This window comes from Hippocampus bargibanti, linkage group LG04, assembly GCF_051943395.1.
Source record: "Hippocampus bargibanti isolate YZ-2025 linkage group LG04, ASM5194339v1, whole genome shotgun sequence".
Taxonomy (NCBI): Eukaryota; Metazoa; Chordata; class Actinopteri; order Syngnathiformes; family Syngnathidae; genus Hippocampus; species Hippocampus bargibanti.
Genome location: NC_142737.1, coordinates 25,222,544 through 25,366,722, shown reverse-complemented (window position 1 = coordinate 25,366,722; position 144,179 = coordinate 25,222,544). Strand labels below are relative to the sequence as shown.

At 42.9% G+C, this 144,179-nt stretch overlaps 5 protein-coding genes across 14 annotated transcripts; all 5 read right to left on the bottom strand.

Annotated features, from left to right (window-relative positions):
* Positions 1-4,651: 4,651 nt before the first annotated feature.
* neff1 (neuronal intermediate filament family member 1) lies at positions 4,652-10,194 on the bottom strand. The gene is made up of 4 exons (XM_088994858.1): positions 9,344-10,194; positions 7,131-7,448; positions 6,850-6,974; positions 4,652-6,429 (listed from the first exon to the last, which is right to left on the bottom strand). Exons 1-4 carry the CDS (start codon positions 10,091-10,093, stop codon positions 6,126-6,128), a joined length of 1,497 nt encoding a protein of 498 aa, XP_088850984.1. The 5' UTR covers positions 10,094-10,194; the 3' UTR covers positions 4,652-6,125.
* Positions 10,195-15,110: 4,916 nt separating this feature from the next.
* On the bottom strand, positions 15,111-38,251 carry mxd1 (MAX dimerization protein 1). 2 transcript variants are annotated; one of them, XM_088994856.1, is made up of 6 exons: positions 37,462-38,247; positions 36,763-36,862; positions 25,227-25,256; positions 21,290-21,404; positions 20,889-21,048; positions 15,111-20,227 (listed from the first exon to the last, which is right to left on the bottom strand). In XM_088994856.1, exons 1-6 carry the CDS (start codon positions 37,526-37,528, stop codon positions 20,031-20,033), a joined length of 669 nt encoding a protein of 222 aa, XP_088850982.1. In that variant the 5' UTR covers positions 37,529-38,247; the 3' UTR covers positions 15,111-20,030. The 2 variants fall into 2 exon arrangements, with proteins under 2 accessions (XP_088850982.1, XP_088850983.1); XM_088994857.1 differs by lacking the exon at positions 25,227-25,256 and having other exon boundaries at positions 37,462-38,251.
* A 6,455-nt stretch (positions 38,252-44,706) lies between these two features.
* snrnp27 (small nuclear ribonucleoprotein 27 (U4/U6.U5)) lies at positions 44,707-58,431 on the bottom strand. 2 transcript variants are annotated; one of them, XM_088994853.1, is made up of 7 exons: positions 58,265-58,403; positions 56,204-56,387; positions 52,434-52,560; positions 50,678-50,791; positions 46,064-46,143; positions 45,354-45,418; positions 44,707-45,020 (listed from the first exon to the last, which is right to left on the bottom strand). In XM_088994853.1, the coding sequence occupies exons 2-7, from the start codon at positions 56,336-56,338 to the stop codon at positions 44,966-44,968; spliced, it is 576 nt and encodes a 191-aa protein (XP_088850979.1). In that variant the 5' UTR covers positions 56,339-56,387; positions 58,265-58,403; the 3' UTR covers positions 44,707-44,965. The 2 variants fall into 2 exon arrangements, with proteins under 2 accessions (XP_088850979.1, XP_088850980.1); XM_088994854.1 differs by lacking the exon at positions 56,204-56,387 and having other exon boundaries at positions 50,678-50,769; positions 58,265-58,431.
* Positions 58,432-60,303: 1,872 nt separating this feature from the next.
* Positions 60,304-81,390, bottom strand: add2 (adducin 2 (beta)). 8 transcript variants are annotated; one of them, XM_088994847.1, is made up of 15 exons: positions 81,078-81,389; positions 77,296-77,486; positions 76,803-76,944; positions 75,502-75,653; positions 75,315-75,395; positions 73,673-73,822; positions 72,359-72,502; positions 72,042-72,140; positions 71,775-71,951; positions 70,599-70,853; positions 69,403-69,519; positions 69,245-69,331; positions 68,672-68,798; positions 62,460-62,537; positions 60,304-61,371 (listed from the first exon to the last, which is right to left on the bottom strand). In XM_088994847.1, exons 2-15 carry the CDS (start codon positions 77,440-77,442, stop codon positions 61,145-61,147), a joined length of 1,983 nt encoding a protein of 660 aa, XP_088850973.1. In that variant the 5' UTR covers positions 77,443-77,486; positions 81,078-81,389; the 3' UTR covers positions 60,304-61,144. The 8 variants fall into 8 exon arrangements, with proteins under 8 accessions (XP_088850973.1, XP_088850975.1, XP_088850974.1 ...); XM_088994849.1 differs by lacking the exon at positions 81,078-81,389 and adding an exon at positions 80,369-81,043; XM_088994848.1 differs by lacking the exon at positions 81,078-81,389 and adding an exon at positions 78,780-80,346.
* Positions 81,391-92,597: 11,207 nt separating this feature from the next.
* On the bottom strand, positions 92,598-94,718 carry figla (folliculogenesis specific bHLH transcription factor). Its single transcript, XM_088995548.1, has 4 exons — positions 94,533-94,718; positions 93,352-93,498; positions 93,176-93,265; positions 92,598-92,783 (listed from the first exon to the last, which is right to left on the bottom strand). The coding sequence occupies exons 1-4, from the start codon at positions 94,716-94,718 to the stop codon at positions 92,598-92,600; spliced, it is 609 nt and encodes a 202-aa protein (XP_088851674.1).
* Between the last annotated feature and the right edge of the window lie 49,461 nt (positions 94,719-144,179).

The following is a 144,179-nucleotide window of genomic DNA, read 5'->3' as shown; positions in this document are numbered from 1 at the left end:
CACATATACAGAGGGGAATGACACAATCAGGATGGGAAAATACTCCGTTAAAAGTATTTATGAAGGCTTATAGGAGCGGCTCTAGCCAGAAACTCATCTAAAAAATGTACAAGGGTCTATAACAAATAAAGCAAAATTCACTGCATATTAAACAGAAATGGGAACGGGATGGCAACTTACTCTTAAATGAAGACGTTTGGGAACATTTCTGTGAGATACAATGGAAAACTTCAAGCGCATGTGTCTGGCGAGAGTTTTGTTGGAAAACGCTTATAAGAGTATTTGTCACCCCAGCCCAAAAGAAACATTACACAAAGTCTTCAGCATGCTGGCAGTAATGTGGGTGCCTTGAAGCAAATCATTTTCATATATGAGCGTACATCCTTGGTACCTTTTCGCGGTGAAGTACATAAAATTTTACATCATGTTTTTCAAATGGACATCCAATTTAAATTTGAATCCTTATACCTTGGTGACATTACATCAGGAAATGTTTCTAATAATATAAAATATTTATTTCAGATTCTAAGTGCGGCTAGCAGAAAGGCTATTACAAGAAGGGGGTTAAAAACCTGAATCACCTACCATCGAAGAATGGTTCAACATACTCTATGATATGTTTAAAATGGAGCGGATTACATTTGCTTTGGAATCACAGTAGGAACGTTTTTTGGAAAGGTGGATGAAGTATATCACACTAATATGACCATCATTTGTTTAAAGGCAAGCACAGTGCCGCCCCCCCACTCTCTTTACTTTGTCCTATTTGAGTCTGCATTTAAACCCCCCGTAACAGAAAGCATTATGAGCCAAAGTAATTTACCCCCAGCCCCTTGTTTTCCTCTTTTTTTCGCTTTTATTTCTTTGTTTTCATTTTATTATATTGTAAAAATAATCGTTACACAGTTATATTATCGAATGCATTACGCTTTCTTGCAGGTGCTGTCCTTACATGTTTTGCATTACTCACCTAGTTTTGGTTATTTTAAAATTGAACTATTCCAGCGTAATAACAGGTGTAGATGTGAGCTGTATGCTTTTTTTTTTCTTTACATTGACTGAATGGATCCGTGAAACCATAATAAACTGTAAATTGCAACAACAACAAAATAACCACAGTAATTGGATGCACACTCACCCACACACACAAAAATTGGGACTGCAGTGAGTGTAACTGTGGCTCCTCACTGCACTGTGACATGGTGAATATTATACATTGTACAGACTGAATACATATACTCACACTCTACTGTTGGTCCAAGACAAGTGATATCCTGCTTCTGGACAATGAATAACAAAAACAGCACTTTTAGGTGCAGGGGAGTTTTGTAGCTCCTCCAGTTCTGCAGAGCTATGGGACATCTGCAATGCAGAAGTCTATATATAGCAGTGGAGGTAGAGGGCAAGGGAGACAGAGACAGGCCGAAGGATGGAGGGGTATTGGCAGAGAAAAGATGACACTTGAATGAAATAAAAAGAACCATGTTTACCTGTACTATACACACACACACAAATCCCCGATTTCCCCGACACACCTATTTTTTTTTGTCAAGAAAATAGGAATTCTTTTTAGAGGAATATCCTTGAGACATGTGCCCAAATGTCCAATTGTAAGTCAGCACATGAGACACTGGTCAGTAAGTCGGTAGGTGTCAGTCACCTAAAATCATATCGCAAAGAGTAAATGAGCAGGAGGATTACAATTGCATCCCCACAACACTAAATCTGCTGAGTGAAGCACACAAAGCATCACCACTGGATCAAGGGCAATGCTTCAGCAAGCAGCACACAAGATGCCGACTACATGGCATTGATCTGACCTCTGAATTTTCAATGAATCTTCTTACTTTCGCATCAATATCGTCATAACTGATTTATTTGTCTCAGGGTACAGTGAGACCTCAACTTACGAACTTAATTGGTTCCCAGACAGTGTGTAAGGCGAAAAGTGTGTATCTAAAAAAAAAATCACATAGGAAACCATTAAAATGGGAATAATCCGTTCCCGGGTTTCCATAAAATATATGTTTCAACTAAATAAGCCTTAAAACTACACACAACATACCTTATTCTATGTATAATAAATGTGCTATTGCAGGGGTGTCAAAGTCATTTTTTGCCGCGGGCCACATTGTAGTTATGGTTTCCTCTCGAGGGCCGTTATGAATTTGGGGAACCCATTAGAATGTTTAAATCCCTTCAAATATTACATATAGAGCACACAGCAAATTAATGAATAACTCGTTTTAAAATCTGAAGTCAAGAATAATGACTTTTATTGTGGTTGACATCCAAAAATATGAAATTTTGGCTCAGATTTTAGCAATCATCATGGAATTTAACAAGTTTGATTTGCTTTCGCGGGCCGAAAAAAATCATGTGGCGGGCCGGATTTGGCCCGCGGGCCTTGACTTTGACACCTGTGTGCTGTTGTATTGTAATGAAAGAAATACACTGCATTGTATCATGAAGTCACTTTATTTACATTTGTGATGGTCATTGATGGCTTGATGGAATGGCGTTGGAGGTCAAAGGTCAAAGGGAATTGCTGTTTGGAAAGAGAGGCACATTACCCGAGGACTGTAATTAAAGAAATAAACTGTGCTGTAAAATAAAGTTTCATTTACCTTTTTGATGGTCGTTGATGGCTTATGGAAGGAGAGTCACCTTCCATAAGGACTGTTGGTAACTTAACCTCTGGTGTGGCTTCTCTTCTTTTTTTCTTTGGAGACTCCTCATCATTTTTGCTGATTAAAAACCTCGTAATTGACACCTGTTGCTTTCTGACTTGTAAGGTCTTACGAAGCTGAGGCATCACATTATTGTTCATCATGTTGATGATTGTCATAGCCACAGTTTTTTTCTGAATGGAACTGTTCGGTAAAAGCCTGCACATCATTCCACTTTGCCAACATTGCCTTTACGAGCTCACTTGATGCTGCAGCCATCTCCTCCTCAGATGTTCTGTGACTGGCTTTAAAATCCTCAATAAGCGCCGAACGTCCAGGTTGACGCATGGCGATATCGGCGTGAATTAGCCGTGCTTTCTCGCATAAAATAGCTTTACTCACGCTGTCACTGGATAGCTGCTTTTCGTTAATCCAAATTAGCAGAAGTTTTTCAACTTCTTCGATTGCCCGAGACCGTCGCTAGGGTGACAGGCAAACAGACCCTATTGGATTGCATTGGATTGACCTTTATTAGTCTCGCAGTGGAGAAGTTTACTTTTCACACCAGCAAAGTTATGGAAGGAAAAGGAAAGGTAGAAGTTCATAAACAAAATACATGAGCTGCTGGAAAGGCAGCCACTTTCGCGGCGCTCATCTTGAAGTCAAAAGAACAAAATAACTAAATATGACACAATGACAAGGACGCAGTCATTCAATCGTAAGAACTTCCTGCACCCTCTATTCCAGTTGATTCTAATATTATTCTTGTTATTGTGCTGTAGCTTTAACATCTGTTTTTGATAGAAACTATCCCAGCTGTCTACAGGCAGCATTCCGGGTACACCCTGAAGAAACGTGTGAAGAAATGGTGTACCCAGAGAAAACCCACACAAGACTGTTGAGAACATGCACCTCCACACAGGAAGGCTGGAGCTGGGATTCAAATCCTCAACCTCTGCAAAGCAGCTGTGCTAACTGGCAACCATTGTACCACCATTATACTGTAGCTTAATCTTACACACACGCACACTCACACACACACACACACACACACACACACACACACACACACATACACACTCAATGGCTGTGATTAAATTGTCACAGGTGGTGTTGGCGGTAGCAATCCATCTGATCTAGGCTCATTCCTCAGTTCAAGAGGAGATCAGGCAGGCAGGTGATGAGATGAGGTGATGGTAACACTCAATAGCCATCCTGCTCCTCGCTCCATCAACAAAGATGCACCGATTCCAAATGGAAATAAGATTAATATTCATCTGTTAAAATGTTTGTCACACACTCGCCAGACATTCAGCAGACGGTCACCTGTACTTGTTCAAAATTTATGAGGGGCATTGAAAATATTTTCCCCCCTCTGTATAGCCTACATCCATGGTGATTTTACTCAGAAAAAGAAAATATAGTCTGTTGTGTCAATGTCATTAGTCCAGCCTTAGTTCCCTCTCCTCTATGTTTTTCATGTTATACCAATCAATCTGAATCTAAACCTCAGTTTGACTGTACCTATTGTGTCATCATCTGTGAATGTTGAGAAAAATATGCCTATCCTGACAAAGACAGGGGTTGAAAGTAAATATTTCTGGGAAACAAAAAACAAAAACAAATACAGTACTCGAGTAGATCACTGATATCTGAAAACATTAGTACAGTAACACAGTACAGTATATGTGTTTTGTTTTTTATTGCCACTTCACTGACGCCAAATGTAAGTTTGCTTGGGGAGAATATGGTGGTCGTAAAATAGTCCTGAGGGGGATTCTTGTGCAGTTGGGATGGTGAGAAAAGGGCATTTAGGTCTGTACGATCTGATTGCAATCCCAACCAATCTTTGTTGTTGTTGTTTTTTTTGGGTGGGGGTGGTGAAAATGACTCCTAACGTCTACAATGTATGCAAAGATGTGGCAAACATCTTTGTATGTGTTTCTAGAAATGCTTGTACCAAAAGAAAAAAAGTCGCAGTACATGTTTGGATAATAAATGGCTTTATTTGGCTCTGAGAGAAATATCACTGCGTTAGCTATCAGCATGTACAGCTCCAATTATGTAGAAAGGAAATCACTAAGCGGTACTCCTCTACTACTCCAGCGTTGGGTACGGCAGCGAGTGAGGCTGTGCTGTAGTTTTTCGTTTCAGTTATGGTGAAGGCAACAAGCAGATCAAGATTAGCAATCACAGGTGCAGTCTTCAAGCTTTGAGAATTAGGCCATGCATTTGTGCCTTTCGTTTCATTCATTTGTCACGGAGAAGGTTGCCCGAGCAAGGGAGACATGATGAACGGCGCTGTGACTCACATTTCAGGGTCGAGTCAAACCAAAACAAGAAGAACAATAAAAGGTTGAGGTGAAAATAGCCCTTGGACATCCCATCGAACCATGAACCATCTGCCACATGCAGTCTCAGTGGAGGGCTTTCAGTGTCACTGTCAGCTGCCTGCCTCTAAGCCATGCTCACAATGCTACATTCAACGAAAATATCGCCATGATTGTTTGACAAGTGCATGACAACGAGGTTGGTTCTCACAAAGAAGGACAGAACAGAAAGAACGCAGGTAAATGAATCGAAGGAAGACACTTGATAAATGACTTGAAATAATCAACTGTACCCACAGTTTGCGTTTCACTCCATTTCGTTTTTGAATGCACACAGACAGTTTGGTATTATCAATTTCTTCATTTAAGCAAATAAACACATTGTATATTTTATGAGTTGTAATTATTACTGCCTTTTGGCATTGCAAAGCAAAGACCAAAAGGGAAAAGGTGAAGGATGGTTGGCTTTTATTTTCATGTGGTAGAATGTGATGAGGGGAGTTAATGACAGGAAGGAAGATCATTCTTTAATTGTGGGACACACAAGGTTAAACCCAAATGGAAGCAATTCATTCTCCTTTACAATCCAGAATGACAAACTGATGTTATGCAGTGAGCTGGCACTCTTTTTACCCCCCCCCCCCCCCTTACCCCAAAAAGGCCAGACCCCCAACTTTTAACTGTCAAAATCTAATAGCGCCGTAAAAGTTGGACTGGCTTTTTGTGTCATGCTTTGTAATTTTTTCTTTAAGTGTGTGTGCTAATATGTGCATGTTTTATTTTGATTGATTGATTGATTTTTTTCAATGTTCATGATTGGCATATTAATTGCTTTTGTATAGGAAATGATTGTTGTTTGAAAATTGTTCAACCTCTTTACGGCATCATTCGATCTGACCAGGTGTAGATGGATCTCATTCATGTGCTGATTCAGGTACCCCCATCTAAATGTGTCATCTTTTACAGGAACACCTTGCAAAGAGACGAAACCAATAGAAAAACAGAAACGTGTGCGCGTGTGGGTCTGTGAATATTTGTCACTGTAGCTTACAAGCAGGAACGATGATGATGATGATGATGATGATGATGATGATGATGATGATGATGATGAAACTACATCAGCAGTTTATTTCTTGCTGGTCTTCTCAGTGGGACTTTCCTTCTTCTTCTCCTCCTTCTCATCCTTCCCTTTTGGCTTCTCCTCTTCTTCATCCTCCTCCGCATCACCTCCCTCATCGTCATCCTCTCCCTCCTCATTCTCCTCATCCTCCTTATCCTCTTCTTCTCCATCCTCTTCCTCTGGCTTGGACTTCCTGTACGCACCCAGGGAGTACGTGCGGGACGACATGTAGGAGAAGCCGGGGTAACCGGACTGCACCATGGCACCACCAACGGAGCTTAGGCGGCACTCCTCGCCTTCTAGCAGTTTCCTACACACCCAAGGACCAATGCAAGAGATTATCTTTGTTGCACCTGACAAATGGGGAATCTTAAATGTGGGGGTGACCCAACGTGAAATAACTTCAACTGTGGATATAAACGTGATATCCAGATTATGAATATGCAAATACACAGTCAAAAACAATTACGTGAAATTGCGCTAGGTCAACTCCAAGTTTCCAAGCAACAAACTTTGGTAACATTTTAAGTTGGGCATTTCAACCGAATGCTATGGTGAAAATTGGCTTTTGTGCAACAAAAACAGAAGTGTTGACGGAACTTTTATTGAATGCCATTTTAAAGATGCAAGGATAAAACAATTTGCTGCCATAAATGTCAGTCATTTATAATATAAAGTTTACTCTTTACTCCGCATTCCTATCAACTGAATTGTTTGAAATGTTTCAAACCTGTAAGCGGCTATTTCAATGTCAAGTGCCATTTTGACGTTGAGCAGATCCTGGTATTCGCGCAGGTGACGGGACATTTCTCCTTTGGTGCTGCGCAGTGCAGCCTCCAGCTGCTGAATGGTATCCTAGAAACACATAGATTGGCGTACAGTCAAGAGAAACATCAATGGAGGTTATCATCCAGATTGTAGCTGAAACCTGCATTCAGCAGTTCTGTGTAGTGTTTGCATTTTGTGAATTGTAGTTTGAATCATTCAATACTTCCTGTCCTCGCCTCCTACCTGCATGTCTCCACTTTCGTTGTTGTGACGATCCTCCATCTCGGCAATCTGCCGCTCTAGGGCCTCATTATGACCCCTGAGGGCCTCAATCTCCAGTGTGCGGGCTTGCACCTGCCTGCGGTACTCTGTCAGCTCCTCCTTGGAGTGCTTGATGGCATCCTGGTTGCGAGCGGCGGCCTCGGTCACCGTTGCAAACTTGGAACGATACCATTCTTCTGCCTGGGCCTGGTTCCTACATGACAAGTTCTCATACTGAGCCCGAATGTCCTTCAGGGCCGCAGCCAGGTCCGGTTTGCTCATGTCCATCTCCACTGACACCTGGACAGAAGAGGCCTCAACAGTTCTGCTGTTTGGTTTTCAAAGACATTTTAGATTCCCATTTTATAATTGCACTTTTGGAGGGCGTAGGAATAGTCGAGCTGATGATGCTTGTGTTGCATTAGTTCGCATGTGTCAAAGTCAAGGCCCGGGGGTCAAATCCGGCCCGCGACATCATTTTTTTCGGCCGGTGAAAGCAAATGAAACTTACATGATGCTTGAAAATGAAAATTCCATGATGCTTGCTAAAATCCCAACCAAAATTTCAGATTTTAGGATGTAAACCACAATAACAGTCATTATTCTTGACTGAAGATTTGAAAACTAGCTATTCATTAATGTGTTGTGCGCTCTATATGTAATATATGGAGGGGATTGAACCTTCTAATGGCTTCTCCAAATTCATAACGGCCCTTGAGAGGAAACCATGACTACAATGTGGCCCGCGGCAAAAAAAAAAAAAAAAAATGACTTTGACACCCCTGCATTAGTTCATCAAGATAATTAAGATGCCTTTAACCGGCCAGTGAATGTGCATTTGAATTGCTGGTGGGTGGATGGTTGGAGAACTGAATTGAATGGTGAACTGATGACTCGAGTGCTTCTGCTGTGCAGTCACAAGCTCACATGGCGAAAAATTGCTTGCAGCAAAATGGCAATACCCTGGAGAAATCAACCTGCGACAAACATCTCTCACTATATTTACTGCACTGTAAATTACATTTCCTCAAAGAGGTCTTGAATTGGCCTTAATTTAAACCTGCTTGTACGGTACAGACGTATGAAAAACAGATTACAAGTAAATTACCGGTATATATTTGTAATATATTGTTGCTGTGAAAACCTGTTTTAAAAATAAATGTTGATTACGATGTTGCTAGGAAAATATCTTTTTCAGAAGTTGCAAAGCGCAAGTCAGGGAGCCTGTCCTGACTACTGCGGCTTGAAGAGACCACACCCTTCAATGATGCGTTTTTTTCACAGCTATTTTCAACCATCCCTACTCTTTCGCACACCCCTCTTCTCAACTGGAACTGATTTTCCCCACGGAACACACGTTTCAAATTCAATATCTGATTACAAATGAGAACATTTCTCATTTGTAATAAATAAGAGTCATGCTGTCAGTCTTTTCTTGATACCAAACCCCTCATTGCAGTAACGGTAACAATAGTAAACCATTACTGTATTCTTCACTTCTTTATATGATTTCAGTCAGAACAACAATCACTACAATACAACCTGTGCCAAAAATTAGTTTGGCACTTCTACCTTAGAACTATCAATACAGTCAGTTAAAATGTATTTCTGTGATGCTCAGTATAGTACAGGATTCACTTCTCCGTGTGATATGCAGTGAATGCACCATTTCCTTTAATTTAATGAATACAACCCTCCCAGAGCTATTACTGTTTTTAATTGGATAATGTGTATGGGATGGATGGATTAATGGATGGACGGTCGGATGGGTTGGAAGGATAGTTACATTTGAAAGTTGTCACCGGTCATAAGATCTTGCTGTCAAAAGGGTGGGACCACGGCTCTGAAGTACAGGTATAGTACAGTGAACTACCGCAGCCGACCTTAAATTGGCTTGCGTAAAGGCAAATCGCGAATTGAAAAAGCAATAAGAAACGACTGGGTGGTATATTTCTATTCCAGGGTGGTATAATATTAGATAATGTGGCATCTGTACATGATTAAAATGCAACATGCTGCAGAGCTGCAGTGCCATTACGTTACTTTGTTGCAGCTCCCGCTGTTGTTCAAGGGAAATATAAATCAAGATGTTCTGTGCTGTGCAAAACTGCTGCGCAGCACAATATTGCGCTTCATATCCTCGTAAAGTTTGCAAAGTCGACTAATAAATTGAAGTATTCTATGGCTGCGCCTACCTGCGTGGCCTGCAGTGACGACTGCATCTCCTGCAGCTCCTCCTCGTGAACTTTCCTGAGGAAGGCGATCTCATCCAGCAACGACTCGACTTTCTTCTCGAGCTCCAGGCGCGCCAGGGTGGCGTCGTCCACGTCCTTGCGGTAGCCCTTCAAGGTGTTCTCCGCCTCCTCCCGCAGCCTAATTTCCTCGTCGAGCTTCTCCCGCAGGCGCTCGAGAGCCTCGTTCATCTGCTCGCAGTCCAGGTGCATTTGGTTCTTCTCGTGGGTCATCTCCTCGACGCGCGCGCGGAGCTCGCGGATCTCCTGCTCGTAAAGCTCGTGAAGGCGCGACGGCTCGCTGTTGCGTTGCCGCAGCAACGTCACCTCCGCTTCGAGAACTTTGTTCTGCTGCTCTAAGTTGTGCACTTTTTCGATAAAGGACACGAAGCGGTCGTTGAGTCCCTGCAGTTGTTCCTTTTCGTTGGTTCGGATGATCTTGAGTTCGTTGGTGACCGCAGTGGACTGGCTCAGGTCCACTAGGGAGTCCTGCATGGAGGACGAGAAGACGCGACCGGGTGCGGCGCTCCTGCGGTAGCTGCTGGACGAAATAACCGAGGGGGAGCCATAGGTGCGACTGCTGTACCCGGAGGAGTGCACACGGGACGGGCTGCTGCTGATGCTCCCGATCATCCCCGCGCGCCCGGCACGCGGGACATCGACGAATATCTTCCGATAGGAACTGCTGCTATACATATCGCTTGAGTAACTCATGTTCTCTTTGCCACTTGCTGGTGTGTGCTGAGCCGGAAAAGTGGAGCGGGTGTGAGACACAAAGTGAGTTCAAGCGCGCTGTGCATGCGGTGATCGAGTTCCACGCAGGTGCTTTTATAGGGAGGGGCGCCAACGCATCATCGGTGGGTGCAGGGGAAGCGATTTGGGAGGGGATCTGCTACCCCATGCAGATTCCTCTACCCTCTTGGGAGACAAGAATGTACTTATTCAGCGCCTCTTTGCTGGACATGGACACGAAACTGGACCAAACAAAACACGTGGGGCACATGTGTCCTTCAAAAATTCACTTTCAAGGTGACGACATGTCATTAAAGCAGGTGATGACAAAGAAAACACAAACGATTGTCTTATTGCCACAAGGAAAGTTGACATCCCTGGACAGCAAATGTTTTTTTGTATCTGCTGTCATTGCAGAAATGGGATCGACGAGGGACCCACAGCTGTGCGCCGGAGTGCATTTTTGTTTTACTGCAGTCTACCCCCACCCCTTCCTATCTCTGCCTCTGCATTGAGACTTAACACTTTTATGAAATGCACTTGCACTCCCTTCAAACGTGAACACACCAAATGTTTGATTGTTACTTGATTTTTACCAGTCCTTACTTGACTATAGACTGGCGACCAGTCAAGAATGTACCCTGACTCCCCCCTATTGACAATCAGGATAGGTTCCAGCATGATAAGCAGTTCATACCAGTGCAGGGCAGTGAGTGTCTACACAAAGTGTCACACAACAAATCAGTTTTGACTGTAACCCCAAGGTCACAGCATCAATAATATTCAGTCATCATGTGACATTGAAGTTATGTCTAGATCTTCTTTCTGGCCTTGGTCCTTAACCAGGCTGATCATGAGAAGAGACCACACCCTTGCACTCACACAGCCTGCAGCCTCGCCACCTTGATACAATGAGGATGAGCCAGTGCAAAGTCACTGTCAATAACAATATTTCCTATGTGCCTTAAATTATCAACCGCATTCCTCTCCATACATTTTATTTACGATTACCCATAATAGGAAGTACAAAACACTCATTGGCCATCATTGTTTCACCATACTGTAATCTTCACACTGAGAGACTTTTAATGTAGTCATCAGGTTCGACTACTTTCTTTCCTCTTTGATTATTTTTACGCATCCACTCATGTGGCCATTTATAAGGAAGACACAATATCATGTGAGATTAGTTCATAACTTTTTTTGCTTTGAAGGCAATAGGTCTCGAATAGATTGATTGGCCCACTAAAGCAAAGGTAGTCACAATGAGAGACATTATGCAGTGTTGCACCGCTTTGCAGGAGTGGTGGTGACACAAGCGCCAGCTGAAGAGGTGGGGCGACGTGTGGGCTCACAGTGACTCAGCAGTATGGAAGAAGTCGCTGCTCGCTAGTACTATCATCCTCTCATGAGAGGATGATAGCTGCACAAGCACATCCGCCATCCTTCATATTCAGTTACTAATAGACATGGTCAAGTCAAGCTATACCACGGGAATTGGATTCATTCAGCTTACATACAAACAAACAAATATGATCAAGTCACCATTGCCTGACATTAACAAGCTGAGCACTCAGGCACGATGATTTTATTTACAGTAAAAAGGATGGGCCAAAATACCCTCTGAGAGCTATAGAGGTCCGATTTAGCATTACATAAATCAGGGTTTCTCAAAGGTTGTGGAGGAGAGGATCAGTTAATTATAACTACATTTTTTGGTCGGCCTGTTCTTTTCTTTTTTTTAATATAATTCCTGAATCCCAATTCAAAAGCAATGTCAGATTTTATTATTATTATTATTATTATTATTATATGTATTATTATTATTATTACATGTATTATTATTAGTATTATTATTATTATTATTATTCACCACGAATAAATGGTGAAAATATCTGTCGTGGTGAAAAAGGAGCTGAGCCAAAAATCGAAGCTCTCAGTTTACTGGTCGATCTACATCCCAACCCACATCTATGGTCACGAGCTATGGATTGTGACAGAAAGAACGAGATCCCGGATACAAGCGGCCGGAATGAGCTTTCTCCGTCGGGTGTCCGGGCTCTCCCTTAGAGATCAGGTGAGAAGCTCGCTCATCCGGGAGGGGCTCAAAGTCGAGGTGGCTCGGGCATCTGATTAGGATGCCCCCTGGACGCCTCCCTTGTGATATGTTCCGAGCATGCCCCACTGGCAGGAGACCCCGGAGACGACCCAGGACACGCTGGAGAGGCTATGTCTCCCAGCTGGCCTGGGAACGCCTCGGGCTCCGCCAGGGTGAGCTCGAAGAAGTGGCTGGGGAGAGGGAAGTCTGAGCTCCCCGACTGAAGCTGCAGCCCCCGCGACCCGACTCCGGATAAGGGGCAGAAGATGGATTATTATTATTATTATTATTATTATTATTATTATTATTATTATTAATAAATCCCTTATCCATAACGTTTATTCATCAATCTTATAATAATAATAATAATAATAATAATAATAATTTATTATTATTATTATTATTATTATTATTATTATTATTTAATAAACCAAGTGCACAAATTGTAGAAGAACGATTTTGATAAGCAGACGCAGTTGTCAAAGGCGTTATACAGTCAGAGACCAGAAGATGTCGCTGTCCTTCCAGCAGACACTCGCCGCTGTCACAACTTTCGAAAAATGGCGGACAGAAGCCATTATCAACGCCTCTCCTGCATCCCGATAATCTCTGTAAAATTAAACAGTTGTTTACAAATGGAAACAGCAATGTATTTAATATTCGTGGTATCAGGATTCTCAAAATGTGACGATACAGGCTTGCGTTTTCATTTTCCAATGAAATAACATGTGGTAGGCTTTAGTTTAATGAATACCACCCATTAAATTACTCAATTGTCTGAATTTGGCTTGCAGCCATCACTGAATGTTAACAACAATCTGCGAAATTAATGCTATATCAGGGCACTTCACTGGGGAAACCTGCAATGACAATGACAATTACTGTACACGTAGGATGATTCATTTTGCCTCACACAATACTAGTTTACTAGTGCCCGGTTTAGACTGACACATACCAATACGTTGATTCTTGTCATTTGTTTACGTTGTTTTTTTTTCTCGCAACATCTACAAAACATGCACGTATAGTTAGACGATCTTCTTCTTTTCCATTCGGCTTTTCCCTTCAAGGGTTCGCCACAGCAAATCAGTGTCCTCCATCTTTAGAGGTTTAATCCGCATGTTTGTTTTGGCCAAGCTTTTACCTCGGATTCCCTTCCTGACACAGCCCTCTGTATTTATCCGGGCTTGGGACCGGCACAAGAAGATTTATGTCCCTTTGTGCCTACAGAACAAGCAACTCGCTTAGTAAAAGGCTCCCAAACACAAAATGGTCATCGGCACAGCAACATTCAAAAAAGCAAAAACTATACTCACCTTTTGATGACAATAGACGATGACTGTAAATTTACCATAAGGAATGTGAGGAATAAAAATAAATTACTTTGTACATATGCCCACTGCGATTAGGATGGCCTAGTCTTGCACAAAGTCAGCAGTGAGTGGTTTTGATCATGTTTTGAATAGCGTCAGCTTGCCGTTTAGGAAGTGGTGGGGCTACATGGTAGCTCCATGGCCAAGGCCCCTTGTTACTCATGTGTACTCTTCCATCTACAGATGGGAAAATGTTAATATCTGTCATTTTATTGCCATTTAGACATAGATACAGACATGCTGTATTCTTGATTGCCTCCTAGAATTTATTTATATTTAAATAACACACACACAATTGATTAGAATGTAAATTCTAAACTAATTGGCCCAAAAATCAACATTTTTTTTGCAGTCACTATCAAAAATCATTACTCTTACACCACAGCAAATAAACATTATGTCCAAGTCATTGTTTATTATACCATCTACTGAAGAAGTACTTTTAGTAAGATTTTCTGTGGGGGTTGTGTGTGCGTGTGTGTACGTGTGTGTGCATGCGTGCGTCTGTGTGCGTGTGTGTGTGTTTGTGCGGGTGCAGGACATATAGTAAATCGGCCCATCTCTCCTTCTCTCTCTCCCTCTGTGTGGAGTATGGGCTGGAAACCCCAAGGTCAAAATGGGAAACACCTGCCGAGGTGGTGGAAAATGACCGAGCATAGATCCTGTGGGACTTCCAGATACAGACTGACAAGATGGTAATTGCAAACCAACCAGATATCGGGATTCTAGATAAAAGGCAGAGGAAACCCGCTGTAGTGGATGTGGCGGTCCCAAGTGATGGCAACATCAGAAAGAAGGAAGATGAGAAACTAGAGGAATACCAGGGGCTCAAAAAGGAGCTGGAGAGAGCCTGGAAGATAAAGGTGACAGTCGTGCCTGTGGTGGTCGGAGCACTCAGGGCAGTGACCCCCAACCTACTGTAGATCTTTTTTTTATAAAATGAAATGTATTCATGCAACCATACGAGGCGTGGCGGGCCAATGCATTAGGAGGCCTGTGCCCCAGTCGAGCCTTATGTTTAGCAAAGTCCCTGGCCTTGAATAGGGATGTGTTAAGAGATTTATGCCATTGTGCTTTTTTAGGTACAATTGCCTATTAACTAGCCAAGCGAAACAGTGCATGAAATAAAGGTAGAGTCTATCTCGACATAGTAGATTATAAGAACGGCAAGGAAAAGTACATACATTATTTGGTGAATGAAGTTCAGCAAAACATTGCTTTTTGTTATGTACTTGTTTAGATTTTATTGTGCTCGTTTCGGTGCCCTGTTTTTGGAAGTGTTAAACTGCCCTCCCTGTTCCTGACAAGCCACATCCAGTTGATTACTCTTTCGCCAAGCCATTGGGTGGCTTGAGGGAGGTGGACTCTTTTTGTTTGTTTGGATTACATTTGGTTTTGTTCCCTCGTGTGCCCTTTTTGTCTTGGCCTACATCACACAAAACCGGATATTTTTAGACATGTTCTTGCTTGATTATGAGTGTAATGAGCAGGGGGGGGGGAAACAGTGTCAACGTGGTAAGTAGATAACCAAGGTTTTCAAAGTTATTTATTACTTTCACTGGCAAATACAAATTGCTGCCACACATCGTTTGTTGTTTCACTTGTCCAATTGTTTCAAATGAAGTGCATTAAATGTCCAGGCTGATTTGGAACCTAGAGAAGAAATGAGCCACCTTCGAAGAAAGGCAGCACCAAGACACAGTGATAATTATGTCGAAACAATATGTACGTGTGTGCCCGCGTAGCGTTAATGCATGATAGAACACTTCAAAACAATTACCCTTACATTTCAACAGATCACATTGAAACATGAAGTACTTTTTTTTTTACATTTTAAGGTAAATTTAAGGCAATATCAGCCCCAAAGTATGCACAAATCAAATAGCAAACATGAAAATAATATCCCTCAGTGCTAAACCTGTAGCTTAAATAACTGGTTGTTTCCTTGAGACTCAACAGCTGCCTCTTTAGCCAGACGTTGAAAGCACCAGGGTCTGAAATTCTCCATCCACCACATATTTGAACGACACATACTTAAACTACACATGCAGGGTGTGGCAGCCTACGGGGGGAGGGGGGGGGGGCAGAATCACACGCGCAGATCGGCGGAAGACGAGGCCGTGGATGGAGACATGGAGACTTTAAATGCTAAGGTTAGCACATGAATCTTTCTAAGAGTGGACATCTTTTCATTTTGCATCATACAACGAAATAAGTCAAGTGTCTTTCTGGTGCTTGAAACTGCCGCTACTCTTTCCCCCTCAAAAATTTCTTAAAGACAGTGACGAAATAAGACACTTGGCTAATTGATTACTTCCATCTCAATAACATGTATGTAGTCCCAGTACAGACCTTTTTTGTGGGTTGCAGTTTTGAGACTTTTGAGACTCTTTTCATTTATTCATTCATTCGTTTTACTTGAGCCCATCCCAACCATTCCAACTGTCCTCTGGCACTAGGCGGGGAACACCCTGAATTGGTTGCCAGCCAATCACAGGGCAGACAGACAAACAACCATTCATGCTTGTTCGGTCATTTACGTTTCCACGTTTTATCACCGAAAGGGATCCCTAGGAGGCCACGCTGATAGAACTCAGGCAAAGACACATGGGACGTCCCTCTCTCACCAAGACTTCGAGAAGCCGCAATAACACTCTTTGAGGAGTACGTAAGGCTTGGCCAAGTCAGATTCGAGAGGAGTCTCACACCACCAGGAGCTCTAGGCCCACCTATGGGCATTACGTTTTCAGACGGGAGTGAATCCTCATATGGAGCAGTGCTCTACCTTTGGTGGACAACCCCGAATGGAGTCATAAAGTTGGTGGAGTCCAAAGCAAAACTTGCTCCCCTGGACCAAAAGGGGGATATTATCGTGGCAGAACTTTGTGGCGCAGTCTTTGCTACCCGCATAAGGAAGTACTTCGAGAAGCACTGCCACATAATAGTCAAGCGCTGGATCCACTTCGTCGATAGCCAAACAATCCTGGCAGCTATCCAAAAGAACAGCTATGGCTATCAAACGTTTTTCGCTAATCGAATTGGTGAGATTCAGAAAGCTGTCAAGTGGACGATTAGAGGTGGATCGAAGGCAGCCAAAATATCGCCAACATCCTCACTAGGGGAGCGAACCCAGAGGAACTAAGTGAAGGGTCCAAGTGGCAGAAAGGCCCCGACTTCCTACAGTGGCCAGAAGCAGACTGGCCCATGAAGATGGCCAGTGAGATAATACCTTCAGCTGCTGAAGACTTTGAAAGCTACAACGGAAAGGGTTCTCAGCAGCAGTCACCAGGGTCCAGTCAAAACAAAAGGGAAAGACTGGCGCCAGCAAGTCTGACATCAAAACAGATCCCAAAGAGGAAATTGCCCTCCAAAACCCAGTGACTCCAGTTGCCCCAGATTCATCACAAGTAATAGGCAAACAAAGAACCTGGAGCATTGGAATGGTGCGCCTTGTGGAGCCTCAGTGATTCAGTTCCCTGTCAAAGCTATGTGGAACCATAGCCTGGACTCGAAGAGCCGCAGAGACCTGGCTGAGAAGGAAACGCCAGGCACCTGATAGACTGAAGTGGGAGGCAAACGGTTTCATATTGACTGCCGAAGGAAGGGCAGAAGCCTTCCAAGATCTGGCCCTCGCTGCTCAAGATGGAGTTAAGTTCCATGACACTACACTGGATCGTTTGGTGGTCCACAAGGATAAAAACACAGGAATCTTTCTCCGTGGAGGCAGAATCCAGTCTTGGGGAGAAGACGGGACAGCCGTTCCACTAATCCCTTTCCATTCATGGTTAGCAACTCTGTTGACAAGAGAAGCCCATAAAAAGAACCACGAAGGCATTGCTGCCACAATGTTGCGCACAAGGAAGAAGGCATGGATGGTGCAAGGTCGAAGAATTGTCAAGAAAATTATAAATGACTGTGTTGTCTGCCGCAAAATGAAAGTGAGAATGTGCCAGCAGATTATGAGCGTAAGCATAAGCAATTTAGAGTGTTCAATCAGCCTGCCATGCATGTTTTCGTAATGTGGTAGGAAACCAAAGTACTCAGGCCCAAGGGGAGAACACATAAACCCCACAAAGAAAGGCCTGATTGAACCCACGACATCTACACTGTGAGGATAGGCACGCTAACCACTGTACCAACGGAACACCTATTGTCGAAATAAATTCCATATTGAATAGTCTGAGATAACCATTCCAAATGCAAATTTGGAGGGCTCTGTCTTAACTTTACCGAGATGCATACAATCCATTGTCCAGGGTTGAGACATAAATACACGCACACATCAGTGAATTCCCATTTTGAGCATGTCCTTCCACATCCTCTTTATCACATCTGTACACCGTTCTGTGGTTGAAGAGGGGGGGAAGCATTCCACAATCAGAAAACTAATATTTATTGAAGATTTTATTTTTACACCCCTACAGAATCGTTTTTGTGGAACATATTCATGCTTGGGATATGTAAGCGCTGGCTGTCATCGGCGGTTGGGGGGGGGGGGGGTTTGGGTTGGCACCAAGCGGACACACTGGCTGCAGGATGAAGGATATATACATTCAAAAGAAACTACAATCCTTACCATGCATATGTCTTCCTGACCAAACAAAGAGATGAAATATCACATGACTTTTGTGGCACCTTGAGGAAGGCCACTCTACTACTATTGCTGCCCTCGCCGCCAACCACCACTTTTTCTCTTTTATAATTGTTCTATCGACTTTTTCCATCTTGTATTGAAGAACAGCGAAGCACCACCAACCACGGGCTACCATTTCATCTTCCAAGACACCGGTGCCAAACTTCCCACAGATACAAAGACTTGAGGCACAAGAGACATTTCTAAATATTCTACAGATTGACTAGGCTGTGAAACAAAACTACAGACGTGAAACTGTCAAGAAAACTTCACGAGAAGAACGAAGGCTATGTAGAACTAATTAAATATATACTGTATTTATATTCATCTCTAGCTTTATCAGATCTAATAAATACTTCTCATAGACATCTGTAAACTATTTACATTGCCGTTAGGCGTACATTTCTTCCAAAACAACAAATAATTGTCAAGAGGGGGTCTTTGAGGCATGAACACAGAAATAAGCCCTCAGTTAGCTGGTTCTTTCACGGCAAAACATTGTGTTTTAGGGTGACTTCCCTTTACGAAAACTGATGGCAGGGATGTCTAACAAAAGAAAATAAATGCTTTTTGTCTTCAATTTCCAGTCTCTCTACATATGGAATGTTCTTTCGCCTATCGACTGAATTCAGAAAGTAGACGATCTATTCCAAGGGTAGGGAACTGCGCTTCCTCGAGAGCCACATCATGCTCGTTTTAGATCTTTCTCTCCTCCAGCACACCTGTTTCAAATGATCAATCACCTCATCACCGAGCACTGTGGAAGCCTGACATGATTGTGATCAATTGAATCAGGTGTGTTGGAGAAAGGATGACTCTAAACCAGCCAGGATGTGACTCTTGACAAATCAGGTTCCAACCCCTAATCTATTCCATCCAAGGTAAAATCTGGTCAAGAAATTATGAATAATTTTGCACCTGCAACTGCCAAAACTTTCCATAAACGGGCCAGGTGACTGTTGATATTAACAGACAGGAGACCACTTCATTGTCCATTCAAGGAAACTGAGACACACATTCGCACGTAAAGTATACAGTACATGAAAAAGACCAGAGTCTTTCAGCGAGCGGCAGAAAGCATCGATCCCAAACCCTCCACTGTCCAGCTGGGGACCAAATAGGTCAGGGTGAAGATGCCTTGGTAGTAAGACTCATATTGCTGTTCCATTGTATGCCCTTTGAAAAGTTTAACACCTTTTAGATGACTTGTGACGTACATAAGGGAAGAGTTCTATTGTTTTCAGAAATGTGTGGAAATGGTTGATGTGTTTCTGTTTACAAAAATGAGATGACCGACTGTGGTGATCTGGGCAGAAAATAAAAGGCCTGATCATGTGGCACACCTTATTGGAACACCTTCTCACTGGGCATCAAGAAATAATGATGGAGTTGATGGTGTTTTTCTGAGTGTGTCTGCCTGTCTGTGAAATCTCATAAGTACATATTGAGGCATAAAAAAAGAGGCAATGGGATATCGCATGGTAACATTCTCCGGCTGAAAGTTGCATTTGTGATGAATGGAAGGACGAGTAAGGGAGAACCGGCTCATTTCATCGGTGTGGACTGCACCAAAGGACTGTGGGATAAAGACGAGCTGGTTGTGGGCGGGTTTCTCCAAGCCTATTGGTCAGGATGAGAAATCACAATGTTGCACAAGATCTGCAGACGCTTGGGTGGATGATAGACACAATTGGGTTGGTCCTGGTAGGGATAGACTGGTGGGAGAGTTGCTGAGGTGGCCACGCAACCAGGGTGTGATGACATTCTTGGAACAGGATCAGTGGAGGCGGGAGATAAACCAGTGACCAGTGATGTTTATAGGCTGCAGGCTGGCTGCTTGTCCCTCTCCTGAATGTCCTGCAGGCGACGCAAGCTGGCACTGGCATAGCCCTCATCACTGCAGCTGCTTCGCAGACTTCCTCGTTCGTCCCCTGAGTCACTCACGCTGCTGGTGCTCCACTCCAGATCACCCAGCAGGTAATCCATTCCCTCAACGTCCACATCCAGGTCCTCTGTGGGTATGAACGAAGAAATTGGAGTCATTAGTATGAGCGCTAAATGAGCGTATACGTGAGGGGAAGGAAGTCAGAAGGGTGGACTGTGGCTCATATTAGCTACAGTGAAAGAACAGACTATTAAATATGGAACAAATATGTTTCATTAGATATGTGCCCACCATTAAACAAGGAATTCATGACAGAGGGGTCCAAAGGTAGGGGCTACTCAATTCAGGTGTGTCAAATTCATTTTTGTCGCGGGCCACATTGTCGTTACAGTTTACCTTGAAGGGCTATTATGATTGTAAATTTTGTAAAACCAAATGTGGAATCATATCCACATATTACATACACAAATTGACAGATAAGTTATTTTGAAATCAGAAATCAAGAATAACAGATTGTTCAAATATTGTCGTTATGAACAAGATATGACCATTTAAAATTTTGGTTCAGACTTTAGCAGGCATCATAGAAGTTGACATGCTTGATTTGCTTTTGCGGGCCACATTTCGCCAAGACTTGACTATGACACCTGTGACCGACTTCAAACCAATGGGGTTAAGAGTCAGTACAGGGCAAGTAAACTGGATGCAACTAATTTATTTACACAGTTTCCAGATGAAATAAATAAAGAATGAAATCACGAAATGAATTAATCGCATGTATGACCGACCTTGGTCAGAGTCGGATTTGTCAGAGGACACGGTAGAGCCAGTGCTGTCCATGCGGATTCTCTCCACACGAAGTTGCTCCAGACGCCTTCTAAGGTGCCTCTGCTCTCTTTGTAACTGTTCTAAGGTGTGCTGGGCTCTTCTGTCACTCTCCTCCAACTTCTGAACAAGAGCAAACAAGAAAATATTATCTACGTTCCGAGCAGTACTATATAACACGACATGGTCTTGTGCATTTCTAGATGTACTCAACAGAGCTATGCTGCACCAATTTGGAGTGTACCACTTGGTGGAAATATGGCCGTGGTCTTTCATTTTCATGAACTAAGTGTAATGCTGCCGCTTTGTGATCCAAACCACTTGAAGAGCAATGTTTAGATGTGAAAAACATGACCACACGCACCTTAATGTGATCTTTAGCCTTCATCAGGAGGCTCAGGGTCGTGTGCCTGTTGGCGTCTGGACCCAAAGGAACCAGAGATTTCAGTCGCTCTAAACACAGTCGGAGATGTGCCCGTCTAAAGGCAGAAGAAGGAAAAACGTAATGCAGAGAGACTTACAAAGGGGCTGATTTTGCATGTCAAGGAACTGGCAGAAAAAAATATTTCACTAACTAGTTCCAATGTGTTTGGCCAGAGTTTATCAATCTTTTCCGAGCCAAGGCACATTTATTTCACCCCCCCCCCCCCCCAAAAAAAAATGCTGCCGCACACCACTACCTGAAAATGTGAAAAAAGCTTATTCTAACAATTAACTGTTATAATGGTTTAACAATTAAATGTAATTACGAAAAGGGTTTTTTTAAACAATAATGCTGTATTAACGTACATTGAATATGAATCAAATCAACATCAATCCAATATTTTATAGTCATTCATATTTATTCTCACTCAGTGTAATAAATGGTTTGGATGAACACGGATCCGATATCCTGGTAGCAATCAATGAAAAAGACTGGAAGCACTTCTTCCACAGCTCCCATTCTTTCTATGTACAGTAAAGTCTCGTTATATCGATATTCAAGGGAGTCCGAAAAAATATCGATATAACCGGGACTATCGATATATCCAACCCTGTTTGCATGTAATTTTCTCAGTGCGTGCATAGAAATAGTATCGATATAACCGGGACTATCGATATATCCGATATCGATATAACGAGACTTTACTGTATTTCGTTTTTACAGTAGTCGGGCTATTTCTTTAGCCACTTCAAAGTCAAAGTCAGCTTTATTGTCAAATATGCTAATATGCATGACATACAGCACAGATGAAATTACTGTCCTCTCGGACCCAGCATCCCAGCATCTCATTTCCAATGGCTCTGCAAGTGGCAAGTATTAACTGCTCTGCCCCCCTTTTGATTCACAAGTTTAGAGACAGGCAGGTTGCTTGTTTCTCTGTGTATTCACAACGGTGGGCATAATACTCTTCTACATTGTTGTTTTGAAATGTATGGTGTTTCGCTTGGAAATGGGGTTTAAGCTGACTTGGGACCATGGCGCTGTATCATCCCCCCATTTCAAGCACACCTGAGTCGAAGTTGTATCATTTCCGGGCAAAGAAAATCTAAATTAAAGATACCTTTTGTCGTATTGCCTCATACTGGAATATCAGCGCCACGAGTCTTGCAGCATGAGGCAATTAGCTATCTGCTGGTGCTACATTCCAGTATGCAAGAGTACGACACGATTACTCTGCCCGGCGATCGACCAGATAAGCATATATATTTGATAATTGTACCGTGGATACTTTTCCATGGTACAATGACAATATCGTGTGAAAACGGGGTTTGAAAAACACAGTTTTAGGCTATGCAATAGGAGAAATAGTCCATATATCCATACGATTCTGATGGAAATCTGAATACAAACTCAATAATTCACCAAGGCAAAGATTAGACCCTCTTTTGTCTCCAAAAACATACTGCAAACAAGCTGCAAAATTATGAAAACTGGAGCCTTTCAAAGGTCTTAAATGACTATTATCGTTTCAAACCCAACAAAAATAACTTTCAAATATAGAATATACGAAGAAGTCAGTTGATTAAGCTTCCCATTTGTCCTATGACAAGTACTCTAGTAACATAGGAAGCAGAGATTCTGCTTCCTATGTTACTCTCAACTCTCCGTTCTGCTCGTTGCTAAGGTCTGGTGGGTGTTTGAGACTGACTGACCCGGCAGTTATGCAACACACACCCCCGTCTACAGCCTCACAAACAGTGGGTGCGTGCCGGTGTGCATTCACCCACTGTTTGCGGTAGTGTGCACGTCAGACTTCTTCAAAGAGTTTACTGGGCAGTGGAGATATTTGTTTCTGCACCTCGAGCCTGAATGAGCTGTTAATGCAATGGCAATATGCAATTTCAGTGTCATTAAAGTTAGATTTGATGCAATTACACAATCCCAGCATAAGCTGGTCAAGGTTTAACTGGTTAGACACGATAGAGTAAGATTAAGCACATACAAAGTAGCTCAGTGACAAGGTTGTAAGCAAGAAGATCAGCAGTCTGTTTCACACCTGACTTCCAAAGTGTAAAGGTCATTACATAACACGAATGTTAGCCTACCTTGTGACATAACATAGTGTGGCAGACACTTTTTCCAAGTTACTGAAAAATAGAAGACTGGGAAGTGGATGGTTGAGTGGCAGGTTTTTCTGGTTCAAGTGCCAAAGGGCACTGTGTCAATCGGGGAGTATACAAACAGACAAAACAATTGATCTGTGATGTAGCATGTCTGGGAAAACAGAACTGTTCCTTGCTACCCAAATATATGTGTTTTATTTGCCCTAAAATGACTAAACACTACAACTCGGTCGGCACGCCAGGTAATAAATTGTCCTTCTGACTTTGTTATCACCTCGCAGTAACTATCATGAATTTTGTAAAAAAAGTGTTTGTGGTCAGAACTGGCGTTTCAATTATTCATACATACACACATGCATGCTCAGCCGTATGTTACAGTTAATAATAATACGAATGAAAATAACAAAAAAATCCATTCGTTTTGTAACACTTATGTGGGATCGGGTCTACGGTTACTTCAGCATGTCTTGGGTCGTCCTTGGGAAGCATCCAGGAAGTATCCTAATCAGATGCCTAAGCAACCTCATCTGGCTCCTCTCTAAAGAGAGAAGAAGCGGCTCGACCGCAACGATAGAGTAGCAGAACATGTTCAACTTGGACTCAACGTCCTCCGCCACCCACGGGATGTGGAAACAGCTAGGTGAGAGGTGGGAGTTGCATCTCGTCTGGATAGGGGGTTTTACCAGACACTCCATCAAAACATCACAATACATGCGTCTGTCAGGTCAGAACAGCATCTTCCCCCACCATTGGAACTAACTCACCACCAGGTGGTAATCAATTTACAGCACCTCCCCTCTGTTTTCTCGAGTGTCTAAAACATGGGGCCGCAAATCCGATGATACATCCACAAAGTCAATCATTGAACTGCAGCCAAGGGTGTCCTGGTGCCAAGAACACATATGGGCACCCTTATGTTTGAACACGGTATTCACAATCTGTGATGAGCACGGAAGTCCAAGAACATAACACAACTCGAGTTCTGATCGGGAGGGACATCATTGCCTACCTCAGTATCCCCCAGCAGAACAAGGGACACCTCAGAGCGAGCGCTCTCCTCCATACCCACCAAGGACTCCAAGAAGGGTGGGTACTCTGAACTGCTGTTTGGTCTAGAGCACAAACAACATTCCCGTCTCCCCATCCGAAGGCAGAAGGAGGCTACCTCTCGTCCACTTTGGTGAACTCCACTGTTCAGGCACAGAGAAGGTGTGGGCCCACACTTGCTGGGCACCTCTCACCATGGGCAACCCCAAAGTGGAAGAGAGTCCAAACCCTCTCGAAAGAACTGGTACCAGCCAGAGCCCAGGCTGGGTGTGGAGGCAAGTCTTACTATGTCAAGTGGGAAATTCTCTGCCTCACACACCAGCTCGGGCTAATTCCCTGAAAGAGAGACGACATTCCATTTCCGCCAAGGTCCGCTACTCGACTGCTGAGTTCACTTTTCGTCCTAGTCCAGCCAAGACAACCTTTGTTCAGTGTACAGGAAAATGACACAATGTGAGAAGTTTCATGGCTGCATTTATGATCAGTCAATATTAATTGAATATGGGGGTATTCCTTGTCCAGTCATATGAATATGGAGAGAGAAACCGCTAATCACTGATTGACAGTCGATGGTTTCTGCACATCTTTGAAAAAACTACATTGGACAGATAAGGATGAATAAATTGGATGTTGTTGTGTGTTGAAGAAGAGCACAGTGATGATGTACAATTTAGGATTGCACGAGGAAATTGAAATATATATTTTACCTGTTCTTCTCCATTTCATTGTGAGTAGACCTGTGGGGAGAAAGGAAAATATGAGCAACCAAACAAAAGCGGGTATCCCTCTTTGTATGTACTGTAATTGGTGAAGTCTAACAGCATGTAGAGGTGTGAAAAGGAAAGCGAGTGAGAAAAGGATGTGTGGGAGGTTGCGGCAGTCAGAGTGGGCTGGTGTGACTTTCAAGGGAAATTGACAAAAGGAATTTTCTCAAGTCTGCAGCAGTTCATTCTGTGGAGGAAATGCATACTTTACTCTAACTGGAACATGTGTGGAGGTGGGCAAATGCTACACACAAGAAATGTTAACAGAAACATAAAGCAAGTTTCCTGATCACCCACTCTGCATGCAACATGGAGTGCGAGGGTGGGCAGTAGGAAAAAAGGGCATGTAAACAAAATTGAGCATATACAAATAAGTGGACGCACAGTATTTAGTCAGTCATTCGATATTATTGCTGAGAATTTGTTTGACCAATGCAAAAAGAGCGCAGTGGCATCACGGAGAAGAAGGCATTCTCTAATCATGCTACAAGCGTGACCCCCTAATCCTCAATGTCCAAAATTAGCCTCTGTTCTCTTATCTAAGAGGACTTGAACACATTGTCACCTTTCATATGCACACTCACCTTAGCCTGAGGGGGTCTATCCTCCTGCCACCTGAGTTCAAGTGAATGACCTTTGGACTGTAACTGATTGTACATTGCATGCATGCACGCACGCTGCACTCGGGGTATCATCTTTAGGTGCGCTCACTGCAGCTGCCCTCCCCCCCCAAACTGATTATGTATTCCAACAAGTGCGCGGACAGCCACCTGTGACACAACAGTGCTGACATTTCAGTTACTGACCCATCTCCCGTTACAGGAATTCTGTTCTATTATTTCTTTGCAAACGGCTTTCAAGACTGATGGTTTTTCTCAGGAATTGTCTGCCTCTTCCAAAATTTACCTCAATGAATAATTTACCTGTAAAGTCCACCTCAAGGTGCGCACAAATTTAAACTGGCACTCAAGTAATACTGGTTACACACAAAATTGTTGGAAAGACAGATGATGTGCTCACTGAAATAAGTTAACATTAATTGATAAATGAAGAATTATTGAAAATCAACCAAATAAAATGATCAAATAAACAAACAAAATATCATCTGATTTTGCTTTCAAATTGCAGTTCAAGAAGATCTATTATTCCATCTATCATGTTCCACACCGCTGATTGACCCTCACGTCAAGAGGAGTGATGGGTCAATTCGGTCATATTACTTGACTGGAATTCTTATTGTTAGGACTTGTGACTTGCTTGCCGAAAATTTAGGAATAACGTGACTTGAGACTTAGTATCTCAGCGACTCAATTTGGCTTTGACTCAAACTACATAAATTGACAAGTCATCTTGTGGGTACTTTGAAATTTGCATTTGAAAACAGTTTGCTATTTAGGGAGGGAAAGAAAGAAAAAGAAAACCAGTCTTTTTGTTACATTCATGCCAACCTGGCAAGCCAGTCGGTATGACATGTTGGTTTCAAGTGACGACTTAAACACCATGAGCAGTGATGGGATCAAATCAGTTGATCATTCATTTGAAAGACAATGACAATGCCATTTGTCATTTTTGAACCCACAAAGCCAGGTCAGCTAGCATCACGGTTTAGCGACTAATACAAACACTGCTATGAAGAATTGAAAAACATTCATGACTGGAACTGTAGCTAAGTAACATAACCATGTGTGGGCTGGTTTGCAGAATAATGTCCAAATCATTCCTTTTGACTGTTGGGTTTTGGTTTGCAAAGCACCCTCTCCTGCTTTTTAATAACATGGTGAAGGAACATGGTGAAGATTTAATAACGGCATGTTGCTTGCAATCAATCATGCAGAGAAAAAACGTGTGGAGACATGGATTTATGGATTCAAGGGTGTTTTGATGAGGGTTGTCCTAATATAAGAACATTCGATTCTTACACTCAGTATCAATCAAGGTCATTACTTTCATAACAAACAACATGGCCAAGAAGCCATTTTTTAAAATCATATCACAGTCATAATTTCACTCATCCAGCAATTTTCAAATCCGCTTATCCTCACGAGGGTAGCGCACATGCTGGAGCCAATCCCAGCTATCTTGGGGCAGTAGGCGGGGTACATCCAGAACTGGTCAGCAGCCAATCGCAGGGCAAAAACAGATAAACAACCATGTATACTCACACTTCAGTTAACCTACTATGCATGTAATTGGAATGTGGGAAGAAATCGGACAACATGGGGAAACTCACGCAGACACAAGGAGAACATGCAAACTCCACGTTGCAAGGCCGCAGTCGGGATGTACGTATGTGCTCATGAGATTGTGCCCATAATTATTCGTACAGAGAATTTAGATTTATAATTTGTGCGATGATCTGATTTATAACTTTCTTCAAACAAGTAATGACTTGGCATTGCTTGAAATTTGCTGATGACTCAACATGATTTTTTTATTTTACCACAGAGTATTTTGGGTTTTGCTTTGTGGCTTACTCACCTCTAACAACGCAAAATCATATAATGAACATCCTATTAGGATGTGAAACATTAAATACTCAATGAGATTTTATCCTCTCTGACGAAAGGAAATACCATATACAGAATTGCACAACAGATTCTTAGTAAAATGGCGCAAAAATTAAGTTGAGGACATATACCTGAATCTTGTGTTGACTCAACAGAATGTTTACAAATGGAACTAACAGCCATTTTTATGATAACAAAATGCCATTAATATTGTATAAAAAGGCTTTTGAGTGTTTACTGTTTAAGTCTGCATGTCTAAAAAAAAATAAATAAATAAAACTTTTCTTTAAACCAATATTTTTCATGATTGTGCACATTTGAATTCTAACTAAACAAGGCAACACTGAATCCTATATTGCCTGCTACGCAAAACAAGTAATATTCTTCACACTAAAAAGTAATGGAGGGCATATTTTAAACACAAAAAAATGTGAAAACTTAAGTCGTGATACATGAGGAAAAACTTGTGCAGCATATCTCACTTTGTTATTTACCATTATTGTGATTGTTAACAAGAGGTGATTTGCTCAACAGTTCAAGAGTTATCGATGAGAAGGTTTCTTCAGCCGTCATCTGTACAAATTTGAAGGTTTCGGACGTTTCGTCTCCTATCCAAGAGGCTTCGTCAGCGAACTAAAGTCTGACTGGTCGTATCGGCCCTATTTATATATCCCTAATGTCCAGCCATGGCGGTGCCGGACACAGCTATGATAGGTCCCTACTCTCAGGTGGGGGGAGCAGAGGACCACTCCCTGTGGCCCCACTGATTGTTCCTACATTCCTGACTAACGACTGGCCCATTTCCCCCACTCCCACCGGTATCACCTCATCAGCATTACGAATGTTGCCTAACCTGTTTTGCCTAAGCAGGCTATTGTATGGATTGGATAGGATTTGCCTTTATTAGTCTCACAGTGGAGAAATTTACATGAACGATCCAAATTGAACCTCACCCCACCAGACCGGTTTAATGAAGGATTTTGTTGTTTTATAATAATCGCTTCTTTTACCCCCCTTTCAAACCATCTATGTTCTTTTGCTAGGATTTTAACCTCATTGTCATCAAATGAGTGGTTGCTAGCTTTTAGGTGCAAATGTACCGCCGATTGAGGCCCACTTGTATTATCCCTGCGATGTTGATAAAGTCTATTTTTGAGAATTTGTTGAGTCTCCCCAATGTACTGCTCTTTACAATTTTCATTCTTACAATGTATAGAATAAACTACATTACTTTGTTTTTCATTTGGCAGCCTATCTTTTGGATGCACTAATTTTTGCCTTAACGTGTTTATCGGTTTGAAATAAGTAGGAATTTTGTGTTGCCAAAGGACTCTTTGTAATTTGTGATTGGATTGGAGGCATATCCAATCCAATCCAATCCAAAGGACTCTTTGTAATTTTTCAGAAACTCCTGCAATGTAAGGTACTGCTACTCCTCTCCTTTTTGTATCTTGAGAATTATTGGTTTCATTCCCTATTCTTTCTATCTGACATTTGTTGAATGGCCACTGAGGGTAGCCAGTTAGTGAGTGCTCGCCTGATATGTTTTGACTCCTTTTCTCTACCTTCAATGCTAGTTGGTATTAGTTTAGCCCTATGCTGGAGGGTTCTGATAACTCCTAATTTGTGTTGTAAAGGGTGGTTAGAGTCAAACAGTAAGTATTGGTCAGTGTGCGTAGCCTTCCTAAAGACTTCTGTTTTTAGCGCTCAGTCCTCTTTTATAATTACTTTACAATCCAAGAAGGCTAGTTGGTTCTCTTTAATGTCCTCACGAGTAAATTTAATGTTGACGTCTACCGAGTTGAGGTGATCTGTGAATGATTGAATTTCTTGTTTTTTAGTTATGAGAAAAGTATCGTCCACATATCTAAACCAGTGTCTAGGTTTTGTCCCCGGGAAGGATGTGGGGGCCTGTTTCTCCATCTCTTCCATGTACACATTAGCCACTATGGGAGAAACTGGTGAGCCCATAGCACAACCATGAATTTGTTTATAAATTTTCTCCCGAAATTGAAAATACGTAGTATTAAGGCAGATTTCCAATAATTTGCAGATGCGATCCGCTTTAAGTTTGGTTCTTTCATGCAGAGAAACGTCCGCCAGCAGTCTCGTCCTCACCACTCACACTGCTGCTGGGGTTGGGACAGATGTAAAGAGAGAAGTCACATCGTATGATGCCAAAGTTTCCTCAGGTTCCAATATGAGGTCTTCGATCCTCTCTACAAACCCTGTGGTGTTCTCTACGTGATATTCTGTGTTACCAACCAACGGAGCTAAGATAGTTTTTAAATATTTGGCTACATTGTATGTAGAGGAGTCAATGCTACAAACAATGGGTCTGAGGGGGAACCCTTCTTTATGTATTTTTGGCAGGCCATAGATACATGGCGTGACCTCTCCCGGGTATAATCTAAAATACATCTGTTTATCTATATGTTTTCCTTTCTCTAACTTTTGGAGACAGTCTATCATTTCTTTCTTGTATCTATTGGAAGGGTCCCTTTTTAGTTGCTCATAAGTGTTAGAATCACTGATTAACCTATTTATTTTGTCTTCATAATCCAATGTGTTAAGAAGCACTGTGCATCTGCCCTTGTCTGCTGGCAAAATAGTAATATTTTTGTTTTTTTGTAGAGTAGTTAACGCCTTTCTCTCTTCTCATGTTATGTTGGACGGAGGTAGTTTGGCACTACTGAGAAGGGCTGATATTTTAATGCGTAGATCATCTGCCTCTGCATACGAAAGTTTGTTATTTTTAATACCCGATTCAGTAGCTGTGATGTACTCTATTGTAGGTTTGTTTTAGGAGTCACTGAGAAATTTAAACCTTTGGTTAGTACCGCCTTTTCTGTCTCTGAGAGATCTCTGTCTGACAAATTTTTGATCCAATTCTCCCTTGAAATCTGCTCATACCTATTTTTACTGTATCTCCCCCCCATGTATGTAATAAACCTTCAAATTTGTACAGATGACGGCTGAAGAAATCTTCTCATCGATGGACCACTCCTGTACGACTGAGAGCTTACACAGACGAGTTCAATATTTAGTTGAGGCAAAACCATATTTTGCTCAAGATTGTGAGATGTGGCTTTAACAATTCTTATTTTATGTGAATTTGACAGCGTATTAATGCTTTGTACTTTTCTTTTTGCCATTCGTGTGTGTTTTTTCTTTGCATCACATTGAAATGGCCTGCTGGATTAAACGATTAAAGATAAAACAAAAAACCTCATTGTATGGCTAACTAGCATGCAAAGGACTCAATTTACCTGCTCCACAAAGATGCAATTTGCAGATTGTGTTGCAGTTATTTCGACTACAGAGTGTGATGTATGTACATGAGGTGGGGGAGAAATACTGTATCTCCCCCCATGTATGTAATAAAGCAGCCGATGCTTTCCCTGAGTCGGAACCTAGCAGGGAGTTGGGGGAGGTGATGGGAAAGGTGAACAGATATACAAAGCAGGAAAGAAAAAAAGAGCTATGACAGGAAGGGGGAAGGCATTACAACTGACACATGCACATACACACACCCATCCCCCGCCACTCACACATCTACTCCACAGAAAAACAACATACAAAGGATGAGCCTTTACTCACATTGAGAAATTCTTCATGAACTCATTATTTTTCACTTCAGGCCTCAGGTAACAATTGTTTCTGGTAGCATGTCGTTTCCGTGCAATCATTTGTACCGTACCAAAAAAATGTTTCTCATAAAAATCAACGCACACCAGACTGTACGCTATCGAATCTCTCCTGTATGTTTCACTCATGTACATTTGTACTGGTTTTGTTTTGCCTGTATGTGTTCCTGTGGTGTGTGATTGTCTTCTATTGTACTTTTGGTTTGCTTTTATTCAGTGGTGGTGGTTCAGGAATCATTATGTGCGCATGTGGGTTACGATTTTAGTTTGCACGCTGAGAATGTATGTGGGTGATGGATAGAGTTGACAGCGAACAAAACACAAAAGAAAAAAAACACAGAAATATGTATTAATTACGACATTTGGGAAATGGGAATGCCAGTTGGATTTTTCTTTTGAATCACCCGAAGAAGCCATATTACCAGGATTACGTGTAATGTATGCACAAAACATGGAAGAGAAATATATGACGGGAGGCACAATTCAGATCCGAATTTTAAAGGTGGTCATTAGATCTAAAGGTTAATCGCGATGAAAATTATAATGAAACATTCTTTGTTGTTCTATAATTCACTAGTTGTAGACGTGGTAATACTAATGTTAACTCTCGGTAGGCCTAAAAATGACGTGTGATAGATTTATTGATCAAAATGAAAGGAAATTACATGGTGCATCGTCTTGGGGTTGCAAAGAGGATGTTAATCTATCTCAATACTACAAGTCTATGTATGGGTATAAGGTCATTCTTTTTTTCAAGATTCATCACATGATTTTAATCATTCAAAACATCACATGCTTTAGTATAGATAAAGGCCATTGATATAACATTTATTTTCATAAAGTGTCCACACAAAATTATGTTAAGAGTATCAGGTTTACTTACAAACATTCATCCTTTAAATATGATACTTTTTTTTGTGTCAGATAGATTGATTATGAATAGTAGTCAAAATAGAAAAATTGGTTCCAACGTTAATACAAAAATTTGTTTCCATGGTTTTCCAATGGTTTCAGTTCATTTCTGAAATCCTCAGACCTAAACTTACTCTGCTATATACAGTATGTGTGTGTGTGTGTGTGTGTGTGTGTGTGTGTGTGTGTGTGTGTGTGTGTGTGTGTGTGTGTGTGTGTGTGTGTGTGTGTGCGTGCGCGCACACACGTGCATAAACCCTACAGCGTGCGCGCACACACACACACACACACACACACACACACACACACACACACACACACACACACACACACACACACACACACACACACACACACACACACACACACACACACACACACACACACACACACACGTGCACACACACAATGTATGACTGAATTGCCAAGTGCAACACAGCCCACACAATGACTGAACTGTACATTGTGCTCGAGCAGTCATGTTGAGGTGATCAAGGGACTGCCCGTCACTGAAATCCCTCCCGCAGTCACCTTGACTGACCCACTTTGCCTGAACAAGTGGTCAGTGGCCCACAGCCAGACGCTTGTTTGCAGCTGCCGCTGCGAGATTCCAACAAGCACAATGACAAGACAAGACACAGATCTTTACGAACAAAGTAGTCACATCCTATGGATGTAGAGTGTCTAAACAACCATTTTCAAAGGCATTTGTGATGTTACAAAAAATAGGCCAAGACAAGTCAAATCACCAATAAAATAAATGACAACAAAAAATGGTTACAAAACTGTGCACACACCCCTATTCACAGGTGATGTGGCTAGGTCAGAATTTTATTTCATATGAATTGTTAACTGGGAAGCAGCCTACAAATTCCATTGTGGAAATAGGTTTGGTGTTTTCGTAGACTTTTCCTGGGTTTAGGAGGGGGTGGAGCTTGGGGGGGGTCAAGAAGCCTGTAGGGCAGTGGTTCTTAATCTTGTTGGAGGCACCAAACCCCACCAGTTTCATATGCTCATTCACCGAACCCTCTTCCAATGATTGTGCCTACTAACTGCAGTCTAAACTGAGGGGTGGACCTCTGTGGCGGAGGATCCACCGAACCCCTGAGACCGACTCACCGAACCCCTAGGGTTCGATCGAGGGTTTGGGGTAATACTGACTGCTATTGATAATGCTCTCATCATGCTTCACCGTAAGATTTGAGCCAAACATCTATTACAATTGTTTTCATCAATTAAACAACACTTTGGGGCTGTTTATGATCTTAGTTTAGGCCAGAATCCATTCAAATGGTGGCAGGTGTGCATGGAGTCCATACATGATAAGTTTCGGAAATCATAAATCGGGAGATTTTCGTACTCGCGACTCTGTGGTGTGTGTTAAAATAATTTGAGCGTTACAAAGTGGAAATTAGAAGTAAATAAAACACAAAAATGTTCAATTAATATAAGAATGTATTTCGTTTCTTTACATTTTCTTTTGTTTGTATGGGAATTGATGAATTCTGACCACAACCACATCTCAGTTATTAAAATGTGTCTACAGTTGTGCAATCAAATAATCTCGTTTTGTCATTTTTACTTTCTCCTGCCCAATACAGTAATTAAAAAGTAATTCATTTGAGCTGTACATGAAGTACGCACACACACACACTTTCTTCAGGGCCAACCCCTGTATTTTTGTGGAAAATGGATATTGGAACTTTATAAGTTTTGTTTTGTTTTATTTAGGATTTACCTCCCAATATATTTTTCTTTCCTAATGTATATCAATGATCATAGATTATAACCTGACTTTATCAACAGGCTTACATGGGTTAGAGCCCATGGGGCGACGGTACTCAGAATGAAGACATAAAAAAGTTTGAATCCCAATTTATGGATTTTCTTTTTAACCACAGTTACAATTTTGGCAGGAGTTGACCGACTCACAGGCGCGTATGTGCAGCGCTATAGCTGCACTTACAGCACTGCAAAATACTTAATAATTTCATTAATTTGCCACTTGTTGAACTTTTGGTGAGTGACTTCCCAGCTGCAAAAGTTGACAAATAATTTAATTCAGAGCCAAATGGGTCTGGGTTCACAAAATTGCACATTCTTCTGCCATTTGTTTATTGGGCAATCATATTGTGGCATCCGAAGTGTAACCACACACCCGTGTAATATACTCCGGACATCACATGAATGATTGTTGCATGCATTTGTTTACGCAGCCAAGCTGACAAATATATCAGTCAACATTCTGTCCTTGTGAATGCACATCTCTCTTTGATGAAAGGGAGATGAAAAGATACATGATGTACAAGCTGGATAGAGTTAATGTCACAGACCCTGTCAAGCACCTAGGGTGATTTTTAAAGTATCGTAAAAGAAGATGAGGACCACAACAGTTGATGGGTCTTTGCAATCATGCAAAGGCTCAGAGGGCGAAAGGGTCTTGTTATGGGTGCACTCTACACAATTTTAATCTTTAGGAGGAGCATAGTGGGAGGACACACCAGGTTGTCTCCAAGCCAGGGTTGTGCGAGCTGGCAGGCAGGTGGCTGTGTCAGTGACAATCCAGGTATCTTTGCACGCCTGCGGCCCCCACCATGGTTGCTGCTACTGCCAGATTAGGTGAGCAGAGACTGGCCGGGGTTGGCCGGCCTCACTCAGATGACGTGAGCAAGGCAGCGCTCAGCAGAATGCCTGCCACAGGCTTGCTGGGCATCCAGCATCTGGCACCATGGGAAGGTGAGAACGTGATGCCAATGCATTGGATAGCATATTGGATAGTAAGAAGTATAATGTGTGACCTTTTTGATTTTTTTGGGGGGCTATTATATTTGTCAATACCGTGATACCTCAGCTCACGAACTTAATTGGTTCCCAGAAAGTGTGTGTAAGGCGAAAAGTTCGTCTTCCGAACATTTATTTCCCATAAGAAGCCATTAAAAATAAGAATAATCTGTTCCTAGGTCCCCATAAAACATAATTCTGTACTAAATAAGCCTTAAAACTACGCAAAATATAGCTTATTTTATGTATATTTGTGCAATTGTATTGTAATTAAAGAAATAAACTGTAATGTATAATAAAGTCCTTTTATTTACCTTTGTGATGGTCGTTGATGTAGTTGCCTCTTGATGATATCAGAGTGAAGTTGCCGTGCTTTCTCTGCGATAATACCCTCACTCACACTAGCTGCTTTTCGTTAATCCAAATCAACAGAAGTTTTTCAAACTCTTCCATTGCTTGAGACTGTTGCTTAGACAACACAGAAACACCCATAGCCACATGTAGCAATGGTCGACTTAGCATACTGGTACAGGGACGCTAAGTCACACAAACGCACACCTCATTCGTGTCTTTCGATGATCTTCTTGTGCCCGACCGTAATTTTCTTTTGTGTCTTCTTTGGCTTAACACTAGCCTGTGGTGGGGTATTTTTCGGTCCCATAATAGCAAAAGTACTCTACTCGATAACAAACCACGTCTGCACTCAAAGAAAACTAGTCCGCCAGCCACCGTGGTGCTGTTCGACCTTGTGGTTTGGTGTTCATCCGCCGAAAACGAGTTCGCCAGCCACCGTGGCGCTGTGTGGTTTGGTTCGACCGCCAAAAACAATTTCGTCAGCCAAGACTATATGCTTGCGAATTTGATGTTCGTAAGGCGAAATGTTTGTGAGCGAAAGCATTCGTAAACTGAGGTATCACTGTATTGATAAAAAGCATAAATATAGGTGCTGATCTTTTGGCCAGAATTGAAAAAGGAATTGAACATCTTGGTTCGGCATGGGGAGGCGTTCTATATTTGATGGTTAATTCCAGGGCCTTGAGTAAGTGAAGGCAGCCTTGGATGTTTAACGCGGGGGTCAACAGTATTGTTTTGAGTTGTAATATTGGCACTCACCACTAGATGGCAGATATCACTTAGTTGCACCTGCATGCAGAACAGTTTTTTTTAATGTTCAGCAGTTTTGTGCTATCCTTAAATTGTATTTTATTTTATTTTTTTATGCACCTGAGCCCTTTCCATGATTCCGTATGTGGATATGTTTAACCTGTTCAAAACTTCTGCTGTTTAAGGCTGGATATTTTATGCATGCATTGAAAATGCAAAACATTAATATGCAACCCCTCCTGATAGAGTTGTTCTAAATTTGTCTCCCCAAACCAATCAGTTAAGGTGCCCGACCCTGTTCTCGGCGGTCATAAAGGCAGGTCATCTTAACTACTACAACAACTACTGTTCCAATGTAATTGCAGTAAATTGTCAGAGCTATCGAAATGTAGCCACAATGACATCGTAAGTGGTACCAGAGAAATACTTTGGGTGGGGAGTGAGATGCACTGGACAGGGGGAGGTTATGAAGAATCCTTGTTCCACAGTTTTAAAAAACGTATGCAATCCGAGGTGATTTCTTTTTACCTGGTACTTGGGTTTTTCTTGCTTTTGCTCTTCCTTTTCAAACTTTCCCTCTCTCGACTGCTGATGAAGGGTGGCATGGAGGCATAGCCGTGCTCGGCTTCTGCAAGCACATAAACAAAGCAGCCATTGGATCAAGTGGTGTTGAAAAGCCAAATGAAGAAATAGGAAGAGCATAGTTTCCTTGTTATCGTTTGAGCATTCATGTTCCGTACTTGAAACAGGTCAAACAAACATTACAAGCCCCATCTTCGTTACATAGTATTTTCTCTGTGGACAATGATGTCATCTTGAACTGGAATAAACCCCACGAGCAAACCACAACAGCAGGAAAGGAGGGGCTAAAATAAAATAACTGGCTTTGGTCACGTCGCATTTTTTTTAATAGAAATAATAGTAAAATGCGTAAAACGCAATCCAAGGGGTACTTTTCCCATTTGCCTTCAGTTTACAGTAATCACATACACATGCACGAAATTGATATTAGCATATTTTGAGGGTGATCGATACATACTATAATTCAAAACTGTAATGCAAAATACACAAAGCGATTAAATGCACCAGCACTTTATGTAAAAACACGTCGACGTCGCTGTTTTAACGCGATCGGAGCACAAACAAGCCACATAAAGGGGGAGAGGTGTCGCTGGATATTCCCATAGCATATAATCCAAAACAAACAAGAATAAAATTATACTTTACCTCGTTCTCTGCGATCAAGATACTCGGCTGCTTCAATCAGCATTTGCACCATTCCAATAGCCGTCATGTTCAATAATAATGAGTGATATTAAAACAATCCGATGAGTGATCCGTGGCTGTACACAACCTGCTCTTCGTCTACACACCAGCTTTCTCAAACTGCTCCGCCAGCGGTTATCTTAAGGCAAGTGTTTGTCTCTACGACGAAGTATGAAAGGTTTTGAGAAAACTTTAAATTTGCCAAAAGACAAAGCCAGGCAGTTGCAATCTTCCCTGATGCTGATCCGAAAATGTCAGCTGATGTGGTTCAGCTAGAGACTAGCTTCTAGCCGCTTTGGCTAACACTTTCAACAGCAATGGATGCTTGATGACTGTCATTCAAGACAACTGTTAACAAGGTGTAAACTAAGTCACAGAAAGATTCGAGTTTCGGCTGGCGCTGAAAAAAAGGGTCGAACTGTGTGCTGTCAGGAAAACGAGATGGTGCAAGGCCAGTCAGACAAAAACTGTCGAAATGAGCGATGAAAGTTAATCACGAGTTCCACTCTTTGAGCCACTCTCTGTTCCCAAAACATCAAAACATTGGCCTCGTTTACAGGGAACAAAAACGAGCCAGGTCTTTCTCAAAGTTCGCTCGGCGATGTCATCCAACCTTATCGCTAGATATGTCACTAAAGTGATCATGCGAAGCACGTTATGCTAAATTGCAGAAGGACACTAATATCGGACACCAAAACCCACTAGTCTACCTTCTGAACTGAACTGTTTTACGGTGGCTTTTGTGTACGCGGGATTTGGATGGGAGTCAATTATTGTATTCCTTGGAATATATTCACGCAGATGTGGTTGGTTATTGGCAATCGTAACAATATGATTTTATTGGGCTTTGAATCTGTCAATCATTAAGATGAACATAAAGTCGGGGATCAGCCATTTCGGTTCAGGTTACCGTCCAAAATAGCTCCTGCACAGAGCCACAATGGAGGCTGACGTCTGAATATGTTTGTCCGCACCGATTGGTTGAATTGATAATACGCCACTCATTGGCCTCGAGTTGAAGTCGTGACGTCCCTTTCTGAAATCTAATACGCCTTCACGTGTTGTATTGCGGTGTGGGATTCTGATTGGATCGAGCATCGTCGCTTGTCTTGTGCTGTGGTCCGAGATCTATTAAATGTACTGTTGTAGCAGTTGAGGAATGAGAACACACGGTCGATTGGAGTACGTCTTTATTCCAACTGCTAACAAGTAGAAAGAGAACCAAAACGGAAACTGCAGTGAAATATATGTGATATAACCCCGCCCCCTCCCGTACACCTGCTGGGTGAGATGTCTGGTCCTAGTGCCCGCCACACAGCCCCCCCAGAACACCCAGAAGGACAGTCAAGGCGAAAATCTTGCAGGGGGCTTGACCAGCCTGCCACAACGACTATGCAGCCCGTCGTTCGATGGTGAAGGTGAAATTGCTCGGGCAGGTGATCCGGGTGAGAACTGAGTGGGGGAACGACACTCAACCCTGGCATGCCGCGGAGAGGCTGGAGGTTTTGGAGGGCGTCCGCAACGTGGGACCTGGGCCGGCGAAACGTCCTCGCCTGCAATTATGTGAGCCGGCTTGAGTCTGTCTATTGAAATGCCCTCCCTTCTCCCACCCATATCGAGCACAAAACTCTTTTCCCCGTGTTCGAGCACTCTAAACGGGCCATCATACGGCGGCCGGAGGGGAGAGCGGTGGGCATCATGACGCACGAAGACGAAACGGGCTGACCTAAGAGCAGACGGAACGAATATTTTGGGGACGCCGTGGTGAAATGGTGCTGGAGCCAGGGGCTCCCCTGGCAAAAGGGGGAAAGAAGGTGCACCCGAAGCTTCAGGCAGAAATTCACCAGGGATGCGGAGTGGCTGACCGAGTACTAACTCTGCCGGAGCGGCGTTAAGGTCTTCTTTAGGAGCTGAACGTAACCCGAGCAGGACCCACGGAAGCCGGTCAACCCAGTTACCGTCCGATAGTGCGGCCCGTAGCGCGGCTTTAAGTGACCGGTGGAAACGTTCACACATCCCGTTAGCCTGTGGGTGGTAGGCCATAGTGCGGTGTACCTGCACACCCAAGGACTGCGCCATGGCCGACCAGAGCTCGGACACAAACTGGGGGCCTCTGTCCGAAGTGATATCGGACGGCGTGCCGAAACGTGCGACCCAGGATGACAGAAATGCGCGGGCAATGTCTGTCGAGGTTGTGGAGGACAGGGGGACAGCTTCCGGCCACCTAGTGGTCCGATCGACCATAGTGAGGAGATGTGTGCAACCCTGCGAAGGAGGGAGGGGCCCGACCAGGTCCACATGGACGTGGTCAAATCTCCTGGCCGGAATCTGAAAAGTTTCTAGGTTCGCCCGGGTGTGCCTGTGGACTTTGGCGCGCTGACATGCCACGCATGCAGCTGCCCACTTCCTGACGTCCTTCCGTAACCCAGGCCAGACAAACTTGGCCCCAAGTAGTTTGACTGACGCCCGGACGCCAGGGTGTGGAAAGGGAATGAATTGAATCAAAAATTCGCCGACGCCACTCCTGCGGAACCACGGGACGAGTGCGACCCGTAGACACATCGCAGAGGAGAGCGGGACCCCCTTCACACACTGCCACCTCCTCCAGTTTCAGGGCCGTGCCTGCTGCCTTGAGTTCGTGGATGTCCGGATCCTCAGATTGGGCCGTGGCCATCTCTGAGAAATCCACCCCGAGCTGGACTGGACAAACGATCGTGCGTGACAGTCAAGGTCAATTCTGTTGTCTGTTGTCAATTCGGAAATATCCGCTAGATGCCGTTGCTGTCGGGCCGACCACGGTTCGGTCACCTTGGACATGGCGAATGTAAGGGGTTTATGATCTACGTAGGCGGTGAACCGGCGCCCCTCGAGGAGGAAACGAAAATGGCGCGTTGCAAGATAGAGTGCTAACAACTCTCTGTCGAAAACACTATACTTGCGTTCGTTATCTTGCAGCTTCCGACTGAAAAATGCAAGGGGCTGCCATTCGTTCTCCACAAGCTGCTCAACCACCGCCCCGACGGCAACATCAGACGCGTCGGTAGTCAAGGCCACCTGTGCGGTTGAGATCGGGTGGACCAGAAGAGTTGCACCCGCAAGAGCTTCCTTGGCTCGTTCAAAGGACTGCACTCATTGCGGGGCCCACTCGACGGGGTCATTAGCCTTCTTTTTTCTCAAGGCGCCGTAGAGGGGTTGTAGGAGGTCGGCTGCGTGAGGAAGAAACCGGTTGTAAAAATTTATCATGCCCAAAAACTCCTGCAAAGCTATAATTGTGGCTGGGCGGGGGAAATTCACCACAGCCTGCACTTTGGCGGGTAAGGGGATGGCACCCTGTGGAGAAATGTGGTGCCCCAAGAAATCGATTTTGGGCAAACCAAATTGGCACTTCACAGGGTTAACGATAAGGCCATGCGCATCAAGACGCTTGAAAACCATCCTTAAGTGCGACAGGTGTTCCTCTGGCCACAAGAATGTCGTCGAGGTAGACGAACACAAAATCTAGGCCTCGCAAGACTGAGTCCATCAGTCTCTGAAAGGTCTGTGCCGCCCCCTTCAGGCCAAAAGGCATACGGAGGAATTCAAAACGGCCAAAAGGGGTTATTACTGCAGTTTTTGGCACATCTTCTGCCCGTACCGGAACCTGGTGATAACCGCGAACGAGGTCAACTTTGGAAAAGATCACGGCTCCGGCCAAACGTGCGGAAAAGTCCTGGATGTGCGGAATTGGGTAACGGTCGTGTGTGGTTACATTATTAAGCCGACGAAAATCACAGCACGGCCGCCAAGAACCGTCACTTTTGGGGACCATGTGCAATGGTGAGGCCCACGGGCTGTTGGAACACCTCACGATGCCCAAACGCTCCATCGTCGCGAACTCCCCTTTCGCCATTGCCAATTTTGCCGCGTCGAGGCGATGAGCGCGGGCAAAAACTGGCGGGCCAACCGTGGGAATGAAATGCTCTACCCCGTGTTTAGTATCGGCATTGGAAAAGGCGGGTGTGGTTAATGACGGATAATCGGTCAGCAGGCATTCATAAACGTTACCCGATGTTAAATAATTTGCATGCGTTAACGCCCCGAGCCCTCCGGCCTCACACGGAAAAGTGGCGAAAGAGATGGCGTCAATCAAACGACGGTTGGCAATGTCCACAAGAAGTCCGTGAGCACATAAAAAAATCGGCGCCAATTATGGGAACTGTGGTCGCGGCAACAATAAAGTTCCACTTGAATTCCCGTCCGTGGAAACGCACAGTCACCGACCTGGAACCAAAGCAAGCGATGGGCGAGCCGTTCGCTGCGCACAAGGCAGGCCCGCATCCACCTGCCATCTTGTCCGCAGCGGTGGGCGTCAGCAGGCTTACTTGTGCCCCGCTGTGCACAAGGAAACGTCTTCCTGACGAGGAGTCCGTGACGAAAAGCAGCTCGCTTTCGTTGCTGGCGCCCACGGCTGCTACTGGGTATCGGGCGTTGAAGATTCCCGTCGCCTCGTAGGAGCAGGGAGGTGCGCAGTGTCGAGCCTTGGCGCCAAACCGCTGATGGAAATAGCAGGTGGCTTTCCCGCGCCGCTTCTGCGATCCCACTGCGGCCACGACGGTCGGATCGATTTGCACGGCTAACCGCCGTATCGCCAGAAGCGCTCGATCTGCTTCTTCCGCCAAGCCACGATAGTCGCCGGTGGCTACGCACGTCGAGTTAGCGAGCACGGCGCGCACTTCGGGTGGTAGCTGGCGAAGGAAAATGTGGGGGGAAAGGAATCCGCCATCATCCGAATTTAACAGCGACAGCATTTTGTCCATTAGATCCACTGCTGTTCCGTCGCTGAGTCCGGGAAGCGAAAGAAGTCTGTCTGCTTTCTCGGAGGCCGATAGCGTGAACCGCCGGAGCAGCAGTTGTTTGAGCGCGTCGTACTTCCCGCATCGTGGAGGCGCGCGCAGAAGTTGCATCATGCGATGCGTTGTCGGTTGGTCGAGGGACGCCACGACCATGTAATATTTTGGGTCATCTGTCGTGACGCCTCGTAGGTGGAAAAGTGCTTCCACATGCTGGAACCACGAAGCCAGGTCGCTGTGCCAGAACTCGGGCAACTTCGCGGCGTAGGCGGCAGCTGCGAGTTTAGGCGCCGGTCGTGGTGACAGGGCCGTAGAAGATACATCTTCGTCCGTTGCCATGAACATTTCCATCGTCTGGGTCACCAGTGTAGCAGTTGAGGAATGAGAACACACGATTGGAGTGGACATTGTCGATTGGAGTACGTCTTTATTCCAACTGCTAACAAGTAGAAAGAGAACCAAAACGGAAACTGCAGTGAAATATATGTGATATAACCCCGCCCCCTCCCGTACACCTGCTGGGTGAGATGTCTGGTCCTAGTGCCCGCCACACTGTACAGTATTTGCCTTCTTTTGATTTGTTCCTGTGTCAGCGAAGGCGCATTTCATGGAACTCAGGTGACGGAATGGATAAAAAGGACCTGAAAATCGTGCAGGGCACACTGCATTTAACCGTACGGCTCTGAAAGCAGACTGAGTGAAAGAAAAATAAATAAGTAGATATTTCGAATTAATAATTAAAAAGCTTAGCTAAATTTATCAATGGGGTTGTTGAAAGCTTTAGAATCTAAAGTTTAGATGAAACAGAAACATATAGTAGAAATGTATACTGCTAAAAAACAAAGGGATATGTTGTAGTAAAAAAATCTTTATAAATCAGTTAATTCCGATTCCTTAAAGGACAACCGACACCATTTTTTGTTCCCTAACTGACATCAGAAAAACATTTTATGGCATCTAAAGTACCTAAAACACGCAGGCTGATATTTTTAGTCAAAAGCAAAACACCAATAAAAAATGAGTTAGTCTCCCAAAACTACTTCAAAATGGCCTCAGAAAGTTTCAGTTTCAGAAGGTCCCGCCCCCTTGTTCGTGACAGCACGCCAAGACGTCTTGTCTTGCCTTGCTCGAGAATCAAAACAATGGCTTCACATTCGGAGAAGATGCTTTCTTGTTACTCATCCAGTTCAGAATCATCTTTATTGCCAAGTATGTAGAACACACAAGGAATTTGTTTCCGGTAGAACACGCTGCACTAGTATCGTCGTCAAAAAAAAAGTGGCACTATACAGTTCCATTTTGGCTACTGTTGAAAGAGTTCAAAGAGTTAATGGCTTGGGGGAAGAAGCTGTTTAAGTTATGACTATGATCCTCCCATATCAATTCGAGCCGTCAGGACTCCAATGTAGCGTCCCAGAAAATGCACAAGATGGTGCCCAAGCTCCGTTGGAAATGGGCTGATTTGTCTGCTGGGAATTTGTGTCAGCTAGTATCAAATAGTAGTCCTGGTGCAACACACAACGATTCACCATTGCATTAATTGTGTTTTTCTCCTAATTTTGCCATCAACACAGATCAACACGAAGTTTTTACACCAAACAAAGTACTCCAAATGCATTGTGTATCTGTTTTTCGGTCAGGGGCGTTCCTAACGTGACGTCACGTAAGGAATTGTCACCAACTCGAAAACAAGACTTCCTGAATATTCAGAGCCAGTCTTAAAACATAAAATATAGGGAAATGCGGTGTAATCTTTGTAAGATACGCTCAGTAGAAGTCATTTGAAGTGATTTTACAAAATATGGACACAACTTGTCCAGAGGCGTTGGTTGCCCTTTAAGGTCTGGTTTGGGAATGATACTCAAAACAGAGTGGAACCCACCAATCTTCTCATTCTCTCGTTTATTTTCCATTGTGCGGATTGTCACGAATAAGTAAATTCCTTGTGTGTTTTGCATCCTTGGCCAAAAACTCTGATTCTGAAACTGAGAATACAGCCTGATTCAAATTCAGTTAAAATTCCTTTGGAAATGTCAATTGATTCTCAGTAGTATGTGGTCTCCTTGTGACTTGTATGATCTCCATACACTGCGTGGGCATGCTCCTGAGGAGACGGCAACATGTCTCTTGAGGGATCCCTTCCCAGGCCTGGATTAAAGCTTCAGCCATGTCCTGGGCAATCTTTGATGATACATGGCATATACATATGGAGCATAACACCATGTCCTAGATAGGCTCAATTGGAATCAGGTCTTGGGAATGCTCAGGTCAATCTATCACATCAACTCCATCATCAAGCAGAAATGTTATTTAGCCACTGCGTATAGTACAGAATTTACCACCGCAGTTAAAAAAAGACACATAAAAACACTCCCTGCACAGTTGAAATGGTTTTTAATTGCAATTGTTTTACCCAACTACAGTAAAACCACATGAGACTGTAACTATGAATCAATGCTAAAATATGTTGTAGCAGAATCAAACAGAGGAATATTCATGTCTCTATTAATCAAAAATATCAATGTAACGTCTTGCATCCCACAAAACAAAAGGTCACAGATATAAACGCAAACAGCAAAAACATTTTGTCAGGTGCAACAAATCTCTGGTTCAAGAGGGGAACAGAAAAATAGATTTCATGCGATAAAGTCCAGCGGTCGGTTGAATCCACCCTTTCTGTTCATATACTGCCTAGAAAATAAATATAAAGGAAGAAAAACATTACATCACTGTTACCCTCGCAACACTTCCAGATGACATCATCAAACACCAATAAGGGAGCGAGAATCTCTGCACAGAAACACCTGCAAAGGTGATTGGCTGTATTGACAATAGCAGTAATGATGCTTGCTTTGAGGGGACATGTCAACAACAGATGACTAACATGACATCCGAGTGACAAGGTGGAAAGACCTGACAGCACGGCACAATGAGCTCTACTCAAACAGTAACGTTTCACTTTTATAATTTCCACTTGTAGAGAACAATAAAGGACATCTATCTTCTGTTACACACTTGTCATACCTGTACTTTCTTTTCATGGTGGTATTGACAGCAAATGCATTGGTGGCTCCTTCACTTTTCTTTCCCTGATTGAAAACAGAACATGCCTTTCAAACATTATCCAAAGCATCTCATCTGAATCGAGCAGAAAAAGCACGTGGCGTGTAATGAGCTGAAAGGTACATATCCAGGTTTTGGAGCTGACATTCAAGCAATGTCTTTTTTTCAGGGACACTCCTGCACTTCAGCAAGACTATTTTAAATGTGCAACATTTTTCAATGCCCATCACAATGCTGGTACTTGAAGTGCTAATGATTCTTTTCTTTTAACTTGATGTAAAATGTTCGAGAACCACTGTCATATACTGTATGAATCAATAGTCTTGTTAAAAAGTGTGCTCTTCCCCTGTGTGTGCGTGTGTGCGCGCACATCTATGTATGATGGCTAAGATTTTTTGAGACAATCAGATGTTCACTGTTCCTTTGATGCTGTGTCACTGAAAATCTTTATTTTACTGCCAAAAATATCCGGTATCGTGGTGACGTGAGGGGGAAAAACACATGTTTGGAGATGATTTACACCATTAAGCAAATAAAAGTTCACTTGTCAGTTAAATGAGGCACAGTCAACTTCATGAATGAAAATAAACATGTAGTATTTATTCATTTGTTGAACTTTCTTTAAAACCACAATTTTCCCCTTTTGGTGCTTGCACATCATCCACACTTACCTTCGTAGAGTCAAATGTTGAAAATCCCATTAGTTTCATCATCTCAATTTCTTCCTCAGTTTTGCCTTGCATGTCCTCAGCTGTAAAAAATAGTTAGTGTTTGAATTTCATTATCAGGGAAGTTGACGAAAAAACATGACCGCTCTCGCCTTGCAACGAAGGGATAGGGCTTGTGCAACACAATACATTAAAGATTCCTGAGAGAAATTGTCCCTCCAAGCTGATACTAACATGAATCGCACATAGCCTCAAACGTAATGGCTTTACTATTAGTCCCTTGTGTGTCAAACATGTTAAGAGGTGAATTGATATGTTTTATTTTGTGACGTACTTGGAGTCTGTGTTATGGAGTTACTTTAACCATGACACAGGAAATAAAGGTTTTGTTGAAAGTCGAAGTCATCCATCCATCTTCTGCCGCTTATCCGGGGTCGGGTCGCGGGGGCCCAGACTTCCCTCTCCACAGCCACTTCTTGTAGCTAGTCCTGGCGGATCCCGAGGCGTTCCCTGGCCAGCTGGGAGACAGTCTCTCCAGCATGTCTTGGGTCGTACCCGGGGTCTCCTGCCAGTGGGGCATGCTCGGAAACACCTCACCAGGGAGGCGTCCTGGGGGCACTCTAATCAGATGCCCGAGTCACCTCATCTGGCTCCTCTCGATGTGGAGGAGAAGCGGCTTGACTTTGAGCCCCTCCCGGATGACCAAGCTTCTCACCTCATCTCTAAGGGAGAGCCCGGACACCCTACGGAGAAGGCTCATTTCGGCCACTTGCATCCGGGATCTCGTTGTTTCGGACACAACCCATAGCTCGTGACCATAGATGAGGGTTGGGACGTAGATCGACCGGTACATTGAGAGCTTTGCTTTTTGGCTCAGCTCCTTCGTCACCACGACAGATCGGTACAAAATCCGCATCACAGCAGACGCCGCACCGATCCGCCCGTCGACCTCTCGCTCCCTTACACCCTCATTCGTGAACAAGACTCCCAGATACTTAAACTCCTCCACTTGAGGCAAAATCTCATCCCCGACCCGGAGAGGGCACTCCACCCTTTTCCGACTGAGAACCATTGTCTCAGATTTGGGGGTGCTGACTCATCCCAGCCGCTTTACATTCGGCTGCGAAACGCTCAAGAGAGAGTTGCAGAGCTCCACTTGAAGGCTCCAACAGCACCACATCAACTGCAAAAAAAGCAGAGATGCTATACAGAGGCCACCAAAACGGAAACCTTCAACGCTTCGGCTGCGCCAAGAAATTCTGTCCATAAAGGTTATGAACAGAATCGATGACAAAGGGCACCCTTGGCGGAGCCCAACCCTCACTGGAAACGATTCCAACTTTTTGCCGGCAATGCGAACCACACTCTGACATCGGTCGTATATCCGTATCAGGCGTTCCTGTACGCCATACTCCCGAAGCACCTGTTAGGGTAATTCGCCATACAAACATCTCTAAACATCGCTCTGTAATCTTTGTTTACATTTTGAACTTCCTCGTATATCATATCCTGCCTTCCTTTACACGATGTCGCATTTTATTACGTCACATCCTGTCGCGTCATTACTATGCGCCGCATAAATACTCCTGCAGCCCGTTCGTCTCTCTCTCTCCATGCGCTCCCTCCTCATCGACATACAATGTCTCCAGCTCTCCCAAATTAAATCAACTTTCTGTTCAAGTCCTGGCTCCCTGATGATTTAACCATCGATCTCCATCAACACCCGTCGAAGCAATGAACCAAGGGCGAACGATAAAAAATAACCCAACAGCACCCTCCACAGAACTCCACGAGGGACACGGTGAAACGCTTTCTCCAAGTCCACAAAGCACATGTAGACCGGTTGGGCGAATTCCCATGCACCCTTGAGAACCCTGCCAAGGGTGTAGAACTGGTCCACTGTTCCGCGGCCGGGATGAAAACCACACTGTTCCTCCTCAATCTGATGCTCGACTTTCCGACGGACCCGCCCTAAAGAACCCCTGAATAGACCTTTCCAGTGAGGCTGAGGAGTGTGATCCCTCTGTAGTTGGAACACACCCTCCGGGCCCTCTTTTTAAAAAGGGGGACCACCACACCGGTCTGCCAATCAAGAGGCATTCTCCCCGATGACCACGCAATATTGCAGAGGCGTGTCAGCCAGGACAGCCCCACAACATTCAGAGCCTTTAGGAACTCCGGTTGGATCTCATCCACCCCCGGGGCCTTGCCACCGATGAGCTTTTTAACCACCTCGGTGACTTCAGCCACAGAGATCGGAGAGCCCACCTCGGAGTCCCCAGACACTGCTTCCTCCAAGGAAGGCGTGTTGGTAGAGTTGAGGAGGTCTTCGAAGTACTCTGCCCACCGGTTCACGACGTCTCGAGTCGAGGTCAGCAGCGTGCCATCCTCACTATACACAGTGTTAGTGGTGTACTGCTTTCCCCTCCTGAGACGCCGGATATTGGACCAGAATTTCCTCGAAGCTGTCCGGAAGTCGGCTTCCATGGCCTCACCGAACTCTTCCCATGCCCGTGTTTTTGCCTCGGCTACCACCGAGGCTGCATTCCGCTTGGCTAATCGATACCTGTTAGCTGTCTCAGAGGTCCCACAGGCCATATAGGCCCGGTAGGACTCCTTCAGCTTTACGGCATCCCTTACCACTGGTGTCCACCAGCGAGTACGGGGGTTGCCGCCACAACAGGCACCAACCACCTTACGGCCACAACTCCGATTTGCCGCCTCCGCAGGGGAGGTACGGAACATGGTCCAATCGGACTCAATGTCCCCCACCTCCCCCGGGACATCGATAATGAAACGCCTTCTGACAGGGGAGTCCGCCAGACATTCCCAGCAAACCCTCACAACACGTTTGGGTCTGCCAGGTCGGACTGGTATCTTCCCCACCAACGGAGCCTACTCACCACCAGGTGGTGATCAGTTGACAGCTCCGCCCCTCCCTTCACTCAAGTGTCCAAAACATGAGGCCGCGAATCCGATGATACAACTATAAAGTCAATCATTTAACTGCGACCAAGGGTGTCCTGGTGCCACGTGCACATATGGATACCCTTATGTTTGAATTATGTGTTTGTTATAGACAATCCGTGTCAAGCACAGAAGTCCAATAACAAAACACCACTCCTATTCTGATCAGGGGGGCCAATCCTACCAATCACGCCCCTCCAGGTCTCACTGTCATTGCCCACATGAGCATTGAAATCGCCCAGCAGAACAAGGGAGTACCCAGGGGGAGTGCTCTCCAACACACCCCTAAGGTCTCCAAAAAGGATGTGTACAATAAACTGCTGTTTGGTGCATATGCACAGACAACAATCAGAAGCTGTCCCCCCACCCGAAGGCGCAGGGAAGCAACCCTTTCGTCTAGGGGGTGAATCCCAACGTACAGGCGGCGAGCCGGGGGGGGGCAATAAGTATGCCGACACCTGCTCTACGCCTCTCACCGTGGGCAACTCCAGAGTGGAAGAGAGTCCAACCCCTTTCGAGAGGGCTGGTACCGGAATCCAGGCTGTGTGTGGAAGCAAGCCCAACTATGTCTAGTCTGAACTTTTCCACCTCCTGCACCAGCTCGGGTTCCTTGCCTGTAAGAGACGTGACATTCCACGTCCCAAGAGCTAGCTTCTGCAGTCGAGGGTCGGACCGCCAGGGTCCCCGCCTTTGGCTGCCGCCCAGCTCACAATGCAAACATTGCTCCCTCCCATGGGTGGTGAGCCCTTGAGAAGGGGGACCCACGTTTCCTCTTCGGGCTGACCCCGACCGGGCCCCATGGGTGTAGGCCCGCCAACGAGCCCCATCTCCAGGCCTGGCTCCAGAGAGGGGCCCCGCGTCCGGGCAAGGGAAACCCAAATCCATTTGTGTTTTTCTTCATATGGGGTCTTCTGAGTCGTACTTTGTCTGTTCCCTCACCCAGGACCTGTTTGCCATGGGTAACACTACCAGGGGCATAAAGCCCCAGACAACCTAGCTCCGAGGATCATTGGGACACACAAACCCCTCCACCACGGCAAGGTGACGACTTATGGAGTCCAAACACCACTACGTAGCCCCAACTTGCTACGGCTGAAAACTAGCATTTACAACAAGTCTGACGCATTTACAATGTTTATTCTCATGTTGATTAATGCGCACAGTCCCAATGAAATGAATACTATAAATACAGTAAAGTCTAGTTATATCGATATCGGTTATATCGATAGTACTGCTTATTACGATACTATTTCTATGAACGCAAGGAGAAAATTTACATGCCGCAGGATCGGATATATCGATAGTCCGGTTATATCAATATTTTTTCCGACTCCCGAGAATATCGCTATCACGAGACTTTACTGTAACTAAAATAAAAATGTCCAATGTATGTTATCACATGGGAAGGATTCTGAATCCCAACCCACTGCAGCCCTACCACCGCACCCGACACCCACCTAGCAATCACCACTATCAAAGGAACTGTTGGTTGCCAATCAGCGAAATATCACTCAGACCATGAGTTGGCCTGTGGCGGAAAAAAAGGTTGGGCAGACCAATGTTTTAAGGGACAGTTTAATTTACTAAGTTATTTCCGATGTTTAAGAAGTCAAACTTCCACTTTGGAGGTTGTCAAGGAGTATGTTGTACCTGATATTTGAATGGGTTTTGATGACTTGTCATCACGTCTGTCTTTTTGCCTCATGGGTGAGAGAGAGGAGGAGCAATGGCGTCGGGGAGACCTGCAGAGGGAGAAATAGACAGCTGCAGGACGAGTTATCATAACTACCGAGTGGAAAAATCGCCCTAAATAATGACTGCAGAAATAAATGCAGTCAGTGAGCTCCCAATTCTTGACCAAGTGTATGTTCTAGATCCACCTGCAATCGGCGAAAACCTGCAGTGTGGAGGGACTAGGAGTGGGAAATATTTCTTCATTGTGAGACAAAGGGTTTCTTATCTTAAATGGGCTAAAATATCTCAATATTTTTTCCCAAAACTTGATTAACGATATTCTAAAAAAAGCCATTCAATATTTGCTTCACAACACGATTACGGATAGACCGTGTTTCTGAAGAGCAGCTCATCTTTAAAATTTAAATTACTTCATACATCTTCTCCAAAACATTGCACAAGAGTTTTTTATGGCCTGTTGTACATGGTCTTTTTGATTTTCGAGAATATTTAAAAGGTGTCACAAACATTAATTAATTAATTCATTCATTTTTTTCATCATCCGAATCGCTTTATCCTTCACTTGCAGGGAGTGCTGGAGTTTACCCCAGCCATCTTTGGACAGAAGCAGAGAACACCCTGCAGTGGTTGCTGTCACTGAAATATCACCCATTATTCCACAATTACAAACAGATATACATTTCGATCTGCAGTATGTACTTGTGTACCACTGTCAACAACTGCTGAAATCAGAAGGAGAATTTGTGTTTGCTACAGCTGTCACAATTTTAAAAAAATCGTATTTTATGTGTGGTGATTTGGGCCACTTATATCACAGAATTTACATGATTTTACTTGTGACATTATTTCTCAATCATTACCGGATGCATTTGGCGAAACTTTGTTTGTTGCAACTACAGCAGGGAAAGGGAACTCCGGTTCCTCAAGAGCCATATCCTGCCTGTTTTTAGAGGCCTCTGGACTCCCTGATTCAATTGATCATTATCATTTCAGACTTCGAGAGAGCTTGCTGATGAGCAGGTGGTTTAAATTAAATGTGTTAAAGTAGAGAGAGATCCAAAATAGGGAAGGCATGGTTCTTGGTGAACCAGAGTTCCCTACTCCTCAGCGACAGAATGACGTTTGGTGCAAGTTGAATTAGTTGCTTTTTGACAGGTGCAACTCAGTTTTCCTTCAAAAGGCCACCATCTTCCACTCAGTGCCTAAGAGATGAAAGTGGACCGCACATCGGCTAATCTCTCATATGGGGGTGAGTGGATTTTATGGCAATGAATCCAGCAGACATTTAAACAGCTTCTTCCCTCAAGCCATTAATTCTCTAAACAGTAAATAGAACTGTATAGTGCCTCCATTTTTCTCCATTTTTTTATGATACTAGTGCAGCGTGTTCTACCGGAGACAAATTCCTTGTGTGTTATACATACTTGGCAATAAGGATGATTCTGATTATGAAAGGCCTTGATGGACATATGCCAAACATACTTTCTCAAGGAAATCGACTGATTATCAGTTGTGTCACTATTCTTCATGTATTCCTTATTTTCTGTGGCAACAATGACTATGAAGTTTTGACAGTAGTTAATGGGAGAGTAAAAGATAAGCAGTGCTATATCTGAGTTCACTGTACAGTTTTGCCATTTCTAACATTATTTAAAGACATTTATTGTCAACACAAAATATATTGAATTTGACCCAAAAAAGATTCCCTCACCTTGAACGCCTCCTGTGGGGAGATCGGGAACGACTTCTTCTCCTTTCTCTGTCACGATCTCGTGACCGATCCCTTTCCCTTCTCCTTCGATCACGTTCTCGTGAAGTTGAACGGGAACGCCTTCTCTCTGCAGGCAATAAATATAAGAGTTCACATAGGAATAGAAGAGTTGAATCAATTATGATAGCGCTGCATATATAGGATTTAGAGAACATACGTGAGGCAGGCAATTGGATACATTTTAAAACCGTATTTTCCACACTAAAGACGCATTGGATTATGAGGCACACCTTCAATGAATGGCCTATTTTGTATTTTTTTTATTTGGGCGCACTGCATTGTAGGGTGCAATCTGAACTACATCCACTAGATAGAGCAGCAGTAAAAGAAATGACAAAGAACAAAACATGTCAGTAGAATATTTTATTTATTTAATAAAGCAGCGACACAGTTCAACAAGTTATAACATTTTATCTCATAATGCAAACAGTTGGTTATCACGACAGGAAATTACAATGGAAACACAATATCGCTCGAAATAGTGCAAAGTAATAAGAATAACTCAATGTTAATTTAAAACAGATTCTTTTCTTACAGACAGTGTATTGTAGGTGTTCAAATACAGTGGTACCTCGGTTCACGAACGCCTCACAGTTCGAACAAATCGGTGTTCGAACAAAATATTCGAGATATTCTTGCTTCGGCGTTCGAACATCAATCGGTGTTCGAACGCCAATACGACGCGTAAGTGCGTACGCGAGGGTGGGGAGCTGAGCGGCGCATGGGTGAATCGCTCTGTTCGTGACCAACTGTTGTCGCTAGCGGACGTGCTGCGTTTTGCTCTAGCGTTTAATATAGGTGTACGAAGAGCTTTAGCCCCTAATTATGCCTCCAAAGAAAGTAAGTGCTGCTTAAAGTGACAAAAGAAAAGTAGTGCGTACAACTACAGTAAAGTCTCGTTATATCGATATTCTCGGGAGTCGGAAAAAATATAGATATAACCGGGACTATCGATATATCCGACCCTGCGCGCATGTAATTTTCTCCTTGCGTTCATAGAAATAGTATCATAATAAGCGGTACTATCGATATAACGAGACTTTACTGTATTGCATTTAAGAAAGAAATAATCGCAAAATATGAAGGAGGTGTGCGAGTGTCTGATCTGGCGGGGGAATACAGCATGGCGAAATCTACGATCAGTACGATATTAAAGAATAAGGAGGCTGTGAAATCTAGTGATGTGACCGTGGGAGTGAGAGCAAGTGTCATTGGATAGATATTTGAAGAGAAAAGAACATCCTGTAGCCGAGTCATCCGTAGCTGTCACGTTCCGAGCGAGAGTGACGGCAGCTGACACGCAGTATATTTTTAGTCAAATGCAAAACACCAATAAAAGTGTCCGAAATCTGCAAAAAATTGAGCTACAAATTGGGCATTTTCAGAAAGTCCCGCCCCCAGTTCGTGACGTCTTGCATTGCTTGTGAATCAAAACAATGGCTTCAGATTCGGAGAATATGCTTTCTTGTTACACACCCAGTTATGAATATGATTCAAATAGTTCTGAAGAGGAAAGCATACATGTTTGCAATCGATTAATGTGCCATTTTGATGCAACATTGGGGGAAAATCTCTCAACCAAAAAAAGAGGCACAAAATGGCGACCTCCAGTGGCCACCACCGCTTCCACAGGCTGATAAATTCCTTATATGGAGCTTGGATGCCCTCTTCTGGCAGCTTTTGGGTGCAACACAGTTCTCAGACCAAACATGTACAGCAAAATACATTGATGTGATGGAAGGACTGCTACAGTGTGTCTTTTTTCGGTCAGGGGGCGGTCATTTCGTGACGTCACGTACGGACTCGTCACCAACTCAAAAACAAGACTTCCTGAATATTCAGAGCAAGTCTTAAAACGTAAAATATAGCTATATGCGGTGGAATCTTATTAAAATACGCTCAGTAGAAGTCATTTGAAGCCATTTTACAAATTATGGACACAACTTGTCCGGAGACATCGGTTGTCCTTTAATCAATTGCAAACATTTATGCTTTCCTCTTCAGAACTATTTGAATCATATTCATAACTGCATGAGTAACAAGAAAGCATCTTCTCCGAATCTGAAGACATTGTTTTGATTCTCGAGCAAGGAAAGACGTCTTGTAGTCACGTCACGAACAAGGGGGCGGGACTTTCTGAAACTGGCCATTTCCTGGTTCATTTTTAAGTAGTTTTTGAACACTGAGTCATTTTTATTGGTGTTTTTCATTTGACTAAAGATATCAGCCTGCGTGTTTTGGGTATTTTAGATGCTATAAAACGTTTTTCTGATGTCAGTTAGGAAACAAAAAAATGGTGTCGGTTGTCCTTTAAGTTTAAACTTTGCACTTTAAGCATATCTCTTGCATGGAACCATTTTGGGGTGTTGATGCAGTACAATCTTCAGGAAGCCATGAAATATAACAGTCATGACCATATAAAGCACACCAGATTTTAAGGCGCGCTGTCAGCTTTTAAGAAAATTGAAGGCTTTTTGGTGCACCTTTTAGTGCAGTTAATATGGTAAAATGGGCTTTACATTCACCAAAAGACACAAGGTAGCAAGAGTAATCACACGCTAAAATTAAAAGTGGAGAACACATACTTGTATGAACAGACTGGTCAAAATGGAAAGTACTGCCGGTAGTTCAATTCCTATACTTGTGAGAATGTACAGAATTTAATATTTCAGTAAAAAGTTGCGATGCTCAATTAAAGGACAACAGACATCACTTTTTGTTTCCTAACTGACACCAGAAAAACGTCTTATAGCATCTAAAATACCCAAAACACGCAGTATATTTTTAATCAAATGCAAAACACCAATAAAAATTACTTAGTGTCCAAAATCTGCAAAAAAATTGAGCTGCGAATTGGGCATTTTCAGAAAGTCCCGCCCCCAGTTCGTGACGTCACGCCAAGACGTCTTGCATTGCTGGAGAATCAAAACAATGGCTTCAGATTCGGAGAATATGCTTTCTTGTTACACATCCAGTTATGAATATGATTCAAATAGTTCTGAAGAGGAAAGCATACATGTTTGCAATCGATTAAATAATTTATTCCGTGCCATTTTGAGGCAACATTGGGGGAAATGGATCACCAAAAAAAAGAGGCAGAAAATGGAATGCTAGCTCCTGTGAGAAATTAATCAGCCCGTTTCCACAGGCTGATAAATTCCTTCCATGGAGCTTGGTCGCTCTCTTCTGGCGGCTTTTTGGTGCAACACGAGGTTTTCAGACCAAACAAGTACAGCAAAATACATTGACGTGATGGAAGGACTGCTACAATGTGTCTTTTTTGGGTCAGGGGCGTTCCTTCAGTGACGTCACGTACAGACTCGTCACCAACTCAAAAACAAAAAAAACTTCCTGAATATAAAATATAGCTATATGCGGTGGAATCTTTGTAAAATACGCTCAGTAGAAGTCATTTGAAGCCATTTTACAAATTATGGACACAACTTGTCCGGAGACGTCGGTTGTCCTTTAAAGTTGTTAATTTTTAGCAGGAAGACAAAAGAGGAGGTTTATGGATGTTGTAAAAGAGAACATGAAGGTAGCTGGCGTGAGAGAGGAGGATGCACAAAACCGGGTTAGATGGAGGACACTGATTCGCTGTGGCGACCCCTGAAGGGAAAAGACGAAAGAAGTTTGATTATAATTTTTGTTTTTTTAATCAGAGCAAATAAAATGAAGTGATGTAACATTATAATTTTGAAAATACATACGTAGCTGTTACTGAGCGAGTTGCTTGTTCTGTAGCCACAAAGGGACGTCTTCTTGTGTCGATCCCAAGCCCGGACAAATACAGAGGGTTGTGCCAGGAAGGGCATCCGACGTAAAAGCTTGGCCAAAACAAGCATGTGGATCAAACCTCTAAAGATGGAGGACACTGATTTGCTGTGGCGACCCCTTGAAGGGAAAAGCCGAAAGGAAAAGAAGAAGAGCTCTTTGTATTCCCGTGAAATCAGCATCAATCGTGATTTTTAAAAAACAGGACTTTCAAACTGGCCACTGAACACACTTATCCATTGGAATGTGATTTGCAAGCCTACAAAAACAACTGTTCTCAGGCTACATGACATTAGAAAAAAAAACTGAATTGCATTTTTCCTCCGACAGATTTGTGATTACAAGGTTTGTCGGAAAATGACATGTACAACAGCAACAAACATAATGAAAAGTTGTTTTCCTCCATTTGGACTAATTGGTAAACCATAATAAAATTAATATTACTTCATTTTATTGCACTGTGACTACTACCCAAGAGGCAAGCCTTGATGTTGATTTTATTGTGTTCTTGACAGCAGTGGTCCCCAACCTTTTTTGCGCCACGAACCGGTTTAATGTCAGACAATACTTTCACGGACCGGCGGATAAATACAACAAAATAAAATGATACGACAGGCATGGAGACTGTTTTTTTCCTGGTAACATCGCACCAACAACAACATTATGTAACATCGTCTCTGCCCCTGAACGCTCGATAGTCACCATGGTAATGCACGTGCCTTCAAAATAAGATACACCACAAAATCAAGTACAAAGCGCATGAAAAATACAACTCACTACAACTGAATCAGTGGGACCCCTGAGCTTGCTTCTCTGCAACGAGACGGTCCCATCTAGGGATAATGGGAGACAATGACACCCGAAGTGTCTTGCTTATGTCCAGTCTACTCCGTAGTTTTGTTTTGGTTGCTGTCACTGCAAAAAACCCCGCTTTGCACAAATAAGATGTCGGAAACGGCAATAGGGTTTTCAGTGCTGTTGTGGCGATCTCGGGGTATTCTGCCATCACTTTAATCCAGAACACCGGCAGAGTTGTTGTTCAAACATACTTTTAAGTCCGCCATCATTTGCGAACTCCGGCAGTTGTTCTTCCTCTTGCACAGGCATGCTAGATTCACCTGGTTTGTTGACAAATGGGTTGCGGATCCATTCCTTGGCGTTTGTGGCTGGGAAGTAGCGCTCAAACTCTTTTAAAAGCAAAGACAGGTGCTCGTGCATCAGCTGGGGGAATGAAGGCTCAGTCTCTTCCAAAAACCCCACCACAATGTTTGAAACATGTCAAATACACTGCTATTCACGCGCCGTCCCCACAAATCCAGTTTGGCTTTAAATGCAGCTACCTTATCAGCCAACTTGAAGACAGTTGTCATTTTTCCCTGAAGTTAACAGATTGAGTTCATTGAGCAGGTTGAATATGTCGCACAAGTAAGCGAGCTTTGCGACCCATTCCTCGTCACGGAAATACGCTGCAAGCGGTGACTTTTCATTTTTCAAAATAAAACATGGTTCGGATTCAGATAATAAATAACACGGAAATTATGCAAATTATTTATTCTATCTGCACGGCCGGGTAGTGGTCCGCGGCCCGGGGTTTGGGGACCTCTGCTTTACAGTGTCTTCATTTCTGACTGATGGAACAGTGTGGTTATGTTTTCTTTTATCATGATGTCACTCGCGGTGGTGAAAGAAAGTAACGAGCCTATTTTTTTTTTTTTTTTTACAAAGTAAGGAATAGAAAGTAAGATCGCGATATTCAGGAACCTCGATAGACTCAAATCTAGGGTTGTGGGATAAGTTAATTAACTATGAGTGAATACAATGATTATTTTCTCACTATAGGAAGATATGTCAACAAAAAGCACGTCTGTACTACAAACACGATACAACAATTTCGATGACGAGGTTGTATAAACACCGAATCTAATCTAGCAATGTACATTTGAGAACTGCCTTTTTCGACCCATACAAGGACCATGAAGAACCATGAAGTTTCTTACCACGCCTTGGAGGAGTTCGACTTCGGCTCCTTCCCATTTCAACAAGTCAAATTTTGAGCGAAAATGCCTAATCAATATATAGTGAATCCAACACGACGAACGTTGAACGAGGAGATTTTAATTTGTTTCTGTTGTTTCGTTTCTTGTTCGCCACTTTTAAGGGGAGCTTCCGCTGTGTCCCATGACAACTTCCGTTTATCTATTTTTCTACTGCGCCCTCTATCGAGTCGGATGTCCACCTTCGTGCTTGACCTCCTGACAGTTTCTGAACATTCTTTCCACAAAGGAAAATTCCACTCTTTGCTCCGTTTGCTCGTGCGTTGTTTGCGCTGAGGAACAGGACCAGGAAATATTACCTTGCTGAGTCAAAACTGTTGACGAATTGTGCTATATGTTAATCTATACTGTATTGTGCACAAATGTCAACTGGTGCATATGGGACGGGTGTCACAACAGTGACTGTCTTCATCTCCACGATGCTGCCGTATTAATGAAGACGAGACGCGTGGATGTGTCTTTTTATTTCTTTTATTTCTGCAACACAGTATGGCAGAAGGGATGGGTGAAGTCGCATGGGTTTCGTCTTGTGATTAACCTGAATCTCCTCGAGATTGTTCTCAAATGCAAAACATTGTAGATAACAAAACAGAATTAACAACGTGTGATCGTATAGTGGTTATTTACAGAAAAAGAGAATACAACACAAGTTCAATGTTATTTACAAGATGTCCCTGAACGCATCATGGGCGGAGACTCGGCAGAACACGCGGTGCGCTTGTAACGGCTGGCGCACAGTTCAACCCGCCACGGACACTCACGGGCAAATGAAACACGACACAAGAAACTAAATATTGTTCAATAAAAACGAAATGAAACAATTATTACCTCAACAACACAGTATGGCAGAAGGGATGGGTGAAGTCGCATGGGTTTCGTCTTGTGATTAACCTGAATCTCCTCAAGATTGTTCTCAAATGCAATTGTTCTCAAATGCAAAACATTGTAGATAACAAAACAGAATTAACAACGTGTGATCGTATAGTGGTTATTTACAGAAAAAGAGAATACAACACAAGTTCACTGTTATTTACAAGATGTCCCTCAACGCATCAGTATGGCAGAAGGGATGGGTGAAGTCGCATGGGTTTCGTCTTGTGATTAACTGCGCAATAGAAAAGCACATGTGCTCCAAAGTTCCACTCGACAAAACGTGAAGTAAATAATGACACAAAAAGTAATCTGGACTCGAAATGAATAAGGGAACTAATTAGATAACACTAAACAGTACAAAAGGGGAAACAAAATAAGATATTGTCATGAAAATGCGTGTTAATCAAGACCAACAGAAAATTGCGACTCACCCTGAATCTCCTCGAGATTGTTCTGGAAACTATGGGCGGGACATAGTGCCACACTGTGCGCCGTTGCGTCACTTCCTTCATAATTTAATAATCTAAGTGTACAACTCCGTTACACATAGAACAAATTAGTAAATGAAATATCAGAGATATAGAATATATTTGGGTAGGACGGCGGTCGACTGTTTAGCATGTATGCCTAACGGGTGCGGAGTTGCTGGTTTAGGATTCCAGCCCTGGTATTCCTGGATGGACTTTGAAAGTTATCCCAGGGCCCTCGTGGGTTTTCTCAATGTCTTGCGGTTTCCTCACACATTTCAAAAACAAAAATGGCAGGTTGAATGGGCATTCTAAATTGTCCCGAGGTGTGAATGGGCAGGTTGTATGTATCTGCGTGCTCTGCGTTTGGCTGGCAACCAGTTCAGGGTGTATCCGGCCTACTGCCCGAAGATATCTGGGATCATGCTAGCATGGCCGTGACGCTTATGATGATAAAGCGGATCACAAAATAATTGGAGAGCTGGAATAAATTCTAAAAACAATTCTTCATATGGGATGTTGCTATTTTTCTTTTGAAAGTTTCGAATGATTGTTACAGTCTTTGAGTATAAAGGAAAGCTTTTTTCAATACATATGACTATTGTGAACAAAATGGAAAATTAAGGACTGAAAGTGTTTTCAGTGATTTTGAAATAAAACTTTAATGACAGGTATATGTATCTATATATTTATACCGTATGCATATATGGTGGACTTGCAACATTCACATACACATTGTAATATAAAATAATCAAAATAATGATGAAACATATCAGTTTTTCACAAACAAATTTAAAACAGAAAGCATATTTGACGGTTTGGAGGTATTTTGCACACGCATAAAGAGGAATATGGACAGAGTGGAATGTTCTAGTGCCTTCGGTGTATTTGTAAGTCTTCAAGCTGCAGTTACAAGCATTTACTTGCAAGACAGTATCATTTTGGCCTGCCACCCATTTTCTTTGTTGTATTCCTGCTATGATAACATCTGGTCTGACAGTTTTATAATTAAGACCTTTCAGAGCACAATCAGTAGCTATTAGTAGACGTTTCTAGACGTAAATCAAACTTGCTCACATATACACCAGCGATCTCAATGTGATGTTTGTAACTAAACAAATAGAAGATGCTGTGATCAATCAAGTGCTTTTATCGTGACGGTAAGGGACCAATTTGGAGTGGGGAATAGAAATGACGGAAGCAATACGCAAAATGAGTGTCACGTTTTCCACAGTAAAATTGGTTTGAACAAATGTCGGTGAATAAAATACATGAGAAATACAAAGCTTGTGTGGTGAATAGCAGTAGCGGTGAACTGGAACTGAGCCACAATCAATAAACTTGTCTTTACGGGGTTGGAAAATGTCTTTGTTACTAACTGTGTTTTAAATGACGTCCACTCAGCACCACCCGACAGTTAGTGTATTGTACGTAAATAAGTATTTCACAGCAATATTTCATTAAGGTTTGGCCAAAAATCTGCTCATGTTTCGACTTTTTCTTTCTGCTTCTTGTTCTTTTTCAAGAATGATGGCGGCTTGAATTTCTTCTTCTTTTTGGATGGGGACTTGGAAGGTGAACCTTCTGGCGTGCCACCCTGTGGTTTGGTGTCGTTAGTTGAAAGAGCCTTTAACCCTTTCTCGAGCTCTTCAGCCTGCTTCTCCTCATCACATTGGTTCTGTATGACTGGGGAAGCCACCTTTGTGTCTCCTGTGCCGAGAATTGTGAGAAAATGCAAACATATTGGCAGCATTTTATTAGTCAGTCAACAACTCTCGAATGTTGTTAGAGCAGCAAAGCCAAATGGCATCCAAGAACATCTTATCAGTGCAGATGGGCATGCACACTTCATGAGACGTGTGCGGTTTCTGTACTTACTTGTGAGACAAGACCAAAGCACCAGAGGTGTGCCCTATGAATCAATTGCGGAGTAACACAGAAAAGGACAGACAGACAGAGGAACACAGGTACAGGAAATACAGTGGGCACAGGGACAAATGGATCAACACTGATGACTTACATAACAAAACATTTTGATTTGACACACATGTAACTACAAACCATCATTGATTGGCTTCAGATGCGATGTAGGATTGTTTAAAGTGAGCCAAAATGTACTCTTACAGAAAGCAGCCAACAGCTAAAACACTCAATGCAACCCTTTTCGACTATGGAAGATACTGTATGTGGGAAACCCACTGATGTAACAATTGTCACAGCAGTCACGACCGGTTGAAGAAAAAACAATATTTACATGTTGAGTACTGTTGTAAGCATGCTTGACATTTTCATTGCTTATTTTGAATCTAAACTGATGTTTACAGTATGTTATGTTGGGGGAAGTCATCTTTTTGAGTCTAGGCAGTAGCTGCCCCGCGTATATGATACTTTTTTAGTATTACATATTATTAGGGGAAAAAATGTCAAACACGTAATGAATGTGGTCACCATCACATCACAAGGTCACCAATATTTGAGAATGAATTATTCATGAATTTTACAAGAACAGTCTATATCATCACATTTACATTTGTGGGAAACTATTTTCATTGCATATGTATCTTGGCAGCCAATTAATGTCAGCTTGTAGGTAGTTGTATAAAATTCGAGAGAGGTGGTGGTGACTACTTCGAGGAATAACGTGGCCATCAGGGACCATTTGAAGCAAGAGAGCGTAAAAGCAGAGGAGCAGAGTCGATCAGAATTGTTCATGGTAGACTGCAGCAGACAGCTGGGTCACATATAGCCAAAGTGCATAGCATGCAGCGCAGGCAGTGAGTGCACCTCAAACGCCTCACCTGGAAGGGTGGGGTGATTGGGCAGAGGGCCCGTTGTGGGGGGGCTAGCAGGGGAAGAGTCATTTGCCACATCCTCCCCTACTTACACAAAGCACAGAACAACACCCTGACAGACTGACACAATTCCTCAGCTGCACAGAAACCACAGTTGAGGGGCAAAGAAAAGCAAACACCCGTGATGATTGTTGTGTAAATTAGGGATGGGCATATCAATACTGTGGAGATATTGATACTCATGTGTTTGGAATCGTTTTTCTCAATATTCACTTATGAATTTCAATTAGGGGGGGTTGGATGACTTTTATCCGTTGGATTACGCGGCCACATAGTGTGTGTATTGTTCTAGTCCTTGTCACGTTTACAAGGGAAGTTGAGACATGCCGTCAAATGTACGACTCTGGCACAGCCGGCACAGAGTGACAGAGCTGGGGGGGTTTAGAAACCAAAGCGTGGTATCTTACATCACTCAATGAAGTTGTAGCAAAGTCAAATATGGAGCAAAAAGAGTTTCACAGTATGTTCCAACTCCTGAAGACCACACTCCACAACCACAATGATCTTGTCAAGACAAGCTGCACCAAACGTGACCCATATAAAAAGCTCGTGTAACCGGCCTCAGGCCTAGGGGGTGCCTGAGTCGGTTCAAACGCGTCACAGGCAGGTAGCACTGTGAACGACGAGGAAAGACGACACGAGACAACCGTGTTAATCAGCTTCACACAACGGCATTTATGACCACTTACTCATCAAAACATCAATTTCAATATCAGAATACATTCAACATCTATACATTGTATATATCCTCCACATTCGCACATGCTTATGCACGTCTGCCCGCTCGTGTGTGTTGTACTGGGAACTACAATTGACATCCAAAAATCCAAATTCATCAAAGCCACAAAACAAGGTTTCATATCTAGCATCGCCCAATAAGTCCCCAATTACTTTAACATCTTGAGAATGTCTAACACTTATTATTTTGAATACCTGTGAACGACGAGGAAAGACGACACGAGACAACCGTGTTAATCAGCTTCACACAACGGCATTTATGACAACTGCGCATGCGTGAGCTGAGCCTACATCGCCTTCCTCTGTTCCATTCACAGGCGCGTAGCGCCCTCTCCTGACTTGGTAGTCTCATCGACTAACATACAATAACAGAGGTCGTTTCTAACCCCCTACACTCGCAAAAAGCCCAAGTGTACAGATAGACCCTACTGTTACCTTGTGTTGTGTCTGTGCCTTAATTCTTAAGGTTTCTGGTCACAATCTGATTATACCGCAACATAAATTGATTTATAGTCACTTCTGAATGTCAATCACAGCAATTAACATAATTTTCATTTGTCAGCGGCCAGGGCACCAGTCCATCATCGTCTGTCTATCTTTTTTTCAAGCAGAACCAAAACTGTGAATGTCAGCCCTTCATTGTCATTTCAGTGATTCTACATCATAAAGGAGGTGAGCCACAACTGTTTGGTACTGATCCATGAGCATCTGCAATGTCAGTTTAATCCGACAGCAAGTGGCAAAATGGCTGCCCCTGAAATGCATAGTTTGGTGTAGTTTTGGCCTTATATATATCCCTACTGTTCAGATGTGGCAGTGCCAGACTATATAGATAGCGCCAAAACTAGCAGCAAATATTAGTTTGCTGACGAAGCCTCTTGGATAAGAAGCGAAACATCCGACACCTTCAAAGAAGTACAGATGACGGCTGAAGAAACCTTTTCATCGATGGACCACTGCTGTACAACTGAGAGCTTGCACAGATACAAAGTATAAGCAATGTTTAAGAAATGGAGTGATGCCTTGAAATCTGGAGCAAAATCCAGGTGTTTATGTTCAAGGGAAATATCTTTTTCCTGGCCTTAAGACGCTTAAAGGACACCATTTTTTTGTTTCCTCACTGACATCAGAAAAACGTTTTATAGCATCTAAAATACCCAAAACACGCAGGCTGATATTTTTAGTCAAAGGCAAAACACCAATAAAAATGACTTCAAATGTGCTAAATCTGCAAAAAATTGAACTGCGAATTGGGCATTTTCAGAAAGCCCCGCCCCCAGTTTGTCTTGGCGTGACGTCAAACAATGGCTTCAGATTCGGAGAAGATGCTTTCTTGTTTCGCATCCAGTTATGAATATGATTCAAATATTTCTGAAGAGGAAAGCATGAATGTTTGCAATCGATTAAAGAAGTTCTTCCGGGTCATTTTGAGGCATCAAGACTGATGTGTCGCGTCCCAGATAATGCAGAAGATGGCGCCAGAGCTCCGTTGGAAATGGCTGATTTGTCTGCTTGGAATTTGTGTCAGTGAATATCAAATAGTTGTCTTGGTGCAACACACAACGATTCACCATAGAGTTATTTATGTGTTTTCCTTCTAATTTCGCTATCAACACAGATCAACATGAAGTTTTCAGATCAAAGTAAGTACCGCAAAATGCATTGTGTGTCCTTTCTCGGTCAGGGGTGTTCCTTCCGTGACGTGACGTCAGGACTCGTCACCAGCTCAAAAACAAGACTTCCTGAATATTCAGCACGAGTCTTAAAATGTAAAATATAGCTATATGCGGTGGAATCTTTGCAAAATAAGCTCAGTAGAAGTCATTTGAAGCGATTTTACAAATTATGGACACAACTTGTCCGGAGACGTCGGTTGTCCTTTAAACAACAATATAAGGACTGCAACAGCCACTTATTACCAAACCACACTACTCCTCAAGATCTCCACAAGACGACAAGTTTATATTTAGTAGAATCATTTTGCTAAAATTATGTTGACGGTACAATACAATCACTACATCACTTTATACTCTTCTTTACATCCATCCATCATCGGTTGTGCTGGAGCCTATCCCAGCTGTCTTTGGAATCTTGGCCAGAAACACCTTGAAATCACAGGGTGAATTAAAGTGCTCAATTAACCACCCCACACAGGAAGGCAAGGGGCCCAGATTAAAATTTTTACCTACGCACTCAAGTGGAATTGCTAAAACTAATCATCACCCGTGCTGCCTTTATATGTGTCTGGGTCCGCATTCATGTGTAAATCTAGCTAAATCAAGAAAAATGGTGGAAAATCTTCTTTCAGTGAGCTTCGAATGTTCTATAATAAGAAGCTACAGTGGTGGCGTGGTGGTCAACTGGTTAGCACGTCTCCTTCACATTGCAGAAGTCTAGGGTTCAATTTGCTGTGTGGAGTTTGCATGTTCACAATGTGCCCGAATGGGGTTTCTCCAGGTGCTTCTGTTACCTCCTACATTCCAAAAACATGCATGGTTGGTGTATGGAACACTCAATATTATCCCTGTATGTGACTGTGAGTGTTTGTATCTGTGTGCTCAGAGATTGACCGGCAACAAGTTCAGGGTGTACCCCACCTATCAAGAACACATGTGGCCTCCATGACAATATAGTGGTTCAGATTATGGATGGAAATTACCGTATGCGCATCTCATCATTCTGTAGAGTTTCTAATTCATAGGTACTGTGAGCAGAGGTACTAAATTCTCATTTAAAATGTGCACTAACCCTGTCCATCATTCTCTTCTGTCTTCAATTCTGAAAGTAGACATTGATTTTATGTTTACTGAATATTTTGTTGAAGTAATGTTCAAGAACTGCACTGTATGTTTTTGAATAGGCATGTATTTTCGGAGGTATGAAAACTTAATTGAACCAGGTGTAAAATAATGACAGGATGAGTAAGAATCAAAACCTTTGCAGTGGGGAGTTAAAAAGGATAAATTGACTTACAATCGACATTTCTGGTTCAAATAATTTTAGAATAATAAATATATATTTTCATTTTTTTACAAAATATTTTATTCGTTATGTTTATGGTCTTTTACTTGATTATAAGGTATTCTTTACAATGAAATACATTTAATATTAATGACACATTTGACTGTGACTTCATGTGATTTGCAGGTAAAAAAAGTAAGAATAAGAAATAGCGATGATATAGCAAGTAAAGCATTGCTATCCCACAATTAGGTATTGACCATCCCTAGTGCACTAACTTAGACGGTAATTTGTTGTATCTAAATCTGTATAAGATAAGGAAGGCAACAAAGACACAAAATACAAACTTTGACAGAAGACAAAACATCTCACATCACACAGACCAAAGGAAGATGAGCTTTACATTTTGAAAGTCAAGTACAGTAAATCTTCTCTCTCTGATTTGCATCCAAAAATAAGTTCAGTACGGCAGTGACGTGCAGTCACGGGAGGCAGGTGAGGCCGTGCCTCACCTGTCATCATGGAAATGTCAAATGAAAAAAGAAATTAGACAGTTATATTTGTTTAGTGATTTGTACTTTAAAGTTCTTTTCCATTTAACTTCACCGTTTTTGGATTTTTTTTCAAAATCGCTGAATTTTCACATTTACCGTTCAAATACTAAGTAGAGACGAGCAGTGTGGCAGCAGCCGGCTGAGCCTCACCATGGATTGCGCATTGACTATACTCACTGTGCTGGCTTGCTCTGCAGTGAGACCGCATTGCTCTCTCTCTGCATATCGCTATTAAAGTGTTCAAACACTTATAGTAAATGAACTAAATTTCTACAGTTTAGCTGGTGTATATAATGTACAGTCACTGTGTCACATCTCGTCGCCGTCCTGGGCGCGCCCCGCCCCTCCTGTCACCTCCTCCGCTGCTCCCTGGAGACGGCCCCTCCCATCATCACGCAGCTGGGTTCCCACAGCTGTTGGTCATTCCCTTGATTGTGCCTTCTGACTATATTTGCCGATCGCACACTACAGTCTCCGTCGGAGTATTCTCAAAGCCACCCTTGCTACTACCGTGCTGTAAGGTCTGCCGTTATCTATCACTACCAATTACCTCATCCTGCTGTCATCTTTGCATGTGTGTCTCAGTAAAGACTTTTGTTCATGAGAATCTGTCTCGCCGTGTATTTTGGATCCAACCTCCCCGCTTTCCTTTCGTCACTCGAGCCCTGCCCTCAAGCCTCAAGTGACATGACACACTGTACATTAGAAACACTGTACTACAGTGTTTATTGTGTTTTATTTTTGTCAAAATTGTGTGCATAGGTGAGGCACACAGTTCTCCTGTCTCATGACAGGGGGCGCTGGTGATTACAGATTCTTCTTGCGCCTCCTCGGCTGCAGATTAATAGAATTAGTGTGAGCAAGCTACAGTATATAGTTAGCAAGTTAAGTGCAACCATCCAGTCATTTTCTCGTGTTGCTTGGCCTTATTTTCAGAATGGAGGATTACATATCTAAATTGAAAGAAACAGAGAGACTTTTAAAACTGTTGCATCAATAACTGAAAGTTATTGATGCCTTTATTCAGAAGGAGCGGTGCATGGACTTCATTCATAAGTAAAGGTAACACGATAATCACGTTTTTTAAATCTTTTTTTCTATGCTACAGTTTATATAAAGAATGCCGACATGACATTTTCAACATAACACGTTAACTGTTAATGTAAATGTTACTGTAACGTTAATTGAACACATACACTGTCTGTAAGTAAAGAATCTGCTTAATATTAGATATCAAGTAGACAGGATGAACTTAGTACAACGATTACGTTAACTGTTGCCAATCAAATGGTGAATAAGCTACTTTGTAGAGTTCATATGTTTGTAAATCTGAATGTGATGACGTCAGTGCCTCACCAGCCATGAACCTCACCGCACGTTACTGCAGTACGGTATATTTGATTGGTTGAAGTCTTAACTGTAAATAGGAAATATCAGTGTGAATGTCGATGAGAAGGTTTCTTCAGCCGTCATCTGTACAAAAGTGAAGGTTTCGGACGTTTCGCCTCCTATCGAGGCTTCGTCATGAATCTTGGATAGGAGGCGAAACGTAACCTTCACTTTTGTACAGATGACGGCTGAAGAAACCTTCTCATCGATGGACCACTCCTGTACGACTGAGAGCTTACACAGACGTATCAGTGTGAATGGTTGTCTTAAATGTCATCCCTTCGAATGATCAACTAAATCGTCTGAGAAAGTAGAGTCAGCAGACAGTTTAACGATTAAAATGCTGCAATGTTTCCAAATACTGTATACCTTGCTGCTTTGTACATTGCATTGTATTTTGAGAAAGTTCATTTGGCTTGAAATGACAACTTTAGTTCTAGCTTAACAGAGAAAAATGTCTGTCTTCAAATGAGACAAAACACAAACTTTGGTCAAGACTGGCTGGCTGAAACCTACCATTGGTCCCAACGTCTCGTTTCTTCTGCACTTCCATGCGGTAGTCCTCTAGTTCCTGGTCTGTCAGCTGGTTAAAGGGGTTGGGGGTTTCGGGCTCTGTTGCTTCTTGGGGCGCAATGACCGGTGACTGAACGAAAGGACAAAACGAAAATCACACCTCCGAGCTATAGAGATGATTTGCGAGGAGAAACAGTTGTGTTCGCGATAGTAGCAGTTCTTTCCATTCAGTGTGTATTAGATATGCATCCATTTCATCCATCCATCCAGAACCCCCCACCCATCCATGCATCCACCCATCCATTTTCGGATCCACTTTATCCTTTTTTGAGTGTTCAATCAGCGTGCCATGCATGTTTTTTGTAACGTGGGAGGAAACCCGAGTACCCGGAGGAAACCCATGTAGGCCCAGGTGAGAATATGTGAACTCCCTAACCACTGTACCAACGGGCCACATCTTTTCGATGTAATGAAATAAAAAAATAGTTAAAGGATTTTGAGCTTTATAGACATTTTAAAGCTCACTGCTTTTACTTTGAACACAACTGTATAGAATGTATAAAGACTGGGTTTTACCGGAGGACTGTCATCAGTTACTACACTGGCAAGGACCTGAGATTGAGGCCCTGCTGTCTTCATGTCTTGACGATTCTGCTCACGGATCTAAAGTAGAAAAATAAAGCAAAACCAGGATGCTGCACTTAAACACCAATATTCACCGTCAGGTAAGTTACCTTGTTTCGTGTCTCGATGACTTCGAGAGGGTTCGTAAAAAGAGGCACAAACTGGTTTGGGTTTTCTATCTTGATTGCGGTACTGGCGCCTTGTGTCACTTCTTCTGTCTTCATCCACTGAGGGAGAGACAACAATTTGTTGACAAACCACCAAATCCTCTTTGTTATTCTACGGACCTCCACGGTGTACAGTGCATCTTCATCTTGGGTGAGCTTTATTTTTTTTATTGCCACCAGAGGGCAGACTCCGCAATGCAGCAAACTCAAAAAATCGAGTTGAGGCAGTCTTCTCTGCATTGCAGGGCTTTATTGAGGTGGGATGGAGGTGGTAAACAGTGTGGGAAAACTAGCTCCTCCCATTGGCATGAAACGGATTTCCAATGTCCTTTTCCCATCAATTTTTCAACATCACTTAGTCCTGTGCGGTTATGTGAAAATCGGAGTGTATTCCATGAGCTGGCCAAAACAGAGGGGCCGAATCAAATCTGATCTGATTAAAAATAATTAAGAGACAAGGAAAAAAGAAGTCAAAGACAAAACCCTCTGCGGGACCAATTGGTGCAACTTTGCCCATTTTCATTTGTTTTCAGAAAACAAAAATAGCTACCTCAAAAGTCACTCTCACAACAACAAGAAATACTCCAGATCTTTGAAATAATGTTACTGATTTGCTCAAATGATTATATGAAGCATGGGCTGGTTTTAGATGAGCGGTTATAAGAAAGCCAATGCTTCTTATTTCAATTGTGCTAAAACTTCAATGGCACATACTGTAGGGTTGCGTTCGGGTTGCGCTCGGTTGAGGGCAGGGGCGAGATGGCCATCAAGAGTATGTGCGAGCGATGTTCATTTTCCAGAAAGGCCATCACCCGAGCGGGCAATTATTTTTGGGCATGTTACTCAATCACCTGGTCGCGGACTACATTCTGGCGCATGACGGCCCTTTGACGGCAACTTGTCAATGCATAATGCAAAGGTGGAGTGAGGTTGAGAGGCACCGAAATGGAGAAATCAAGCCAGGCTTTTGCCTCAACTGCGCAAGATAAGATTTTGTCACAGCTGACCAACAACCGGACTTGGCAAGAATCAACCTCATAAAAGCCTTATTGGATAGTTTATGTCCATCATAAGACAACTGGTACAAACATGTGGGCTCATTCCTCAATCTAATCCCATTTTCAACTTTATGTCCTTACAGTTGTACGCTGGTGTCCGGGACTGGTTTGCTCCTGGTTGACTTTCTGGTAGGTATTGGGAGTATTGAGCCATCGAGTCCTTTCCTGCTGTTGGCGATGGGTAAAATGGTGCTGCTTGAGACCCAGAGGAACTCCATCATCATTGAACTGGTGAAAGGCTGTGGTGGTTGCAGGAACCTCTACATCCTTTCGTGTTTGTGACCGTGATCGTTCTAGCAGCAAAGGGAAGCGGTAAGCATAACCTGTACGGTAACCCTGGAAGAGACCGAGTTGTATATTGTTATAAAGTGGAGCCTCAAGTTACAAAATTAATGAGTTCTGAAACCTGAAATGTCCACAGATAGAAGTCATATTTCTCATTGAACTTAATGTAAGTGCAATTAATCCATTCAAGGCCCTGAATGAACTTTTTTAAGAACAGTGTCCAGTTGGAAATAAATTTAATGCAATATAGTGATACATTGAAACACACTAAGAGACAGAATTAAAAATCTAACTACTATTCACCTATTTATTGCTTATAAACTTCAACTAAGCAAGAGAACGATAGCTCCTCCACTGAAACTCCACTGAAGAAGAATTTTATCATAACATGAGTCATCTTTCATGAAAGCATGGATGGGGAAATTCTAATTGAAGTGATTTTTTTCTTTTCTGTTTCGCTAATTTATTGGTTGATTTTGACATACCGATACGGACACACGTGTCTGTTTCTGTTTCCAAATTATCACAAGGTGGGACCAACTTTTTGCCCCATATTGCTTGTGTTTTTTTTCTTTTGAGTTGAGCAAATTAATGGACGCCAGAAATACTGGCATATGGCCATGGATATGTTTTCTACCAGATGAGACAGGTCTAATGTGTCCAATAAGGTTCCTATTCTTATACTGACTGGAATGCCACCACACAGGAGGGCGAATCTGCCTACCCAACATGACATATGTGACTTGGTGGACTTTTCTGGATGTAACTCGATATGTGTGCCACCAAATAAATACGAAAAGAAAGGTTACAGCGATATACCTCCTGTTCATTAGATTGGTTTATGGATGATAATGAATGTAACGACCATTTACAATGCCCGAGGTGATGTCTGTAGTCTTATTTCTACACGATGGCAAATTCATTTCAAAATTTAATTAATTGCAAAGAAAACCAGACGTTTTTTTGACTCACCAAATTATCTAGAGTTCTCATTAGGGCTTCAAACTCCTGTTCTCCAATGCGGCTCTTTTGCATTAGGCCAAATGTCGAGCCAGCCCAGCCCACAGTGCCAGCACGATTGGGTTTATGAGTGGTCCGGTCAAGTAAAATCAGGTTCTGTTCACCACCGGCACTGCACAATGCTGAAACCTGGCATGCATCAAGTGAATTATTAATTTGAAAATGCAGCCATGTAAATGTATGTTTCCATAAGGTCTTTTTGTGCATGTGTGCGTCTACCTGGATTTGACAGGCAGCCTGAATGTGGTAGATTGCGTAGAAGGCCTCCTCCACAGACTCCCCCAGGGCCACTATGCCATGATTTCTCAGCACCAGTACCTTCACATAATTGAAATCCATCATATAATTGGATTAAATGATGAAGGATTAGATGGCCATCCAAGTGCAATCACAGGGCTTCCATAAAAGATCCTCTTGGAGCAGTGCTACATTCACTAATTAAGTATTCATTCTTTGCACCCATGAGGAAAGCACAACACTGTTGTTGAATAACACACAATAATGAAGGTGTGATCAGCCATTTGCAGTTTCCTAACCTTACAGGTGGGGCCAAGGCTTTTCTGTAGCTCCACGCGGTCTTCCTCTACCTCCATAACACCATTGTATCCATAATAGGCCACATCCCCAACCAGGAGTGCTTCATGGGACAATGGTAGTAGGCCACATTTCATCGCTGACACCTAAAAACGAATGTTGGTCATGAAAACTCATTCAAAAAATATTGTACAGTATATTGATGTTAGAGGTTCTTGAGGGCAGGTCCTAATGCAAAAAAGACACTCTCCTCTTCTTTTCCTTTCGGCTTTTCCCCTCAGGGGTCGCCACAGCGAATCAATGTCCTCCATCTATCCCGGTTTTGTGCATCCTGTTCTCTCACACCAGCTACCTTCATGTTCTTTGACCACATCCATAAACCTCCTCTTCGGTCTTCCTCTCGGTCTCCTGCCTGGTAGTTCAAGACTCTGCATCCTTCTCCCGATATCGTCACTCTCTCTCCTCAGGACATGTCCAAACCATCTCAGTCTGGCCTCTCTGACTTTCTCTCCAAAGCCTCTAATATGAGTTGTCCCTCTAATGTACTCATTCCTGATCCTATCCAACCTGCTCACTCCCAAAGAAAACCTCAACATCTTCAGCTCTGCTTCCTGTCTTTTCTTCAGTGGCACTGTCTCCAGTCCAAACATCATGGCTGGTCTCACCACGGTTTTATACACTTTTCACACACTTTACACTTTTAATGCAAGAAAGACACAAATTATCAAAATTATTTTCTAACAAACGCTACCATCTCTTCACTCTTCTCTAAAATCAACAGCTTTTGTGTCTTCCCTGAATACACCTATAAACCTTCTATTAGGTCACCCTCTCGCATTGTTTACTGCCAACTCTATTCTCCTCAGCCTTCGAATGACCAAACCATCAAAACTAGGCAGTACTACAGATCTTATATTGGTATAAATCTCTCTCTCTCTCTCTCTCTCTCTCTCTCTCTCTCTCTCTCTCTCTCTCTCTCTCTCTCTCTCTCTCTCTCTCTCTCTCTCTCTCTCATCTATCTATCCATCCATCCATCCACCCAGCCCTATCCCTATCTCCCCCTATCTCCCTCTCCCCCTCACCCCCCCCCTCTCTCTATGCGCACCCACGCACGCACACACACACACACACACACACACACACACACACACACACACACACACACACACACACACACACACACACACACACACACACACACACACACACACACACAAACACACATGCAAACTAATGAAACAAAACATTGATTTCAATTTGGTTCAGGAGAATTACAGGAAGTCATTGATCACTCGATGCCTTCCCAGGTGACTTACTGCTGCTGTGGCTGCTGTGTGGAGGTGAAGTAGGCAACGGGCATCCGGTCGGGCTGAATAGATGGCTGAGTGCAAGCTAAACTTGTCCGTGTCCACACCAAGGTTTGCATTACTCTTCTCTACCATTTCACCCAAGATATTCACCTTTATCTGAAAATCATGCCACCGATACTGTACAATGCACTCGGGATATTGATACACAACAATACAATACAATACAATACAATACAGTACATACTAATGTATAGCGCTTTCGCAACAACTGCAGCTGTAGCAAAGCGCTTCAAATAATAGTCAACATGGGAAAAGCCGAAAGGAAAAGAAGAAGATAAAGAAAAATAACAAACACAACAGTAACAAAAACATGGACTATGACAATACGACAAGAAAGAAATCCTCTCAATCGTTCAAATGGATTCATTGTACGTAGTTTGTGTGTACTAGTCAGACATGACTAAAATTTGAGTACCGCAACACTTTTGATGCTTCGACAGGTGTATTGTGTATGTATAAGGTGTATTATTTTCATTGTTTCCAACCAATATCTTTCCCCTTGATAAAACACAGAACCATTTTGGAGAACTTTAAATTACAGTAACTTAATTTCTAAAATACAGGATGTGCCCTTGCAGTCTTAATGAGGACATATAATGGAAATGTACGTTTTCATTTCTTTTGTACATTTTGCCGAGTTATTGCATCTGTCAAGTGTAAAACTGAACGAAGTCAATCTTGTTGTAAATGGCCAATCCCTAAATTTTTAATTTTTGAATCTTTCAATGAGGGTCCTTTAAAGGACAACCAACATCACTTTTTTGTTTTTTAACTGACATCAGAAAAAACGTTTTATAGCATCTAAAATACCCATAACACGCAGTATGACATTTTTATTCAAATGAAAAACACAAATAAAATGCCTTAAAGTGTCCAAAATCTGCACAAATTGAGCTGCGAATTGGGCATTTTCAGAAAGTCCCGCCCCGCCAAGATGTCTTGCATTGCTGGAGAATCAAAACAATGGTTTCAGATTCGGAGAATATGCTTTCTTGTTACACTTCCAATTATGAATATGATTCAAATAGTTCTGAAGAGGAAAGCATACATGTTTGAAATCGATTAAATAATTTATTTTGTGCCATTTTGAGGCAACATTGGGGGGAAATGTCTCACCCAAAAAAAGAGGCACAAAATGTCGACCTCCTGTGGCCACCTCCGTTTCCACAGGCTGATAAATTCCTTATATGGAGCTTGGGCGCCCTCTTCTGGCAGATTTTGGGTGCAACACGAGGTTGTCAGACCAAACAAGTACAGCAAAATACATTGACGTGATGGAAGGACTGCTACAATGTGTCTTTTTTTTTCGGTCAGGGGCGTTCCTTTAGTGACGTCACGTACGGACTCGTCACCAACTCAAAAACAAGACTTCCTGAATATTCAGAGCGAGTCTTAAAACGTAAAATATAGCTATATGTGGTGGAATTTTATTAAAATACGCTTAGTAGAAGTCATTTGAAGCCATTTTAAAAATTATGGACACAACTTGTCCGGAGACGGCGGTTGTCCTTTAAGAGCAATCAAAATGATCATATCTGTACTATATTCAGGGAGGTGTGCATGATTCTTGGAATAGCCCACTACTAACCAGGCTTGATCCAGTAACCTCACTGTAGGCCAGACCGTCTTGCAGCACCAAGAAGTGTTCCTGTTCTTTGCTAACCCGCAGCTTTCAAAAACACAAAACACATCAGGAATGACAATATGACTAAAAACAGGGTCATAACAATCCCATGCAATTAAAGGTGTTTCAACACAACAAAAATCAAACCAACAGTGAGACAGGTGTGACTGATCTGTGCCCAGCCATAGAGATCAAAAAGACGATGGACGCTGGCAAGTTTGCAGCGCATCAGTCGTTCCCCTTTCACCATGCTGCCAGAATCCCAGCGTTGGAGGTCATTAATGGGTGTGATCATCATCATGTCTGGAAGGTAGACAAAATCATAAAAATTCAAACCAGGAGATGCTGTTGAACACACAAGGAAATATTATGACTTTGGGTCTTGTCCTGACAGTATGAGAAAATGGGGCCATACCATATTTGCTTATCTTTGAACCAAAAATTAACAATCACTGTATTTTTAAAAGCTCATGTATCTGTTGCTATGCTATTTAGCTAGCTATTACGTATCTGATTCATGAAGAACACTGGGAGCAGATGGACCAGACAAAAGAATGACTACATTGTGACATAACTGGTTGAAACCAAGAATAAATAACCAGCTCTACATTTTAATCTGAACTTCTTCCAGAATTCCAGTGATGCTTTTCCTCATGACACAGCTATTTTCCAATAATCTTCTGTTCGATCAATTGGAAAGTGGCTGACATGTCTTGTATCCAGGATGTAATATCTCAATCAACCCCAAGTGGCGCACACATCATTCTGTTTTTTTTTTTTTTTCATAATTTGTTTTCATGTATTTTTCAGTTTTCATCCTTTTCTGTCATGACAAACTAGCTCCATAATAAATGTGGTGTAATATTTTTGGAAAAGCAAAGCAAACTATACTCAAACAATCAAGGAAGTACAGTATATGACTGATCACTTTAAAATGATTCACTGATTTTCAGCACCAAATGTACAACTGTTAGCATATTTTATTCTACCACTGATTACTTTAGCTCCGTTTGATACCTTGCACATTGTTTAAGTTGTTCCTGAGCGGTACCATTTACATGAAGGAATTAGATTACCTTAGATTAGCCTTCATTAGTGTCTTCCATACTTATTCATTATCTCTTTTTTTATGCTGATAGTAGTGCAGCGTGTTCTACCGAAGACAAGATAGATTACGTCTATCAGATAGGCTGCGATGGCAATGGGACAGAGCCAGACAGATAGTACAATGCCTGCAGTGCAGTCACTCTGGCAAAATGATCGTGAATATTTTAAAAGCTATACTTACAAAAATAAAAAGATATAATTAACATATTGAGTGCTTGCCACTAACTGGTGTGAGATGAATTCACCCTATTAAAAGTAAGAGTATACAAAACAATCGATCCAGGACATCAACAGTAGGGAAAAACTGGAATTTGCACTATGCACTCCATCATAATGTATACATACTAGATGGGGTGACTGGTAGAGTAGCAGGGGAGCCGTGCAAGGCCATGTAGTCAGCCAATTGCCTGAGTGCCCAAAGGTTTGATGAACTGCCACCCTTCTTCATCTGCTCCTGGATAAGTGCATCCAGCTCCTCCTTGAATGACTGCACACACGTGAGAACATGTTTATGGGAAAAACTGGCAATACAATGTTCTGCAGTTTTACAATGGAATTTGACAATGTTTTTGAGTATTACAAATGATGGAAAATCAGTTCTTTTACGTTGAAAACATTATGAATCGTATGTAGTTGATATTGTTCACGCAGATGTACGGCAATACGTACGTAGCTCAGTGAGAATGGAATAGAGTGTAGTATTCGTGCTGCATCGGCACAAAAGTAATACTTGAGATCCAATTGATTTTTGGACAGAATTACGGACTCATCATTTTATTACACTCTTCAATTTTTAGTTTTAGTTTTTCTGGACTTATCTCAGGCAGACCAATCTCACCGGACTCTGAAGAAGGGTGGAGATGTGTTTCTTAAGATGCGGCCCAGAGGGAGGAATTGAATGCTCAGGTGATTGGAGATCTTCAGGAACCCCATTGCTGGGGCTCTGCAGCACCGGGGTTTGAACTGGGGTCGGAGACTTGCTCATCTTCCCCACTTGCTGTGTCACAATCACGACTTGGTCGAGGACAACTGACAAGCATATAATCAGAAAAATAATAATTCATACAAGACAGCTAGAGTGCAGAGAGTTCAATATGTCTGTCTAGTTTCCAAGTTGCAGTGTGTGCCAACTGACAACGGTTAATTATCGTCAGACAATCACAGGGCTAAAACCGAGTCAACTGTTTACACTCAAATTCATACCGACAAGCAATTTAAAGTGTTCTGCTGATATATCATACTTGAGATGCTTTTGAATTGTGGCTGGAAGCCTAAGTACCCCCTGAGAGTCATGAAGTCTCCACACAGATAAACTCTAATCCATTTGACACAGACAAATTGTGTGCACTGTTCCCAACTATGGACACCGTAAGCTGATTTCTGTAACCAAACCATGTATCACTGGCAGAAGCATTAAAGGACAACCGACGCCTCCGGACGAGTTGTGTCCATAATTGGTAAAATCACTTCAAATGACTTCTACTGAGCGTATTTTACAAAGATTCCACCGCATGTAGCTATATTTTACGTTTTAAGACTCGCACTGAATATTCAGGAAGTCTTGTTTTTGAGTTGGTGACGATACCTACCGTGACTTCACGGTAGGTATCGTCACTGACTGAGAAAGCGACACACAATGCATTTTGCGGTACTTTGTTTGGTCTTGGTGTTTGGTGTTGATGGCGAATTTAGAAGGAAAACACAAATAATACGATGGTGAATTGTTGTGTGTTGCACCAAGACTACTATTTGATACTCACAGACACAAATTCCCAGCAGACAAATCAGCCCATTTCCAACGGAGCTTGGGCGCAATCTTCTGCATTTTCTGGGTGCTACATTGCTGTTATTGGCGGCTCGAATTGATATGGGAGGACTCCTTGAATCAATTGCAAACATTTATGCTTTCCTCTTAAGACCTTTTGAATCATATTCATAACTGGATGAGTAACAAGAAAGCATCTTTTCCGAATCTGAACTCCGTGAGCCCATTGTTTTGTTTCTTGAGCAAGGCAAGATGACCTGGCGTGACGTCACGAACTGGGGGCGGGACTTTCTGAAAATCCCCAGTTTCGAGCTAATTTGTGGCAGTTTTTGGACACTTTGTCATTTTTATTGGTGTTTTGCATTTGACTAAAAATATCAGCCTGCGTGTTTTGGGTATTTTAGATGCTATAAAGCGTTTTTCTGATGTCAGTTAGGAAACAAAAAAAATGGTGTTAGTTGTCCTTTAAGGTCATATGCAGGCAGCGCCATCAGAACCATTAATTCTAAGTGAAACTGCAGCTCAGCTTGGTAATGATAAAAAGAGAAAAGAATTACCTTCACGATCTTGAGAAAACTGGGGCTTCTTCTCAATGGTGTATTCACATGCATACTCACATATTTACATGCATTGCTGCAGGGAGCAGATAAGGTCCCAAAACACCCCACACCCACGTTGACTTAATAACAGTACTCGTAACACATCAGTACATTCAATGAGTGTAGGCTGTGTATCCATCGAAATTTGTCTTTTAAAACCAGAGCTTACTCATTATTGGGTGTGGAGAGCCTGATATAAATGTAGTAATAACATGCACTTGTGGGACCAGGAGACCATCACATTTGGCAGGAATGCTTTGCTTAACCTGCACATGCATGTTGTGACTGGACTGTAAATGGGTCTACCCAGAGTGGTTTTGGGAGCACTTACATCCATTGGAAGAATTACCATACAATAAGTACTTGTATATTGATTTCCTTCGGCTCCACGTTCATTATGTTCGAACCAGGATGGTGTTATGATTCTCACAATGTATTTCACGTAACAACTCAATAATCATGAAAAAAAAGGAAACTAAACATTTGTAAACATTTTATTGCACATTTTCTAGAAAAAAAAGTGGAACTCCACTACAACTAAATCATGTTTGCACCCAGAAATTATTCACAATAGGGTACTTTTCACAACAGCAAATTGTATCTTAGACGTAGACAAAAAAACACACAAAAATCATTATAATGATTTTTATATGAAACTACATCTGGTCTTATCCTGTTTTCATTTATAATATGCATTATACATATTGTTGCGGGCACAAGGACCATGTGCTCCTTCCTCTACTGCTACAATATAATATATTGGAATGTTGTATATTCCATTTTCAATGACTTGTTCTAATGTCTGTTATTTACATCTTAATATACTGTGTCATTTCAGTTATACTCTTTTTCCAGGAATCCATCCATCCATTTTCCGTACCGCTTTATCCTCATTATGGTCGTGGGGGGTGCTGGAGCCTATACCAGCCGTCTTCGGGCAGGAGGCCGGGGACACCCTGAATTGGTTGCCAGCCAATCGCAGGGCACACAGAGACAACCAACAGTCACTTTCACACTCACACCTAGCGACAGTTTAGACTCTAAACCGGAGGCCCCGAAGAAAACCCACACCGGCCCAGGGAGAACGGCCTTGAACTCACAACCTCTGCACTGTGGAGCCGGCGTGCTAACCACTCGTCTACCCCCCACCCCCCCTCCAGAAATGTATGATCTATTTTTAATGAGACTGTAACTTTGAAGAAACACTTCAGGCTTCATTGTTGCAAAAGAAAACAAACAAAATGGCAAACAAACAAAGAAACAAGAAAACAGACGGGTTTTGTGCCAATTGCATTGCATGCAAATCATTAGCACTCACGTTCACAACAAAGAACAGTCATCTTTTTTTAACCTAACGTGTATGCTTTTTCAAAGTCAAAAAGTCAAAGTCAGCTTTATTGTCAAATATGCTAATATGCATGACATACACCACAGATGAAATTACTGTCCTCTCGGACCCAGCATCCAAGGCACTTATAATTACTGTAACAAACATAAACATGAAAACGCCAATTTGCATTTTTGAACATGGAACGAAACCATGGTACCTAAAGAAATCCCACACGAGCATGAGGAGAACGTGCAAACTCAACGCAGAAAGGCCGCAGTCCAAATTTGATACGGAGGCCTGCACCCCACATGCAATCCGACATGCGTTGGTTCAATAGTCACGTGAACGCAGCTCCGTGTATCAACATTTCACCGGTCTGGGGGTGAACAATATCTATAAAACACCCTCATCGTCAACCATTCCCTTGTGGCTGCACGTTGCTTGGCTGCCTCGCAACACTCACACGTAACGCAGCATCAGCACCAGCAGAGCCAATGACAAGCCAATGCAATATCTGGAAGTGAAGGCCGACTGCCACGACACAGCGACTGCTGGTGTTTGCTGTTCGCCTTGTGTTTTCAGAAAAATTAAACGGGACACAAACACAAAGCAAGCACGGATGTTCTGGGTGTCCAAATACGATTGCTAGCGTACAACTAAACGACTCAGGGCCTGACACAAATAGAATGTTTGATGTGAAGAGACAAAAGGCGTATAAAAAGGCGTAAAACGCACAGTGCGTCGGCGGCGGTGGCGATGCTTTTCAAGAATATAATTGTCATTTTTGGTGGAGCTTCGATCAGCAGCTAAACGCACACACGCCGCGTCGTGCACGCATAAGGGTGCGATCAGTACAACGCCCAAATTCACACATGCATCACTGAAAGGTTAAACGCAGCAACGCGATTAGGAGATAGTGGACTGACTTTTATGTTTTCCCACGACGTATCCACTGTGTGCCTGCAAAACACCAATTAACGACTGTTGTCTTCAAAGCAGACAGGTGTGCTCAGCTGCAAATGTGCTGGCGAAAGCTGCGTTTCTTCGTCGGAGTATATGATGGCAAGTCAGTGGACCAAGATGCTTTTCATTGCCGACGACGCCGTGGACCAGCCCACTGCCACGCCTGTTCTGTCTCACACGGTTACACAGCAACACCCAGTTTCCGGACAACATGCAAGGATTACTCTTGTGATATCCATTTGGATTTCCTGCGCCGTGTACACGTAAAGGCTCGATTATATCGAAACATTGCATAGTCAGACGCCACCTTCTGTTTGGAATCGGAATGAAGAGGTTACATTATAGAACTGGTTGCGGTGCATTGCAAAGAATCTGTGATAAAAAATGAAATGTCAATCATTTACAATAAGCGCAACTCCATACAAAACGTATAGAGTATACAAAAAGTATAGAGTGTATACACACACACACACACACACACACACACACACACACACACACACACACACACACACACACACACACACACACACACACACACACACACACACACACACACACACACACACACACGTATATGTACAGTGGGACCTTGGCTTACGAACTTAATTGGTTCCCAGACAGAGTGTGTAAGGCGAAAGTGTGTATCCCGAAAATTAATTTCCCATAGGAAAGCATTAAAATGAGAATAATCCGTTCCCAGGTCCCCATAAAACATAATTTTCTAAGCCCTAAAACTACACAAAATATACCTTATTTTATGTATAATGAATGTGATATTGTATTATCTCATCTCATCTCATTTTCCGTACCGCTTATTCCTCATTAGGGTCGCGGGGGATGCTGGAGCCTATCTCAGCTGTCTTCGGGCACGAGGCGGGGGACACCCTGAATTGGTTGCCAGCCAATCGCAGGGCACACAAAGACATACAACAGTCACTCTCACACTCACACCTAGGGACAATTTGGAGTGGTCAATCTGCCTGCCATGCATGTTTTTGGAGTGTGGGAGGAAACCGGAGGACCCGGAGAAAACCCACGCGGGTCCGGGGAGAACATGCAAACTCCATACAGGGAGGCCGGACCGGGACGCGAACCACTCGACTACCGGGCCGCCCATATTGTATTATGATTAAAGAAATAAACTGTACTGTACAATAAAGTCATTTTATTTACCTTTGTGATGGTCGTTAATGGCTTGATGGAATGGAGTGTCCACTTGATGAACATAGGCTTCTTTTACCATCTTGAGGAATGATCCCTTTGAGGTGCTTTCTCTGAGACAATTTTACCTTTTTCCTCATCAATTGTTTTCTGTTTAGCTGGGTTGATAGCTTTTTGCATCAAGTGTACAGATGACTTGTGCGGGTTATTTGTGGAGCCTGAACAAATGTGTGAGAATAATGGGGAAATGGATTGAAAACAGTTAAACTATCCCATATATTTTAACTGTTTTCTATCCATTTTCTCACTATTCTCACACTCTCACCTTTTTTTTTGTTCCAAGTTCTGTCATCTCCCTTTCGTGTGTGTGTGTTTTCTCACTCTCAGTCTGCCTGTCTCTTTAATGTTTAACCCCCCCACCCCACTGCTGGGTTCTTGACCAATCACGTGGCTTTAACCGGAGACGCCATTTTTTGTTTTTTGGAGAACGGCCTCACTCTCTCTCTCTGTAACCAGATTGCCCATTGCTGCGTTCTTGACCAATCACGTGGCTTCAACCGAAGACTGGGGGCGGGGAATAGAGGACAAACACGGTGGCCACCGTTTTCTTGTTAGGAGAACGGGCTCGTTCGCGAACGACACATCACTCATTGTGGCATCTCCATGTGTATCCCGAAAAATAGTTTGTCTGCCAAGGTAACATTTTCATAAATGTAACGTTCGTAAACCGAAAAGTTCGTAAGCCAAGAGGTTCGTAAACCGAGGTCTCACTGTATATATATATATATATATATATATATATATATATATACGTACAGACAGACAGACACACACACATACATACACACATATACCCGAACACCCAGAAGGAAGGTCAAGGTGAAAATTTTGCAGGGGGCTTGACCAGCCTACCACAATGACTATGCAGTCCGTCATTCTGTGGTGAAGGTGAAATCATTCGGGCAGGTGATCCGGGTGAGACCTAAGTGGGGGAACGACACTCAACCCTGGAATGCCGCAGTGAGGCTGGAGGTTTCGGAGGGCGTCCGCGGCACAGGTCCCACTGGGCCGGCGAAACATCCTCGCCTGCAACTAAATGAGCCGGTTTGAGTCTGTCTATTGAAATGCCCTCCCTTCGCCCACCCATATTGAGCACAAAACTCTTTTCACCGTGTTTGAGCACCCTAAACGGGCCATCGTACGGCAGCCGGTGGGGAGAGCGATGGGAATCGTGACGCACAAAGACAAAACGGGCTGACCTAAGAGCAGACGGAACGAATATTTTGGGGACGCAGTGGTGAAATCATCCCAGAACTCCTCATCCCCAAACTTCTCCAGCTTGGTGTGTCCCCCACGATCTGCCAGTGGACCCTCAGCTTCCTGACAGGACGGACACAACAGGTCAGACTGGGAAATATATCATCCACAACACGAACCACGAGCACTGGAGCCCCGCAGGGATGCGTCCTCTCTCCATTGCTCTTCTCTCTCTACACAAACGACTGCACCTCAACGCACCCAGCTGTCGAATTCATAAAGTTCGCAGACGACACCACGGTCATCGGTCTCATCAAAGACGGCGACGAGTCTGCGTACCGACAACAAGTGGAGCAGCTGGAGCTCTGGTGCAGCCGTCACAACCTGGAGCTGAACACGCTCAAGACAGTTGAGATGATCGTGGACTTCAGGAAACATCCATCACCACAGCTACCCCTCACACTATCCAACTGCCTGGTGTCAACCGTTGAGACCTTCAAGTTCCTGGGAATCACAGTCTCCCAGGACATGAAGTGGGAGGTCAACACCAACTCTATCCTGAAAAAGGCCCAACAGAGAATGTACTTCCTGAGGCTGCTAAAGAAGCATGGCCTGCCACAGGAGGTGCTGCAACATTTCTACAGGGCTGTCATCGAATCCATCCTGTGTTCGTCCATCACCGTTTGGTTCGGGGCCGCCACAAAAATGGACAAAATCCGACTTCAACGGACAGTTAGGACGGCGGAAAAAATCATTGGCACCGCCCTACCCACTCTCGAGGACTTGCACACTGCAAGAATCCAAACTAGGGCGCGGAAAATCCTACTGGACCCTCCGCACCCTGCCCACCACCTTTTCCAGCTACTCCCCTCAGGCAGGCGCTACCGATCCATGCGCACCAAATCCAGCAGACATTTAAACAGCTTCTTCCCCCAAGCCATTAACTCTTTGAACTCTTTCAACAGTAGCCAAAATGGAACTGTATAGTGCCACTTAGCAGTTTTTTTTGACAACGATACTAGTGCAGCGTGTTCTACCGGAAACAAATTCCTTGTGTGTTCTACATACTTGGCAATAAAGATGATTCTGATTCTGATTCTGAAATGGTGCTGGAGTCAGGGGCTCTCCTGGCAAAAGGGGGAAAGAAGGTGCACCTGAAGCTTCAGGCAGAAATTCACCAGGAACGCGGAGTAGCTGACCAAGCACTAACTCTGCCGGAGCGGCGTTAAGGTCTTTTTTTGGGGCCGAACGTAACCAGAGCAGGAAGCCGGTCGACCCACTTACCGTCCGATAGTGCGGCCCGTAGCGCGGCTTTAAGTGACCGGTGGAAACGTTCACACATCCCGTTAGCCTGTGGGTTGTAGGCCATAGTGCGGTGTACCTGCACACCCAAGGACTGAGCCATGGCTGACCAGAGCTCGGACACAAACTGGGGGCCTCTGTCCGAAGTGATATCGAACGGCGTGCCGAAACGTGCGACCCAGGATGACAGAAATGCACGGGCAATATCTGCCGAGGTCGTGGAGGACAGGGAGATTGCTTCCGGCAAGTGGTCCGATCGACCATAGTGAGGAGATGTGTGCTGCCTTTTCGGCAGCATGAATATGCCAGTACTGTTTTTGAATGGGAGGAATGTCGGAGCCATTCGACTGCCATCGCTGGACACCAAAGGGGCCATTGTGCTTTTTTGCGCCTGTAATGGGCAGCATCTTCACAGCCCCGCTTTGTTTAGCGGAAAGGCGGTGCTGTTGGACAGTCTATGGCTGGATGGATGTACGGCTTGAGGAACCGGCGATAAGAAGGGAGGAGCGTCAGCGCAGAGCGCCGATGCGTATGTGGAACTGTTGCGGCTTGGAATTGAAGCAGATTTATGTGGAACAGGAGATGTGAGTCAATCTCTTTTAGCCAATGGATGCTACAGCTGCATGTTTGCTTTCAACATTTAGCTTGTAGTCGAGGTGCACATTCCACCATGATGTCCCTGATCCACTGGTGCAAAGACGCTTTGATCCTCTCCTCTTTCATCTAGAACTGCTTCATGTCATCACAAAGAGGGTACAGCAAGTCCTGAAGAATGAATGTCTCTCTGTGTCTTTGTTAGGTCATATTGTCTCTATGCTGTCATATTATTTGTTATTTACTTTTGTTTTTTTTTGTTCTTTTGACTTCAAGACGGCGCCGCGAGAGTGGCTGCCTTTCCAGCAGCTCATGTATTTTTGTTTTTTGTACTTTCATTCCTTTCATCACTTTGCTGCTGTGAAATGTAAATTTCTCCACTGTGAGACTAATAAAGGCATATCCAATCCAATCCAATCCAATCCAACCCTGCGAAGGAGGGAGGGGCCCGACCAGATCCACATGGACTTGGTCAAATCTCCTGGCCGAAAGTTTCCAAGCTTGCCCGGGTGTGCCAGTGGACTTTGGCGCGCTGACATGCCACGCATGCAGCTGCCCACTTCCTGATGTCCTTTGGTAACCCAGGCCAGACAAACTTGGCCCCAAGTAGTTTGACTGATGGCCGGACGGTGTGAGAGGGAATGAATAGAATAAAAAATTCGCCGACGCCACTCCTGCGGAACCACGGGACGAGTGCAAACAGTAGACACATCGCAGAGGAGAGCGGGCACCCCCTTCACACAGTGCCACCTCCTCAAGCTTCAGGGCAGGGCCTGCTGCCTTGAGTTCATGGATGTCCGGATCCTCCGATTGGGCGGTGGCCATCTCTGACAAATCCACTCTGAGCTGGACTGGACATACTATCGCACGTGACAAGCAATCGGCCACAGGGTTACATTTGCTGGCCACATGCCGAATGTATGTTGTGAATTCGGAAATGGCCGCTAAATGTCGTTGCTGTCGGGCCGATCACGGTTGGGTCACCTTCGACATGGCGAATGTGAGTGGTTTGTGATCCACATATGCGGTGAACCGGCGCCCCTCGAGGAGGAAACGAAAATGGTGCGTTGCAAGATAGAGTGTTAACAACTCTCTGTCGAAAACATTATACTTGCGTTCGTTAGCTTGCAGCTTCTGACTGAAAAATGCAAGGGGCTGCGTTCTCCACAAGCTGCTCAACCACCGCCCCTATCCATTGTCACGAACTCCCCTTCCCCCATTGCCAATTTTGCCGCGTCGAGGCGACGAGCGCGGGCAAAAACTGGCGGGCCGACCGTAGGGATGAAATGCTCTACCCAGTGTTTCGTAGCGGAATTGGAAAAGGCGGGGGTAGTTAACGACGGGAAATCGGTCAGCAGACGTTCGTAAACGTTACCTGACGTTAAATAATTTGCGTGTGTTAATGCTCCGAGCCCTCCAGTCTCACACGGGAAAGTCGCGAACGACGGTTAGCAATGTCCACAAGTAGTCCGTGAGCACATAGAAAATCCGCGCCGATTATCGGGACTGTGATCGAGGCAACAATAAAGTTCCACTTGAATTCCCGTCCGTGGAAGCGCGCAGTCACCGACTTGGAGCCAAAGTTGGCGATGGGCGAGCCGTTAGCTGCGCACAGGGGAGACTCGCATCTACCTGCCGTCTTGTCCGCGGCAGTGGGCGTCAGAAGGCTTACTTGTGATCCGCTGTCCACAAGAAAACGTCTACCTGACGAGTAGTCTGTGATGAAAAGCAGCTCGCTTTTGTTGCCGGCGCCCACAGCTGCTACTGGGTGCCAGGCGTTGGAGGTTCCCGGAACCTCGTAGGAGCAGGGGGGTACGCAGCATCTAGCCTTGGCGCCAAACCACTGATGGAAAAACCAGCTGGCCTTCCCGCGCCGCTTCTGCGATCTGATCGATGCTTGATTCCATTTCACCGAGGGGTTCGGCCGTCATGCTTTGCACGGCGAACCGCCATGTCGCCAGAAGCACTCGATCTGCTTTTTCCGCCAAACCACGATAGCCAGCGGTGGCTAGGCACGTTAGCTAGCACGGCGCGCACTGCGGGTGGTTGCTGGCGAAGGAATATGTGGGGGAAAAAAAAGCATCCGCCATCATCCGAATTTAACAGCGACAGCATTTTGTCCATGAAATCCACAGCTGTTCCATCGCCATATATGTATACACATACACACATTAACGCACATACATACATACATATATATATATATATATATATACATACATATATATATATATATATATATACATACATATATATATATATATATATATATACATACATACATACATACATACATACATACATACATACATACATACATACATATATATATATATATATATATATATATATATACATACATATACATACATACATATACATACATACATACATACATATATACATACATACATATATACATACATACATATATACATACATATATACATATATATATATATATATATACATACATATATACATATATATATATATATATATATATATATACATATACATATACATATACATATACATATATATATATATATATATACATACACACACACACACACACACACACACACACACACACACACACACACACACACACACACACACACACACACACACACACACACACACACACACACACACACACACACACACACACACACACACACGTCACCCTGACTTTGGACACCCCTGCTCTATTGACACATATAACTGAGGAATTAACTCTTTTTTTCCTGATGAAAGAAGAGAGTCTATAGTTTCTTATACTGCATTGAATTTGACTGAAAATGACAAAAATCCTGGCACTGGAGTGGACACATATTTGCACGTTTGGCAGTGAATGAGTTAACTTTGATCAAAATGTGTATGTCATGTACAAATTGGAATGGGAAAAAACATGGACATTCAGAAGTTTGGGGAAACATGCCGTCACGATAATTTATTTTAAATGAAATTAATTCAAACCTATTTAAGTAAAACAAAGCAAACATTTTCCAAAACATATCGTGGACATGGTACAGCAGGTCCAAAACGAGGACTAGACTCAAGTCAAATAAAAATATGTTGTCCATTGTAAATGCTAACAAGACCACATTTAATGAAAAAAATAAAATTTCCAATTACAAACTCATACAACTTGCAAAAGTTAAATTAAAATAAATAGATAAATGGCACCTTTTAGAATCTTCCTGAAGGTTCTTCATAGTAAGGATTCCTGAGGGAAGGAGAAATAATTTGCCAATGTTAAAAAAAAAATATTACTTTCAATGTACTTTTGATTGCAAATCACATTATACATGCACAATTGCATTTAAAAAGGTGTGATCCACATGACAAATGACATTTTAGAAAGTTACAAACACTTTTCGCAGCATGACAAAAACGTTGAACTGAGATATTTCAGTTACTATTGTCTCGTTGATAGCCGTGTACAAGTTTGAAATATTTGCAAATATAATCCTCATTTATTGTATGCAACCGCATATTTAAAAGAGTGATTGATGGTCAAGCCACATTTTTATTAAATTGTAATGAAAGACTTTACCACGAGAGGACACTATAATACTGCATTACTCTAAGTTCTTTTGGGGCTGATAAACTATGAAAACACAAACATGAAAATAATGGATGGATCATGCAAATAAAATGTGCAATAATCATCATTGTTTTGACTGCATCGTAGCAGTATAGATATCAATCATTTGTGGAATATGACGATTTTGTGCTTTGGCAAATGGAATAACAGCATTAACCAGTCCCAAATGGAAAAACTTTAAGGACAACCGAAACCTCCGTAAAATGACTTATACTGAGCGCATTTTACAAAGATTCCACCGCATATAGCTATATTTTACGTTTTAAGACTCACACTGAATATTCAGAAGTCTTGTTTTCGAATTGATGACGATCCCCAAAGTGAGGAACACACGTGACCGAGAAAGCGACACACAATGCATTTTGGGTACTTTTTTTCCATCTGAAAAAAACCGTGTTGATCGCGAAATTAGAAGGAAAACTACATAAATAACGCGATGGTGAATCGTTGTGTGTCGTAAGCCATTTGCGGTAACATGCATAAAGAAGGTATACGTTTACAGAAATTCCCATGTATGGAATTCCAATGAATACACCGACCTCTAGTTCTATTGGTGTGATGCGTTTCATGCATTATCTGCAGAGCTGGACCATAGAAAATAACACCCAGGGCAAAAATATTTCTGTCAGTATAGCATACACACACATAGAAGGTTCTGGCCACTATGACCCAAACAGGACCTTTTGGACTATACTGTATCTTTCTTAAAATCCTGATTGGAAGATCCATGCAAACAATCATTTGTTTTTACTCTAGCAGGATGTACATACAAGGTCAGCTTTTGTCAAAGCAGCTCATTAAAACAGTGAAGTGGTGCAAATTGCTGTGTGGGAGCTGTCTCAATCAGAACCTCTTCACCTTCAAAATCAACAAAGCACACTAGACAAAGAAGTAAGCTATTTGAATGTATAGCGCATCGCTTGTGACTCAACACAATCAAATGCTTTTGTGTCCACCATTCATGAATGGCAAATGATAAAAAGGCATCTGATTTTTGTTTGGTGACTGTTTGGTGTTTAATTTTGAATAATACTGAAAGGTGCTTCCTTCAAAGCAGATTGGGGTTTAGTATTTGCCAATGGAATGTCAGAGTAATTATTTATATGTATATGTGTGTGAGGGAGAAAATTGAAAAATAAATGCACATTAGACCATTTCTGCCCCACTTTCCACAGATCTCTGCTTCCAACTTATGCGACCATCGATTAAAGTTGTATCTCAAAACTGTGGTAAAAGGCATGTACGTACTTAAGGCTAACAGGGAGGAGGGTGTGAACTAGTTTGTTAAAATAATTATCGCTATTGAGGGTATGTGTGTACAGTATGTAGGGGTAGGGTGTATTGGAACGGAGTCGCTCCATGAAGTGACAAAACTCCACGGACGTGATGAAATCAATGAAAAAAAAAAGCTTAAAATTTCCTTTACTCCATTAATAGTTTCACCGTCTCGTCAGGTGTCACATGAAAAAAACAAACGTAAAAAACTAAATGGTGGAACCACGAGTCTCATTCAGTTTAGATTAAATTAAATAAGAGAATGACTTGACAAGAAAAATTAAACAATTTAAGTAATTTGAAATGGAAACGTTCTTGCTCAAACACGAAAAGTTAGGGGAAAAAAAGACTCATCACAGGTTACTCATTTAGATCAGGCAGGAGAGTTAAAAAAACAATGTCTTTTCGGGGGGGGGGGGGGGGGGGGGTCTATGAAACATCGACGCCAAAACAATACTCAATCTATCTGGTTGCACCTTCCACAGATTGCTTTTGCCAGATCGACCTTTCAAGTTGAAGCACTGTATTGGAACGTGAGGATAATCAGAGCAGATAATGGATGAATGGATTTGACCTTTAATTCAATGCAACTGTGAAAATTTCAAACTGGTCAACAAATAGACTCATACATTACCCTTTTAAACAATGTGCTTCTGAGGGAGGGCTGATAAGGCTGAAAATGTTTCACAAGTATTTCATATCAGCCAATTGTGATTGCTTTTTAAAACAATTTGCAATGAAAAAAAGAATTGGATATAATATTAAATATGTCAAGTAATTATATATCAAATGGGGTAGAACTATGAAAGCGGTAAAATACAATTTACCGTCTCTGGTGGAAAAACTGACTTATGATATGTATTGCATAAAGTTGCTCCGCCAACAGCGCACTCGAAACACTTATTTGTTGAAGACGCTACCCTAAAGCAATTCCATTAACTTTTATTCAGAGTTCATGCTAGGCAAGTCTGGCAAACTAATATTCTCTTGGAGTGAATGTATTACAGTTGGCCTACAATCGTTTAACAGCTCATTTTTGCTTTTGATTGAGCACAATGCAACGAATCCATACGGAGGTGTTAAAATTAGGCTGCTAAACACAATCGTATACTACAAGTGTTGGACAGAGTCCACTGCTCCTTAATTTGAGCAAGATTCTGCCATGCCACATGCAAACACTTCTTGTTGGTTAAGCTTCTCGTTGGCGTCTGCAGATGAGGTTCTCTGATGCACTCACTGTACGCGAGTTTTAAATGGCTTAGATGATTTAATTCAAGGACAAATTTAATGCTAAACAATAGCCTAGCACAAGAACATGGACAGTTCCAAGAATTGCTTCCCGAGTTTTCAAAGTCAACTATGGCATCTCGACGGGGAATTATCGCCCAGCCCTCGAACATGATTGCATAATTTTGGACTGACACAGGTAAAACTCAGAAAATTAGAATATTGTGAAAAAGGTCATTCATTTCATTCAGCTTTAAAGGTGAAATGAATATATTATTTATACTCATAATATTAATTGCAAGATATTTCAAGCTTTTTTAATATTTTTATTGAGCTTACAGTTTATGAAAACCGCAAAATCAGAGTCTCCAAATGACTATGGGATTCCTGTGCTTGATTGGCCAGCAAACTCACCTGACTTCAACCCCATCGAAAATGTATGGGCCATCATCAAGAGGAAGATGAGAAACATGAGACCGAGCAATGCAAAAGAGCTGAAGGCCGCTACTGAAGCATCCTGGTCTTCCATAACACCTGAGTAGTGCCATAGGCTGAGATCAGCAGGCCACGCTTTATTTTGAATGCATGGAGACCCATATTCTTTGGGTCTCCATGCATTCAAAATAAACACTGCACTTTAAAGGTTTCTTCAGCCATCATGTTTATGTCGTCCTAAAACGCCATATTAGTTAGGTCCTACAATTTGAGTGAAAATGTCAAAAATCCTGTCACTGGATTGGACACAAAGTTCTAACAAATAAAAGCTTGAAATATCTTGCAATGCATGTTATGAATCTAAATAATATATTCATTTCACCGTTTAAATTGAATTACTTAAATTAATGCATTTTTTTTCACAATATTCTAATTTTCTGAGTTTTACCTGTATACAAAGTACAAGGCTGTCCAATTAGCAACATGTTTGTACATTGCCATTGAACAATTTCTTGTAAAGCTTCCCGTTATGCACCCCAGGCGCATGGTGCCCTACTCTCGGAAACCCAGTTGACAGCATTTATTCCTGTCAATACGTTTTCATACAACTTCTATGTCAAGAGGCCAAAACATGTGCAACATGTGTTACCGAAGATTGGTCGGGTGCTCCTTGAATGATGAACTGGTATGTAGGCATCGCACAATGTTGTAACACCAATCTGGTCAAATCTGCATCTTCTGTTCCTGACTCAGAGGACACGATGAAGCAGTCGTCTGTACTGGCCTCTGACAGATTCAGAAACTGTAATGTAAACCACAGAGAAAAATAAATAAATAAAACATTGCTTCTTTGTGCAGACTCGTATTTGATGGGTATGCATTTCTTCTTTTTTCCAATAACCACTGCTAAGAGATAAATCTTGCTCAACTTGCTCCATTTTGATGTATAAATCACACTCCAACCATTGATAGCAGGCAATCCTCGGTGACCATGGAATACACAAGTTTTGATCATAAACAGTTAGCCTCCCCTTATCACTTCAATATGTTGAGAAGAAGAAAAGATATTCTGCACGTTATGCTAAAATTGGTTTGCAATGGCAAAATTTGATGATCATAATTTTAACACATTTGATCAGCTCTGCAAAGCAAGACATTTTTCATAAAACTCTTCAATACAGAACATAGACTTACATCATCCACCCGCCAAAGATCACTGTCGAAGCCGTCTGGCTGACCATAGGCGATTGCATTCTTTAGGAAGTCTGTCTCACTGCCTGCCGTCTAATGAGGACAAAGCAAATATAATTCATTAACTCAAAAATAACAAGCACAACATTCAGTTACAGTAAACATGATCTGCGCCATACAGCTGCTGTGTCTTGCAGAACTGCAAGTAGTAATCGAATATACTCTGTCGCAGCTTTAAGGGTGTCGACTTTGCTGGGCTTGCGGTCTGGTCGCATCAGAGGTACCATCCGCTTCAAGCGTGAGAACATAGTGTTAAGGTTCCGTATCTGCAAATTTGGAAACAAAATGAAAATGATCTGAATGTTTGGGGTTATCTTTGGGGGGGGGGGGGGACTATAATAAATCATTCAAAGGCCTTGATCGTCACTCATTATTATCGGTGTACAGAAACAATCCTGTCAACAACAATAAAATAACCTCCCATTACAGAATTTGACACTACTTAAAGATGGAGCCGCGAGAGTGGCTGCCTTTCCAGCAGCTACTTTGTTGTTTTTCTACTTCTTTCTTTCCTTTCATCTTCGTTCCATCCCTTTGCTGCTGTGAAATGTAAATGTCTCCACTGCGAGACTAATAAAAGTAAATCCAATCCAATTCGAACTAAAATTAATTTCCATCAATCCATTTTAAACCGGATTTCCACCCATCCCATAAAATACAGTACAAAATCGTTCTTTAATTTGAATACAATTTTGCTTCCCGTTTTAAAGCAATACAGGACGTGCTATGTTCCATTTTTTCCTGATCCCATGCATCTATCATACAGAATAACATGCAAAAACTGGATTTAATAATAATGAACACAATAAAAGACTCCCACATTCCAAAAACATGCATGGAAGGCAGATTGAACACTCCAAATTGTCCTTAGGTATGAGTGTGAGAGTGACTGGTTGTTTGTCTTTGTGTGCCCTGCGATTGGCTGGCAACCAATTAAGGGTGTCCCCCGCCTAATGCCCGAAAACAGCTGGGATAGGGTCCAGCATCCCCCGCGACCCTAATAAGGACTAAGCGATGCACAAAATGGATGGGTGGAAAATAAAAGACAGTAATAATTAAATACAGCAATGTGGTATTCCACAATCTTAGCCTACATCTTGTGTCACTTATTTCCAGATCTGAATGTGGCAAACCCAATTTTAAACAGCGACATTATGAAGAGATAAACATTTGATCGGGGTTCCTTCTGACGTTGGCTCCAGTGCGCTACTTTAAATGTGTTCCTGTAGAGTGGCGATGTAACATCGGATGAAATATTTGAAATCGAAATCGATGTCATCCTACCCCCTGGCTCACTCACCCGAAGCCGCTCCTTAGCATTGACCTGTTCTCTTTTTCTCAGACTTTCGCGGAAGTCTTCTGCAACCACATAGTAGTCGTCATTGACTCGTTTGAATTTCTCAATGTTGCTGTAAACCGGTAGAGCAGATTCGCCTGTCAGTCGCCTCAAAATGTCACTCATCAACTCCTCCTCTGGAACTTTCATTTTATCGAGTATGGTCTAATTACTCTCATGTGAAATTCCCGGTGGTCGTTAATGAACTATGACGGCTTCGGGTCGAGGCAACAGGTAAAGCCACAGGGCAGTACTAATCAGTTAGCCATCAACACCTGTGCAGCACCGATTCGAACGAGGTCTTTCTTGGCACAGAATATATCGCGTTCCCAGAACACTGATCAGCAATTAACAATTTGAAAAAAATACATATATCCGTAATTTTTCATTGTAGGGGATTTCCCAACACTGCATTTGGTTTTCTTACATGTCCGCAAACCACAGGTACTGGGCCATACAAAGATAAACCTCAGTCGTGGGCAAATTTACTCCATCAGACGTGGCAGAATGTGCTCGACCCGAGTTAGACGCCCCTCTTTAACATTAGTTTGAAATTTGAAAAAAATCAGAATCTGACAATAAATGAAATGAGAAACAGTAAACACAAAGTAATCGTAAGAAATAGACCAAACCCACAGATAAGCGCGCAGCTGCTGGGCAGTGGGCATATGGAAAATATGGAACATAGCACGTCCCATATTGCTTTAAAACGGGACGCCCACTGGGCAGATGTGATTTCTTAAGATCAACGCGGAGGAGTGAGCTGCCATGGCGTCACAGGTACGCACAGAAGTTAGTAACCTGTGAATACTTTGAAAACGGAGTCCAAAGTCATAAAATTGAAAGCATGAAATGCGCCCCTTTTGCACAGTTTGCACAGATGATGGAAACAATTAATTGTTGAAACGATACTAAAATCATATGAGGGACCGTAACTTTTACAAATACTGTATTGTAAAAACCAAGATACAAAAACCTGTTAATTACATGTTTAATTGCTCTTCAATTACATTTGTTGCCTATGCCAGTGATTTAAAACGAGCAATTTAAAAGTAATGAAATAAATGATTGACGCTCCGCAAAGAGCATGTACTTGACTAAAGCGGCCCGTAACGCCTAATGTTGGGGACCACTGCTCTTGAGAGTTATATTATTTTCGGAAATTATTTGGGAAAGAACTTTACTTTTAATCCAGGAGAAAAAAATTGCGGTGCGGGATAATCCAATTGAGGAAAATTTCCCTTACGATGTTATTACCCCATATATTTTATATTTAAAATCATCTATTATATATTGTCAAACCATATATTGTTCAATATGTTATATATATATTGTTCATAATATATTTTTATATATTGTAATCTATTGCAAAATAGACAAATGATTACCGCTTTTCATATATTGCAATATATTCAAATATATCTTGTAATTTTATATTTATAAATAACTACCTTCATATATTACTCTGTGTATTAGACAATATATTAGTGATGTATGTAGGAATATATGACCAATATATGATATGTATCTCCAAAACAAATTTCCCATACGGAACCATGAAAATGGGAATAATCAGTTCCCGGGTTTCCATAAAATATACTTTTCAACTGAATAAGACTTAAAACTACACACAACATACCTTATTCTATGTATAATAAATGTGATATTGTATTGTAATGAAAGAAATACACTGCATTGTATCATAAAGTCACTTTATTTACATTTGTGATGGTCATGGCTGTGGCATGATGGTGTCATGGCTTGATGGAATGGCGTTGGAGGTCGAAGGTCAAATGGAATTGCTGTTTGGAAGGAGAGGCACATTACATGAGGACTGTAATTAAAGAAATACACTGTGCTGTAAAATAAAGTTTTATTTACCTTTTTGATGGTCGTTGATGGCTTATGGAAGGTCACCTTTCATAAGGACTGTTGGTAACTTAACCTCTGGTGTGGCTTCTCTTCTTTGCTTCTTTGGAGACTCCTCATCATTTTTGCTGATTAAAAACCTTTCAATTAACACCTGTTGCTTTCTGACTTGTAAAGTCTTACAAAGCTGACGCATCACATTATCGTTCATCATGTTGATGATTGTCATAGCCACAGTTTTTTCTGAATGGAACTGTTCAATAAAAGCCTGCACATCATTCCATTTTGCCAACATTGCCTGTATGAGCTCGCTTGATGCTGCAGACATTTCCTCCTGAGATGTTCTCGAACCATCTGTTGCTGGCTTTAAAATCCTCAATAAGCGCCGAACTTCCAGGTTGGCGCATGGCGATATCGGCATAAATTAGCCGTGCTTTCTCGCATAAAATAGCTTTACTCACGCTGTCGCCGGATAGCCGCTTTTCGTTAATCCAAATTAACATCAGTTTTTCAACTTCTTCGATTGCCCGAGACCGTCGCTTTGAGAGCACGGAAAAACCTTTTGCAACAGACGCACCTTTGATGGCTTTTCTGTTCCGGTGAATGGTAGCAATGGTTGACTTAGCATAGCCGTGCTCGGCCACTAAATCACACAAATGCACACCTCGTGTTTTTCATTATCTCCTTCTTCTCAGCGACGGTGAGACGGTTTATTTTGTGTCTTCTTGGGCTGAACACGAGCCTGTGGTGTTTTTTTTCGGTCCCATCATAGTAAAATTATCAGCAAAAAGCTCCAAGTAGGCGATCGACGACGTGTGCATTCAATGAGAGGGTTTGTGGAAAGTAGCGCCGGCTGGAGCGCTGCTCGGTCCTGGGCTTCCGCCGAAGATCACTCCTCCAGATCCGAAGGTCGTGTGCTTGATGGACCAGTCGTGGTGGCTCTGTATTATGAAAATAGTGCTTATTATAAGGTTTAATTTTCATAAATTTGACGTTCGTAAGATAAAAAGTTCGTGATATAAGGGGTTCGTAAGTTGAGGTCTCACTGTATATATAAATAAATATATATATATATATATATATATATATATACACACACAGTGGTACCTCGGTTCTCGAACACCTCACAGTTCGAACAAAATATTCGAGATATTATTGCTTCGCCGTTCGAACACCGATTAGTGTTCGAACGGCGAATGCGGCCAATACGGCCAATACGACGCGTGAGTGCGTACGCGAGGGTGGGGTGCTGAGCGGCGTACGGGTTTATCGCTCTCTCCGTGACCAACTGTTGTCGCTGCGGACATGCTGCGTTTTGCTCTAGTGTTTAATACAGGTGTACGAAGAGTTTTAGCCCCTAATCATGCCTCCAAAGAAAGTAAGTGCTGCTAAAAGTGACAAAAGAAAAGTAGTGTGTACAACTATTGCATTTAAAAAAGAAATAATCGCAAAATATGAAGGAGGTGTGCGAGTGTCTGATCTGGCTAGGGAATACAGCATGGCGAAATCTACGATCAGTACGATATTAAAGAATAAGGAGGCTGTGAAATCTAGTGATGTGGCTGTGGGAGTGAGAGCAAGTGTCATTGGATAGATATATGAAGAGAAAAGAACATCCTGTAGCCGAGTCATCCGTAGCTGTCACGTTCCGAGCGAGAGTGACGGCAGCTGACTCGTCGGAACGTAGTGGAATGTTTGGGATCCCAAAGCAGGCGGCAGAGACGTACTACCCAAGCAGGATGTTTATTCACAAATAAAACACAGCGACTAAGAAGGCAGGGGGTGAGCCGACCCGCTTACTATGCCAAAAAGCAAATGGCACACGAGGATGCAAAATTACGCAATCCCGGAAGATGACATAAATTTACGCGACGCAGGGAAAATACCTCGGACCGGATACACTCGCGCATCGAAGGAAGAGTCCAGGTAAAGCAACAGGGCAGTGCTTATATATATATATATATATATATATATATATATATATATATATATATATATATATATATATATATATATAGTAAAGCCTCGTTATATCGATATTCTTGGGAGTTAGAAAAAATGTCGATATATCCGTCCTGCGCCAACATTAACAAAAGCCGCCAAAAGAGGACATCCAAGCGGCATATAAGAAACGGAGCTGGCCACGAGCTCGCCATTTTGTGCCTCTTTTTTTTTTTGGGTGAGAGATGTTCCCCCAATGTTGCCTCAAAATGGCACATATAATTCTTTAATCGATTGCAAACATGTATGCTTTCCTCTACAGAACTACAGTGTATTTGAATCATATTCATAACTGAATGTGTAACAAAAAAACATATTTTCCGAATCTGAAGCCATTATTTGGATTCACAAGCAATGCAAGACGTCTTGGCGTGAAGTCATTTTTATTTGCATTTGAATAAAAAGTGACATCGGTTGTCCTTTAATACACAGTATGGAATGTACGGTAATTTTCAAAATCATCACGCTTCAGCAGACAAAACAAGAAACGTTGCAAAAAACGATTGCATTCATATACAGTACAGTGGGCATGTACATAACACAACAGGGAAACTGCAACGCTTACATCTTACTTTATTATGAATGCAATTCAAAAAAGTCATCAATCTTCTTCTGCTTCCCATTTTTACCTTTTAACACAAACACTTCAATCTCGTCTGCTACACACAAGCTAGCATCTGAAAATGAAAATGGCTCTGCTACACGGGAACTGGGCATGTAACAAACTCACGTGACCAAGTCGACCAATGGCGCGACCGATGGCGTGTATGATATCAACATAGCAAAATGGCTGGCAAGAGATGAAAAAGAGCACCGTAGTAACCGGATTATCGTAAAAACCACGAATCGTACTAAACTGAACTAATTATACATAAAAAGACTAGAAATGTGCACGGGAAATGAAAATAGTGTCGTAATAAGCAGTATTATCAATATAAACAATATCGATATAACGAGACTTTACTGTATATATATATATATATATATATATATATATATATATATATATATATATATATATATATATATATATATATATATATATATATATATATATATATATATATATATATATACAGTAAAGTCTCATTATATCGATATCGGATATATCGATAGTCCCGGTTATATCGATACTATTTCTATGCACGCACGGAGAAAATTACATGCAAACAGTGTCGGATATATCGATAGTCCCGGTTATATCGATATTTTTTCGGACTCCCTTGAATATCGATATAACGAGACTTTACTGTATATATATTGTGATATCATGAGAGGCTAGCTCCCAGCGGGACGGGACAAGAAGTGCAATGGACGACAGGTTTGGATACAAACAAAAGGTTTTTAATCAAGGGTTCCAGGGGCAATTCACATGCAACAAAGGTTCGAATAGTGTCTCTTCCAATACTTGTCAAAATAAAGTCTCTTCTGATACTTAATTCCAAATAAAGTCTCTTCTGCTACTTAAATCCAAATAAAGTCTCTTCTGAGGTAAAACTGAAGACGGAGTTCTTTACAAGAGTCTCTAGGCCTCACCGCTCTTGACGTCCTCGTCATGTAGCCTAGCCACCTTATCTAGGTTCAAATCCAGTGTCCAGTCGTGTGGTCCCAACTGGCAATGAGTTCCACGCAGCAATCAACTTCTCCACAGAGCACAGCAATCGAGCTTGTCTTTCCCCAAACTGCACACTCAGAGGCTCTCTGCCTTAAGAGCCCTGCTTTCCAATCAAGCCCTGATCAGCTGCAGGTGTGTGGTTTTAATTGCTGCCTTCCACCAGGTGGGGCCAAGACTCTCTCTGGGTGGAGCCATCTTAGGGGGATGTATTTGCCCTCCAGGACACAGCCTCTCGTGACATCACACACCCCCCCCCTTGAGACCGACGTCCTCGGCGGGGTGAAGCATGCGAAACAGGCCAGGAAGGCCTCCCTTCGGGAGAGGGCATCCGCATTGCCTTGGCGCTTGCCAGCCCTGTGGACAACAGAGAAGTTAAAGGCCTGCAGGCTCAAGAACCACCTGGTTACTCTGCTGTTGGTCTCCTTGTTCCTGGCCATCCATTGGAGAGGAGCATGATCAGAGACCACTGTGAAGCGTCTTCCCAGGAGATAGAAGCGCAATGACTCCAGCGCCCATGTAATGGCAAGGCACTCCTTCTCCACGGTGGAATAATTCTTTTCCCTGGGCAACAGCTTCCTGCTAAGGTACAGGATGGGATGTTCCTCTCCTCCATGTACTTGCGAGAGTACAGCCCCCAGACCAACTTCCGATGCATCCGCTTGCACCATGAAGTCCTTGCTGAAGTCTGGTGCCACCAGGATCGGACTGGAACATAGCGCCTGTTTTAGATTGGCGAAGGCCATTTCGGCCTCTGGGCTCCATTTCACCAATCGGGAGTGTTTTTTGGTCGTCAATTCTGTCATGGGGGCTGCTATAGTAGCAAAGTCAGCGATAAAGCGTCTATAGTAGCCAGCCATCCCTAAGAACGACCTCACCTGCTTCTTGGTAAGGGGTTGGGGCCAATCTTGTATCGCCCGTAGTTTTGCTTCTTGAGGCTTCACCAGCCCCCGTCCTATAGTGTAGCCCAGGTAGTTGGTCTCGCCAAATGCCAACCTGCACTTTTTCGGGTTTGCTGTGAGACCTGCTTTTCTGATGGAGTCAATCACAGCTTGCACTCGGGGTAAGTGACTCTCCCAGTCCGGACTCTGTATGACGACGTCATCTAAGTATGCTGCTGCGTACCTCTTGTGGGGGGTGAGAATCCGGTCCATTAGGCGCTGAAACGTGGCGGGTGCTCCATGGAGACCAAACGGGAGTCTGGTGTATTGGTAGAGCCCCTCAGGTGTGGCGAAGGCTGTCTTCTCCTTTGATGCCGGGGTCAGGGGCACCTGCCAATAATCCTTTGTGAGGTCGAGAGTGGTGATGAAGCGTGCCTGTCCCAGGGAGTCAATAAGGTCATCAACACGAGGCATCGGGTACGCATCAAATTCAGACACCTCATTCAACTTCGTCTGTGTAAGCTCTCAGTCGTACAGGAGTGGTCCATCGATGAGAAGGTTTCTTCAGCCGTCATCTGTACAAAAGTGAAGGTTTCGGACGTTTCGCCTCCTATCCAAGAGGCTTCGTCAGCGAACTAAAGTCTGACTGGTCGTATCGGCCCTCATTCAACTTCCTCATTGCAGAATCGTATTGACCCGTCTGGCTTGGGAACCAACACGATCGGACTTGCCCAGGCACTTTGGGACTCCTCAATCACTCCAAGTTCCAGCATCTTCCGTATCTCCTTCTGAATAGCTGCCTTACGGGCCTCCGGCACCCGGTATGGACGTTGGTGGACTGTTTTTCCAGGTGTGGTGCGTATCTCGTGTTGCACCACGTCCGTGTGTGCAGGTATGGAGGAGAAGACGTCTTGGTTACGCTCAACCAATTCGAGGGTCATTTGGCGTTTGTGTGGGGACAAATTTGGACCCGTCTGGACGTCTTCTCTGGCCGGTTCCTTCGCCTCGCAACTAAACTAGGCAACTAAACAGCGCCTCTCTGGCATGCCATTTCTTTAGGAGGTTAACGTGATAAATCTGCTCAGGTTTCCTCTTACCAGGTTGCCTCACCTTGTAGTTTACCTCCCCCACGCGTTCGATGACCTCAAAGGGCCCCTGCCAGGATGCCAGGAACTTGCACTCCACGGTTGGTACCAGGACCAGCACTCGGTCCCCTGGCTTGAAATCTCGAGGCTGGGCAGGTCTATTGTAGGAGGCTTGCTGCTGTCGTTGGGCCGCTTCCATGTGTTCTCGCACTATCGGGTAGATGGCCTTCATCCTTTCCCGCATGTCCCCCACATGCTCGATGAGGGTACGTTGTTGGCACGGCTGCTCTTCCCAAGCCTCTTTGGCGCTATCCAGCAGTCCCCGGGGTCTGTAAGAGTACAACAACTCAAAGGGTGAGAAACCGGTAGAAGACTGTGCTACCTCCCTCACGGCAAATAGCAAGTATGGGAGCAGTTGATCCCAGTTTCGGCCATCTTCTTTGATAACTTTCCTCATCATGGCCTTGAGTGTTTTGTTGAATCGCTCTACCAATCCATCTGTCTGTGGGTGGTAGATGGAGGTTCTCAGCTGCTTGACCTTGAGCAGGGCACACAGGTCCTTCATGACCCTGGACATAAAGGGGGGTCCCTGGTCGGTAGTATCTCCTTTGGGATCCCTACCCAGCTGGCGAGAGCAAACAGTTCCTTTGCGATCTGCTTTGAGGTAGCCTTTCTGAGGGGGACCGCTTCTGGGAACCGGGTGGCATAATCCATCATTACTAAAATATACTGGTGTCCCCTAGCACTTTTTGGTAGGGGTCCGACTATGTCCAGCCCAAGCCTCTGAAAAGGGGTCTCAATGATGGGTAAGGGAATTAGCGGGTTTCTGTATGTGGGCTTGAGCGCCACCTGTTGGCACTCGGGGCAAGAACGACAATAGTTCTCCACATCCTTGTGCACCCCTGGCCAGAAGAAGCAAGATTCTCTCTTTTGTCTTTTCCACCCCTAGGTGTCCCCCTAGCAGGTGGGTGTGTGCCAAGTCCAGTACTGTAGCTCGGTGTGGTTGTGGTACAAGAAGTAGCTCATGTACTTCATCATTTTGCTTCGTAACCTGGTATAATAGCCCCCGATCAACCGCAAAATGGGGGTATGTGGGGCTTGTCCTTTCCCCCAGTACTATCCCCTCTAAAACCTGCACATTCTTCATGGCGTTGGCAAGGGTAGGATCCTGTAACTGGGCTGTACCATACCGGCCTGTTAGAGGAAGCAGCTTCTGGGTCCCTGGGTTCTCATCACAACTGGAAGCCGGGAGGTTTTCTGGCGCTGGAGTTTCCTCGGAGGTCTCTGGGCCAGACTCCATCTCCGGTGGTGCATTTGCTGTCCCTAGGAGGGCACAGGCTGGGGAGAGTGAATTAGAGGGGTAGGCTTGAGTATTCACTGTACGCGTCTTACCTCTCCCCTTCCGAGGTAGTCGGGCCAGTCTTTCCTGTGTTTCTCTCCACAGGGGGTGAAAGGCCGGGCAGTATATATTATGTTTTATAGATAGATAGATAGATAGATAGATAGATAGATAGATAGATAGATAGATAGATAGATAGATAGATAGATAGATAGATAGATAGAAAACACCACTATTTGTGAGAGCAGAAGTTTAAGCATCTGTATTTCAGACTTAAATCTTACAAATTATTGGATACTTATAAAAACAGCTGCGTTTTTACACATTTTATTATTTTTTTAACGACATGCCCGAGATGACAATTTCACTCACCTTGATTCTAACAAACTGTCATGAAACACATGTCAGCCACATTGTGGTGAGTATCCTTTCCAGATTTTGTTGTATTTCACATTGATATTGCAAAGTATATTTGTTTTTTTTTGCTTGTTGTTTCTGTAGGAAAGTGGACAGAAAAGTATATCAGGAGGACCTGGACTCTTTGTAATTTTGAATTGTTTAGTGTAAATATAAACTTGAGAACCTATACTGCCTCCTGACATACATCACGATTTGAGAGCGGTTCAGGCTAGGGCTGCGTGATTTTGAAAAAAAAAACTAAATCCCATTTATTGGCCAAATATTTTAATTACAGTTGCATTCTTGATCTATCAATCCATCTATCCATCCATCCATCCATCCATCCATCCATCCATCCATCCATCCATCCATCCACCTATCGATCTATGAACACAAATAGAAAATAATCAGTGGTGGGCCGTCAGAGCCAGCAAGGCCTTCTCTGCTGGCCTAACATAATCAGATATTATTATCATAATTATAATAAAAGTCAATTTCATTAAAAAAGTATTTTTTCTAAATATATATATAATTATTCTACATACTGTTTTCTTGATGTTATATTATATCCATTTGGTTATGCTCCTTTCAGTGTTGTAGTTTTAGGTCAGCGTTTTTAATCCAATCAGAATTCAGCTAGCTTGTGTCGCCAGGCTGTATGAAATCTGACCGACGCCTTCAGAATCAACAGTGAGGGCGTCTGTGCGCTGTACATGAACGGGCACCTGTAGTTGATATATAGTTGTGATAGCAAATCAGATCACGAGTTGGCACAGTAAGGCCAGCTAGAGGGCCTCGCGTTGAACATGACATGTACGCGTCCTGTGATTGGATACTCACTTTACCTCAGCCCTCAGCGGAGGCAGCGCTATGCAAATCAACCAAGCTACAACAGATCAGACCCGGAAACTTTAGCAGAAAAACCAAGTATATCCACTCGCTTTTTTAACCCACAATGGCTGAAGGAGAGGACAACTCGCTGTCGCATGTAGGCCTATTCTCAAGAGCAAATGAAAAAGATTTGTTTACTTTTATTTTCAACAAATAGTTCGTTTTGTGAACGTCTTGTTGTTTTTCTTATATTAAACTGACATTTCGTAATTTAGCGTAAAATCTTGTTAAAGATTGCATATTCTTGGTGGATTTAATAAAACTTTGTGGACAAATGATTTTAAATTTCCTTTTATTTTTAAGTGTTTACAGCAGGGGTGTCAAAGTCATTTTTTTGCCGCGGGCCACATTGTAGTTATGGTTTCCTCTCAAGGGGCGTTATGAATTTGGGGAACCCATTAGAATGTTTAAATCCCTTCAAATATTACATATAGAGCACACAGCAAATTAATGAATAACTCGTTTTCAAATCTGAAGTCAAGAATAATGACTTTTATTGTGGTTGACATCCAAAAATATGAAATTTTGGCTCAGATTTTAGCAATCATCATGGAATTTAACAAGTTTGATTTGCTTTCGCGGGCCGAAAAAAAAATATGTGGCGGGCCGGATTTGGCCCGCGGGCCTCGACTTTGACACCTGTGGTTTACAGTATCACGTATAGTGGCAAGTTCTAATTGCTGATGCAGATTTATTGATGTGTAATTGCTCCAGAAAATAGCCTGTGTTGTAGACGATTAAGGTGATGCCACGCCCAGTACTTCGTGCGTGTGCTCTTGTAAATGATATCTCCAGCCGTTGTGTCATAAATTATGGTATTACGAGGGATATTTGTTCAAGTCGGACTAAGCAGGACTTCACTGAAGACCTAGGTGTGAAATGCACGGACCGCCACTGAAAATAATAGATACATGTAGTTATATAGATATGCGTCTGTGTAAGCTCTCAGTCGTACAGGAGTGGTCCATCGATGAGAAGGTTTCTTCAGCCGTCATCTGTACAAAAGTGAAGGTTTCGGATGTTTCGCCTCCTATCCATTATATTATATTATATGTTATGTAGATATGTTATTATTTTTTGCTTGTTTTAGGTTCATTACAATTCTGAACCATATTCACCTATCAGTGGACAGCAAAATTTGGCAGAAGAAGCCCAAGTCTTTGTCAGTTTCAATTCTGGGAAATATACAGCTGTCTGTGGGTTGTAAGTCTGAATGAATGGTTGGTCTATAACTGCACCATGAAGATACTTCACGATAATGGTTTAAATCAAGTAATTTGGAATTGTCAAAGGAAACATTTTGTCAAAGCTCTCTAAAGATCAGAAAAGGCATGAAGCAGCAACTCGGACCATCAAGTGAAATTGGTATTCAGATTATGGTCACTGACTGTATTGAATCATGTGGAATTAAACTTTTGAGTAATTCACTGTTAGAAGAACTAAATGGTATCCACTGAGAATACAAAATGATACTTTGGTATTTTCTTCTTTTCCATTTGCAGAGTCTGCATGCTGTCTGCAGCAATTCTGTTGGCAGATCCAATCCAATCCAATCCAATGTGTGCCAATCCAAACACAGTTCGAGCATCTTCTTCAAAGGGAAGATATTGTGCATTGTCTGAAGTCAAGAGATGGCACATCTAATTCTGACACTGTTGAAGATATTCGAAATGGTCGAATGTACTGCAATCTGAACAAAATTGGAGGCCCACTTGATTGTAGTCATGGATACTCCTTAACACTCAATTGTGATGGCGTGCCTGTTTTCAAATCCTCACTCTTTGGTATTTGGCCATCATTATATGGGATTGTAAATGAACTACCTTACCTTGTGCGCAAAGACAATGTTTTACTTTTTGACTTGCGGTTTGGTGCTAAAAAGCCAAATGTCAATACTTTTTAAAGCCATTCATTTCAGAGTGTCAAAAGTTGTCAAGAGAGGGGTTTCAGATAACAAGCAATTTGGAACAATGTAAAATTGTGGGTGCTTTTATGATGTGTGAGTCAGTAGCTAGGCCCATACTTCAAAACATGCCGGTATGGATGCAGTCTCTGCTTGCATCCTGGTGAACAAGTTGAGAAAGGAAATGGCACAGTCAGGGTGTACCCATACAAAGATGTTCCCAAGAGGGACCGCACTTCAGCCATATGTGATGCAAAGGAGGCTTTATGGACCCAAAAACTGTGAGGGGTGTTAAAGGACCCACATGTCTGATAAATATTCCACATTTTGACTTCCTATCCGGTATGCCTCCTGATCACATGCATAGTGTACATCTTGGAGTGGTTCGCCACATGGCAAGCATGTGGCTGGACAGTGATAACCACGAAAAGCCATATTATATTGGCAATAGAGTAAACGAACTTGATCAACAGCTGTTACTAATCAAGCCTCCTTGCAATATCACAAGAGTGCCACAATCTCTTCAACAGAGGAAGTTTTGGAAGGCGTCAGAATGGCAGAATTGGTTACAGTTTTATAGTGTATTTGTACTGAAAGGAATACTCCCCAACATGTTTTACCAGCATTGGTTAGTCCTTGTCACATTCATGTTCTTACTTTGCAAGGACATTATTACAAAGGCGGATTTTAAAAAATGTGAAAAACTTGTAGATTTTGTGAAACAATTTGAAACACTTCGTCTGTGTAAGCTCTCGGTCGTACAGCAGTGGTCCATCGATGAGAAGGTTTCTTCAGCCGTCATCTGTACAAATTGAATTTGCACAGATGACGGCTGAAGAAACCTTCTCATCAATTTGAAACACTGTATGGGAATATTCATGTGTCATTTAACATACATTTATGTCTTCATTTACCACAGTCTGTAAGGAATTGGGGACCTTTGTGGGCGCATTCTGGTTATATCTTTGAGTCATACAATTGTGAAATACTGAAAATGTTTCGTGGCACTCAGTGTGTCCCTTTGCAAATAATGAAACAATTCACATACATATTCAAGTATTGCCTCTTTTAGCAAATAATTCACTCAACAACGCTGTTCCCGAATGCAACCAGCTTTTTAGTAAATTATCTGGCAAAAAAAAGAATGAAGCAGTTAGATCGACTATGTGATCAATTTGTAACTCTTGGTTTGCATGAGTCAGGGGAGGATATGGAACATTTATGTAATAGCGACTATTTTTTGTCATGTGCAGATTTTTGGGGGGGCGCAGAATAGGAATCGCATCCGGTGACACTAGGATGCGTTCTTGCCCGTTAATTTGGTTGATTTTTTTTTTTTCATGCCTTCACATATTATGGTTTTTATATATTATATTTTGAAAACATGTATATATTTCTATATTATATTTTGAAAACATGGTTATATTTTTATATTTCATTTGGAAAACCTTTATATATTTATATACTGTATTATATTTTGAAAACTTGTATATATTTCGATATTATATTAAAAAAACTTTTATTTATTGATATATCATATTTGGAAATGTTTTATATATTGATAAATCATATTGGGAAAACAGGTATATATTTAGATATTATATTTTAAATAATTTATATATTTATATATCATATTTGGAATATATATATATATATATATATATATATATATATATATATATATATATATATATATATTCCATGAATACATCAAAGAGAAGGCTCCAACGGATGATGTACTCAGAGAATGTCTCAGACAATAGGGAACAGAGGATGAGGTGCTGGAAGAGGGACAATCATGGGAGGAAAAGCCTCTACACGGGATGTACCAGCGAACCATAGCAGAAGTGGCTGATCTCAAGAAGTCCTATCAGTGGCTAGAGAGGGCTGGCCTAAAGGACAGCACAGAGGCACTCATCCTGGCTGCCTATGAGCAGGCCCTGAACACCAGAGCCATAGAGGCAGGGATATACCACACCAGACAAGACCCAAGGTGTAGGTTGTGCAAAGAGGCACCTGAGACAATCCAACACGTAACTGCAGGGTGTAAGATGCTGGCAGGGAAAGCCTACATGGAGCGCCATAACCAGGTGGCTGGCATAGTCTACCGAAACATCTGTGCGGAGTATGGACTGGAAACCCCAAGGTCAAAATGGGAAACACCTCCCAAGGTGGTGGAGAATGACCGAGCAAAAATCCTGTGGGACTTCCAGATACAGACTGACAAGATGGTAATCGCCAACCAACCAGATATCGTGGTCATAGATAAAGGGGAAAGGAAAGCCGTTGTCGTGGATGTAGCGGTCCCGAGTGATGGGAATATCAGAAAGAAGGAACATGAGAAAATCGAGAAATACCAAGGGCTCAGAGAGGAGCTGGAGAGAGCCTGGAAGGTAAAGGTGACAGTCGTGCCTGTGGTGGTCAGAGCACTCGGGGCAGTGACCCCCAAACTAGACGAGTGGTTGCAACAGATCCCGGGAACAACATCGGATATCTCGGTCCAGAAAAGCGCAGTGCTGGGAACAGCACGGATACTGCGCAGAACCCTCAAGCTTCCTGGCCTCTGGTAGAGGACCCGAGCTGAAATGGGGACAGACACCACCCATGGTGGGTGAGACGAGGATTTTTTTTTTTAATATATATAAAATAAAGAAATAAGCTGGAACAAAGCCCTAACATGGGGGAAAAAGGGAAATTCTGCCCCCTTGTCAAAAAGAAAAAAACATTGTCAAAAGCCATGGCCAGCGCTTTATCGGCACACAAGCATGAAAAAAACAAAACCCGAATGAATGTTAGTTAATGAGTTAATTTCACAGAAGCATCCCTGAATGCCAAGTCAATGCCGAGTTTCATTGCGCTAACGTGGTAAGCTAACCTTGTATGCTAAATAACGTTGTACACCAATTTTTTTATTTGTTTATTTATTTTTCAGTGCAGTTAAGATTTTGTGATGACTTAAACCGCACTCAATAGACAAAATGTGCCACTTGTTTGTATTTATTTCGCATCACGGCGCTGGAATGTGAAAGAAGCTAGCTAACTTTACGACATTGTGTACTTTGACCAGCATTCGGCGTTGCATCTTAAAAAAGGCGCACTGCCAGTTGTCGGCGCCATTTCTTTATTCAATTCAGACGAAAGTCGTCCGTCACCCTTGCCAAGTGGAGACAAACGACATCACGGCGAGGCTCCGTTGGCAATCGATTCTCATTTCCTGACTGACAGCTAGTGGCTCATTTGGGCAGCGCCGGCCCAGGCCGGACTATTATTGATGAGTCGCCTGCTCGGCGAGATCAATCACGGGCTCACTTATCAGTTCGCTGCCGAGTGGCGCCGTCTGTCAGGCGGATTTTCACGCCCGCCTTTGACTTTGATGAAGAAGGCCGCCGATCTACTTCATTCGGAATAGCGAATACTACGCTAAATAGACCCGTTGATCTGCGTGCCGATGCTAACCTATTTTAGATGCTTGTAAAAGACTGAAGATTATTCAAAATTCAGAATGCTCCATGATAAAACATTTTAACTGACATTTATACAGTGATACCTCGGTTTACGAACCCCTTGTCTTTGGAACTTTTCGGTTTACGGACGTTAAATTTATGAAAATGTTACCTTGGCATACAAACTATTTTTCGGGATACACACGGCGCGCCACAATCGGTGATGTGTCGTTGGCAAACGAGCCAGTTTACCTCACAAGAAAATGGCAGCCGACTGTTTTTGTCCCCTATTCCCCGCCCCCGGCCTTCGGTTAAAGCCACGTGATTGGTCAAGAATGCAGCAGTGAGGGGGGGGTGGTTTAAATTTTAAAGAGACGGGCAGACGACAGAGAGAGAGAGTTATAAAATGGAGAGAAACCAGTGAAATTCGGACTAGTTGATCTGTCTAGTCTATCTGTCTGACTCTATCTCTATCTCTCTCTCTCCATCTCTCACTCTATCTCTCTCTCTCTCTCTCTCTCTCTATCTCTATCTCTCTATCTCTATCTCTCTCTTTCTCTATCTCTAAATCTATCTCTCTATCTCTACCTCTACCCTCTCTATCTCTCTACCTCTCTCTATCTCTATTTCTATCTCTATTTCTATCTCTCTCTCTCTCTGTATCTCTATCTCTCTCTCTTTATCTCTATCTCTCTCTTTCTCGATCTCTCTCTTTCTCTATCTCTGAATCTATCTCCCTATCTCTCTCTATCTCTACCTCTACCTCTACCCTCTCGCATCCTACTTGTGGGGCGTACCCACAAACAACATTGAACATCACGCCTTCAATTTCTAGCTTCAGACTCATCATTCTATCTGATACTCTTTTTACTTCTAAGACATTCCGAACAAACTCCTCTTTTAAGACAACCCCAACTCCATTTCTCTTTCTGTCTTCACCATGATAGAACAACTTAAACCCTGACCCTAAGCTTCTTGCCTTGCTCCCTTTCCACCTGGTCTCCTGGACACACAGTATGTCTACCTTCCTTCTCTGCATCATGTCAACCAGCTCTCTACCTTTACCTGTCATTGTTCCTACATTCAAAGTTCCTACTCTTAGTTCTATATCATAGGTTTTATTCGCATATTTGCTTTGGCAATTTTTTTTATGTCGGATGCCCTTCCTGACACAACCCTCTGTATTTATCTGGGCTTGGGACCAGCACAATAAGACACTGGCTTGTTCCCCCTTGTGGCTACATTACTTAGTTTTCGTCATCTAATGAATTCAATTCAGTAAAATAAAGTAGAAAAATGCGTTCTAATCAATTCAAATCGCATCACTTCCTGTTGTGGCGTCTCATTGTGATTGACGCGTTATCCTCGTCTCGCGTTCCATTCTGAGTCGACGTGTTTGTATTGTTCAATATCAATAAAAAAAAAGCTGACATTGATTACTTTGATTATGCTATCTAGCTAGCTATCATTCAGCTATCTAGCAAAGTAGCTATCTATTAGCGACTTTATCCTGTGACTAAAGTGACCTTGAGAGTTTTGAAAGGTCCTTATAAATGACATTTATTATTATTATTGTCCGTTATTGTTGTTGTTATGATTTCACTATGACTTCGTTTTCGTCATCTAATGAATTCAATTCATTAAATAAAGCAGAAAAATGCGTTCTAATCAATTCAAATGACATCACTTCCTGTTGTGGCATCTCATTGTGACTGACGCGTTATCCTCGTGTCGCGTTCCATTCTGAGTCGACGTGTTTGTATTGTTCAATATCAATAAAAAAACGCTGACATTGATCACTTTGATTATGCTACCTAGCTAGCTATCATTTGATACTAGTTGACACAAATTCCCAGCAGACAAATCAGCCCATTTCCAACGGAACTCTGGAACTAATGATCACACATTTTCTAATATCATATTAAAGTGCATTTAAATAGCTTTCAAATGATGAATAGATTATTGTTCGATGACAAATAAGGAAATAATGGAATTTTTGGAATATTTTGGAAATATGAGGGGATTTTCTGCCTGTAATGACACAGTTAAAACAATGAAAATCTGTGACCGAGTTCTTTATTACAGTTTAAACGATCATAACGTTCTCAGTTTTTGGCAGATCTTAACAAGTAAGGTACCATTGAAAAGCTTTTGAAATTCTAAACAAGACAAGAAAAGATTCATAATATATATTAGCAAATATCAACAATCGAATGCAGGCAGATTTTCTTCAGAAATCCAAAATGGCTGTCACTAAATACTAGGAAAGAAATTTGCCAGCTCTAGACATATAGATGCTAATGCTTCTTTTTGCTTGAAACTTGGCAGTTATGGAGAAACATATATTCTGCCACTTCTATGAATTATACAAATACAACTTACCCACCTTTATAAACTGTAGTGTGAGCAAAAAGACAGCGAGTCATTCTTTCTTCAGCACTTGCTGTACCCTCTTTGTTACATGAAGCAGTTCTAGATGAAAGGCATGTGTTACACCTTCCTCATTATGTTCAGGAGCATTGTCATCAAATGGTGAGTGTGTATCGTTTTGCTTTTTGAATGTTGCTGTGCCGATGGCCATTTTGTGTTTGGGAGCCTTTCACTGAGCATCTTCATCTTTATTAAGTTCATAGAGTTGCTTGTTCTGTAGCCACAAGGGGACATAAGCCAGTGTCTTCTTGTGCCGGTCCCAAGCCCGGATAAATACAGAGGGTTGTGTCAGCAAGGGCATCCGACGTAAAAGCTTGGCCAAAACAAACATGCCAATCGAACCTCTGAAGATGGCGGACACTGACTTGCTGTGGCGACCTCTTGAAGGGAAAAGCCGAAAGGAAAAGAAGAAGATTATTATTATTATTATTATTATTATTATTATTATTATTATTATTATTATTGTGATTATGATGAAGAAACCAAAGACTGAAGTGTGGACAAGATGGTGGAAGTTGAAAAATGAAGAGTGTTGCATGACATTTAGGAAGAAGGTAAGACAAGCACTGGGTGGGCAAGAGGTCCTTCCAGATGACTGGCAAACTACAGCGAACATCATCAGAGACACAGGTCGTCCGCCTGCTCACCCCGACACGTTGGCGTGTCGGCGTTCTGACGAGTGAGAGAAAAATCGATCGGGGCCGATGTGGCGTCAGCGTCGAACAGAATAGTCACGCGTGGCTCTGCAGTTCTCTTTTCACTGCTACTCTCTTACAAGCTAATCTTTGTCGACTTGGCTCCCGCAGGACTGCGTTGCTACCACTGTGACGACAAGGACAGCGATGAGAGCAAGCATTGTAAGACGTGCTTGGGGGAGGACTCCATTACCTGCAAGGTGAAAATGTGCGGCGCTGTAGAGGACTGTTTCACAATCTGGGGTGAGTTGAACCTGACAGACAGACGGGACGACACGTGATAAGCAAGGTGCGAGGATTCTTTTTGCTTGTTTCAGACAAAACCACCATGAATATCACCACTTTGGACTGTGAAGCAAAGTGCGTCCCTGATTCAATCACAAAATCATGCTGTTTCACCGATTTATGCAACGGTAACTTTTTTTGCTCTCTCTTTCCACGTCCATTGTTGACCTTTTGACTGCCACTCTCTTACACGCAAATCTTTGCTCCCGCAGCACTGCGATGCTTCCAATGTAAAGGGGACAACTGTCAAACTTGCTTGGCGGACTCTGCTGGCTGCAAGGTGAAAACATGCAAGGGCAGAGAGAAATGTTTCAAGAGCCGGAGTGAGTTTGGCCTCACAGACAGACGGACGACATGTGATAAGCAAGGTGCTGCTTTATTTGGACCCTTGTTTTTTTCTTGTTTCAGACGAAACCACCAAGGCCATCACTGAGCTGGACTGCAAAGCAGACTGCCCTAATGAGGACGCCCTGCGACGGTCCTTTATGCAACGGTAACTTTGAATGCTATCTCTTGTTCACCTTTTGACTGGTAAGCAAATCTTTGGGGTCTTTGCTCCCACAGGCCTCCTGTGCTACGAATGAGAGAACGAGGAGACTTGCAAGAGTTGCTTGGGGGACCTTGACACCTGCAAGATGAAACTAGGCGGTGCTGGAGAGCAATGTTTCACAAACTGGGGTGAGTTTGGCCCGGCAGACAGACGGACGACACGTGATAAGCAAGGCGCTGCTTGCTTTATTTGCACCATTCTTTTTGCTCGTTTCAGACCAAACCACCAAGGCCATCAACAAAATGGGCGCTAAAGGAAACTGCACCGCTAGGCAAAGCAGCTCATGCTGCATCAGCGATTTTTGCAACGCGCAGTTGGGAGATGTGGAGTCGCACCAGCCGGGCTGGGTGATCTATGTGGGCTACGTGATCGGGTTGCTCGGTGGGGTGGTGTTGTGTCTTATCTTGTGTCTTATCTGGAAGTACCGTTTTCAAGTGTGCCCTCCCAACCGAGTAGAGCCCACGCAAGACTCTATGGAGATGGGCAGCCCCGCCGCCCCAAGGGATCCCCCAAGTTTTTCCCCAAGTTGTTCTGACGAAGTTACAAGTGAAACAAACCCCACAGGAACAGAAAAGCCTCAAGAAGTGGAAGAACCCCGCGCAAGTAGGAGTAACTCTGCAATGTTAGAAAGAAACCCCGACGTAAAAAAAACAAACCCCACAAGAACAGAAAAGCCTCAAGAAGTGGAAGAACCCCACGCAAGTGGAAGTAACTCTGCAATGTTAGAAAGAAACCCCAACGTAAAAAAAAACAAACCCCACAAGAACAGAAAAGCCTCAAGAAGTGGAAGAACCCCACGCAAGTGGAAGTAACTCTGCAATGTTAGAAAGAAACCCCGACGTAAAAAAAGGAAAGTCCAAAAGAAAAAAAAGCCTCAAGAAGTGGAAGAACCCCGCGCAAGTGGAAGTAACTCTGCAATGTTAGAAAGAAACCCCGACGTAAAAAAAACAAACCCCACAAGAACAGAAAAGCCTCAAGAAGTGGAAGAACCCCGCGCAAGTGGAAGTAACTCTGCAATGTTAGAAAGAAACCCCGACGTAAAAAAAACAAACCCCACAAGAACAGAAAAGCCTCAAGAAGTGGAAGAACCCCGCGCAAGTGGAAGTAACTCTGCAATGTTAGAAAGAAACCCCGACGTAAAAAAAACAAACCCCACAAGAACAGAAAAGCCTCAAGAAGTGGAACAACCCCATGCAAGTGGAAGTAACTCTGCAATGTTAGAAAGAAACCCCGACGTAAAAAAAGGAAAGTCCAAAAGAAGAAAAAAGCCTCCAGAAGTAGAAGAACCCCGCGCAAGTGGAAGTAACTCTGCAATGTTAGAAAGAAACCCCGACGTAAAAAAAACAAACCCCACAAGAACAGAAAAGCCTCAAGAAGTGGAAGAACCCCGCACAAGTGGAAGTAACTCTGCAATGTTAGAAAGAAACCCCGATGTAAAAAAAACAAACCCCACAAGAACAGAAAAGCCTCAAGAAGTGGAAGAACCCCGCGCAAGTGGAAGTAACTCTGCAACGATAGAAAGAAACCCCGACGTAAAAAAAACAAACCCCACAAGAACAGAAAAGCCTCAAGAAGTGGAAGAACCCCGCGCAAGTGAAAGTAACTCTGCAACGATAGAAAGAAACCCCGACGTAAAAAAGGAAAGTCCAAAAGAAGAAAAAAGCCTCAAGAAGTGGAAGAACCCCGCGCAAGTGGAAGTAACTCTGCAACGATAGAAAGAAACCCCGACGTAAAAAAAAACAAACCCCACAAGAACAGAAAAGCCTCAAGAAGTGGAAGAACCCCACGCAAGTGGAAGTAACTCTGCAATGTTAGAAAGAAACCCCGACGTAAAAAAAGGAAAGTCCAAAAGAAGAAAAAAGCCTCAAGAAGTGGAAGAACCCCGCGCAAGTGGAAGTAACTCTGCAATGTTAGAAAGAAACCCCGACGTAAAAAAACAAACCCCATAAGAACAGAAAAGCCTCAAGAAGTGGAAGAACCCCGCGCAAGTGGAAGTAACTCTGCAACGATAGAAAGAAACCCCGACGTAAAAAAAGGAAAGTCCAAAAGAAGAAAAAAGCCTCAAGAAGTGGAAGAACCCCGCGCAAGTGGAAGTAACTCCAGAATATTAGAAATAAACCCCGACGTAAAAAAAAACAAACCCCACAAGAACAGAAAAGCCTCAAGAAGTGGAAGAACCCCGCGCAAGTGGAAGTAACTCTGCAACGATAGAAAGAAACCCCGACGTAAAAAAAGGAAAGTCCAAAAGAAGAAAAAAGCCTCAAGAAGTGGAAGAACCCCGCGCAAGTGGAAGTAACTCTGCAATATTAGAAAGAAACCCCGACGTAAAAAAACAAACCCCACAAGAACAGAAAAGCCTCAAGAAGTGGAAGAACCCCACGCAAGTGGAATTAACTCTGCAATGTTAGAAAGAAACCCCGACGTAAAAAAAGGAAAGTCCAAAAGAAGAAAAAAGCCTCTGATAGAGTGTTTATGCACATTAGTAAACATATTACGTTATTTCATGTTCAGATTAGTAAACATATGTTTTTTCATGTTTAGCTTAGTATACATTATGATTAGTGCACGTTTAATTGCAGTCTAATTTAGTTAAATAAAATTATCAGTCTTATTAGTTCAATAGTCGTTGCAAAGAAGCAACAGCTCCAACTCCAATCTAAGACCCTCCCAACACTGAGCTGTTCGTAACCGATTGGACGGGAAAGATCGACTTGTCCGCAACTGATTGGACAACAGATCGCCACTGTGTATGTTTAAAAACTTGTCAGAGCGGGAGCTCGTTCTCTTTGCTTTTTCTCTCTTTGCTCTTTGCTCTTTCTCTCTTTGCTCTTTGCTCTTTCTTCTTTGTTCTATCTTTGTCCGTGTGCTCATGTCTTCGTCCCACCGAGACGAGAAGTGCTTTTTCTGTCTCATTAGAATAAAGTAGTTTTTTGTTCACCATCTATCGTCGTTGCTGATATTTTTATCAAGTGAACTTCCGACAATACCGAACCAGGAAAGACGAACAAGAGTTTCAACCGAACATTAATTGGTGCCGAAAAACCCGTGCCAGTCAACCAGCCTTAGCGTGAGGACTACCACCTGGGCGACCCAGTCAGGGCGAGACGGGAACACAGCTCAAAAAGCTCCCGGTGGTTCAGTCCGTTTTATAATTTTAACGGGGAAACACGCGTAGGGACGCGCGTCGAACCTGCTCCTTGACTGCCGCCAACCTGCGGAAGAAACAAAGATTTTTTTTTTTCTTTTTTCACTCTTCGCTGAAGCCTGCTTGTGCAGTCCGCACGAGAGACGGGAAGAATCACTCCTTTCCGGTGGCGGTGGGGCTCCTCTAACGTTCTGGCTGGAGGACTACATGGCAGTATTCAAAAGTTCACTAAGTAAGTACCGCGCTAGCTAGCAGCCATTATTTGAATGCATTGTGAGACTACTCCTGGCCAGGGCAGTCTTTTCCACTTGACTCACGTACGGACCGGTGTGAAGCGATTTTCGTTAGGCAAGGTGGCCAAATGAGAATACGTATACCGGCGGAGAAGTGCATATTAATGTGCGCGGGACATCTTTTAGTTGTTTTTTATTGACTAAATGTGTCCAGTTTGGGTTCCACACGCCGAATTGTGATTCGGAAGTTTTCCAGCGAAAAAAAATATTGATCACAAGGTGGTGATAGCTGGGATTCAGTTTGTGTGGTGGACCGCTTTTATTCTAAAAAGCGGAAGTATTAAGGACAGCTGCTACAGTACGGAGTCAAGAGGAAAGAAAAAAGATGAAAAATACATTCTTAAAAGTGGTTTGTCTATGCTAGTATAGTGGCACAGAGAAGGTTCTTTGTCTCGGAGAGAAAAAAAGGGTGGGGGCGAAGTCATTTGAGCCGTTGGTGTGTGTGCGTGTGTGCGTAAGAGCATTCCTTGTGTGTGTGCGTGAACGCGCATCCTGGCTGAGGATTGGCGCGAATCACGCCCTTTGTTCTTGGGTTTGAATCAACATTGCGAGGTGTGCTTCTTTTCTGGTGATAGTTAAAGAAGGAATTTGTTGTTGCAATAGTGAAAATGGGTGCTATTTTTTCTAAAAAGACCCCAATTCATAGGGACGTAGAGTTTATGTCCAAAAAGTTCCCAGGAAGCGAACTTTATTGCAAGAAGTGGATGGACTGTAGTACGTTCTCTGGTGCGTTGCAACTACAACCTTTGAGAGAGATCATGTTTCGGTTGAAACTTCAGGAAGCATCCGCGATGAAAAAATCTCTTGGAAAGATACATGCCGAGATAACTGCCTGTGAAGCTTGGATTGCGCAAGCAAAAATCAGGGAGCGGGAAATGGAAGCCAAACGAATGAAAAAAGAGGAGAAAGCGATGGTTGCAATGTCTTCCAAAGTGAGCTCTGACGATGAGACTGTGGCTTCATCTGTTGCACGTCCTAATGAAAAGTTAGTGGAAAATGGAAAGCAGCCATTGTTTCAATCCCCAGAGCTCCCCCACGGGAGGTGAGGGGGAGAGGCGGGGGGCTGCCCCGGGCAGGCGCCTCAACCCCCCTCCTACCACTCCTCCTCCTTCTCTTCCCCCTCCTCCTTCTACCCCTCCTCCGCAGGGCTGAAGAAAGGGGAGGACGCCATCTGTTCAACCCCTGTGGGGCGGGTGGGCCCCCCTGGGTGGGCCCCCCCCCTGGGTGGGCCCCCCCGGTGGTGACTCCAAATGTCTGTTGGGCAGACCAGCAGAATGGAGCGCTTATGACCCCTACTGGAGGAATACGAGGATTGCAACCTGATATGGCAAATCAGATTGCTGCTGATTGTGTCTCTTCACGTACAAGGAGCAAAGCAAATTGTTCTGGACAATTGTATCCGTTTGAAGAGTTGAATGGAATTAAAATGAATAATGGAAGCGACTGTGACGCTTTACCACTTATTCAGGTGGCAAATCCTAATTCTTCAAACATACATGATCAAACTATCTTGGTTTATCGGCCATGGGGCGACAGTGATGTCGCAGAGGCGTGTAAAGGACTAGGTAATGTTGTTGAAAATGCAGAAAGTTGGACTGAGAATTTTGAGGAATTATGTGCTTCTTACCAGTTGAATGGACAAGAAACACTTAAGGTTCTCAGGAGATGCTTGGGACACCATTGGAATCGGGTGAAAGGTGACTTTACTGGGAAAACATCGACGGGAACAAACATGACGTATGAGGAAGCGACAACCCAACGGAGATTGATTTGTGAAAACATCCGAACATTATGGAAAAAAACACCAAACTTTGGCTTGATTCAGAATTGTAGACAGTTACGTGGGGAAGATATTAACATTTTTCCAGGACGCTTGGAAAATGTTTTTCGAAACCACTGCTGTATTCCTGAATCTGCTGATGAGAATTCCATATATGTCAACCAATTCAAGCAAACATTTTTGCAGAATTTGACGCCGGAAATTGGAGATTTCATTCGCAAACATTATGTCCAACACCGGACTGGAAGGTTGGTTGATCTCATGGAGTGGGCAATACACGCCCAAGAAGTGGTGAGAAAAAAGTGGGGAAATGGTGCAAATTCGCCGATGGAACATGTGATGGCATCTACCATGGGTAACATAATGGAGAACGTGTTATACCAGGATCGGATGAAGAGACGGATGCCGCACAATGATCGATGCTACAGTTGTGGCGATGTAGGGCATATTGCTCGCCACTGCAAAAAGAAACCTATACCGAAAAGGAAACATGGGAAATCTTACAGACCTCCACCATATAATACGCGATATGGTGAAGGACAAAAAACAAAACATTCAGATTGACGCGCGGAACCCCATTTCAACACTGATGATAACAAGCACAACAGTGGGAAATGGGAATCAATAAAACCAGTTGAAATCTTGGATTTGACTAATGTATTTGCCTTGACCTTACCGGAAAACGAAAAACCTTATTATTGGCTAAAAATCGGGAAAAAGGATGTCAAATTTCTTTGCGATAGTGGTGCATGCAGATCAGCGTTAAGAGACACCATTCCAGGTGTCACTCCGAGTCGACAACAAATTTCTGTAGTATCTGCAGATGGGAAAGTGACATTGTTACCGATTTCCAAACCAATAAAAATTTTAGATGAGGGACTAACTCCATACAAGGTCACTATGGTCTTGAGTGGAGAGTGTCCTATAAATTCCTTCGTAGTTGACGCTATGGGGGACCCAGTAAAGGTCGATTCATTAGAATTATGACTGATGGCCACTTTAGGGGCGGAGGACTTTCCAGACGTCCCTGCCACCCTTTGGTCATCGGGAAAAACTGATGTGGGCTTACTTAAAACAGCAAAACCAGTTGAAGTATTGCCTAAAACGACTTATCGACCAAGACTTAAACAATATCCATTAAAACAGGATGCTATTATTGGCATCACCCCTGTAATACGGGATATGGTGAAAGCTGGTATTTTGATTGAAGACCCAACTTGTGAATGTAATACACCGATATTTCCTGTCAAAAAAGTGGAATCTGGAGTTTGGAGAATGGTGCATGATTTACGACAGATAAATAAATCCATACAATCACGTGCTCCGTGTGTGCCAGACCCGCACACATTATTGAACAGTTTAAAACCTGACAAAAAATGGTTTACAGTAATTGATTTGAGCAATGCCTTTTTCTCCATTCCGTTACACAAAAATTCACGTCATTGGTTCGGATTTACATTTAATGGGAAAAAATATACATATACAAGATTACCACAAGGGTTTACAGATAGTCCTACAATTTTTTCACAGGAAATGTCTTCGTGTATTGCTGATTTTAAACATCCTGAATCTTCTCAGATTCTTTTGTATGTGGACGACATCTTAATTGCTTCACCGACTGAAGATGAGAACAAGACTGTATCAATAGCTTTGTTCCAATATTTAGCGAATACAGGTAACAAAGCTTCTTTGGATAAATTGCAGTTTTGCCAAGAAGAAGTTGTTTTCTTAGGACATCTTTTGTCAAGAAAGGGAAGAGAGTTGACAACTAAGAGAAAACAGACAATTTTGCAGGTTCCTCGACCTAAGACGAAAAAACAGATGATGACGTTTTTGGGACTGTGCAATTATTGCAGAACTTGGATTCCGCCTTATGCACAAGTGACCCAACCATTATTGACACTTATATACCAAGACGAAATGGCACTGAAAGACTCTATTCAGTGGACTGAAGAGGGCAGTAAAGCATTTACAGAATTAAAAAAAATTGATAGCAAACACTAGCGTCTTAGCTTTACCTGACTATGACAAACCTTTTGTTCAAACAGTTGACTGCAAAGACAAATACATGACTTCAGTCCTGTTACAAAAGCATGGACAAAAGCTGAGACCAGTTGCATTTTATTCTAAAAGACTGGATCCAGTAGCTGCAGCTCTTCCAGCATGTGTTAGAGCAGTGTGTGCCGCAGCGTTGGCAGTTCAGTCGTCAGCTGAACTAGTACTTTTTCATCCCACAACGCTGATGGTACCACACTCAGTTGACTTATTGATTACAGGCACGAAAATGACCTTCTTGTCACCAGCACGACATTTGTCTATCATGACAACCCTGCTGGAACAACCACATATAACTGTTGAGAGGTGCAATGGCATCAACCCAGCGACACTTATACCTCTACCTGTGGACGGAGAACCACATTCATGCGTTGACAGAATAAATGAGAACTGCAAACCACGACCAGACTTAAAAGACATACCTTTACCTGACAGCATCTACCTGTACGTTGACGGCTCTGCATCTAGGTCAGACGCAGGGGCTAACAGGGTAGGCTATGCTGTTGTGACCGATGTTGAAGTTGTTGCTGATGGCTCATTACCAAACACGTATTCAGCACAAGCAGCAGAAATTGTTGCATTGACTGAAGCGTGTAAATGGGCGGAAGGGAGAACGGTGACGATTTTTACGGACAGTCAATATGCGTTTTCCACACTTCACTGCTTTGCAGCTCAGTGGAACCGCAGAGGAATGACTACATCGAACGGAAAATCTGTCGAACATGCAGATTTATTGAGAGGCTTATTGAAAGCTATCCTCCTTCCAAAAAGTGTAGCTGTATGCAAATGTGCAGCGCACACGAGAGCTAAAGACAGAATTAGCTCAGGCAATGCGAGAGCGGATGCAGCAGCCAAGAACGCCGCTCAGACTACTTTCAATTTGGTCAATCAAGAAATGCGTGAATTAGTGCCTACACAAGTTTTAAAGGACATGCAAGCGTTAGCTACAAAATCCGAAAAAGATTTGTGGCTTGCCGATGGTGCTAAGCTCGTTGATGAGTTGTATAAAATAGACAACAAACCATGTTTACCGAGAAACATGTTCCCTATGGTGGCTCGATTGAGCCATGGTAGTTCACATATATCAACAGCGGGCATGGTGTTTATAGCAGGGAAAGTATTCCATTTAAGCAGAGGTTTCAACTCGTATGCAAAAAACTTTTGTCGGAGTTGTTTGATTTGCTGTAAACACAATCCACAAGGTAACATGCGACCAAAAAGAGGAACATTTCCACAAGGGTCACACCCCTTTGAAGTGGTCCACATGGATTTCATTGAACTAAGCACAAGTAATTCTTATAAATACTGTTTGGTGTTAATTGATTCATTCACCAAATGGGTGGAAATTGTGCCTTCAAAGAAATCCGATGCATTATCTGTTGCAAAAGCATTATGCAAACATATTATTCCAGAACATGGCATACCAAGAATAATTTGGAGTGATAATGGACCACATTTTGTTAATGACGTAATAACCAAAATTTCTGAACATTTGGGTATTAAATTAAAAAACCACTGTGCATATCATCCACAGAGTGCAGGATTGGTTGAAAGAACGAATGGCACAATAAAAAATCGACTCAGAAAAACCATGGAGGCAACAGGCAAACCATGGCCTGAATGTCTGTTTTTGGTTAAATTATACATGAGAATAACACCCACTAATAACGGCTTAATGCCTTTTGAGATCTTGCATGGCAGACCTTTCATCCTCCCATTATGGGAAGGTGTGCCCTGGCAAGAAAATGAATCAGATCCAGGCGCTTTGTTGGCAAAATGGTTGTGTGAAATGTTTACAACAAAAGAGGTCCAGTCAGCCTGTGTACTGCCGCAGTCTGCCCTGTTGTCTCCACAGGAGCAGACACTGCTTCGGCCCGGAGACCACGTGCTGATCAAGGCAATTAAGAGGAAGTCCTGGTTGGCGCCAAAGTTAGATATTTTTATCAAGTGAACTTCCGACAATACAGAACCAGGAAAGACGAACAAGAGTTTCAACCGAACACCTCAAGAAGTGGAAGAACCCCGCGCAAGTGGAAGTAACTCTGCAATGTTAGAAAGAAACCCCGACGTGAAAAAAACAAACCCCACAAGAACAGAAAAGCCTCAAGAAGTGGAAGAACCCCGCGCAAGTGGAAGTAACTCTGCAACGATAGAAAGAAACCCCGACGTAAAAAAGGAAAGTCCAAAAGAAGAAAAAAGCCTCAAGAAGTGGAAGAACCCCGCGCAAGTGGAAGTAACTCCGGAATATTAGAAATAAACCCCGACGTAAAAAAAAACAAACCCCACAAGAACAGAAAAGCCTCAAGAAGTGGAAGAACCCCGCACAAGTGGAAGTAACTCTGCAATGTTAGAAAGAAACCCCGACGTAAAAAAAACAAACCCCACAAGAACAGAAAAGCCTCAAGAAGTGGAACAACCCCACGCAAGTGGAAGTAAATCTGCAATGTTAGAAAGAAACCCCGACGTAAAAAAGGAAAGTCCAAAAGAAGAAAAAAGCCTCAAGAAGTGGAAGTACCCCGCGCAAGAGGAAGTAACTCTGCAACGATAGAAAGAAACCCCGACGTAAAAAAAGGAAAATCCAAAAGAAGAAAAAAGCCTCAAGAAGTGGAACAACCCCACGCAAGTGGAAGTAACTCTGCAATGTTAGAAAGAAACCCCGACGTAAAAAAAGGAAAGTCCAAAAGAAGAAAAAAGCCTCAAGAAGTGGAAGAACCCCGCGCAAGTGGAAGTAACTCTGCAATGTTAGAAAGAAACCCCGACGTAAAAAAAGGAAAGTCCAAAAGAAGAAAAAAGCCTCAAGAAGTGGAAGAACCCCGCGCAAGTGGAAGTAACTCTGCAATATTAGAAAGAAACCCCGACGGAAAAAAAACAAACCCCACAAGAACAGAAAAGCCTCAAGAAGTGGAAGAACCCCGCGCAAGTGGAAGTAACTCTGCAATGTTAGAAAGAAACACCGACGTAAAAAAATGAAAGTCCAAAAGAAGAAAAAAGCCTCAAGAAGTGGAAGAACCCCGCGCAAGTGGAAGTAACTCTGCAATGTTAGAAAGAAACCCCGACGTAAAAAAAACAAACCCCACAAGAACAGAAAAGCCTCAAGAAGTGGAAGAACCCCGCGCAAGTGGAAGTAACTCTGCAACGATAGAAAGAAACCCCGACGTAAAAAAAACAAACCCCACAAGAACAGAAAAGCCTCAAGAAGTGGAAGAACCCCACGCAAGTGGAAGTAACTCCGGAATATTAGAAATAAACCCCGACGTAAAAAAAAACAAACCCCACAAGAACAGAAAAGCCTCAAGAAGTGGAAGAACCCCGCGCAAGTGGAAGTAACTCTGCAATGTTAGAAAGAAACCCCGACGTAAAAAAAACAAACCCCACAAGAACAGAAAAGCCTGAAGAAGTGGAACAACCCCACGCAAGTGGAAGTAACTCTGCAATGTTAGAAAGAAACCCCGACGTAAAAAAGCAAAGTCCAAAAGAAGAAAAAAGCCTCAAGAAGTGGAAGAACCCCGCGCAAGTGGAAGTAACTCTGCAATGTTAGAAAGAAACCCCGACGTAAAAAAAGGAAAGTCCAAAAGAAGAAAAAAGCCTCAAGAAGTGGAAGAACCCCGCGCAAGTGGAAGTAACTCTGCAATGTTAGAAAGAAACCCCAACGTAAAAAAAACAAACCCCATAAGAACAGAAAAGCCTCAAGAAGTGGAAGAACCCCGCGCAAGTGGAAGTAACTCTGCAATGTTAGAAAGAAACCCCGACGTAAAAAAAGGAAAGCCCAAAAGAAGAAAAAAGCCTCAAGAAGTGGAAGAACCCCGCGCAAGTGGAAGTAACTCTGCAATGTTAGAAAGAAACCCCGACGTAAAAAAAACAAACCCCACAAGAACAGAAAAGCCTCAAGAAGTGGAAGAACCCCGCGCAAGTGGAAGTAACTCTGCAATGTTAGAAAGAAACCCCGACGTAAAAAAAGGAAAGTCCAAAAGAAGAAAAAAGCCTAAAGAAGTGGAAGAACCCCGCGCAAGTGGAAGTAACTCTGCAATGTTAGAAAGAAACCCCGACGTAAAAAAAACAAACCCCACAAGAACAGAAAAGCCTCAAGAAGTGGAAGAACCCCGCGCAAGTGGAAGTAACTCTGCAATGTTAGAAAGAAACCCCGACGTAAAAAAAGGAAAGTCCAAAGGAAGAAAAAAGCCTCAAGAAGTGGAATAACCCCACGCAAGTGGATGTAACTCCGGAATATTAGAAAGAAACCCCGACGTAAAAAAAAAACAAACCCCACAACAACAGAAAAGCCTCAAGAAGTGGAAGAACCCCGCGCAAGTGGAAGTAACTCTGCAATGTTAGAAAGAAACCCCGACGTAAAAAAAGGAAAGTCCAAAAGAAGAAAAAAGCCTCAAGAAGTGGAAGAACCCCACGCAAGTGGAAGTAACTCTGCAATGTTAGAAAGAAACCCCGACGTAAAAAAAACAAACCCCACAAGAACAGAAAAGCCTCAAGAAGTGGAAGAACCCCGCGCAAGTGGAAGTAACTCTGCAATGTTAGAAAGAAACCCCGACGTAAAAAAAGGAAAGTCCAAAAGAAGAAAAAAGCCTCAAGAAGTGGAAGAACCCCGCGCAAGTGGAAGTAACTCTGCAATATTAGAAAGAAACCCCGACGTAAAAAAAGGAAAGTCCAAAAGAAGAAAAAAGCCACAAGAAGTGGAAGAACCCCGCGCAAGTGGAAGTAACTCTGCAATGTTAGAAAGAAACCCCGACGTAAAAAAAACAAACCCCACAAGAACAGAAAAGCCTCAAGAAGTGGAACAACCCCACGCAAGTGGAAGTAACTCTGCAATGTGAGAAAGAAACCCCGACGTAAAAAAAGGAAAGTCCAAAAGAAGAAAAAAGCCTCAAGAAGTGGAAGAACCCCACGCAAGTGGAAGTAACTCCGGAATAATAGAAAGAAACCCCGACGTAAAAAAAACAAACCCCACAAGAACAGAAAAGCCACAAGAAGTGGAAGAACCCCGCGCAAGTGTAAGTAACTCTGCAACGATAGAAAGAAACCCCGACGTAAAAAAAGGAAAGTCCAAAAGAAGAAAAAAGCCTCAAGAAGTGGAAGAACCCCGCGCAAGTGGAAGTAACTCTGCAATATTAGAAAGAAACCCCGACGTAAAAAAAACAAACCCCAGAAGAACAGAAAAGCCTCAAGAAGTGGAAGAACCCCACGCAAGTGGAAGTAACTGTGCAATGTTAGAAAGAAACCCCGACGTAAAAAAAGGAAAGTCCAAAAGAAGAAAAAAGCCTCAAGAAGTGGAAGAACCCTGCGCAAGTGGAAATAACTCTGCAATGTTAGAAAGAAACCCCGACGTAAAAAAAAACAAACCCCATAAGAAGAGAAAAGCCTCAAGAAGTGGAAGAACCCCGCGCAAGTGGAAGTAACTCTGCAACGATAGAAAGAAACACCGACGTAAAAAAAGGAAAGTCCAAAAGAAGAAAAAAGCCTCAAGAAGTGGAAGAACCCCGCGCAAGTGGAAGTAACTCTGCAACGATAGAAAGAAACCCCGACGTAAAAAAAGGAAAGTCCAAAAGAAGAAAAAAGCCTCAAGAAGTGGAAGAACCCCGCGCAAGTGGAAGTAACTCTGCAATGTTAGAAAGAAACCCCGACGTAAAAAAAACAAACCCCATAAGAACAGAAAAGCCTCAAGAAGTGGAAGAACCCCGCGCAAGTGGAAGTAACTCTGCAACGATAGAAAGAAACCCAGACGTAAAAAAAGGAAAGTCCAAAAGAAGAAAAAAGCCTCAAGAAGTGGAAGAACCCCGCGCAAGTGGAAGTAACTCTGCAATATTAGAAAGAAACCCCGACGTAAAAAAAACAAACCCCACAAGAACAGAAAAGCCTCAAGAAGTGGAAGAACCCCGCGCAAGTGGAAGTAACGCTGCAATGTTAGAAAGAAACACCGACGTAAAAAAAGGAAAGTCCAAAAGAAGAAAAAAGCCTCAAGAAGTGGAAGAACCCCGCGCAAGTGGAAGTAACTCTGCAATGTTAGAAAGAAACCCCGACGTAAAAAAAACAAACCCCACAAGAACAGAAAAGCCTCAAGAAGTGGAAGAACCCCGCGCAAGTGGAAGTAACTCTGCAACGATAGAAAGAAACCCCGACGTAAAAAAAACAAACCCCACAAGAACAGAAAAGCCTCAAGAAGTGGAAGAACCCCACGCAAGTGGAAGTAACTCCGGAATATTAGAAATAAACCCCGACGTAAAAAAAAACAAACCCCACAAGAACAGAAAAGCCTCAAGAAATGGAAGAACCCCGCGCAAGTGGAAGTAACTCTGCAATGTTAGAAAGAAACCCCGACGTAAAAAAAACAAACCCCACAAGAACAGAAAAGCCTCAAGAAGTGGAAGAACCCCGCGCAAGTGGAAGTAACTCTGCAATGTTAGAAAGAAACCCCGACGTAAAAAAAGGAAAGTCCAAAAGAAGAAAAAAGCCTCAAGAAGTGGAAGAACCCCGCGCAAGTGGAAGTAACTCTGCAATGTTAGAAAGAAACCCCGACGTAAAAAAAACAAACCCCACAAGAACAGAAAAGCCTCAAGAAGTGGAAGAACCCCGCGCAAGTGGAAGTAATTCTGCAATGTTAGAAAGAAACCCCGACGTAAAAAAAGGAAAGTCCAAAAGAAGAAAAAAGCCTCAAGAAGTGGAAGAACCCCACGCAAGTGGAAGTAACTCCGGAATATTAGAAATAAACCCCGACGTAAAAAAAAACAAACCCCACAAGAACAGAAAAGCCTCAAGAAGTGGAAGAACCCCGCGCAAGTGGAAGTAACTCTGCAATGTTAGAAAGAAACCCTGACGTAAAAAAAACAAACCCCACAAGAACAGAAAAGCCTCAAGAAGTGGAAGAACCCCGCACAAGTGGAAGTAACTCTGCAATGTTAGAAAGAAACCCCGACGTAAAAAAAGGAAAGTCCAAAAGAAGAAAAAAGCCTCAAGAAGTGGAAGAACCCCGCGCAAGTGGAAGTAATTCTGCAATGTTAGAAAGAAACCCCGACGTAAAAAAAGGAAAGTCCAAAAGAAGAAAAAAGCCTCAAGAAGTGGAAGAACCCCACGCAAGTGGAAGTAATTCTGCAATGTTAGAAAGAAACCCCGACGTAAAAAAAGGAAAGTCCAAAAGAAGAAAAAAGCCTCAAGAAGTGGAAGAACCCCGCGCAAGTGGAAGTAATTCTGCAATGTTAGAAAGAAACCCCGACGTAAAAAAAGGAAAGTCCAAAAGAAGAAAAAAGCCTCAAGAAGTGGAAGAACCCCACGCAAGTGGAAGTAACTCCGGAATATTAGAAATAAACCCCGACGTAAAAAAAAACAAACCCCACAAGAACAGAAAAGCCTCAAGAAGTGGAAGAACCCCGCGCAAGTGGAAGTAACTCTGCAATGTTAGAAAGAAACCCTGACGTAAAAAAAACAAACCCCACAAGAACAGAAAAGCCTCAAGAAGTGGAAGAACCCCGCACAAGTGGAAGTAACTCTGCAATGTTAGAAAGAAACCCCGACGTAAAAAAAGGAAAGTCCAAAAGAAGAAAAAAGCCTCAAGAAGTGGAAGAACCCCGCGCAAGTGGAAGTAACTCTGCAACGATAGAAAGAAACCCCGACGTAAAAAAAGGAAAGTCCAAAAGAAGAAAAAAGCCTCATGAAGTGGAAGAACCCCGCGCAAGTGGAAGTAACTCTGCAATGTTAGAAAGAAACCCCGACGTAAAAAAAAACAAACCCCATAAGAAGAGAAAAGCCTCAAGAAGTGGAAGAACCCCGCGCAAGTGGAAGTAACTCTGCAACGATAGAAAGAAACACCGACGTAAAAAAAGGAAAGTCCAAAAGAAGAAAAAAGCCTCAAGAAGTGGAAGAACCCCGCGCAAGTGGAAGTAACTCTGCAACGATAGAAAGAAACCCCGACGTAAAAAAAGGAAAGTCCAAAAGAAGAAAAAAGCCTCAAGAAGTGGAAGAACCCCGCGCAAGTGGAAGTAACTCTGCAATGTTAGAAAGAAACCCCGACGTAAAAAAAGGAAAGTCCAAAAGAAGAAAAAAGCCTCAAGAAGTGGAAGAACCCCGCGCAAGTGGAAGTAACTCTGCAATGTTAGAAAGAAACCCCGACGTAAAAAAAACAAACCCCATAAGAACAGAAAAGCCTCAAGAAGTGGAAGAACCCCGCGCAAGTGGAAGTAACTCTGCAACGATAGAAAGAAACCCCGACGTAAAAAAATGAAAGTCCAAAAGAAGAAAAAAGCCTCAAGAAGTGGAAGAACCCCGCGCAAGTGGAAGTAACTCTGCAATATTAGAAAGAAACCCCGACGTAAAAAAAGGAAAGTCCAAAAGAAGAAAAAAGCCACAAGAAGTGGAAGAACCCCGCGCAAGTGGAAGTAACTCTGCAATGTTAGAAAGAAACCCCGACGTAAAAAAAACAAACCCCACAAGAACAGAAAAGCCTCAAGAAGTGGAACAACCCCACGCAAGTGGAAGTAACTCTGCAATGTGAGAAAGAAACCCTGACGTAAAAAAAGGAAAGTCCAAAAGAAGAAAAAAGCCTCAAGAAGTGGAAGAACCCCACGCAAGTGGAAGTAACTCCGGAATAATAGAAAGAAACCCTGACGTAAAAAAAACAAACCCCACAAGAACAGAAAAGCCACAAGAAGTGGAAGAACCCCGCGCAAGTGGAAGTAACTCTGCAACGATAGAAAGAAACCCCGACGTAAAAAAAGGAAAGTCCAAAAGAAGAAAAAAGCCTCAAGAAGTGGAAGAACCCCGCGCAAGTGGAAGTAACTCTGCAATATTAGAAAGAAACCCCGACGTAAAAAAAACAAACCCCAGAAGAACAGAAAAGCCTCAAGAAGTGGAAGAACCCCACGCAAGTGGAAGTAACTGTGCAATGTTAGAAAGAAACCCCGACGTAAAAAAAGGAAAGTCCAAAAGAAGAAAAAAGCCTCAAGAAGTGGAAGAACCCTGCGCAAGTGGAAATAACTCTGCAATTTTAGAAAGAAACCCCGACGTAAAAAAAAACAAACCCCATAAGAAGAGAAAAGCCTCAAGAAGTGGAAGAACCCCGCGCAAGTGGAAGTAACTCTGCAACGATAGAAAGAAACACCGACGTAAAAAAAGGAAAGTCCAAAAGAAGAAAAAAGCCTCAAGAAGTGGAAGAACCCCGCGCAAGTGGAAGTAACTCTGCAACGATAGAAAGAAACCCCGACGTAAAAAAAGGAAAGTCCAAAAGAAGAAAAAAGCCTCAAGAAGTGGAAGAACCCCGCGCAAGTGGAAGTAACTCTGCAATGTTAGAAAGAAACCCCGACGTAAAAAAACAAACCCCACAAGAACAGAAAAGCCTCAAGAAGTGGAACAACCCCACGCAAGTGGAAGTAACTCTGCAATGTGAGAAAGAAACCCCGACGTAAAAAAAGGAAAGTCCAAAAGAAGAAAAAAGCCTCAAGAAGTGGAAGAACCCCACGCAAGTGGAAGTAACTCCGGAATAATAGAAAGAAACCCCGACGTAAAAAAAACAAACCCCACAAGAACAGAAAAGCCACAAGAAGTGGAAGAACCCCGCGCAAGTGGAAGTAACTCTGCAACGATAGAAATAAACCCCGACGTAAAAAAAGGAAAGTCCAAAAGAAGAAAAAAGCCTCAAGAAGTGGAAGAACCCCGCGCAAGTGGAAGTAACTCTGCAATATTAGAAAGAAACCCCGACGTAAAAAAAACAAACCCCAGAAGAACAGAAAAGCCTCAAGAAGTGGAAGAACCCCACGCAAGTGGAAGTAACTGTGCAATGTTAGAAAGAAACCCCGACGTAAAAAAAACAAACCCCACAAGAACAGAAAAGCCTCAAGAAGTGGAAGAACCTCGCGCAAGTGGAAGTAACTGCAACGATAGAAAGAAACCCCGACGTAAAAAAAGGAAAGTCCACAAGAACAGAAAAGCCTCAAGAAGTGGAAGAACCCCGCGCAAGTGGAAGTAACTCTGCAACGATAGAAAGAAACCCCGACGTAAAAAAAACAAACCCCACAAGAACAGAAAAGCCTCAAGAAGTGGAAGAACCACACGCAAGTGGAAGTAACTCCGGAATATTAGAAATAAACCCCGACGTAAAAAAAACAAACCCCACAAGAACAGAAAAGCCTCAAGAAGTGGAAGAACCTCGCGCAAGTGGAAGTAACTGCAACGATAGAAAGAAACCCCGACGTAAAAAAAGGAAAGTCCACAAGAACAGAAAAGCCTCAAGAAGTGGAAGAACCCCGCGCAAGTGGAAGTAACTCTGCAACGATAGAAAGAAACTCCGACGTAAAAAAAACAAACCCCACAAGAACAGAAAAGCCTCAAGAAGTGGAAGAACCACACGCAAGTGGAAGTAACTCCGGAATATTAGAAATAAACCCCGACGTAAAAAAAAAAAAAACCCACAAGAACAGAAAAGCCTCAAGAAGTGGAAGAACCCCGCGCAAGTGGAAGTAACTCTGCAATGTTAGTGTAACCGGCCTAGGGGGTACCTGAGTCGGTTCAAACGCGTCACAGGCAGGTAGCACTGTGAACGACGAGGAAAGACGACACGAGACAACCGTGTTAATCAGCTTCACACAACGGCATTTATGACCACTTACTCATCAAAACATCAATTCCAATATCAGAATACATTCATGTGTAGATCTATACATTCAACATCTATACATTGTATATATCCTCCACATTCGCACATGCTTATGCACGTCTGCCCGCTCGTGTGTGTTGTACTGGGAACTACAATTGACATCCAAAAATCCAAATTCATCAAAGCCACAAAATATTCATCAAAGCCACAAAACAAGGTTTCATATCTAGCATCGCCCAATAAGTCCCCAATTACTTTAACATCTTGAGAATGTCTAACACTTATTATTTTGAATACCTGTGAATGACGAGGAAAGACGACACGAGACAACCGTGTTAATCAGCTTCACACAACGGCATTTATGACAACTGCGCATGCGTGAGCTGAGCCTACATCGCCTTCCTCTGTTCCACTCACAGGCGCGTAGCGCCCTCTCCTGACTTGGTAGTCTCATCGACTAACATACAATAACAGAGGTCGTTTCTAACCCCCTACACTCTCCCCTGTTTTAAAAGATGTCCCCCGACATCTCGACTATACCAACAAGTAGTCAAGTACCAGTAGAAGCACAGTCATCTGTCTGGTCTCCGTAGGGTGGTGTCAATCACATTCTACTGCAACTACATTCAAGTCCATACCGTCGGGGTAGAGTAGCAATAGTGTTCAGGTTGCACTAGATAATGAGTCGTGGGGTAAGGCATGCAAGTATACAACACATTTACCCCAGGTCTCCAAGCCTGGTATGATGGATGACCCAAGTGTTCATATGTAAATATCTCTCTGGGTCTTAGAGTACGAGTAGACCTTCGTGGCAGCGATTCCATTCCACTTTGTGACGCGGTGTCCGATTCCACCAACTCCGCCGGCGCTCCTGCATCACCCTCATTATCATCCATTACAAGTTGTTCCGGGCTTCCCTCAGCAGGCAGGCTGTCAGCTGGTGTTGGTTTTGGTAATGATGCTGGTACGACCAGTGGAAACGCTTCCTCTAGCTGCTGCCCATCCTCTGGTTCCGTAGTTTGTGCCTGGGCGTGGAATTCTGATGCCACAGCTCTTAAATTGTGCGGTTCAGGTTGAGACACCTGATGACTGCCTGTCCTCCTTGTATACACAGGTAACCGTCGTAGATTGTATGAACATCCCTCCTCTTCATCTGAATATCCAGACTCCTGCCCAACTGCTTCCCTGCTATAAGCCTGTCTGTCTAGCTGTTTTTTCTGCTTCTTTGCCTGTCTGTCTAGCTGTTTTTCCTGTTTATTTGGCTGTTCAACTGGCAAATCATTGACAGACATTAGGAGATTACGGTGTAACACACGGGTAGTTTTGTCTCCGTTTTCTGCCTGAACCTTGTACACTGGTCCATCTCCCACTCTTTCAGTGACCCTGTGGACTTTTTCCTCCCAGTAAGCCTGGAGCTTGCCAGGTCCACCCCTCTCAGATAGGTTCCTGACAAGTGCACGATCCCCTGGCTGGAGTGCAATGCCTTTAACACCACGGTCATAGTATTTCTTCCTTTTTTCAGCGCTCTTTTGACTGTTCTCGGAGGCAATTCTGTAAGCATCTTGCATTCGACAGGCCCACTTACGTGCATATTCCTGTCGGCTTTTTACTTCTTCGTCCGCTGTCAGACCAAAAACTAAGTCAATGGGCAACCGGGGAGACCTTCCATAGAGGAGGAAGAACGGTGAATAGCCAATGGACTCATGTCTTGTACAGTTGTACGCATGAACTACATGAGGCAAATAGTCTTTCCACTCAGCTTTCCTTTCTTCTTGGAGAGTGCGTAGCATCTGTAACAATGTTCTATTCAGACGTTCTACAGGGTTGCTCTGCGGATGGTATGGGGTGGTTCGGGAATGCGCAATGCCAGACAACTGTTGAAGCCGCTGGAATAGACTGTTTTCAAACTCCCGACCTTGATCATTATGTAGTCTCTCTGGATAAGCGAACCGTGGAATAAAATCACTAAAGATTTTCTCAGCAGCAACCTTGCCTGACTTACTCTTAGTCGGGTAGGCTTGTGCAAAACGAGTAAAGTGGTCTACCAGGACTAGAATATACTCATAGCCTCCTTTACTTGGCTCCAGATGGAGATAATCAATCGAAATGAGCTCAAATGGGGCACTAGTAGTGATGTTGCCCATGGGTGCTTTTTCCGGAATGGTGGGGCGTTTCTGTTTAATGCAGGAACACTGGCGAATGACGTAGTTTTCTATTTCGTGCTGCATGAATGGCCAATAGAACCTCTGCCTTGCAAGGTTGATCACCTTGTCAGCTCCAACATGACCCATGTCATCATGCAGGTGTTTAAGCACCGTCGACTTCAGCTTACTAGGGAGAACGAGCTGTTTCCATTTCCCCGCCTGTCTGTATAAAATCCCCTTGTCCAGTTTCAGTCTATTCCATTCGTGTACTAGTCTCCTTGCCTCTGGTCCCATTTGTCTTTTATCTTTGTCATTGGGGTTCCATCCCCTCCTCTTCAGTGTCATTACCTCAGAGATTGACGCATCCTCTTCCTGAGCAGCTCTGATATCATCTGGAGTGATAACGGGGACCGTCACCGGAAGAAAATCCTCACCATCAGAGGTGAGTTGCAACGCCTCCATCCATGGCACATCCTCCTCAGCCACAGCCTTGTCCCCCTGCCATATGGTGGAAACCACGTCTGGGGGCAAAGTTTCAGTGTACTCCTCTGTGTGTCCCTCCAGCTTAACTGGATAACGCGACAGTGTATCGGCATCAGCATTCGCCTTGCCTGGCCTGTACTTTATTGTGAAGTGGAAATCCGCCAATTCACCCACCCAGCGATGTCCGGCAGCATTGAGTTTGGCCGTGCTTAGAACGTACGCGAGAGGGTTATTGTCCGTGTACACAGTGAATGTGGGTGCATAGTAGAGATAATCTCGAAATTTGTCGCAGATTGCCCACTTCAACGCCAGAAACTCAAGCTTTCCAGAATGGAGATGATAATTTTTCTCTGAAGTTGAGAGTGTTCTGGATCCATAAGCAACAACGCGAAGTTTATCTCCCTGCTGCTGATAAAGCACAGCCCCCAGACCTTCATTGGATGCGTCCGTATTTAACACAAAGGGTAGATTAAAGTCTGGGTAGGCTAAAATAGGTGGACCAGTCAAAACATCTACCAGGCGGGAGACCACAGCACTGTGTTCGGGGCCCCTTGGTGACTTTCCTTTGGCGTGCAGCGGTGTTGTGAACTGGCCTCTGGTCAGGCTGAGTGGCCCCCTCTACCAGTTTAAACAGCGGCCGTGCAATCCTGGCAAAGTCCTGTACGAAGGATCTATAGTAGCCCAAGAACCCCAGTAGAGCTCTGACTTCCCCTACATTGCGTGGTTCTCTCTCTTTTAACTGCAAAACGGCTTCCAGGTCTTTAGGGTCTATGCGGACACCATCACTTGACACAAGACGACCCAAGTACCTCACTTGTCGTCTGAACAGTTCACATTTATTCGGACGTAGCTTTATGCCATGCTCCCGCAGCCGGTTAAGCACTTTCCTCAGGTCCTTTACGTGTTCATGAAATGATTTTGAAAAGCAGAGCACGTCATCCAGATAAGGAGAGCAGCATTCGTCCCTCAGGCCATCAAGAACGTCCTCCATACATCTTTGAAAGGCTGCTGGCGCATTAGTTAGGCCAAATGGGAGGCGGAGCCACTCGTACAGCCCCCAAGGGGTGCTGAAAGCCGTTAGATGCCTGGAACTGTCATCAACAAAGCCCTGGTGGTAAGCGCTGCCTTGGTCAAGTATTGAGAACCAAGAGTAGCCCCCCAGGTTATCTAGCAGATCTTGAATGCGTGGGAGTGGATGACGATCAGGGACAGTTTTGCGACAACGCACAGGCGCAAGCTTTTATCTTTTTTTCTAACACAGACGACAGGAGATGAGTATGCTGAAGTAGATTTTCTTATCCAACCATGGTGAAGTAGGTTTTGCACATAGTCTTTCACCTCTTGATAAAGGGGTTTTGGAATGGCATTGTAACGCTTTTGCACCGGCGTGTTGTCAGTGAGTTGGATCTTGAGTTGCAGGTTTGGAATGCAACCTATATCAGCATCACCTCTTGCAAAGACATCTGACTCTTCATACAACATGTCTCTGGCAATCCCCTGTTCTTCCTCTTTAAGATGTGACAAGTCAACCGGAGGATGCCACTTGTCTGTGGTCAGAGCCGCGCAGCTTTGAACGGTGGGACTGTTTAGTGGCTTTGGATTGTCAGAGCACTCCTTAAAGGGCACGACCCCAGTAACTTCCTCAATTGAGCCGAGAACAGTTCTCTGTAGAAGATAAATGTCATGTTTACTAACATTCTGAATGGGAATTTTTACCATTTTTGTCGGCCCACTGGGTACATGTACTAACGAGGAGACCGGCTCTAGCCCCTCAGGGCAGCTGTTCCCTATACTGGGCTCAAATAGCATTGTTCCCCCCTTGGCCCATGCTCTTACTCTGCACTTCACCTCCCATACCTTGCCCGCAGGAATAATGAGTCCCTTCTTCCCAACACACACAGGGTACTGGAGGAATGTCTGACCAGGGCCCGATTTCTGAAGCACAGAAATCAAGGTCTCTACTGTGCGTTCACTGACACTCATGGCTTCTTTCAGTATGGCTCCAATGTCCACCTGTTCATTATTCTCTTTGATCATTTCTGCAATCACATTGCTTCCTAAGAGAGGACAATTCACACAACTCGTACTGATTAGTATGGGCACTTGTATGTCAGTATGTCCATGGCTTCCACTCCGTATCTGCAACCCCACATTTACCCATCCATCAAAGGGAACCGCTGTGCCATTCGCTGCAGATACCTCAAAAGGTTGGTCCGGAAATAGGGATGAAAGTGGCTGAATGGTTACGTTGGGCAGTGCTTCCTCTACCCACGCCCTACTCACCACGGTCACTTGAGACCCTGAGTCAATCAGCATTTGGAGTGGGACCCCATTGAGTGCACATGAGACCATACATCGCTTGCCAATTAGTTGTGCTACATGTTCTTTTGATGTTGACTGACACTGCGTCGTCAGACTTATGGATGTTACTGGTTCAACCAAGTTGCTTTGTAGTGGAGGCTTATCATTGGCATTGATCACTGGAAGCCTCACTCCAGTGACCTTTCCCCGTTTCCCAGGCCTTTCTTCGCAGACAGCCCACAGCTCTATGTCCTTCCTGACCACAAATGAAACAGTGAGGGCAGCTCTTAATGTTCTTCCGCACACAGGCCTGACACCTGCCCCTAGTCTCATTCGTTGGTGTCTGGGGTCGCGTCGAGGATCGAGTCAGGGACGGACATGGATCTACCTGAGGCGCCGATTCTGTAGGTTTAATAACTTGGACAAAGTGTTTGGTCAGTGCGGTCACTTGTGCAGTCAGCTCGAGAATGGCAGCACGGTTAGCCTGTAACACAGAGTCAACTTTGGTCTGGTTAATCTGATCAGTTTGATTAGTTTGAGCAGCATGGACATTCACAGATCGATTTTTAGTCACAGTACTGAGGCGTTTCACCCTCTCAGCCTCTTCACTTGTGGACTTGGTAAGTTGTTCTAACAGGACATCATCACGAACCTGTAAATCGGTAAGGAATGGTTTGAGATCACATCTGACATGATAATTCTTCTCATTTAGCCCTTGATAGAGTGTGTGCAGAAATGTGCCTTGGACAAGTTTTTGATCGTAACCAAAATCTGCACCTGGTTGTTGTGACTCAAACATAATTCTTTGCTTCAAACGCATCAGTCTATATAAAAATTGCTGTGGGGACTCCCTGTCTCGCTGCTGAGCGGTACTGAGTTCGTTGAAGAGCTCAGAGCTGCTCTTATCTCTGATATGTGATCGTAAAATTGTTTTTAACTGTGACATTGTAAGACCCTCTGTATCACTTAGCATGTCTCGGAATGTTCCAGGTTTAGTTATCTTCGACACAGTGCGGATAACCTCAGACTCGCTAAACCCTTCTTGTCGTCCCTCATCCATTTGTCTACACAGGCTAGGGTATGACAGTTCAGACCTGGTGTCAGAAATCTGATCACCATAAATTGTGAACTCCCTCCGTGGAAAGAGAGCAGCTACATCTGTGTACTTCACTACCTGCTCGCCCATACCGGAGGATAAGCCGGCATGTTCAGGAGGAGCACCACCCGAACTGTTGGTGATGATCCTGAATGGCGATGGAGTGGTGACGTTCCTGACCGGTGTGGGGATGTCTCTCGGTGGAAGAGGTGTGACCTCAACTCCTCCTCTCAGGTCAGCTCCTTACCCAGTAGGTTCCTCCGGGGCATCTAAGAGCTCGCTGATCATGTCATCGAGGTGAAGGAGTTGAGACATACCTTCATCTTCTATGTGTCTTAATTTGTCACCTCTGACGTAGTCTATAATCACATCAAACAGTTCTGGTTCACTAAGGGCCGCAAGGTCCTCAGTGTCACTCTCATCCACTGCGCTGTCAACAGTTAGTAGCTGATTGACATTCAAGGCTAATAGTCTCTTTTGAATCTTGAAAATCAATACCCGTCGTGGAGTTGTGGGAGCGTTCGTTAGCCCCTGAAGCCTCTATTCGCTGGAGAACAGAAAGCACTACAGTCTTCATTGAAGCTTTAGGCACAGGTTCTCTTCGTAGCAGCTCCCACTCTGCCCACTCGGGGCACGTATCCCGGACGAGCCCCCAATTGTAACCGGCCTTAGGCCTAGGGGATACCTGGGTCGGTCCAAAGGCGTCACAGGCAGGTAGCAGTGTGAACGACGAGGAAAAGATGACACGAGACAACCGTGTTAATCAGCTTCACACAGCGGCATTTATGACTAACACATTTACTCATCAAAACATCAATTCAGCAATTTCAATATCAGAATACATTCATGTATAGATCTATACATTCAACATCTATACATTGTATATATATTCTCCACATTCGCATATTGCTTATGCACGTCTGCACGCTCGTGTGTGTTGTACTGGGAACTACAATTGACATCCAAAAACCCAAATTCATCAAAGCCACAAAACATTCATCAAAGCCACAAAACAAGGTTTCATATATAGCATCGCCCAACAAGTCCCCAATTTCTTTAACATCTTGAGGATGTCTAACACTTATTATTTTGAATACCTGTGAACGACGAGGAAAATACGACACGAGACAACCGTGTTAATCAGCTTCACACAGTGGCATTTATGACTAACTGCGCATGCATGACATCGTCTTCCTCTGTTCCATTCACAGGCGCGTAGCGCCCTCTCCTGAATTGGTAGTCTAATCGAATAACATACAGTAACGGAGGTCGTTTCTAACCCCCTACACTCTCCCCTGCTTTAAAAGATGTCCCCCGACATCTTGACTATACCAACAAGTAGTCAAGTACCAGTAGAAGCACAGTCATCTGTCGGGTCTCCGTAGGGTGGTGTCAGTCACATTCAAATGCAAGACTGCTGTCTAGTAAGTCTATACTGTCGGGGTAGGGTAGTAATAGGGTTCAGGTCGCACTAGTTAATGACTCATGGGGTAAGGCATGCAAGTATACAAAACATGTATACATGTATTAGTGTTTCGTGTCGGACCGATTTAGATCGTTGGACCGGAAATTGTTGTGCGCATACGTTTGCATTAGACCGGGGCATTCGAAGTAAACCACTGTTGAGTCAAGACGTATCACATTGCTCGTCTTGTGTTTTTTTTTCTGGATCCCACAACACAGTATCTCCCTTACTATAGTGGAGAGCGCAACAGTGTCAGTCACATTCAAATGCAAGACTGCTGTCTAATAAGTCGATACTGTCGGGGTAGGGTAGTAATAGGGTTCAGGTCGCACGAGTTAATGAGTCGTGGGGTAAGGCATGCAAGTATACAAGAAATTTGCCCCAGGTCTTCAGGGCTGGTATGATGGATGACCCAAGTTTTCATATGTGAATATCTTCTACAACGTCCAAATCTGGCAAAACAGCGGCAAACTAAATCTTTAATGACTATGCTTTAAAGGTTGGGTTCCCCCTTCGGATTCACCATGATCTGGGTGGTGAATTTGAAAATCAACTTTTTGCTCAACTGAAGTAATATTGTGGGGTTGCGGGTTCAAGGACAACCCCCTACCACCCACAGGGAAATGGACAGGTTGAACGATTTAATCCAACACTGATCCAGATGTTAAAGACACTGACAGAGAAACAAAAGAGTAACTGGAAAGACTCACTAAACAACTAGTTTATGCTTACAACTGTACCAAAAGTGAGGTGACAGAATTTTCACCTTTTTACTTACTTTATGGACGTTCACCACGTTTACCAGTTTATGTGTTGTTTAGTTTGAATCCAGACTCTAACCAGGGTGACACCAACCAGAAGGACTATGTGAAGAAGTGGAAACAGGGTATGGAGGAAGCGTATGTGATCACGCAAGAAAATAACAACAAAGCTGCTGCCAGGAGTAAGAGATTATATGACAGTAAACTAAAGTATTCTACTCTGTTGCCCGGTGATCGTGTTCTAGTTCGAAACTTAACCCCACGCGGAGGTTCGGGCTAACTGAGAAACCACTGGGAGGATGTTGTTCAGACAGTGGGGAAGGGCAGATCTTGGATACTCCACCGCAATCTCTTGCTGCCATGTGATCATTTGCCATTCGAGACTTCACTACAGCCACAGTCCAAGAAAAAGTCCACTCGGCAACGACCAAACAAGATGCCAGAGATAAATCCAGAAGAGAATGATGAGGAGGATGAGTATTATCCAGTGTTGCATCGCCAGAGCACCCGACCAGACTCACCGAACTGCGGGACGTGAGGTTCGTGGAGACAACCCACCATGATGACAATCAACTGGGGAATGAACTGCCGGGGACAGAGCCGAGAGCTGCGGTAGTTGACCAACCTCAGGAGGGCAACATTGGTCCGGAAAATAATCCACCTGTGATAGTGTGTCCGCCTTTTACCCAGCCACCCCCAGTAATTCTGATATTGGGGGAAATTAATAGCCACGACGAGAACACAGGAGACCCAAGGTATTCACGTATGGTTCGCCATCTTGTTACAATGTAGGAACAGTACCATGTTATGGTGAACAGACAATTCCTTGGATGTATGGTGCACACCCCTATTGTGCCACGGAGTACTACAGAGATGGTTAATCGACACTTCTGTTTGTACAGTGAGATGGAAACAAGAAGACCCCGATGAGCCCTGAGGTGTATAATTAAAACGGAATGTATGAAAAGGGTTCCAGTCTGTGAACTGTTGATTGTTATAATGTAAACAGAATGTATGAAAAGAGTTCCAGTCTGTAAACTGTTCATTATTATAGTTCATATTTGGATGCAGTTCATAATACCATGCGTAATTGTTTTGGGCATGTCGTCCAGTGCATTTATGTATTTACGAGTACATATGTTGGGGACAACATCTATTTTGAGGGGGAGTATGTGACAGGTTGTAAAGTATCTTATTTCGTATTTTGGTTACATTCGCGTAGTTATATTGGTTTACAAATGATATATATCGAAAATGTTTATTTAAACAGGTAACGCCTGCTTCGATTAGTGTTTCGTGCCGGACCAATTTAGATCGTTTGACAGGAAATTGTTGTGCGCATACGTTTGCATTACATCTGGGCATTCGAAGTAAACCACTGTTGAGTTAAGACATAACGCACTGGTTGTCTTGTGTTTTTTTTTTCTGGATCCCACAACACCGTATCTCCCTTACCATAGTGAGGAGCGCAACACTAAATAGACACTGATTACATCATAAAATTTAAAATCACGAAGAAAACATTTACTTCAGAAAACGTGTTTCTTTTGCTATGAAAATGCGTTTAAGGCAATAAAAAGTTCATATGATCCCCAGAGCTAAACAAAAGGCTTAATCTTCATGTTTGCACATGTATAAGTGTCAGATTAGCACTGTGCAGCCTATTTAGAAATTAATTAAATCAAAAAACTTCAAACCATAAAGAAAACATTAAATTCAGAAAACGTGTTTCTCTTGCTGCGAAAATGCGTTTAAGGCAATGAAAGCTCATATGATCCTCACAGCAAAACAAAAGGCTGAATCTTCGTGTTTTGACTTGATAAGTGTCAAATTAGCCCTCTGCAGCCTGAATAGATACATCATAAGAGTTCAAACAATGCTGAAAAAATTGTGTTCAGAAAACGTGTTTCTCTTGCTCTGAAAATGCGTTTAAGGCCATAAAAAGTTCACATGATCATCACAGCTAAACAGAAGGCTATATCTTCATGTTTTTACTTGTATAAGTGTCAGATTAGCACTGTGCATCCCATTTAGACACTAATTAAATCAAAAAACTTCAAACCATAAGGAAAATATTAAATTCAGAAAACGTGTTTCTCTTGCTGTGAAAATGCGTTTAAGGCAATGAAAGCTCATATGATCCTCACAGCAAAACAAAAGGCTAAATCTTCGTGTTTCGACTTGATAAATGTCAGATTAGCCCTCTGCAGCCTAAATAGATACATCATAAAAGTTAAAACAATGCTGAAAAATTGTGTTCAGAAAACGTGTTTCTCTTGCTCTGAAAATGCGTTTAAGGCAATAAAAAGCTCATATGATCCTCACAGCTAAACAAAAGGCTGAATCTTCATGTTTTGACTTGTATAAGTGTCAAATTAGCACTCTGCAGCCTAAATAGATACATCATAAAAGTTAAAACAATGCAGAAAATATTTTGTTCAGAAAACGTGCTTCTGTTGCGCTGAAAATGCGTTTAAGGCAATAAAAAGTTCATATGATCCCCAGAGCTAAACAAAAGGCTTAATCTTCATGTTTTCACATGTAATAGTGTCAGAATAGCACTGTGCATCCTATTTAGACACTAATTAAATCAAAAAACTTCAAACCATAAAGAAAACATTAAATTGCTCTGAAAATGCGTTTAAGGCAATAAAAAGTTCACATGATCATCACAGCTAAACAGAAGGCTATATCTTCATGTTTTCACTTGTATAAGTGTCAGATTAGCACTCTGCAGCCTAAATAGAGACTAACTTCGTCATAAAACTTCAAACCATGAAGAAAACATTAAATTCAGAAAACGTGTTTCTCTTGCTCTGAAAATGCGTTTAAGGCAATAAAAAGCTCATATGATCCTCACAGCTACACAAAACGCTGAATCTTCATGTTTTGACTTGTATAAGTGTCAAATTAGCACTCTGCAGCCTAAATAGATACATCATAAAAGTTAAAACAATGCAGAAAATATTTTGTTCAGAAAACGTGCTTCTGTTGCGCTGAAAATGCGTTTAAGGCAATAAAAAGTTCATATGATCCCCAGAGCTAAACAAAAGGCTTAATCTTCATGTTTTCACATGTAATAGTGTCAGAATAGCACTGTGCATCCTATTTAGACACTAATTAAATCAAAAAACTTCAAACCATAAAGAAAACATTAAATTGCTCTGAAAATGCGTTTAAGGCAATAAAAAGTTCACATGATCATCACAGCTAAACAGAAGGCTATATCTTCATGTTTTCACTTGTATAAGTGTCAGATTAGCACTCTGCAGCCTAAATAGAGACTAACTTCGTCATAAAACTTCAAACCATGAAGAAAACATTAAATTCAGAAAACGTGTTTCTCTTGCTCTGAAAATGCGTTTAAGGCAATAAAAAGCTCATATGATCCTCACAGCTACACAAAACGCTGAATCTTCATGTTTTGACTTGTATAAGTGTCAAATTAGCACTCTGCAGCCTAAATAGATACATCATAAAAGTTAAAACAATGCAGAAAATATTTTGTTCAGAAAACGTGTTTTTCTTGCGTTGAAAATGCGTTTGAGGCAATAAAAAGTTCATATGATCCCCAGAGCTAAACAAAAGGCTTAATCTTCATGTTTTCACATGTAATAGTGTCAGATTAGCACTGTGCAATCTATTTAGACACTAATTAAATCAAAAAACTTCAAACCATAAAGAAAACATTAAATTCAGAAAACGTGTTTCTCTTGCTGTGTAAATGCGTTTAAGGCTATAAAAAGCTCATATGATCCTCACAGCTAAACAAAAGGCTTAATCTTCGTGTTTTGACTTGTATAAGTGTCAAAATAGCCCTCTGCAGCCGGAATAGATACACCATAAAAGTTAAAACAATGCTGAAAAAATTGTGTTCAGAAAACGTGTTTCTCTTGCTCTGAAAATGCGTTTAAGGCCATAAAAAGTTCACATGATCATCACAGCTAAACAGAAGGCTATATCTTCATGTTTTTACTTGTATAAGTGTCAGATTAGCACTGTGCATCCCATTTAGACACTAATTAAATCAAAAAACTTCAAACCTTAAAGAAAATATTAAATTCAGAAAACGTGTTTCTCTTGCTGTGAAAATGCGTTTAAGGCAATGAAAGCT

What these genes read in the sequence shown, in the direction of transcription:
- mxd1 (XM_088994856.1), bottom strand. Translation starts at nt 37,528, where the DNA reads ATGACGGCTATTGGAATGGTGCAAATGCTGATTGAAGCAGCCGAGTAT. An exon ending in AAGAAAAACCCAAGTACCAG is followed by an intron (nt 25,257 to 36,762) that starts GTAAAAAGAAAT and finishes TTCTCCCCACAG; the next exon opens with GTCTACTCACAATGAAATGG. An exon ending in CAAATCCGACTCTGACCAAG is followed by an intron (nt 20,228 to 20,888) that starts GTCGGTCATACA and finishes TCATACCCACAG; the next exon opens with AGGACCTGGATGTGGACGTT.
- add2 (XM_088994847.1), bottom strand. Translation starts at nt 77,442, where the DNA reads ATGAGCAAGTCTCCGACCCCAGTTCAAACCCCGGTGCTGCAGAGCCCC. An exon ending in CCGGACACCAGCGTACAACT is followed by an intron (nt 69,520 to 70,598) that starts GTAAGGACATAA and finishes TCTCTCCCTCAG; the next exon opens with TGGATGAAGACAGAAGAAGT. An exon ending in TAACTGATGACAGTCCTCCG is followed by an intron (nt 68,799 to 69,244) that starts GTAAAACCCAGT and finishes CCTTTCGTTCAG; the next exon opens with TCACCGGTCATTGCGCCCCA.
- figla (XM_088995548.1), bottom strand. Translation starts at nt 94,718, where the DNA reads ATGAAAGTTCCAGAGGAGGAGTTGATGAGTGACATTTTGAGGCGACTG. An exon ending in ATGCTAAGGAGCGGCTTCGG is followed by an intron (nt 93,499 to 94,532) that starts GTGAGTGAGCCA and finishes CCAAATTTGCAG; the next exon opens with ATACGGAACCTTAACACTAT. An exon ending in TTCTGCAAGACACAGCAGCT is followed by an intron (nt 93,266 to 93,351) that starts GTATGGCGCAGA and finishes TGTCCTCATTAG; the next exon opens with ACGGCAGGCAGTGAGACAGA.
- neff1 (XM_088994858.1), bottom strand. Translation starts at nt 10,093, where the DNA reads ATGAGTTACTCAAGCGATATGTATAGCAGCAGTTCCTATCGGAAGATA. An exon ending in CGTCACTGCAGGCCACGCAG is followed by an intron (nt 7,449 to 9,343) that starts GTAGGCGCAGCC and finishes TCTTCTGTCCAG; the next exon opens with GTGTCAGTGGAGATGGACAT. An exon ending in ACGAAAGTGGAGACATGCAG is followed by an intron (nt 6,975 to 7,130) that starts GTAGGAGGCGAG and finishes ATGTGTTTCTAG; the next exon opens with GATACCATTCAGCAGCTGGA.
- snrnp27 (XM_088994853.1), bottom strand. Translation starts at nt 56,338, where the DNA reads ATGCTTGTTTTGGCCAAGCTTTTACGTCGGATGCCCTTCCTGGCACAA. An exon ending in ACTCGCTCAGTAACAGCTAC is followed by an intron (nt 52,561 to 56,203) that starts GTATGTATTTTC and finishes TATTGCCTGCAG; the next exon opens with AGAGAAGGCGTTCCCGTTCA. An exon ending in ACCATGAAAAGAAAGTACAG is followed by an intron (nt 45,021 to 45,353) that starts GTATGACAAGTG and finishes TTTATTTTCTAG; the next exon opens with GCAGTATATGAACAGAAAGG.